This window comes from Meles meles, chromosome 1, assembly GCF_922984935.1.
Source record: "Meles meles chromosome 1, mMelMel3.1 paternal haplotype, whole genome shotgun sequence".
NCBI lineage: Eukaryota > Metazoa > Chordata > Mammalia > Carnivora > Mustelidae > Meles > Meles meles.
The window spans coordinates 49584219-49728397 of NC_060066.1; the positions used below are offsets into that span (position 1 = coordinate 49584219).

General features: G+C 36.9%; 1 protein-coding gene and 2 pseudogenes across 4 annotated transcripts; 2 read left to right on the top strand and 1 right to left on the bottom strand.

Moving 5' to 3' along the window:
- Window positions 1–1082: 1082 nt before the first annotated feature.
- WWP1 (WW domain containing E3 ubiquitin protein ligase 1) lies at window positions 1083–114381 on the bottom strand. 4 transcript variants are annotated; one of them, XM_046005078.1, is made up of 25 exons: window positions 114055–114381; window positions 92796–92891; window positions 82448–82538; window positions 75244–75382; window positions 74491–74615; window positions 60373–60510; window positions 60213–60276; window positions 56658–56842; window positions 47516–47852; window positions 35612–35707; window positions 33776–33950; window positions 31581–31635; window positions 31412–31496; window positions 31154–31282; window positions 28812–28887; window positions 28634–28705; window positions 26744–26832; window positions 22670–22829; window positions 19573–19706; window positions 19344–19484; window positions 16810–16930; window positions 11880–11984; window positions 8432–8528; window positions 7927–7999; window positions 1083–2670 (listed from the first exon to the last, which is right to left on the bottom strand). In XM_046005078.1, the coding sequence occupies exons 3-25, from the start codon at window positions 82515–82517 to the stop codon at window positions 2571–2573; spliced, it is 2766 nt and encodes a 921-aa protein (XP_045861034.1). In that variant the 5' UTR covers window positions 82518–82538; window positions 92796–92891; window positions 114055–114381; the 3' UTR covers window positions 1083–2570. The 4 variants fall into 4 exon arrangements, with proteins under 4 accessions (XP_045861034.1, XP_045861029.1, XP_045861041.1 ...); XM_046005073.1 differs by having other exon boundaries at window positions 60213–60279; window positions 114055–114380; XM_046005085.1 differs by lacking the exon at window positions 60373–60510 and having other exon boundaries at window positions 60213–60279; window positions 114055–114380.
- LOC123943648 lies at window positions 86583–114602 on the top strand (annotated as a pseudogene).
- A 14912-nt stretch (window positions 114603–129514) lies between these two features.
- LOC123943726 lies at window positions 129515–135101 on the top strand (annotated as a pseudogene).
- Window positions 135102–144179: the final 9078 nt, after the last annotated feature.

Sequence of the window (144179 nt, forward strand, 5' to 3'; positions counted from 1 at the left end):
CATTTCCGAAGATGAGCTTATAGCAGCAGTCTGTGTAACAGCATTCACACAGCGCCAAGAACAGGTCACAGCTCAGGGACGTCAGAAGGGACATGCAGTTATGGATTTCCTCTGGCAAATCAAAAGGTATGGTTTATTATCAAGTATCTGGAGATTTCCCAGTCCAGATGAACTTACCAGTCAGGGTCATTTTTAACAGAAATAGTACTGCCTAATAGTATTTTGACACATAACCACGCCTTCTAGTTTTAAAAAAAAATAGGAGGCAGGTGATTAACCGAAGGCTGTGAGGTTAAAAGGTTTATTAACTCTTTGAGTCTTAACTGCCACTTACAGCTACTTTCCTAGGAAGACAGACAACTAATCTGATTGATGGAATCAGAAATTATGTTGTGTAAGTTATCCATTCACTGGGCTCAGTTTGGTGGTGGTGGTGGTGAATGTGTGTCACTGAAATGAAGTAATATGAATCTCTCTCTGAGCCTCACTCTGCCTGTTTCTTCATTTCAGGCATAGTGAGGCTGTCTAGCCCAGCACAGGACAAGGAGGGGAAAAGAGGAGAGAAGGTGAGAGGCAACTCACATCCTTGGTTTTCTCTCACCGCTCCTTGAGTGTATGAATTAAGATATAGTAAAATCCTGCCAGTAGGCTTGGTTTTCTATTGAGTTTGAAAGGTGGAACTCTCCGAGTTCTCCAAAAAAGCCTTCTTCAGAAAGCTGGTTTGGTTTCTGTGGGTTCTGTGTAGCCTCAAACGGTACACAGTTGAGTTTCTTACCTGTGAGAGGGTAAGTGAGGGGGTGAGGGGGACCAGCACCCTGAAAGCCTCCGGTCTTCAATTAAATCTGCTAAATGGTATTCTCCCATTCTCACCTCCACTGAATGATGTTCATCAATAACTTCTGTCATGTCATGCAAAATTCATTGAGCAGTGGTGCTTTCTACAGTAAAATTTAAGTAGCCGCTTTGAAGACTGGTCATCCTCTATCACATAATGTCATATACATTAGTATTTGTTTTTAATGCTTTATGCTTCAAGATAGCTCAGTGTCAGATTAGGATTTGGGAAAGGAGTCTATTCAGCATAGTGGATCACTGCCTTTATTTCGTCTTTACTGTGAACTTTGAATAGAAGTGCAGAACACAATCTAGTATGTAGAAAAATAAAATTTTGGCAAAACAAAAACTGTTTAGGGAAATTAAATTGTATACTAGTATTTTTCATATGTATACTTAGCAGTTAAATATGTTACAGATAACATTGTAAGATGTTTGTGGTTATAAAAAAATTTTAACTTCCTGAAATTTACACTGCATATTGAAATGATACAAATGGAAATTGCAATTTTTGTTAATAAGGAAGCCCAGTTTGCTAAAATAGCATTAATATCATTCACATCAGATTTTAATTTGTTATACATCTTTGTAGTTCAGCAAATGCCCTTGATAATGAAAAATTAAAAAGTTATTAGGACAAAAATAATGATCTATGTAAAAAGGGGGGTGGGGACCAAAAGAGTCTTTAATATGCCTATATAATTCAGATCATAAAATTTTCATGAATTTAAGAGGAATGAGGATATATGAACACTAATAGAAAATAGTTTTCATTTGCGTGTTCAAATGCTTATACAACTCTTCAGTCCATCTGGTTTTATAAAACCAAAACTCTGAACACAAAAGCAAAAATGTTCACATTACCTTATTGTATGTTCCTAAGTATCAAACTGCATCAATTTATTATGAGTTAAATTTAAAGAACATCACAGATTTAAAAACAAAAGTACTTAAGTACCTGATTCTTTTTAACTCCACAAATACCTAGCATCCCAAAGTAACATGTAAACAAACCTCTTTGCTGCTTAATGAATTCTTTCCAATCTCTAGAATAAACTAAATGGCATCAGATATAGTGTATGACTTAAATGTACATTATGGTTTCATTCATTACTTTGACTGTATTAGTGATGTAGCAAAGAGGGGAAATTTTTCAACTATTGTATTTATTTAAAATGAACTGACAGGTTCAAATGCCTGTCTTCAGAAAAGCCAGCAGCATTTTTTAACATACTCAAAGTAAGATTTGGCCTAAGCCCTTAATACCTTCCTGAACAGCCATGCAACTAAACACCCTCAAAAGCTGTTATATAAGGGAGAAGATCATGAAGCAATTTGTACTTTTTCCTCTGGATACTAGAAACGGGTAAAGCAAATCCAGATTATTTTTTGAGTGAACGGCTGTCATGTTTAATATACTCAGAGCTCTATAAAACTAGAGCCACTATCATATATGCTTATATAGATATATACTTATTTTTAATAAAGTCTCTTGCTTGCTTCAAAATTTTAAGGATGATCTTTTTCCTGGTCAGTCACTTCAAGGGAACAATAAATAAAGTAGAAAAGGATGAACTGTTTTGCATATTTCTGTGGAAGAACGGAAAACATTTATACTTTGAGAGGTTCAGAAAATTCACTGTACAGAATGAACAGCTTATATATACACTATCTGTGCAATTTTTCTTGGCTGGGGTATTTAAATGCAAGAGCTCCTCCAAGATAAGAAGCCACATTCATTCTTGTCCAAATCCCTCTGTCTCTTCTATTGCAAAAAGAAGTTTTTCCTTTAGTTGTTCGTAACTCTTATATGGTGGTAGATCCAAGCGATTAAAACTGAACAAAAACAAAAACAGATGTGTTTTCAATAAAACAAACTCGAAAGATTTCTAATACAATATTTCTTAAAGCACATTTGAAAAACTAAATGGATAGAGGAAGATACAAAAATTTTGCTGGATGTATTCTAAAAATTTACTACTGTATTATTTAATATTAACATATACAGATTTCTTATGGCAAGCTACTAAAATGAAGATGTACTCATAAAAATATTTTAACAATTCCCCGAGAACAGTGGAATTACAAATTCACAAGTCCCCCTAACTTCTCTTGGGTTTTCAAGAGAGTCCATTTCTTTCATTCACTTACCAGTTATTAAGAATCTATTAGTTATTTTTCTGGGAGCTAGTGTAGTGACAGAGTGCCAATAAATATAAACTTTTGTCTTTTCAATCCTGCCAGACTCAAAGAATTCCCTGTGCTGAGTTCAACTGGATTGGGGTTGGTGGAGTGGGGGTAGGGGGTCCAATTCCCACTCTTAAGTGTCCAGTGAAATAGCTCTAATGTAGTTACAATCGTTCTCTATTTTCATTTTCTCATATATAAAGTTTCAGGTTATCCAGGTTCCCTCCTACCACCCCATTGGCTCCAACTCCTCTATAAGAGTCAGAATACCTGATGAGAGCCTTTTGAAACAAGGCAGCCAAATAAAATGGTGTTCTTCTCAGACCATTTTATTCTCTTTGTATGAGAAAAATATAATAAATGGTAGCAATTAAGCAGACCATATACTTTCTCCCCTCCCCGCACTTCATGCTTCAAGGTACAATGATAACGGAGGTCAACAAAATATCTTTCAGTAGAGTCCTAGACTAAGACAATCTGTCACTTTCTAATTCTTACATCTTTCACATAAAGCCTTGTCAAATTCTGTCATTCTTTCATCACATAAAGCTTGTCAAACTCCTTCTTTCTACTGATCTCTAGCCTTCTACCACAGCCAGAAATACTTTCCTCAAAAGACATGGCAGTTTAAGAAAACCTTTGCTATGCTCTCTTTGGCAGCACATACACTGAAACTGAAACAACAGAGGTTAGCATGGTCCCTGCACCAGAATGACACGCAAGTTCGTGCAGCGTCCCGTTAAAAACAACAACAACAACAAAAAAAACTTTGCTGCTTCTAATTCCTATGGATTGAAGGTATAGGGGAAGGAAGCCTGCCATGCTGTTTGGTACAGCCCCCTACCAACTTACTTAATGTTCTCCAAGCATAATGCATACTTTTCTGTCTTACGACATGTTCTACAGCTCTTTCATAATGTGCGATACCTTTTCTCACTAAGAATCAGTCCAGATACTACAACTTCCTTCCAAGAATTATCCTTTCCATAAATTCTTTTTTTTTTTTTAAAGATTATATTTATTTATTTGACAGAGAGAGATCACAAGTAGGCAGAGAAACAGGCAGAGAGAGAGAGAGGGAAGCAGGCTCGCCGCCGAGCAGAGAGCCCGATGCGGGACTCGATCCCAGGACCCTGAGATCATGACCCGAGCCGAAAGCAGCGGCTCAACCCACTGAGCCACCCAGGCGCCCCCATAAATTCTTTTTATTTCTATTTGGCACTTACTTTACTCTGTATGATGACTGACTGGTTTCTTACATTAGGTTCTAAAACCCATGAGTGGTAGTCTCCCCTACTCTCCCAACATTGATCCATTTAGTAAATGTTGAATTGAACTACATAAGAAAGTAGATTACTTGAAAACATCCAAAACAGGGTTCTGTTTTAAGACATCAGTGACAGGATGGAGACACACTAAAATCTATTCATCTTTTATTGAGTACTTACTAGGTGGCTATCAGAATACTGTTTTTAAGTTTCAGTTTAGCTTTTAGTTGCAGCTTTGAGTCAAATTTGCTGTTTCTACTTTGTCTATAAAAAGGGAAGACACTAATACCTTTCCAGTGGATTAATGGATTGAAATAGTACCCTGTTGGTTTGCTCTATCACTGTATATAGTCTAAGGGAATTCCACTGCTCTGGAAGCCACCACCTCAATAAGCAGCAAAGCACTGGAGGTGACAGCAGAACTCCAGCTGAGAATTATCAAGACTACTTCTCACCATGGACTGTAGCACTGCTTCCCTTAGTCCCTACTAAAAACTCGAGTGTCTCTGGATCATCAACAGTATTCCACCAATCTGAATGAAATCCCTACCTCTTCCCTGTCCTTCACTCAGATACTCCATCCTTCTAAACTTCTGTTTTATGTTTTGCAGTTTTCTACAGTCTGAGTAACTCCTCTCTTGCCTTAACTAAAAATCCAGCTAGTCTGAAACACAACATTTCTGCGGCCAGTCAACAAAACTTTTCTCCTCTGAGGCACACACAATCTACCTATGCAACCTTCTTTCTGAACTTTTTGCTCTCCTCTGTTGACTTCTTGGTCATACTCCTTTCATTCACTGAAAGCTTTGGCACCTGGTTCATGTCTCCTCTCATTCTCTTGGATGATATGTAACAGCCACGCATGGCCTTCCAGTTCTCATCTTCAGTGACCTGTTCCTCTATTCGTTACTAACTTCAAGATAACACCTTGAACCTTGTAAAGGAAATTTCTAATTAAAGGAAATGTCTAATTAGAAACCCTATTTTGTCTTTACAGTTGCCTTCAATTAAAATGGCAACCTATTAGCCCATTACTTTCTCACCATCCTAGCTTGTCTTCAGACTCTTCCTATCCTTACTTTGTACTTCATCCACAGCCCCACCTTATAACCAGTACCTTACAAATACTTTTAAATCTGTCTGTCCCTCTTTTGAACTTACTAATCAAAACTCCAACACCGTATGAATTCAGCCTTCTGGCTTTTCATTCCTGGGACCTTAACAGCTGAAAGTTACTGGAGGGGGGAATCCTACAACTAGACAGATTGGTGTCACTTTATAAAGTTCCAAGTAGGCAGTCCAATGTTGTGCAGCATTTTTAGCTGTATTTTGCTAATAAATCTGACAGCTCTTTCTCTTCACAAGTTTTTCTTTCTTCATTCTTAGCCAGTGACCTCATCTTACACTTTGAGAAAACAGTGGTAACTATAGTTTACATCAAACTTTTCTTCCTCCCCATTAAAACAACATAAGTGTTCCTGTTTGATATTTACCAAAGTCCAATTCCTTAGCTTATACTAAGCATCCCAATTCTTTTCATCTTTCTTGAACAACTATCTCCTTTGGTTATGGACCTCTCCCCTGCCTCAACAGTTTCTCTTATTGGATTTACCAGGTTAATCTAGGCTGTTGTTCTCAATTTTTTGTTGTTGTTGTTATGATCCCTTTTCACACTTTATGTGTGCATTTATTTTGTTGCATTGTATATAAAATTTCGTCCCACATAAGATATGCAGTTAGAAAATAAAGATGTACTCCAGTAATTTTTTTTTCAGGTAATTGTGGCTATTATTCTTAGATACTGTATTAATTTGACAAGGTAACACATAATAGAGTTCTGAAATCCTATCAAAGAACTTTTTCTCCCTACTTCCATAAAACCCAATGGTTTATCTTGTACTCTGAATACATCTTTTACCCATGCGTTATTTTTTAACATCATGCACTGGTCATTTGGAAATAACACTTCACCAAGTTATAAAGAAGTTATAAAGTATTTCCAAATGTTGAAACAGTTAATTATGTAATAGGAAAAAAAAAAAACCTACATTGGTTAAATACCACCAATCTCATCAGAAAAGTTTTGAGAAGCTTTCAAGTTCATGGTGGTTGATATCTTTAAGTTTTCCCAAATTTTAATTTTTACCCCAAACTTAAGCTTTCACTATTGCCAACAAATGCTGTCTGTTGTTTTCTTTGAAGTGATAAGCTTATTACTTCATTACTTTTCAAGAAAATGTCTGCCAAGTAAACAGTTTTGGCAAAAACAGCGTTCCATTAAAAAAGCAAGCTGGGGGCCCCTGGGTGGCTCAGTCGGTTAAGTACCTGCCTTCGGCTCAGGTCATGATACCAAGGCCCTGCGATCAAGACCCGAGTAGGGTTCCCTGTTCAGCGGAGAGCCTACTTGCGCTATCTCTCTGTCAAATAAATAAATAAATAAATAAATAAATAAAATCTTTAAAAAACAACCAAAACAGCAAGCTGGTTCAGCTTTCAGCTCAGCTGCTAAGATCTTTCCTCTCCAGACAACCACAATTCTCATGTGTAGAAGTGCTTTATGCAGGCCTCCCATTCTGTCTTACAGTATATTAAAAAGATACATACTCAAGCATCAAGATTTAATTTTTTTTTTTTTTACTGCTTCAGAAGAATAATCATGAGAGAAACTGGCTCCCCCTAACCCTTGCTTTAAACTGCAGCTGTGCAGTGTTGAAGAACAGAGACAGCATTTTGGTGCCACTGTCTTGATTTTTGCTGAGGCACCAGCATTTTTACCCACCGTTGCTTTTGTACCTGTTAAGTTCAAGTGTCAAACAATAAAAAGGCAAGTAACTGCTTAGTATGAAAATAGTTCTGACCTCCTGAAAGAACCATGTATCTCCCAAAGCTACCATCATCTTTTGCCTGGATGACTAACAGTTCTGTCAACTTATCTCCCTGCCTTCAGTCTTGAATCTAATTCCTCCCTTCTCTGTTGCCAGAGTGATTTTTCCTGAATCTCATTAGTTGCTATTAAAGCCTCTTCAAAGGCTTCTAATTGCCCCTGGAGTGAAATCTAAGTTCCTTATAATAGCCTATAAGGCTCTACATAATTTAACCGCTGCCTATGCTTCTGAATTCTTTTTATCCCTATCTCCTCTCACTGGCTGCCATTCACACCAGTCATCTTTCATTTCCTTGAAAAATGATTTCTTACTCCAAGGTCTTTGGAATGCACTTTTCCTGTTTCTTCCTGCAGCATGCTATTTATCAGACTCAAGCATTATCCTTTCTGAGAACTCTCCCTGACCACCCAATCTAGGAGGTTCCCTCTAGTTTTTATTTCCTTTGAAGGACCTTCTCTTGTTTGTCATCTGTGTTCCCTTCCCCCAGTGGAGTACGGACTTCATAAAAGACACTTTATCAGTCTTATTTTATACATAATAGTTATTCTAAATAATTGTTTCATCAATGGATACATTTCTTACTATAGTAACCAAGTAGAAATCATTCCAAAGTTAAAGAATTCCATATTAGTCTATTCTAAAAACTGAAATTCTAGCTACTTTAATGAGTAGTAACTTATACTGGGTCTTACATATTAAAAAAAAAAAGTTTCTGTGGCCTTTGCCTTCCTATTTAGGATTCATGAACTTACCATGTGTGGCTTCTTGGTAACCAGGTGTCTTTGCCAACTTTTTCAATGCAAAATTTTTGAGGCCCATTACTTCCTAAACCAGGAAAATAAGACAAAATTTATCTGCTTCTTTAAAGTTTTTGGTTTTGACGAGTATATTACAGAACATGTCACATAATCCTATGACTAATACAGAATACAATGTAAATCACTTCTGTCTAGAGAAGCTTCTTAATGCTGCAGAAATCCAGCAATAAGAAATCAGGGGAAAGAGAAGTAGCTCTAAAGAATTTTGCTCCCTTCACAATCACCCTAAGGAGCAAAGTAATGGCCAAGCAGACTAGGTAAGCAGCTTCCATTTTTGTCTTATAAATGTAGTTGATATTAACCATTAATTAGTCTTTCTTCTGGTAGATACCCTATAGAAAGCAGAGAAGAATATCCTTAAATTCAAGTCTATTGTGTGTCTAAAGCCATTATTATCACAAAATTATCTACAGAGAAACTGCAGTAAAAGTGCATTTACCCATGAGCTCAGCAAATCCTCCTAGAGGTAAACGGCAGGTTCCAGTGACAAACTGTAATAGTCGCATCCTTACTTCATTGTCTGTCTCCTTCACAAACTGTGTAACAAAATCAAACTGACTTTAATATAAATACTAAATTATCTCTAGTATTTAAAATAGTAGACACTTAAATTAGTCCTAAATTTCTTCGAGAATTTATTAAGGTTAGGCATATGTTAGTACACCATGAATCTTCAGTTAATCCTCACCAAGTATAGCACTGGCTGGCCACTACTATTATTATTACATCCATCTTATGGAGAGGAAAATGGGAGGTTCAAAAGGTCATACCACTAAAAGGTAACAGATGTTGATCAGCTATCATATAGCTTACTACCTATTTGGGGCTCCTGCCCAGCTCTGTACCTATGCTTTTTGTGTGTTTAGCACTTGCAGTAGTATTTGGAGATAGATCACTAGCATCCCTATTGTATAAATAAGCAAACAGAGGCCTCAAGAGATAAAACTTTGTCTTTCTCAAGTGGCTAGTGCTAGTCAGTGTCAGAACATCTGAACTCCAGTCCCCTTGAGCTCTAACCCAGTAATCCTGACCTGAGTCAACTACCCTTCTCTCCGATACGTTACCAAAAACGAACACTTCCCCAACTGCCAGTCTCAATAGTCTGTAGCATTTTCTCCCACCAAATGCTATTTCCTCAATTCTCTAGATTCTTTGTACTTGGAAACTTAAACTATGCATTTTGTTAAAATACTTGGTACATTTACTATCTTTTTCAAAGAGTGACATAAATGTGTAAGGTAGTGGAATATAGATTTGAATTGGTCTGAGTATCTTGTAATAGAAGGCAAGTGAATTTACAGGCCAGTCTGAGAGTAGAAATGTAACTTAAAAAATAAAAATTATAAAAAGTAAAAATATAATTTAAGGATAAGACAACAAGTGCTAATGATGATCAAAAACATTTCTGTATAGAACTGTGCCGAGGTACACATTGCATCCAGACGTAAGAAACAAAGCATATTACCACATCCGGCATAAACCAACCCTTTTCCTAAAACAAACCCAATCTGGAAAACACAACTATTCACTTGGATTTACATGACCCTAAGCTTGAGCTCCTCAGGTTCACAGATACAGATGTCCAAAGTGAAAGTCAGGGGACATGAAGGAGCGAAGAAGCTAGTAAAGAGCCTAGAAAGGAAAATTGTAGACACCTGCATGTATTCTGTATGTGATGCATTTCAGATATGTTAGGCCTGAAAATAGATCTATTCCTACTTTTTCATTTTTTATTCATTATTATTTTTTTTTGCAAGCTTGATGCCCAGCATGGGGCTTAAACTCATGATCCTGAGATCAAGAGTCACATGCTCTACCCACTGAGCCAGCCGGTCGCTCCTTGTTTATTTTTTATAACAGGTAATAGATACACATAGCACACAGTACAGAATTCAAAGGTAGTAAAAGGTAAACAGCATCAAGAGCAGCTTTCACACCTCGTGGCCAGTTTTTTCTCTACCTTTTCAGAGATAATGTATTCATATAAACTTGACCTTGAACAATGCAGGGATTAGAGGAGCTGACCTTGGGTGCAGCTGCAATCTTCAGAAAACCCACATATAACTTTTGACTCCCCAAAATTTAATTAATGGCCTACTGACCGGAAGCCTTGCTGATAACATAAACAACACATATTTTATATATTTATACATATATACATATATATATAATATACTATATTCTTAAAATAAAATAAACTAGAGGGAAAGTTACTAAGAAAATCCTAAGGGGGCGCCTGGGTGGCTCAGTGGGTTAAGCCGCTGCCTTCAGCTCAGGTCATGATCTCAGGGTCCTGGGATCGAGTCCCACATCAGGCTCTCTGCTCGGCAGGGAGCCTGCTTCCTCCTCTCTCTCTGCCTGCCTCTCTGCCTGCTTGTGATCTCTCTCTGTCAAATAAATAAATAAAATCTTTAAAAAAAAAAAAGAAAAGAAAAGAAAAATCCTAAGGAAAACACACTTACAATACTGCGCTGTAAAAAAAATCAACATATAAGTAGACTGGCATAGTTCAAATCCTCAAGGGTCAACTATTCTAGCATACACTTTGAATATATAATAGCACATTATTTACACACCTTTCTTTTCCCTTTAAATTGTATAGAAACATCTCGTTCTCCAATATTTTTGTTAATTAGCATTAAGAAAAGTAAAAGAATGATTACAAGGTACAGAATTATAGAACAGGTATATTATAATTTATTTACTCAGTCCCCTCCCAGTGGACATTTAGGTATTTGAAGTCTCTGTTAGTATACCAGGATTGGTACAAAAAGTACTCTATCTACGGGCGCCTGGGTGGCTCAGTGGGTTAAAGCATCTGCCTTCAGCTCAGGTCATGATCCCAGGGTCCTGGGATCGAGCCCCGCATCGGGCTCTCCGCTTGGCGGGGAGCCTGCTTCCTCCTCTCTCTCTCTGCCTGCCTCTCTCCCTACTTGTGATCTCTATCTGTCAAATAAATAAATAAATAAATAAATAAAAAGTACTCTATCTAGTATGTGACATTTTGCATATGCTGAAGTATATCTATAAGATAAATTTGCAGAAGTGTCTTACGAAAAGATTCCACTTCTGGAAAAGTCTTTCTCTAGTAATAAAATCCCAGGCTCAGTTTTCACTTGAAAGTGAAAGTTTAGCATATATAGACCTGAAGTTCAGTCACTGAATTGCTCTAATGAGTCTTAATTAGAGGATATTTGTGAAGAATATCCCTGGCCTAGAGATTTTAAAATTCTTTAACACACAAAATGCAAAATCTAATAGTGTGCTTCAAGATTAGTATGCAAAACTTGGATGAGACCACCCTATTATAGTTTAAGCTAAAATACCAACAAAAGAGAAAGGGAGTAAGGGAGAGAAAGAAAAAAAGTAGTAATTTTTGGGCATTATCCTCTAGATTATTCTAATTCCCTAGTGTATTATTGCCTTCAAGTAACTGCATTGACTTTCTCATTAACAAAACACACTATTGGGAGGCCTGGGTGACTCAGAAGGTTAAGCATCTGACTCGATCTCAGCTCAAGTCCTGATCTCAGGGCCAATGGTAATTTTAAGCCCCACAATGGAGTCCACGTACTTCCTCATGTACTTCCAGAATTAACTAGAATTTATAGAATACTTTGATATTATTAGAAAAAATATGCTATACCTACAAGTATTACCATTGAACTACTACTTAAAGAAGATTTTGTCATTCATTCTCCCATTTGGAAAAACAAAATAAACAATGGAAATTCCTTTAACAAATGTTCGCATATTCAACTTCTGATTTATAATTCAGAGACTAGAAATCCCGTCCAAAGGCAGTTTCAATTTTGTCTTTTAAACCATTCTTTCATGAGAAAACATTTTCTTTGAACCCTTTGTTTCAAAAAGATAAAAGCAAATACCTGCCAAAACCAAATGATTTGCTTGCTGTTTCTCGTATAATGTCGATACACAGTATTTCTCTGCCAATCTGCCAAGTCAACCTCCTGCATGCCACACAACATAACCTGGGAAATGAGCACAGTAGCAGATCAAGAACACAGTTAGTGATGAGAATAACTGTATGACTCTGACTTTCTAATGAATGCCTAGGCACATGCCTAATTATGTGCAGCTAGGTGCACGACAACTAATGATCACAGTAAGCAGGTCCAACAAAATCTGTAGCAATTTAGAGTAAGGACTCTTTGGTATACTTTATCTTTTCCATGTTTACTGAACTCAGACTGAAAGCATTTAAAGTTATTGTTCTTCAAAAAAAAGTTAGCTATGCTAAAAAATACCTCATAAAAAAAAACCCAATTAGGTGTCCAAATTGTTAAGTTACAAACATAAATTTCTGGTTCTTTTTTTCTTTTAATCTATGCTATCTTCTCTATTTAAAGTTAAAAATTAATTTTTCCAGGCTTTGGGAATAAAATAGTCTTGTAAAATTTTCAAATAAGCCCAGTGTATTACATATGGAATGAAAGCTATTTTCAGCATAATGAGACAGTCTGATACTTATTTCCTTTCTCACTAACTTTGAGCTACAATTTATATGCAATAACATGCAGGTGTTTTAAGTAGAGAGTTAGATGCATTTTGACAGATACATACACCTATTTAACCACTACCACAATCAAGATGTAAGATGTAGAATATACTGATTAGGTCCCTTTTTGCAGTCAAAAACTTCATCTTTGGCTCTAATATATGTATGTATGTATGTATGTACATATGAATAAATGTTTTATTTCACTTGAGTAAATACCTAATAGTAGAACTGCTAGGGCATAAGAGGCTGATATATATGTTTAGCATTATATTAAACGTCCAACATCCCCAAGTGGTATTTCACTTAGTTTTAAATCGCATTTCACCAATAACAAATGAGTATGTTTCATATGTTTACATGCAATCATCGCTTCCTTTGTGAAATGAGTCTTTGACAAGTCCAAAAAATTTTTATATTTTTACTGAGTTGTAAGTTTTTAAATATATTATATATATGAAATATATATTGTAATATAATGAATATATATTATATGCAAAATATGAATGTTTATATAAAATAAAATGTATAAACCTAAAATATGATACATATTATATATGAAATATATAAAAATAAGTTATATGAAATAAATAATTTGTAATGAAATCTAATACTTAATTCCTCTCAATATTTAATGTAATAATATATGTAATATAATGTGTGGCTGTTTTGTATTCTTCCCAAGAAACTTCTGCCCATACTAAGATTTTTCTCCTTTTTTTTTCAGCTTTCATATTTACATTTATGTTTTAAATTGATCTTTCTGGGGCGACTGGGTGGCTCAGTCATTAGGCGTCTGCCTCTGGCTCAGGTCATGATCCTGGGATCCTAGGATGGAGCCCTGAATTGGGCTGCCTGCTCAGCGGGAAGCCTGCTTCTCCCTTTGCCACTTCCCCTGCTAGTGTTCCGTCTCTCACTGTGTGTGTGTGTGTGTGTCTCTCTCTCTCTCTGTCAAATAAATAAATAAATAAATACATACATACATACATACATACATACATCTTTAGAAAGAATTAAGTCTTTCTTCCATGGGCTAAAACAGGGGGTCAAGGTGAATTTTCCAATATATGGACAGCTAGTTGATCCAGAAGCATTTGTTTAAAAGATTTTCTCTTTCCCCATTAAAAAAATATTAGCATTTGTGTTGAAAATCTTACACCCACATATGATAAATATATATGTGTGTCCATTTCTGGACTCTCTCAGTGTTTCACTGATGTATTTGTGTATCCTTTCAAAAATACATTATCTCAATTACTGTGGTTTAATAACAATTTTTGAAATCAGGTAGTAAAATCCCCCAAGTCTATCCTTTTTCAAAATTAACTGTGGAATGCCTGAGTGGCTCAGTTGGTTAAGCGTCTCCCTTCCACTCAAGTCATGATCCCAGGGTTCTGGGATTGAGTGCTGCACTGAGAATCTATGCTCAGCAGGGAGCCTGCTTCTCTCTCTCATCTGCTGCTCCCGCTATCTGTGTGCGCCCTCTCTCTGACAAATTAAAAAAAAAAAAAAAAAAAAAAGAGCTTATCTAATAAACCTTCATATTTCCTTGTAATTTTAGAATCAGCCTGTCAATTATTATAAAAAATTCTTCAAGGATGCTGATTGGGATTGCACTGAACAACATACAGATCAATTTGGAGAGAAATGGCATTTTATAATATTGAGTCTTGTAGTACATAACATGATGTATTTCTTCATTACTAAAGTCATCTTTTTCTGAGCAATGTTTTCTGTTTTTAGGTATAGAGCTCTTGCATGCTCTTGTTTAAACTTGTTTATTTTTTGGATACTTTATTACATAAAACTTTAAGATTTCAATTTCCAAGTGTTGCTGGTACACAGAGGATATACTTGATTTTTAAATTACTGGCCTTCTATTCTGTACTCTTGCTAAATTCACTGTTATTTCTAGTAGGTTGTTTATTTTATTTATTTATTTTTGGGGGGTTTTTTGGGGTAGGTTCTTTAGGATTTTCTAGGTTGACAATCATGTTATCATCCATGAATAAAGGCCATTTTTTACTCCTTTCCAGTCTCTATGCTTTTTATTTCTACTATTGTCTCATTGCACTGGCTGGGCCATCTGGTACAATGGGGAATATAAAGAATGAGGTTAGGTTGCCCTCTTCCCAACCTCAATATGAAATATTCATGGTCTCACCAATTAAGAGTGATGTCAGGGTGTATCTTTTGTTGATGCCCTTTAACAAACTGAAAAAGTTACCTTCTAGTCCTAGTGTGATGAGAGTTTTTACAAAGAATGATTGTTACATATTCTCAGTTTAAACAGATTTAAACTGGTAAAGAGCCAAAACTATAACCATTATTTGGAATAATGATATGCATGCCCATTAATGTGATATTTTTCATGGTTAAAGAGCAATAGACTAGGAATAACAATCAACATAAAGCAAAACAACAAAAACATCCACATTTTCTCACAGCTCTGTACTATGAGCTAACGCCAGATCAGTAACCTATAAGAGCTTTAGTTTCTTTATGTGTAAAAGGAAATTATACGGCCCAACTATTTTATAGGGTTATGTGTGAGACAACTGTAAACTCTACCAAAGGCTATATAAAAGTATGCGCCTATTTATATGCTTTTACGTCTACAGTCTTAGTTTCATCTGTGCTCTAATGTTGGACTCTGGCCATGACGTTCCTCTTTAACTAGGTGGGCCTCTAAAATAGGAGCTTTTAATGTGTGTATGGAATATTTTAGGTATATGCATTTTGAAGACAAAAATTATTTTCTTCAGATTCTTAATTCTGTGATTAAAAAAAGATGAATAGTACTCTAAAAAATATCTTCCATTCTATTCTTCTGATGTGTTTCTGCTAATCTTACAGTCAAGCTATTAATAGAAAGAGACGTTAATTAACCAGATTTATAGAGTCTACATTATCATCCAGTCTCAGAGTCCTGATTTTCATGTACTTGGCCAGTTTCCAGAAGGCTAGTTTCTATATAGGAATATTACTGTATATAGTATGTAATGCTAACTTTTCATATGCACATTTGAGTATATGAACAAACCAAGTTTCCTAACAGAGAACTGAAGATGGCTAAAGTTACGATACTGCATCCAAAGGAGGCAGAGAATACCAAGGAATACCCTAATGGCCCTGCCTATGTTCTAATCCATATGGTAAAAGAAGACTTAAAGAATTCACCATAACTAATCATTAGAGAAATACGAATCAAAACCACAATGGGGTATCACCTCACACCCATGTGGGCTGGCTACTGTAACAAAGCAGAGCAGAAAATGACAAGTGTGGACAAAGATGTGCAAAAATTGGAATCCTTGCACACTTTTGGTAGGAATGCAATATATGGTATAGCCACTGCGGCTAACAGTGGTAGTTCCTACAATAAATACAGAATTACTTTATGATCGAGCAATACTACTACTGGGTATATACCCCAAACAACTGAGAACAGTGTCTCTAAGAGATACATAAAATATCCATGTTCATAGCAGTATTATTCACAATAACCAAAAGGTAGATGCAAACCAAATATCCAGTGCCTGATGAGTGGATAAACAAAATGTGGCATATACATATAATGGAATGTTACTCAGCCCTAAAAAGGAAAGAAATTCTTACACATGCTACAGTATGGATAAACTATGATGACATTAAGTGAAATGAGCCAGTCACAGTTAAGATGAATACTGCACAAGGTCACTTACAGATTATCAACAGTAGTCAAACTCATAGTAAGTAGAATGATGGGGGCCAGGGAAGGAGAAAAGGGGAGTTGCTTAATGGATAGAGAGTGTCAGTTTTGCAAAATGAAAATCCTTGTGAGTAATCTTAATATTACAGAATTGTACACTTAGAAATGTTCAAAATGGTAAATCCTGTTTATGTGTATTTTACTCTCTCCCATCCCCCCCAAAAGAATTTCTGATATACTTCTAAAAAGTCTAAACACAATTAAGACCACTAAGAACTTACGACCTAAAGAAACAATCTTTGGGGCAACTCATCAGAAAACCAGAATTTCAGTAGGTTCCTCAAGTTACTAATAAGGTAACACTCTTCAGGCTCCCTAACAACAGGCACTGATTAGTGTTTTTATACCCATGACATCATCATGATTCAGAAAACTTAAGACCATGACCCCATGCTAGGATTTCAATACCACCTGAATACTGGCATGAATAAGAGGATTCAGGACTATGCCACATCATTTAAAAATGTGTGGACATCCTCCTATAGAAGCACAAAAACAGTTCATCCTCCCAGTAACATTCCTAAATAGCATAATAAAAAAGCCTCACCTCTAATTCTTTCTCATCAAAGTACTGCAGCCATTGAAGAGGGACAACCTCATTGAAACCATCAAGGAAAGCTTTGGTCTGTTCCTGCACTCCTCGAGAAAAACGCCACTCTGTCATTAAACTGAAAATAAAAATGGCATTTAAAAATAATTTGTCATGTGAGGTGAAAGCTTAGAAACACCAAGTACTTCTGAAATTCCTTCTCTTTTTCCAAATATATATATATATATGTATATATATATATATATATATAAAACAATACATACATATGTTGATGTTGTATATGTAAGTAGTTTTAAGAGTTAACACATGCTTCCCCATGAGGAAATCAGTTCCAGCACATCAGTAGCTAAAAAAGATGCTTTTCAAAATAAGAAGTTTATTTGTCAGTGAAATAGCCACATTTGAGCACTTATTTCCTGTACATGTGTAAAGAAATAATCCCAAATAGTGTGTGCTGACACAGTAAGGGACAGGCTACAGTCACTCAACGGGTTCTCATTCCATCACCAAGGAAGACTTGAGAAGGTTTGAAGCTGGAGAACTGGTTCTCCACATGCTCATTTTATTAGAGAAAACATGAAGATTTCCTAACAGAATATAACAAAGAAGATGAAGATAAAACATTCTGAGGAGACATAAAAAGCAGAGGTCGAGGAGGGAAATGTAATGAAGAAGTAAGGAAGAGAATCCATATGGCAACACAGAACCTCCACAAGGGGCCTCTCACTGAGAGTAAACGGGTCTGGAGGTCCCTGAGAGGAACAGCACAGGCTACTGATGAGGAGAAGCCAGCGATACCAGCAGATAAAAGAAAGGCAATTTATCCACATTCCTCTGCTTCTTGGGTCATCTTCTCTGCTAAGGCAAACCTTTCATCCCTGCCGCCTCCACAACTGTTGTTCATCAAGTACTCGTCCTCTTTTGCCCATGCCCTCAACTCTACCTTCCTACCCTCTTCCCATTTACCCAGACGGGTGCTCAGACTATTATTTTCCAAAACCCTTCCTTCAACCCAGTATTTCTTTTTAATTATTCTCTCTGCTCTCTTTACCACCACTCCTATTAAAAGAGTACTCTATATGTCACTGCCTCCACTTACAACCTCCTGTTCACCCAAATTTTAAACCACTGTAACGGTCTGGGACTTTCAACATCTTTCCCAGGAGGAAAAACAAAACAACTTTCTTCATAAATGTCACCAAAGAGCTCTAAATTGTCGAGATGCCCTCTTCAAAATTACTCCCACCGCATGAACTTCCTGAACACTGGACATCAGCATTCCCAAGCCTTATGTAGTTCTTCCCTGGTCAGTATCACCATTCCTGATCTGATCTAACTTTGGCTACTCCTTTGTTTTCTTTACTGGTTTCACTATTCCAGAAATGTTTATCACTGAGATATCGGCCTTCTTTTCTCACTATTTACTACTTGAAGATGCTATCATCAATTACCTAAGTTTTAACTATCATAGAAAAGCCAATAATTCTCAAATTCCCAAATCCTGCTTTCCTTCTAAGATATTAAGTCCTCTCTCCTTGGATATCCTGCTAAAACATGCAACTATTAACCAATCCAGAAACCTCAAATACTTCATTTGCTGGTATTTTCCCCACTACATGTAATTGGTCATGGAATCTGAACTATTCTATTCCTGTAATATCCTCAAAACTCCATTCCCTCATTTTCATCTCTACAGTGTCTTGTTTCAGGCCTACGATACTCAATTTCTAGGAGAATGAAAGAGCTTCTGTGTTCTGATCTCTGACTACTTCCTTCTATTCATTCATTTATCCCTCCCAGTTTGTCCTCCACAAAGATACCAGAATAAGCCTTCCAGAAACGATTCTGATCATCCCATCTTGATTGTGGTTAGTTTTTGATCACTCTTATACTACAGCACATTTAGGAAATGGAGATTTAGATAACCATCATTACATAGTAAGTGAAGAAAATCCATATGGTGCAGGATCATGGAATTCAAGGGAACAAAGAGTTTCAAGACAGAGGCTGTGGCAGGTACTGTGAAAAGACTAAGTTAAAGAGGAAAAATGAGCTGCAAGAGGAACTGAGCATCAGCCTGCTGGGCACAGGCTGGCTGCCGAATGTGCTTCGCTACTACCTGACAAGAGCACCCTAGGTGCTTCATCTAGAAATAAAGAAACTGCACAGTCTTTGCAAAGCCCTTTTTAGCCCCACAGTTCCATAAATTTTGATCTGGACAAAGGTTAGAATGCTTAGAGCAAGCAGAAGTGAGAAAGTGCAGGTCACCATATTGTCTTATTTCAAGAACACTGATACTGTCGAGAAGAACTTAAGTAAGGCAAGAGAAGTTATTTTAGTACATTTGAATTTTTGAGTCCTGTCAGAGTAGAGAGCAAGTGACAAAAAAGGATAAATGGAAGGAAGAATGAATGCACAACAGCTTCCCAGAGGAGTGAACATGGGGTCAAATAAAGGCACAGATAGAGGAGTTAGTTCTGACATACTCCAGAAGCTCTAGAGATTAAGGTCAATCAGGTGCATCACCTTACCCGATATATTCATCTTTGTTCTCCTCAGTCACCAGGATATTGGAACCTCCTAACTTCAGGTCATGCGAAGTAACCTTTCCCAAAATTTCCATGTCAACAGAAAAGTACATTTCTAAGCCACATTCTTCAATGTTGTTATCTCTGGGTGATACAAATGTATATCAACTAATTAACATGGTATCTAAATTGGCTTCAAGAAAATGTATTATTGAAAGATAAATCTTCAAACCTTATCCAGATAAGGGAGTTGTAAAATTCAGTATCAATAGATTCCAAATCCTTAATAGTAAGTTTTTTACTTAGCATACGCTTGTAGAATGGTAAAGAGAAACCAGTATCAATAAACTTCCCATGAAAAAGTGCCTGCCAAGAGAAATAAAAAATTTTGCTTAAAAATTTATAAAACAGTATTTTTCTTATTCAGAGCACAGTAACAGAAATCATGAGGCTACACAGGCCAAAATAAGCACTTAATAAAAGTAACCAGGATAAATCATGAAAACCAAAATATTATGTAAAATGCTAAGTATAAAACACAAATTACAGGGGTGCCTGGGTGGCTCAGTGGGTTAAGGCCTCTGCCTTCGGCTCAGGTCATGATCCCAGGGTCCTGGGATGGAGCCCCACATCAGGCTCTCTGCTCAGCAGGGAGCCTGCTCCCCCATCTCTCTCTGCCTTCCTCTCTGCCTACTTGTGATCTCTGTCTGTCAGATAAATAAATAAAATCTTAAAAACACACACACACACAAATTACAGAGTTACATGACTTCAAACACTTAACTCTATCATGTCCTATCAATAACTGTCAACGAGGATGGTAAAAGAACAGTACCAAAACCCCACTCTTTCTAGTATGTTTTATAAATTAAATTAGCCTAAATGGATGCAGAAATACAGAGGGAGCCTCAGGGCTCCTGTGCATTCACCTGGCAAGACCGACCCCATTTGCCTTCCTTCCGCTCACAACAGCCAACAAGGGAAGCACCAGACCCCGACTCTCACCACCATCTGCCCATCCATCTCAATACCCAATTCCATTTCTCACACCTCCCTAACTCCCAAAACCATCTCTATGCTTGCCTTCTGAAGCTTGTGATCCATCATTAACAGAATCCCCCACACACTCGTTCCCTGAAGATACTTAAGCATCTTGATTTAACAAACATCTGGCATTTTTCTGAAGACTTTGCTTTCACCCCAAGTCCTCCCACAGGGGTGCTGTTTCTCTCCCATCCCCCTCATGTCAACAGGCCTGGAAGTAGGGCAGGTGTTGCTCATTACTGATTACTTCTCCCCAAATCTGCCCATCTTAAAGCTCATGGCTTCATACTTCCTTGAGTGGCTCATGGCCACATCCCTGCACCCACTTTGCTGCCATCAACCCTACATCTCTGAGTTTCTCCTTATTACTCCCTCACTACACCACCATCATAATTTTAGACATTTCAATATCTACAATGATGATTTGCTTAATACCCTTTTTAGTCCTTTCAGTAATCTTAGTCTTTCACTTAGCTAAACATTTTTTACATCAGATACTGTTACTAGCAATAACAGCAGCATTCCTTCACAAACTCAATTTCAACCATCACCTAATTTCCGACCTTACTGCCTTTTGCAGTAATATTTGCAATTTCTGATCCCCCTTGGATCTAAACAATACATGCAACCTTATCACTATTTCTCAGCTTCTCAACAAAGTTATTCTCTCCTTATTCAGTTTTGATTCCATCATCACATCACTAAAATTACTCCAGTGTAAACCTTCAAACCCAGCCTCTCCTCAAAGAAATTTTGGCAAAATCCAAAGCCCAGGTAAACACAACCCTTACTTAACCTACTGCATGCCTATGCCTGGGTATTGGAACACGCTAGAAATGCATATGCAACCATGCTGACTAGTTCATGACCAAAAACCTCCAGCAGGAACATAGTGCTGCCTGATAACTCTACTTCCCCACTGTACTCCCTCTCCCAGGTGACTATTATTCCTCAAATACTTCTCCCTACTCCTCACTCTGAGCTAATGATCTTGCTTTCTATATCACTGAGGAAACAGAAGCCACCAGAAGAGAATTTCTGTGTTCCACCACATCTGCTCACCACTAGCATCTGAATCTATATGCTCTATTATCTCATACTTCTATGTGTGCCACACAGATCTCTTCATCTCTCCTACTCATTGTCACTACTCCCATATTCCCTATCCCTTTGACTTCATCAAATTCTTTCTCCTTACTTGATTATCATTATCTGCATGTAAATGTTTTATTCTCATGACATTCTCTACTCAAAACCCTTAATTTCCTAGAAGTACCACACAGTACCTTTCAACCCCATCTCCCACCAAATTCTCTCTCATATACCCTGCTCTACACATGCCATTTTTCAATCAAAAATACAATTCTCAGTCATTAAGCGGCTGTCTTCAGCTCAGGTCATGATCCCAGGGTCCTGGGATCAAGTTCCACATCAGGCTCCCTGCTCAGGGGAGACCCACCTCCTCCCTCTCCCTCTGTCTGCCACTCTGCCTACTTGTGCTGTCAAATAAATAAAGTCTTTTAAAAAAACAAAAAGAAAAATATAATTCCACATTGGAACCTTTTTTTCCCTGTTCCTTTATGTCTAGAATGTTATTCTCCAAAATATATGCATCATTCAATCCCTTGCTTTCACGTTTCTGTTCATGTGTTACCCCCACCCCCCTGCCCAAGAGTCCACCTCTAATCGTGCCATATAAAAAAGCAACATTCCTTTTCCCTCAGCACATACTTAATGTGTTATTCTGTCTCCCTCTGATAGAACTTAGATCCCTGAGAGCAGGGACTGTGTCTTTTTATCATGGTCTCATCTCTGTCATGCAATGATACCATAGTCAATGCTTAATAAATATTTGCTAAGTGAATAGACAGAAAGTACAAATAAATACAACATTTCTGAAAAGACAAGAGTCCCACAAGAGTTTCTGCAAAGCTCTAAAAACTCCCAAAACATCAGTCAATTGTTAATATTGTCAAATGTTAATACAACTCAGATTTTCCTTTTATTCAGAAGTAGTCACACCATAATTAAACTTTAATTTATAAAATGAAAGGACTTTTAAAGACTAAGTGGCTGCATCAATAGTCCTTATATTCATAATCTTGATTTCATACAGGTACTCCAAAAATACGGTACTCTCCTTTCTAGGCAAACTTCCTTGGTAACAAAATGTGTGAATACACATAAACAAGGATAACATAGATCATTAAGTCCTCTCCAAAATACTTCTGAAGTAAGTTTAAATAAATAAATGAATAAATAAATAGAAGAAAATAAGGACTTACCATAGCAATAAAGCGACCAATAAAACAGAAGTAGGAAAGATGGTCTGGGTTAATGGTTGATGCCGGATTTATTTGAAGACAATAGTTGTTCTTGCCAGCATACTCAAATAAGCAATACATGGGGTTCAAAACTTCATGTGAAAGCAAGAAAAACCATTCTCTAAAAGAAAGTAGTAGTATTTTTTAGCATTCAAACATACATGAATTTAGAAACAAATCTTAAATACACCCATACACACATCATCTCTCTGCTCAACAGCCTTTCGTAACTCTGCTGACCAATTCCTTAGCCCTCCAGTTAAATCCTCCTAAGATCTGGCCCTCTACTCAGTTACCTGCAGTTCCTATGATGCCCAGCTACAAACTGGATGCTACTCACAGATAACAGGCTTATTTCTCTGCCACACTTTTGTTTGGGTATGTCTCCTCAGTGTCAACTCAGCCTCGGTAGGTCCCACTTTTGCTTTCAGTCTAACTGAGACTCATCCCACTTCAATTTTTTGAAGCAACTTTCAGCATATTTGTTTGTATCAATCACTGAACGCTTTGTGGTACTGTGATAACAATCACAATATTATTCATTTTCCTGAACATGACCTGCCCATCAACTATACTAAAAGCTCCTCAAAAGCAAAAGCCATGTCTTCATACACATTTTTGTATCCTTAACTCATAAGCATTCTAGGATCTACCTGCAGTCGGTTTTAGTTAAGTATCTGCTGCTGATACTGACATATACAGCACTGTTGCTATGCAACAGTTTTAGTTTTATTGCCAACAAATTACAAATGGAAATAAAACTAAAAACATGGCATCTTTAAATGCGATAAGCATTCTGTAACGTATCACCACCTACTTCCCCTTATTTAGCAAAGTCTAATAATGAAATCCAACTAGATAAAAGATTAATAATTCATATCACAAAATAAACCCAATCTGCAAGACTTTTTTCAATAGTAATTTCTTCTAAGCAGGGTTCCAAGCTCAAATGCTTATAGTTATCAGTACACATGGCTTCTTTCTCTGTATGGGCTTCACATTCTCTACTTAGCCACAATCCCCCCCATTAAGGAAGAATTCTTTTAGGCAGATAATCACCATCCTTAGATGACAGTGCCATGGTGTGCAGAGTTGAAAAAGTATATCTATTCCACAGGGCTGAATCAGCTATGCGGATTCAGCCAATTGATGCCATGTGAGAAGGTGGGAACGTGGGTCTAGGGTTTTTAAAGAGAAGCCAGAAATCTTGATTCTTAAGCACAATCTAGTGATTTTCTTTAATGCTATCAAATAATGGAAAAAAATTTAAAATCACAATGAGAGTCATGATTAGGCAGGCTAAATCTGGCCGGAAGCCCATTTATAAAAGCTTTTCTAAAGCTGTAAAACTACCATCTCAGAAACTGCCTGACTGGTAGAGTCTTTTCCTAAACAAAATCAACTAAGAAACTATAAACACCAATTCACAAAACTAAATCCAGTCCCAAAGTAGTAGTTGAACCAGGTGACTTCCCACTGTGACAAGGCTCAGGTAAAACAGGCCCCCAGGGGAAAGGACTGACAGATCTGTGATAATGGGTTCAGACGCAAAAACAAAAACCTAGAAATAAACTTTCTAGTTGCTGCAGATCACTTTTAGCAAACAGCAGCCCAGACAAAACTGAATATATTCAGAAAAATGCCTATACTTGGTATCTGACCTATATACCCTGACATTTAAAGAAAAGAAAGAAAAATTGTAACTAATAAGAAGTGGAAGAGCTCACTTTTAGCATATCCTTTACCGTACTCTCAAATAAACTAAAGAGATAGTAGAGGTTAAAAAAATTATGAGACAACAGATGAGGTAACAGAGCCTAGAGAAGAAAATGAAGAAAACAGTAAAGCCATTAATGAAGAAAAATCACATTAGAAGCAACAAAATGTAGGGCAGTACTGAATACAGTGACATGAGGACAGGTTTGAGAAAATCAAAACAAAACTGAAAAGAAAGGTAAAAATAATCAGAGAAAAGATGACAGACATGTAAGACTGACAAAGAAGATTCCACATACCCATGATTGATGTTCCTGAAGAAAAATGGAACAAATGGAACAGAAAAAATATTCAAAGACGTAATAGAAGAAAATTTCCCTTAAGTTAAGAAAGATCTTAATATGTTCCTAAGAAAAGATATAAAACAATCAACAATGAAATTAATGAACTTCAAGGAAAAGGACTGTGTGGGCATCCAAAGGAAAAAAAAAAAAAGAAAAACTTTCCTACAAGGGGCTGGCCTTGTACTTCACTTGCTGTAACATTCAGTGCTAGAAGACAGGGAAGTAATGTCTACAGAGCGGTGGAGAAACTACTGTTTCATAAGAAATTTGTATCTAGTGAAGTTGTTTATATACAAAAGCAACAGAAAACACATTTTCAAACATGCAAAACCAAAGGAGTGTATCACCCTTGTGAACTCCTGAATAAATCAAAACATGAAAATATGAATCAAAATTAAGAATTCGGGAATAAGAAAATCATGTTACAGAGTAACTGAATATATGCATTAAAACCCTCAAAACATAAAACTAAACCCAAACAGCTGAGGTAACTTTAAGTACAGACAAACATACGAATGTTACAAAGTCAGACACTGTAAAAAATAAAACTGTATTTCATTTCTAAGGTAGATCTTTTTAATATCTGAACATTCCTGAAATTGAGATAAATAACAATAGATGTGATATGATAGGTAGTGTTTCTTTTCTGAAAAACCTTAATAATGGACTAGAGAAGAAAATATGCTAATTAACCAACTCTGATAATTCCACAAATATGCTCCCATCTATCTCTTTTTGCCTGCTGTACAGAAATTGTGATTTTGTAATTCTGTACACCTCTGAAATATTAGTTTAAAAAGATGTGTTCCTAGATGGGACTGGGAGGGAGACAAACTATAAGTGACTCTTTTTTTTTTTTTAAGATTTTTAAATTTTATTTGACAGAGAGAGATCACAAGTAGGCAGAGAGGCAGGCAGAGAGAGAGAGAAGCAGGCTCCCCGCAGAGCAGAGAGCCCGACACGGGACCCGATCGATCCCAGGAGCCTGAGATCATGACCGGAGCCAAAGGCAGGCCCAACCCACTGAGCCACCCAGGCGCCCTATAAGTGACTCTTAATCTCACAAAACAAACTGAGGGTTGCTGGAGGGAGGGGCATTGGGAGAAGGGGGTGGGGTTATGGACATTGGGGAGGGTATGTGTTATGGTGAGTGCTGTGAAGTGTATAAACCTGGAGATTCACAAACCTGTACCCCTGGGGATAAAAATACATTATATGTTTATAAAAAAAAAAAAATTTTAATTAAATTAAAAAAAAAGATCTGTTCCTATGAAAAGCAGGTTTAATTCTTTTAAAAGGTTTAATGAGGGTGTTCTAAAAAACAAATTGTTGTCAAATTATATTTGGGCAAAGCAAAAATTTTTATAAAGTTATTCATTAAAAAAATTAAAAATTTAAAGGATTTCCCACTCATATTGCTTCACATTTTCTACTGTTAACAATGTATTTAATGAACGTGAAAAACTATTCTCAAAAGGATTCAGACTGGATTAAAACACAAACATAAAACACTGTTACATACCAAAAATTAAGAAACAACCTTATGTATGCTGATCCATTAATTACAGTATCTACATAAAATGTAGTATTACATAGCCATTATAAAAGAGAGTATTAGCACCATTAAAAAAAAGGAGTATTATTAGCTCCATATAGGATATGAAAAGATGTCCATGAAATACAAAACAATAAAATGAAGTTGTTATATTGTGCATATTAGTATGATCAATTCTGTTTAAAAAAACCAGCAAATATGTATTATATTACACATACAAATTTTTATATATGCACAGAAAATGTATAGGATAACCTCGATAGTTATAGTAATGCTTACCTCTAGAATTGTGCTAATATTTTTTGTTTTTTAAAAATAACTTTGGATTGCTACTGAAAAAATGTATGTTTTCAAGAATACATCCATTGCATACAATGGAGACATACTTATTTCAAAGCAGATGTGTGTTTTTTATTTTACCTTGCTAGACCACCATAATCAAGTCCTTCTTCTCCTCTAAATATTACATATAATCGCCTTCTCAAGTCATAGGGTTTTAATGCCATAATCTAATTAAAAACAAAAACATGGATACTTAAAACACTCATATACAGCATAAGCTTCTTCCAAAACAATTCAATTTAAATTTCATCTGCATTTCCAAAATTACACATTTCCTTATCTCATACAACAATGCCTTTAACTCAAGATTAGCTGATTTCCATGACCTAGTAGATATATTATACCTTACTCTATTAAGCTTTCTGTGATTCACCTTCTAAAATCTCTTTCTCTTCTTCTATTATTAAATGGTAGTTCTACTTTGGGTTAGTGGCAACAGAGAAAGAGTGACACAGAAAGCTTTTAAGTTTATAAAATATTCCTTCCCCTGGTTGCTCCTCAAATTTTACCAAAATCTTGTAAAAAGTGATATGCAAATTTTTCAACATTTGATGAGAAGCAAAAGAGCTTGTCTTGGGCCCTGCTTATACCACTATTCCATTTCTCAGTACGAAAGGAACTCAGCTAAAGCAAAGAATTTATACAATATGTAAAAACAATTTTCATAGTCCTTAAAAGCTTATATTAGGATTCCAGCAAATAGGCTTTACTTCTGGATAACAATTACTTCCACCACACATGTCAAAACCCAAAGCCAAGACTGCCATGTCCGGGTGACAGCAGAGCTCACCAGCAGGACTTCGCCTCATAGGCAGTCACGCATGTCAAACAGACCATGCTTCTCCCCACACCAGAGAACAAAGCAAAATAAAATCTTTCCATGAATCTGGATGATGTACACTTACTACAAGAAAGCTCAAACAGCTTATAACAAGATAGGAATTTATTAAAACTCAAACCAAAAAAGTTTTGAGAACAGCTGTATTACATATCTTGCCCAAATTCTAACAGCTAGTAAAATTAAGTTAGGATTCGAACATCTCTAATTTTTGAGTGCCGCTATTTCATTTTGGCTTGTTTACGTAAAATCCCTGTGTACCTGTATACACAGGGACTTTCAGTTCATCACTGTAATACTTGGGGGGGAGGGGGTGGAAAGGAGAAGACTTAGGAAAATTCTCCACAACATTAGAAAAAAAGAACTGATAATATTTTGATTTTATCTTTAAATATTCTGCAGATGATTCAGGAAAGGTAGACACATTACATTTAATTCATTCATCAAATGTTTACTGAATACCTGCTATGTGCAAGGCACTATTCTAGATACTGAACATAACAGCAGTAAATGAAGTGGCTGGTGTTCCCATGGGAGCTCTAGTAGGGGAGACAAAATGGGTCATGAGGTGCTAAGTGTTACTGAAAAGAATACATAAAGGGCTAGAATGGGACTATGAGGGAGGTGAGCAGGGACTCCCATCTTAACTAGTGTGGCTCAAACGAGTTCTCTCTGGGATCATAATCTTTAAAGTGAAAATCTTTAAACTGAAACCTATAGGAGGTAACAATGAACATTAGGGTTACTGAAGGGATACTTAAATAGAATAGACTATACTGATTTAATTTTAATTTGTTAGTATCATCAAGACTTAATTTGAGTTAATGAAGTCTTAGAAAAGTAACTGTCAGAATGTGTCAACTTGTTTCAGAAGCTGTTTAAGCTTCATTTAAAATGGACTTAATGGTAAGAGTTATCTTAAAGGAATATTGTGAGGATGAATTAAATGAAATGATACTTGTAAGATGCCAGTGCCAAACATATGGCAATCACTTGCTACATGATGGGGTTTATTATGACTATTATTGTAAGGGACACTCAGTAAGTGGCAGTCATGGTTTAAAATTTCTAAACCCTAACTCCCTTTATATATAGAATGTAACTGTTTACTCTGATAAAATCTTCCTTACCTGTTGGAACGAATCTTCAAATAGTGTCTGCCGGGATACATTGATCTTTACATGACTGGGTAGTGCATTAGACTAAAAACAAAAATAATACCATGATATCATGTAAGGTGTAGTAAAGGTAAGTATAAAGATAAGACTAAATGATTATGAACATAAGATTTATTTACCACTGTAGTACCTGGCACAAGTAACGGAAGTGAGCAAGTTTCCACCTAAAGCTGCGTTCATACGCAATCTGTGGACCACCTTTAGTTCTAAAGGAAAAAAAAAAACAAAACAAACCATATATTAATCTAAAATAAAATTGGATATATAATACTCAGTATGAAATTGGAGTATACCAGAGTCCTACAAATGACCAAAGGCAAGTTATTTTCTGGGAGAGCAGATACATTTGGTGGGCCAAGAGGCTTGCGCAGCTCGGACACACACAAAGAGCAAGATTGCAGGCATGTATGGGTCTTTTGTAAAGAAGTTAGTTAAACGAAATATTCAAGTTTATTACTATTAAAAAAAAAAAAAAACCTTTGATAATACTTAAAACTAAGGAGGACAGAAGCTCTAAGTAGAAGAGACAAAAAAGGAAATTCTACCACAACTTAAACCTAACCTCAAACTGAAAGAAACACTGCTGAGATGGTATGCAAAGCAAAAGCAATTTCTAAGAACAAGTGACATCCAGGTCACACAGCTCAACTGATCACTGAGGGAAGAGGCAGAGTGGGTGGTATGGAGGGATAGGTTCAATTCACATTGAGAAGTCCTGGGTATTCTGCCTTTTGAGGGAGAACCTAAGATACAAGCACAAAGACCTTTCATGATCTTAGGGAACATTTTGGAATGGATGGAAAGACAGACAGAAAGGCAGTGTAAAAAAGATATGGAGTGGTACAGTGAGAAATTTCTGAAATGGGTGAACAGTGCTGAGTTCATGGGCAAATTAGTATTTGAGCAAAAACATGGAGGGCATTAAGTCATGTACATATTTGGGGAAAGAGCAGAATAAAAGCTAAGACCCAGAGTTAAAAGCCCAGGTGCTTGAAGTATAGCTAGGGGGCTCGTGAAGCTGAAGCAGAGTGAATGAGGGGAGAAAATAGAGATGAAATGAAGAGATAACAGGTCACATTCTGTAAGGCTGTGGAGGCCACTGTGAGGACTCTCCTTTTCACTCTGAGATGGGAAATCACTGAGAAGTTTCTGTGTGAAGGAATGACTTTATACTCAATAGAGGGGAAAGAAAAGTCAATCCTGTTGCTGTATGGAGAATAACATTATAAGAGGTATGGTAGAAAGCAGAGAGAGAGGCACCACTCCAGCTGACCATGTGGTGGCAGTGGATATGGTAAGACCTACGTGGATTCTGGACATAATCTGAAGCTGAGGTAGCTAGAAATGTATTGTCAAATGCTCCTAAATTAAATGAGACAGGAACGCAACCAACCCCTGAATTAACAATTAACAGTGGAGATGGAGATCACTGGTGTCCTTAACAAATTCAGGGTCAGTGAAATTTCCTTATAGCCTGTTTGAAAGAGAAATTAGAAACAGCAATGTAGAGACAATGGTTTCAGGTACTTTTTCTTTAAAGGGCAGCAGTAAAATGAATTTTCAAAGAATTAATTTAAAAGGTAAAGTGTTGTGTTTTTGTCTTTTAATCTAGGAGAAATACCAGTTGATGAGATTTAATTCAGTAGAAGAAAAACTGATGATGGAGGATAGCAAGATGGTAACTACTGGAGCAAGTGAATGGGAAAGAGGGGGGAAATATCTAGAGTGCCAGCAAAGGGACTGGTCTTTGATAGGAACAACGACAGGTCAGCTACAGGATCAAGAAGGAAAACAGATGCTGGGAGGTGGGCAGATGTGACAGTGGGAATTAGCAAAACAAACAAAAAACAAACAAAAAAACCTTTTTATGGTTGCTTCTATTTTCTTAATGATGCAAAGATATCACACCTAAGAGTAAGAATGAAGGTGAGCTCTATTTTAACATATTTTTATCTGGAAAATTCAAATGTATTAACATCTCATTCCTTTATGAATTATAGTACCATAATATGCAGTTAAGAGCACAGACTCTGTGAACAGACTGCCTTGGTCTGAAACCAGCTCCATTCCCTTTTGTCTGGTTTTGCACAGGTTAGTTATGCTCCATAAGCCTCACTTTCTGCACTGAAAAAGGGAAAATAACAGTATCTCTCTCACGGGGTCGTTGGGAGATAAAATTTGCTAGTTTATACAACACTCTTAGAGCACACTCTGCACATAGCAATCATGAGATAAATATTTGCTAGCGTTATTATTAACACATTATGTGCTACAAATTCATTATCTAGTAATGTAAAGCAAAAATGGGTATACCAGGCTATTACTTACATAGGTTTTCTTGATCCACAAAGTACAATCTGTTGCTAAACTTGAGGCTAAATTGTTAGTATATGTGCTGCAGAAGTGAGCACTTAAGGCTAAATTTTTATGTCCTCATTAAATAGCATTTAAGAACTTAAGGTTTTCACTTACACAGATGATTTCCCATTGCGAGGATCTTTAAATGTTGTTGTTCTTGTATTATGATCAACAAAGTACCTAACACCTTCCCGAGTATACCTAATTTCCCAGCCTTCTGGCAGGGGTTCTTCATTCTGTAAGCTAAAAGATAACGTTACAGTCAGAAGGTGAACATCTTCTAGGTACTAAAAACATTAGAATCAAGGTTTACTTGATTTTATCCATAGATCTACGTAAGATGACTTAGTTAAGGCCTTAGTATGCACATACCCTTGAGTTCTGGGATCTTCCCACTGGGTTGTTTTTGTGTTATGATTCACAAAGTAAACCCTGTCAGTTGAATCCACTCTTTTTTCTAAAAAATAGAGTAAGCACAGCATTTAATCACTTTTTACTATATATACCTTCAGATATTTTTACCAACAACATATCAGCTTACCCCAGCCTGGTGGCAAAGGCCCATATGGGTCATTTTCTGCAGCTAACATTGAAGCCTGATTGGAGAAATGGTTGGAGGGAAAAATAAAAACATTAATATAAAGCAGAGATAACCTAAATATTTGGTAGAACCATATTTTATAGTAATTTTCTAAAAAATTCAATAAAGGAATATAAATATAGTGATTTCAAGATACAAAGTACATTTAAAAATGTCATGAGTCAAGAGCGGCCCATCAGTTGATAAAATCATTAGTTTTTCTGAGATGATTTAGAAATAATATACTGAGATTAATATTTTAATTTTTTAAACATTTTAATTTAATTAAATTTCAATTTAATAATTAATTTTTAATATTTGTGGCCCTTCTATAATAACTTGTTAGGAGTGAAATGAGAAGAGCATTAGAAAATTGTGGTGTTTAAATGAAAAATATTACTTGTTTAAAAGTACAACAATAATCACAGTTCCCTTTAAGACAAACCTATTAATAAAATCAACATTAAAATCCAGTATCATCTTTGTACAAGTAAACTTTTATCTTAGTATTAGTATCTTTTATATATTCATAAACATTCATGCCTACATATATTATTACCCAGAAATATATTCAGAAGAAAATATAAACATTGCACTATCAATTTAAAAGAACGATAAATATAAAAATCATCACCTGAAAAATTACATCTTAATGACAGTTATGCATAATATTTTATAACCCTATAATAGATGCTGTTAATTTTACCTAATATCCACTTCCCACACCTCCTTCCATGACAGTCAAATCACTTGTTTTGTTCGAGATAGCAATGTGTCCATCTAATATTCCACTCCCAGCCTTCCTCACAGCTGAGTTGGAAGGACCAATTCTAGCCAGTGAGTGCTAGTTGAAGTCCCTGGTAAGGATACCCCTTTTCAAGTAAAAAGGCAGGGCTTGCAAGATAAAAGCCATCTGCCCTTCTCACCGCCCTTTCCCCATCTTCTTTTCTACGCTAGGGAATGAAGCCCAAAGGGCAGCAGCTCTGTATGACTGAGGTAAGCATGAAGCATGGTAACGATGCACAAAGAATCTGGGTAACAGGTGGCATTACTGAGCTAATGTATGCATTAGCCTGGACTTTCATCCCAGACTTGTGCTATACTTAGGTAATTACACCTCAACCCACTTAAGAATGTTCTCTGCAGAACACACTTCTACTACATCCCTATGACCCGATTCTGCCCTGTTTCCCCGAGGCTTTCACTATACAGCTAAGATGACCCAGAACAAAAGCACACAGTACGTAATTTCTTGTTTACTACATACAGCTAAACAATGAAACCTTACTACAGATTTCTGTACAAGTTACCAAAGAACCAGCTGGTGGCAGCAGGAGACGCTATGTAAGCTGGGTTGGCCCCCTCCCTCTCTGCTGGCTACAGATCACCAGGAGAATGGGTCAATCTGCAAATGAGAACTTATTATTTAACCAGTGAAGAAAATGGAGCTGAAAGAGCCAGCCTGAGGCAAGATAATAGAAAGAGTTATTTAAGTTTTCTTTTTGTGTCTTTCCTATTTCCTCCCTATCTGCTAGCCTCTATGTTTTAGGTTTTCAAGTTGCCTCAAAACACTCTCTAGAGCTGTCCGGTACTTAAAATTTATATTTTCCACTTCCTGTGATCAAACCTATTTAACAAAGATTTCCCTTTACCCCCAGTCTTCTTGTGGATGTTTGCTTTGGCAATAAATGAACCAAAATTGATTGAAAATAAAATTTTCAAATAGCTCAGATATTTTGGATAACCTTATCTCCAATTCCAGGAATATCTCTGGTAGGTCAACACATGAAGCTGTTCTGACAATCTGGAATGGGAATCAGAACAGCTGGAAAATGGCAAGACTGGTCTTAAATAAAATCAGGAGCAAACAAAATGATTATAATTAAAGGCAGAGAACTAGAAATTAGTAAAGCCATATTGTTTCATTAAGAAATTTCACTTACGAACTACCACTTAAAAAAGACAAAAACTGTAATATTGCTAGTAAACCAGAATTTAAAAAAAACTTAGTATGTATGTGTATCAGAATTATTTATTAAAGAGTAAATAAAAAAATACCTTGCAGTGCAGTCTATAACATTTAAAAATCACCAAAGTAGAAAAGAGCAAATGCCTAGAGGAAAGAACTGCACTGTCATCTTACAATCTGCTATTACCGAATAGAGGTATCTCTGGTTGAACTGTTGCATAGCTCCTTGCAATTGGTTCCGCTGAGACTGCCACTGCTCAAAGTTTCGAACAGATTCCATGGTAGGCCGCTGCCAGGTTGTTGTTCTGGTGTTATGATCCACGTAATAAACTCTGCCACGGTCATCAACTCTTCTTTCCCAACTACCACAAACAAAACAAGCATTAATAAAAATTAAACAGAAACTGTTAAGTATTTAGTTAATACTTTACTCACATAATTTAAAAATCAGAGACACAACATAACTTTAAAATTTTGAATATGTAACTGCTTTTTGGGAGGCTAAATTGCCTTCCCATTCTACCACTACATGACTTCTGAGAACGGTCTAAAAAAGGGGCCAAAGACAGAAGAGTCCCAGTTATCAATCTGGCTATCCTCTTTCTTTTTCTGGTTAAGAAGCTACTGAGTGCTCACTGTACACCTAGAAATCTGCCTGCTGTTATCTGGCTGCTGAACACAAATGCAGATTCAAATCATGTCATTCCACCTATCACAGCTCTCCCACATGACATTAAAATGAAACCCTTCACCATTTTAGCCTCCTCTCCCCTAAGATCTTTCAAGGGACCTACATGAGAGTCAAATAACTACTTGCTGGTCCCAAGTGTATCATATGTTTCCCTTTATCATCTTTTTTAATATTCCTCAAACAAAATTCTCTTTCCTATTTCACCACCAACTGAAGTTCTCCCCATCCTCCTGGTTTCAGATAACTGTAAGTCAATTTGTGCCATTGATCCTGTTACGTAGCTTATTCGAGGGATAAGGCAAGCCTATAGAGTTCTCCTACTTGCCCCATCTCAGGTCCCTTGCAAACACTTCTTCTCTGTGCCATTAACTCATACAATGATTTAAAAATCCTTTCAGCAATAAGTCTCACAAAAATAACATTTATGCTTTGAATTTTCTGGACTTGGAATGTGTACTATATTCGTGAACTTTAAGTTACATCTGGAAGGACAGATATTCTGAGTGAACAGCAAAGACAATAAGGAAGATACTGTAGGAACAGGCAGAGTGGGGTTTTTTTTTGGTATGTACGTATATATGCATGTATTTAAAAGATTTTATTTATTTGAGAGACAGTACAAGCGGAGGACGAGGGGCAGAGGGAAAAAGCAGGCTCCATTCCAGGACCCCAGGATCATGACCTGAGCCAAAGGCAGATGCTCAACAGAATGAGCCACCAGGTGCCCCTCAGACAGTGTCTGAGAAGAAAATAAATAATATAATTCAACTAGCTATCAACACAATATGTATAAGGAGTTATGAAAGATAAGAACACAAATGAAAAGGAAGATCTGTTTGTGAATGACCATGAATAACAGCCTAACAGCATGAATTTATTTAGCATGTAACAGAAATGTTTTTATTCATTTAATTTAAGCTGTAATGTGATACAATTTTACTTATAGTAATCTTTTAGATAACTTTGAAGCTCTTTCGCATCTATCATTAAATGTCATGTAACATACCTTAGATCACTATCTCTGGAGAACCATACATATAAATTTTCCTAAATACACCTTTCATTCCTTAAAAACTAATAACAAGCAATAAAACTGGATCAAAATTACAAGTGCTCTCAGTAACTCTTGCCAGTGTTTGACAATCTCTTGAGGAAGCCCCTTCAGACTAACTGTAGAAGAGATACAATATAACAAATCTCATAAGCTGAAATTATTCACAGAAGTAAATGAAGGAAACAGAACATGTACAATGAAAGAATCACTAATAAGTAAGTTTAAGAAATCACATGTATGATAAAACCAACTGGAGATGCATAAAGCTGTCACATTACCCTGGAGGTAAAGGTTGTGGCCTCTCCCATGTAGTCGTTCGAGTGTTGTGATCCACGTAGTAAGTTCTACCATGAGGATCTTTTCTCTGTTCCCACCTTTAACAAAAATGCAAAACAAAAATATAAGATAACTAAGACAATCTGAAAAACCATTCCTTATATATAATCAGGAAAATTACCAGTAAGTCTTATTTAAAAGAATACATATACACACACACCTTAAAAGGTGTGTATATATATATACACACACATATAAAGTTTCTTTTCCCAATTATTAGTGCCCTTTAAGTTCTTATTCCTTTTCTATTAACAGTATTGGAAACTCTATAAATATAGTTAGAAAAGGAAGATAAAGTATTACCCAAAAGTTTTAAAAAGTTACTAATTTACAGAATTTATCATAGAAAATTTATCATCAAAAAAGACAAATGTAGGGGCGCCCGAGTAGCTCAGTAGCTTAAATGGCTGCCTTCCACTCAGGTCACGATCTCAGGGTCCTGGGATTGAGCCTTGCATTGGGCTCCCTGCTCAGCAGGGAGTCTGCTTCTCCCTCCCTCTCTGCCATTCCTCCTGTTCATGCTCTGCCTCTCAAATAAATAAATAAAAGACAAGTTTAATCAAAAGTAGAGGAATTTCCAGCCCAATAACACACTCAAGGCACAAAATGTTAATGAGGTAATATCCACTTTTGCTGGCAATTTAAAAAATGTACATCTAAAAGATTTTAGGAGAAACTGCATTAAAGAAGTATGTGGTGAAATTGCTCCACAATAACTCTTCTATATGAATACAATGTCTTTTTGTATACAACTATCTCCCTCTTGTTTTTGGTAAAACTCCTCAGTTTTTGGACATCCCAATTTCATCTTTTTCTGTTCCATCTCCCAAGACTCAATCTCTTATTTTCCCCACTCTTATTTTCTCCTCTGTGATTCCTGTTTCCTCCTCTCCGTTCTTTCTATAATATGGTATAGAAGAAAAATGTTGAATATAAAATATAAAAACCTGCTTATTTCTGATTTTAACATTCTTGTTTTCAATTCAAAGTAGAAGAAATGGAAGTATTTTTCTTTCTCTTAAACTCAGGGACCCAATTTAATTTGATTCCTTTTAGATTAGAGAGGTCTTTAATAATTAACCACCCCTTTTTTAATTTAAAGAGTTGTTTGTTTATTTTAGAGAGAGAAACAGCAGAACAGGTAGAGGGACAGAGAGGGAGAGAGAATCTAAAGCAGACTCCCCACTGAGCATGGAGCCTCACACCGGGCTGGGTCTCATGACCTTAGCCAAACTCAAGTCAGACACTCAACTAATTGAGCCACCCAAGTACCCCTAAATTATTTTCTTACAAAACGATTATACATATTAAAGGTATTCCCTAAGGAAGGTGCACACATATACACATACTTTAACGTAAAAAAAAGCATGTAAAAAAATTAACAGTTTGCTTAAGTTGCATCCAGTAAACATTAAGTCACAAAATGCTTCAAAACTGACTCAGGATCATGTAAGTTGTTAAATTTATCTATTAAAAAATTACTATTGCTCTCTTCCCTTTTGTGGCCATCGCTGAAGCACCAGCAGCCAAATGAAGTTCAATCCCTTTGTAACTTCTGACCAGAGCAAGACCCAAAAAAGGCATTTCAATGCACCTTCTTTCAGAGGAAGATCGCGTCTTCCCCTCTTCCTAAAGAGCTGAGACAGAAGTACAGTGATCAATCCATGCCCATCCAAAAGGATGATGAAGCAGAGGTTGTGTAAGGAACACTACACTACACTACAAAGGTCAGCAAGTTAACAAAGTCGTCCAGGTTTACAGGAAGAAATACATCATCTACACTGAACAAGAACGGTGAGTAAAGGTGAACAGCTTGTCCATGTGGGTATTCACCCTAGCAAAGTGATTATTACTAGACAAAAACTGAACAAAGACCTCAAAAAGATCTGTGAACGTAAAGCCAAATCTCACCAAGTTAGGAAAGACAAAGGGCAAATACAAGGAAGCAGCAATTGGGAAGATACATACGAAATGGAGTACTCTTACATATGACTTTAAATAAAAAACCGTTGAAGTGGAAAAAAAAAAACCCAAAAACAAACACTGTTGTATAAAATCCTATACTGGAACAGTCATGCTATCCTGTACTACAAAAATTTAGGTATTTCTTACAAAAAAGGATTTCACTAAGAAACTCCTGAAATTTCAGATTTTATTTGCTTTAAATAATAATATAAGTTCATGGGAGGGCAGGATTCAAATAATGAATTTCATTTTAAAGACATTTCTGGAGTATTTGTAACATATAACAATGGGCTACTGATTTGTATGAAAGGTGAAGAGCCCAAAACAAACACCTTCAAAATGTATGAAGTTTCAAGAACTTCCTGATAATGGTACTTTTGCTATTTTTAGGTATTAATTCTAGTAATAAGTCCTTGGGCTTTTGTTGCAATTTCAAAATTTCTTTGTTGCAATTTCAAAATTTCTAGGTTCCCATCCTTTCTTTACAAATACTTGTTACCATGTTTAATTCAGCTTTTTTATCAAAATTATATATACTTTTACATAGCTGTATACCTTCATAGCTGCATACATCTTCATACATAGTCTACAGGGCTCACAACAAGAAACAGTGCCTACTGTCCTCTTAACTTCATTTCCCACTCCACAAATGCAACATTTTCAATTGTTTTTAGCCAATTCTTTCAGTATTTATCTCTTTTCCCATTAGTAAGCTTACTCTACAATTTTATATTTAATTTCAAACAAAATATATTGATTTCTCACTGTGAAAAATGAAGCTGGAAGTCTCTTTTCTGCACACATATACATACACACACACACACTCTGTAACACTTAACCCTCCTCTGACTTTTCCAAACACATACACATATTGTGTCCTTCCCCTTACAGTTATGTGATATAAAACCCTCCTGGCAGCTGAGTCATGGAACACAGCAATTTTGTCTCCTTTCCTCCCATTTCCATATTTCCTATATTTATTAATTTAACTCCAAATGCTTTTCCAGCTGCATAATGTACTCTCAAAATATTCAGGCTCATCAGGCATTTATCAATCACAGTTGCCACTTGATGAGCTGCTGGTCTCGCCCAGCCAACTGTGAAGGCCTGCGCTCTTGGGTTTCCTTTCACCATCATGCTGGTGATCCCTTTCCCTCCCTTTCTATCAAGACACCTGAGATTTGGAGCCCACGTCTTTCACATTCAGTAGCGAATTTTAGAGAAACAAGAGTCCTGTCAGCTTCCTAAGAGAGAATGCATGGGAAATAAACTTTGGAAACCAAGGATGTCTGAAAATGTATTTATTCTATGCGCACACTCAACAGTGTGGTTGGTTACAAAAATTTAGAATGCATTTAATTTCCCTCAACTTAAGTTGCCTAATAGCTTCCTGTGTTGATTCTGAGAACTCTAATGCCATGCTGGTAAGTATGAGATCTGCTTCTAGTCCCTTTTTAAAATCTCTGGAAATTTCAGCATTTTTTTTCTTTGGCCCCAACATACTAAAATTTTCACAACAAGGCATCTAAATACAGATTTAGTTTCACTCGTTATCCTGAATTTTGGTGGGCCCTTTTAATAAGAAAATGTATGTCCTTCATATTTGTTAGGGTTTTAAGGACTTCCTCCCATTTTTCTCTCTTTCTGGAATTTTTCTTACCAGACCCTTTGAACTGGTACTCTAAATTTTCAATTTCATTTCTTTTATTTTAAAAATCTATCTTTTTGTTGTATTTTGGAGGAAATTTCTTTACCTTTATTACCCAAGTTTTCCACTGAATTAGATTTCTAAGAGCTTTTGGTTCTTGGGGTATTCTGCTTTTACACCACCTCATTCTTTAATGTATGTTCTATCCACTCTTATGTCTCTTGAGAATATTAAAACTGTGTGTGGCGGGGCACAGACTGTGGGATTGACTAAAGCAGTATAGAACAAAGCTATTTCATTGGAGGACAAACAGGTATTTTTAGTCTTTTTAGGATGGGGGTTTCAATAGAAGATCATTTCAATCTGGGTGAGAAGGTAAAATCCTGTTGTCAATATTCTGGGATTTGAGTAGGTAAGAATGCTGGGGTTTGCAAACTCACTTATAACTTTATTCACTTACTAATCTCCTAAAGGTTCACTTATGTCCCAGTTTAGCATAGTCCCTGCCCTCAAGTGTGCCTGGTGTTCCCAAGGGTAGAGAACTTCCAGAGAAAACACCTGTAGGCAAGATACTAGTCCTAGCTGCAGGGAGGGGAATTAAGGATTTATTTCTCAAAGTGGCTTTCAATCTTGCTCTTTGTAGTGCCACCTTTACTACCACTTCCTACCATATCCCATGGTGCCAATGCAGAAACCAGGTCTGTCCCCCTCATAGGCCAGAATTCAGCTCTCCTGGGTTTGCTAGGTCAGCTCCACTTAATCATTTTCCAGGTGACCACAGCCTCATGAGAACCTGCATAGAAGCATCCAGCTAAGCCACTTCCAGATTCCTAATCCTCAGAAACTATTTAAGATGGTATGTTTTGTTGTTTTAAACTGCTAAATTTGGGGATAATTTGTTAAACAATAATACACAAGGAAATACTATAAAACCATTCAACTCTTGATCTCATCTCCAGTCTTGATCTCAGAGTCTTGAGTTCAGGCCCCATGTTGGGCTCTACACTGGGTGTGCAATCTACTTAAAAACAAATCAGTAAAATAAGAACATTGAAAAGAATTAAGGTAAACCTACATATTTAGAGGGACAAGCTTCATGAAGGTTTAAGTCTATATTGCTCATCAGTGTAAAAACAGCACAGTGCCTGCAGAAGTGCTTAAGAAATACTTACTAAATATGTGCTGAATGTGAGTTGTACTGACATGGACATACAACCAAATTTTAAAAAGCACTACCAGGTATTTACCTACAGGCTACAAAAGCACCTGGGTGGTTCATTCAGTAAGCATCTGACTCTTGATCTTGGTTCAGGTCATGACCTCAGGGTGCCAAGATCAAGACCCACACTTGCTCCATGTTGGGCATGGAGACTGCTTAGGATTCTATCTACCTCTGCCCCACCCAACACTCATACTTCCTCTAAAACAAAAACAGACTTGAGGGGATATATACATCCTGATGTTTATAGCAGCATTATCAACAATAGCCAAATTATGGAACAAGCCCAAATGTCCACTGACTGATGAATGGATAAAGAGGAGGTAGTAAATATACACAATGGAATATTACTCAGCCATCAAAGAGTGAAATCTTGACATCTGTAACAACGTGAATAGAGTTAAGATGGTATTAGGTTAGGTTAAATAAGTCAGTCAGAAAAAGACAAAATAACACATGATGTCATTCATATGTGGAATTTAAGAAACAATTGTCCCCAGACGAACAGTGGGGAAAGAAAGAGAGGCAAACCAGAAATACTCTTAATTACAGAGAACAAACTGAGGGTTACTGGAGGTGAGGTGGGGGAGAACGGGTTAAGTGGCTGATGGGTATTAAGGTGGGGACTGTTGTGATGAGTGCTGAGTGTTACATGTATGTGATGAATCACTAAATTCTATACCTGAAATTAATACTACACTGTATGTTAACTAACTGGAATTTAAATAAAAACTTGAAGAAAAAAAAAGGCAACCAAAAAACACTGTGTAGAGTATGATCTCATTTTCTTAAAATAATTATACAAGTATATACAAAACAGTAATTTACATAGCTACTCACTAACTTCTTCACCTTTTTCTATCTCTCCTCGTAGAACCTGTCACTATATGACATTACATAATAGGTTGTGTATGCAAGGCCCCAGGCTGGTCAGCCTGCTGTTACACATACTTCACACCGTCAGTCTTGGCCTCTCTTCGCCCTCTGAACACCTAGGGCCTAAAGTCTGACACAGAAAAGCTCTTAAATACTTACTACTAGAATAATATGTAGACACCGTTCTCTGAGTGTTTTTTTTTTTGTTTTTTTTTTTAAGATTTTATTTATTTATTTGACAGAGAGAGATCACAAGTAGGCAGAGAGGCAGGCAGAGAGAGTGAGAAGGAAGCAGGCTCCCTTCAGAGCAGAGAGCCGGACGTGGGACTCAATCCCAGGACCCCGAGATCATGACCCGAGCCGAAGGCAGCGGCTTAAACAACTGAGCCACCCAGGTGCCCCTCTGAGTGTTTTTTTAGTGACTTAAATATTTTACTTGGTCCATGTCTTAGCTTATGAGCAGAAATACATTATACTATTAGGGGGAAAAAATAAACATAACCAAGTGTTCCATTTATATAATGAGCTAGGAAGCTCTATTCTAGTTTTATCTCAGGCAAACTGCAAATATTTCCAATTTAACATTCAATAAATATTCAGTAAGCTCTCATGTTGGAGCCCAAAGCTGGGCTCAATCTCACGACCCTGAGATCATGACCTGAGCTGAAATCAAAAGCTGGACACTTGACTGAGCCACCCAGGCATCCCTAGCCAACTGTTTTTAATTTTTCCAAAATAGGGTCTCATTTCCAAATTTCAGTGTTTTTGCTCCTAACAGAGTTTATCTTTCTCAAACTTTTTCTGTAAAGTGCCAGATAGGAAGTATTTTAGGCTACGCAGGTGAAAAGGCAAAATCAATATTATGTAGGTACTTACTTAATAAGAACAAAAACTCCTGTCACGCCCCACCTCATTTTTCTAACAGCTGGTCCAAGAAGAGATTAACTTGCTGAGCTGTCACTCCCAAAGTGAGATTCTACCTCTTGGGGCACAACAGTTGTCACAACTGAATCCCCAACGTGTGGGTGGTAACCAAGGCCTTGGGCAGCAACGATGGAAGAAGGTACTGATAGGGGAAGGGGTGGTGCAGAGCAAAGGATGATACTCTGGATTGGTCTGGGTGACTCACAGTGACAGCCTGCTAGAGCGATACCCATGGGTCCCAGAAAAGAGGTGAGCTGGAATTGACAAAAGATCAAAATATCCCAATAGTGGAAATTCATGAATACTTCCCAGTAGGTACAAGCTACTTGGCTGAATGATGAGACTTCGCAATAAAATTCTTTAATTTTATGGATCTACATGCTAATTTATAACTGTCACACTATCTCTTCAACCGTAATATTCACCTTTCTAGTATTTAGGTATAGTCTCTCTGTCTCACTAGAACATTATATATAAATAGGAAGGAAGACCTGCCTTTTCGTAAAGTACAAAGGACAGTTACCTCATTCTCTCCTCTACTGCTAACCACTGTGTCCACAGACTCCTCACATCAGAACCTGATCACCCTTTAAAGTCTCTCCAATTTAAATAAACAAACTTTAAAATCTCTCCCATTTTATAAAACAAAAACTAACCCTCAGTTCTCTATCTCCTCTCGCACGTTTCCACCAACCAATCATTCCTTACTCTGTGTGTTCACTGGTAAGAAAGCTTTACATACTAGCTCTCTTTAAATCTTTTCTACACACGAACCCTCCCATTCACCCCATCACAGAGCAGGCTGAATACAGCTCTATTTCCCAGAAACTACTTTGTCAAAGGTCAACAATAAATCATCTCTTTGTTGTTAAATTCAATCGGTGCCTTTCAGTTCTTATCTTACTTGAATTTTTTAGTAGTTTTTCACCTTGTTAATCGTTTCCTCAGAAGCATTTACAAGCCAGGGCCTTTGCCCAGTTGCTCACTCACTCAAAATCATTTGATCGGGCACAAATTCACTTATTTAACAAAATTTATTGAGTACCTGCTATGTGGCAGGCATGGTTTTAGGAACGAGAAGTACAGAAATGGACAAAATAAAGCTCTTTCCAGTCCAGTGGAGAGAAAATGGATAAGACACAACTATATGTCACATGGTGATTTAAGTGTTATAAAGAAAAATAATGAAAGTTATGCTGATTAAAAGAAGTCTACTCCAAAGTGTTCCTGCTGATTCCATCTATATTAAGTTCTGTAACAGGGAAAACTGATCTTCCATCTATAGTGGAAAAAAAAAATCAGAACAGTGATTGTTGAAAAGGTACTCAGAGAACTTTCTGGGATGATGGTAATATTCAATATTTTGCTAAGGGTTTGGGTTAACCAATGTATGTGTTCATCAGAACTCATGAAAATGATATAGTTAAGACTTGTGCATTTCCTTCTATGTAAACTCTACCTAAAAAACTTTAAAAATACTGACTCTAGGGATGCCTGGGTGGCTCAGCTGGTTAAGCGGCTGCCTTTGGCTCGGCTCATGATACCACCATCCTGGGATCAAGTCCCACATCGGGCTCCTTGCTCAGCGGTGAGCCTGCTTCTCCCTCTGCCACTCTGTCTGCCTCTGTGCTTGATCTCTCTCTCTCTGACAAATAAATAAATAAAATCTCTGAAAATACTGAACTCTAGTTAATGATATACAAGCTGAAGAACTGAGGGGCAAAATGTACTGCTGTCTGCAACTCACTAAACTGCATCCAGGGGTACAGGCCTGTGATTCATCAGTCTTACACAACTCACAGCACTCATCATAGCACATACCCTCCCCCCCAATGTCCATCACTCAGCCACCCCATCCCCTTCACCTCCTTATTCCCTCCACTCCCCTCCCCTCCAGCAACCCTCTTCTGTCTCCTGAGATTAACAGTCTCTTATGGTTTGTTTCCCTCTCTGGTTTCTTCTTGTTTCACTTTTCCCTCCCTTCCCCTATGATCCTCTGTTTTGTTTCTCAAATTCCTCGTATCAGTGAGGTCATATGATAACTGTCTTTCTCTGACTGACATATTTCGCTTAGCATAATAGCCTCCAGTTCCATCCACACTGTTGCAAGATTTCATGGATTTTTTGATGGCTGCATAATATTCCACTGTAAAAAAATACATCTTCTTTATCTGTTCATCTGCTGATGGACATCTAGGCTCTTAAAAGTTAGATGGACAGAGACGAAGACACAGGAAATCAAGCAAACAGTAAAAGGTCAATTACACAATCTACTGGTAGACATCGGGGTGTTCACTGTCAAATTCTTTAAATTTTTCTACAGGTTTATAAATTTTCCTAACGAAAAGCTGGGGAAAAATAAGGCAGGGTAAGGGGATGGGTGCAGAGGGGCCTGATTTAACCAGGGGGAACCAGAAAAGGCCCCTGGAGTAAGGCAACATTTGAGCGGAGACCTGATTAAGTCATGCAGATATCAGAGGAATAACATTCCACACAAAGTCTGAGCAAATGCAAAGGTCTTTGGGTGAGATAATGCTTGGCCTAACACTTAAGCATCATCTCCAGACTGAAATACTCTTCTTTCAAAACACTCGTGATTCCACTGGTAATTAGCTATATAGCTGAGCAAGTTACAAAGAAAGGAAACATAGGAACTAGGAAAGATTTCTAAGGAAAGAAAGAAGATGATGTAAATTTGAAAACTGCTAACTTGGACAATTACACAAAGACCTGCCTAAGCCAGAAGAATCAACCTTGCTTCCACTCCTCTAGTCTACTACCTCCTCACAACTAATCACCTTATGAAACTAGCGTCCACCTTAGTGCTAGCTATTTTAAGTTTTCACCTGGATCAGATGCTTCTAAACTTTTCTTTTTTTAAATCACCTTTTTTTTTTTTGAAGATTTTATTTATTTGAGAGAGAAAGAGCACACGATCAAGGGTGAGGAGCAGAGACAGAGGGAGAGGGACAAGCAGACTCTACGCTTAGCACGGAGCCCGATGCAAACCCAGGACTCTGAGATCATGACCCGAGCTGAAACCAAGAGTCGGATGCTTAACCAACTGAGCCACCCAGGCACCCTGGCTTCTTTTTTGATGATAGTTCACAGAATAAGAAGTATGTTTTACATAAATATCTCTGTGTATACTAGACTATTATTTATTTGCAGAATTTATACACACAAACCCACACCAGAAAAATAAACTTTCTGGAAACAATGTTTACTCTTACTACAACTAACACTTCAGTATTTCCTATTCTGGTCTACACCGATTTACTTCAATTATGTGTTCAAATGCTGGCCATAATCTGCTAATGGGGTACAGCCTACAACTTGAAAATCACTTAACTAGGTTAACCACAAAAGTCTCCTAACACAAACATCACATATGGTGGCTACAGGCATGCTGAAGCATTTATTTGGACTCTAGAGAATTAAGTTTCTGAGCTTATCATTTTAAATCATAATGCCTGCTTCTCTCATTTATAAACCAGCCCGGCTGCTATCCTAACTTGTCTCCTTGACTCCTAAAATCTGTCTGTACCACTGCTAGAATAAAATGACCTAACTAAAATGCAAAAAGGACAATGCCACCACCCTGCTTAAAATTCATTATAATGTTCATTCACGGTTTTCAGGAAAATACTCCCACTCTTAGAAAAGTACGAAATTCTTCATAGGACTGCTTACTCTTTAGTACTGCATATGTCAACTTCCTTGAATGCTGAACTCAAGCTGTAACAAAATACTATTTCCTGAATTCTACTTACACATTTTTATGGATGCCAGAGATGTGAACATGAGTTGGCTCTACTGAGAATGAAGCCTTTTACCACCAGCACTTACAGTATTGCTCTGCTAACTCCTAACCCTCTTTTAGACATCCAGTTAACCGTCATCTCTTTCAGAAAGTATTCTTTGATCTCAATAGTGTAGGCTACTCCCCTCAAAGATCTGTGTATGTTCCCACCCACAGCCTGCTAAACTTAGGTCTAACCCAGCTTCAACTACAGTATAGCTGCTGTTTACTTATCTCTACCCTCCCATCAGACCATGAGGTTCTTAACAGCTTCTTAATTGTACTTGTCACAGTGGCAGAAACATGAAACTAGGATAAATGATTAAGCTGCCAAAGACTGAAAACAAAAAACAAGAAGAGATTTTTGAGAGAGGTCTGAAATGCTGGCAGGAAAAAGGGGGATTTCCAGAAGCAGTTGACAATGAACTCTGAAAAAGGTCTGGCTCAGACATACAGATTTGATAGTTACATTGATGGGAAAGCATGACTGCCAACAGAGGAAGACAAACATGCAGACAGAAGAACAAAGGCTAAAAAACCACTATTAGGCAGTGGGCAAAATAAGATGAGGCAGCAAAGAACACTGAGAAAAACAGTTCAGAAAATAAGACAGGGCCATGCACACAATGACTATGATGAGAAACGGAGGACAGTAAGGTTAAGACCTCTAACAGTGCAGTTTCCATAGCTCCACTGCTGAGAGCTGTGCAGGAAAGCACTGTATCCATACGTCTATCAAAGCACTGTCCAACTGTACTGCATCTATGGTTACAAGTCTGAGCCATGAGAAAGAAACTTTTTGAAGTCAGAGAAAAGGAATGATTAACTCATATTAGTATCATCAAAGCCAAGTAAAGAGTCAAAAAAACCTGTTCAGTAAATCTAGGAGAGATGACCAAATGGAATACATAGAATAATTCTTTAAAGGAAATTTGGGGAAGCTAGATATTTTCAATGGGAAAATTTAAAGGGAACTAGGAATTATTAAGCAGCAACGAAAACCTGAGTTTGTAACAGAGGTAATCAGCACTCAGTACTAACTGAAAAAAAGGCTGGCTTCGTTGGAGCCTGGGGAGCAGACCATAAGGGAAGCTAGAGAACTGAGGTAATTATGTAGTATTATGGTCATTCTTCCCTAGAAGTAAAAATAAACCAAGAATCAAATCAAGTGTGTCTTGCAAATTAACATTAGGTTTTTTCTTTTCCTTCATACTGCACATACTTCATTAGTAATTGTTCTCAGTTTTAAAAAGTACTTAGTTTGTGGCAAGTAAATTATATCAATCAGATTCCAACTTTGATTTCAAATTACTAAGCAATGGAAAAATTTTATATACATGTTCAACAGTCATATTATTAAAAAGTTGCTATTCAAATGTAAGTCAAACTTCTAAAACATGTATTTAACATACCCTGATGGCAAAGTTTCTGTGTTGGTACTTCCAGACTGTTGCCGTACAGATTCCACAAACCCATCTGGCTGTCTTAATTTGGCTGCCTCAAAAGCAGAATTATTTCCAGAATTAGAGGCAGCAAGGTCTAAAGTACTTCTAGTTTCAGATCCAAATGCTGCACTGTTAGAAAGAATACATTCATTGTTTTCTGAGGAAGTCAGTATTTCTTGAACTGGAGGATCTTCAACAGTAGTATTAGTGCAATTTGAAGACAAGGCAGTTTCTTCAGATACTATTGCAGTACCCGTGGTGGAAGCATTATCGGTTGGTGCAGATGAGGATGATTCTCCATTAACTGAAAAGAGAAAAATCAGTAAGACAAACTATCAAAGAATGACAAAGCAAACAACTCACCACTTGTACTTATTTAGTACCTAATTTACTCTGAGTAATGTATCAGGTACTGATGAAAATAAAATTATATTTTTTCTTGCTCACATTTTAGAGATGAACATATAAATAATAAAAATTTAAGAATAGGGGTGCCTGCGTGGCTCGGGGGGTTAAAGCCTCTGCCTTCGGCTCAGGTCATGATCCCAGGGTCCTGGGATCGAGCCCCACGTTGGGCTCTCTGCTCCGCAGGGAGCCTGCTTTCTCCTCTCTCTCTGCCTGCCTCTCTGCCTAGTTGTGATTTCTCTCTGTCAAATAAATATTAAAAAAAAAAAAAAAAATTTAAGAATAAAGTTGACCCTGGAACAACACAGGTTTGAACTATGTGGTTTCACGTATATGCAGATTTTTTCCAATTAATACAGTACAACTCTTCATGATTTTAACATTTTCTCTACCTTACTGTACTGTAAGAATACAGTATATAAGATATATACAAAATAAGTGTCAATTGACTCTTTATGTTACTGGTGAGGCTTGATAGTCAACAACAGACTCTTAGTAGTTAAATCTGTTTGCGGGGGGGGGGGGGGGGGGACTCCAAAGTTATACAGACTTTCAACTGGCAGGGGTTAGGGGGTGGGGTGATGTTGGTCCTCCAAATCCCTTGTTGCTCATGGGTCAACTGTGTGTATACATACACTAATAGCTTTAACTTAAGGAAAAGAGAAACCAACATGAGTAAAACATGTTGTTGCTCCAAATGATCAATTTTCGAAGTCTGCATGGTTTATATAAAAACTTTAAATGATCTCTTTCAATCTCCCTTTTCACATGCAAATGGAGCAAATATCAAACAGGTAGCTGATATCAAAAATGCCAATGGGGGAAACACACAGTGGCATTAATTTAGTACTACAGGGGACTGCCAGAAAGATCCAGGAATTCATTCTACACTTTCTGAAGAAATGACTCAGCACTGGGATCTACTAATACAATTTTCTTAATATTCTTTTTAAATGTGATTGATGAATTTCAATTATGTATCACTACTAAAGTGAGCCAAATTAAAACTATAAAGAGATGGGGCGCCTCGGTGGCTCAGTGTTTGGTTAAAGCCTCTGCCTTCCGCTCAGGTCATGATCCCAGGGTCCTGGGATCGAGCCCTGCATCAGGCTCTCTGCTCCACAAGGAGCCTGCTTCCTCCTCTCTCTCTCTGCCTGCCTCTCTGCCTAGTTGTGATTTCTCTCTGTCAAATAAATAAAATATTAAAAAAAATAAAACTATAAAGAGAATAGATTATTGGCCAAAATGAAAAGAAAATTCCACATAAAATTCTAACTGAAATGGGGGAAGAAGACCTAATTAAGAGTAATGGAATCATCAGGTAGATTTTTTTTTTTATAAGAATTTCTTTTTTTTTTTTTAAATAATTTATTTATTTTGACAGAGAGAAATCACAGCTAGGCAGAGAGAGAGGAGGAAGCAGGCTCCCCGCAGAGCAGAGAGCCCGATGTGGGACTCGATCCCAGGACCCTGGGATCATGACCTGAGCCGAAGGCAGAGGCTTTAACCCACTGAGCCACCCAGGTGCCCCATCAGGTAGATTTTTAAAGAAAGAAAAAGATTTAAACACTGGAAAGGAAATGAATATTAAAGTAATCAAACTAAAATTACAAAAAAAAACACAAGAGAATGAATTAAGTTCTGTCCAAATATAGGGGAGAGAATGGCTTTGGAAGAAAAAAAAAAAATACAAGAAATAAAATATTTATAGTTACCCTGTATCAAACACTGTTAGATAACACAGAGAAATAAAAAGAGAATGTGCACAGAGAGCCTAAGTTCTGGTATCCTGAATATGATGCTCACTTAAGAGAATTATTTCATTTAGTATTTACTCTTCAACAGTACAGAAATTAATTTCCAAAACTGGAAAAGCTTAGCAGTAGTCTCTTCAAAGCAAAATAACACTAAATGAGAAAAGAGGAGTAACTGAGAAAAGATAATCCAGCCCAAGAAGAAAGTCATAAACCTTTTGCATACTAAAACACATCACATAAAACACAAACTGTTAGCAACAAAGGAAGAAAATGAAATATTAAATAGCACCATTCAGTTGTTCATGGCAGAAACTTCTCTCCTACAATAATAACTCAACAGTAAGTGCTCTCAGCTCTTCTCTCTATTTGGACCACTACCTCCTGGTCCATCATTTTCTGCTTTCAATACCGGCAACAGCCTCCTAATTTTAGTCTGCCTGCTTTTTCTCTTGCCCAACAACAACTCATTCTCCAAATGACAGCCCAAAGAAATCATTCCCAAAACATGTAACTGATCTTTTCACTCCCCTACTTAAACACACCAGTGAATTCCTACTACTACCAGAATTCCGAACTCTTTAACCACAGCCTATACAGACTACATTAATCTGCTCACAGCTACCCTTGATTTCTCACAATGGCCTTCCTTCTGTTCCTTGAATAAAGCCCCATAAAGTTCCCATTTTGAAGATGTGCACTTGCAGTTCCCATGGTCTCTGGAGTATCTCGTGACTGGCTTCTCCTCATCATTTAGAGTTAATGCTCAACTACATCTTTAGAAAGCACTTGAGACAGTGCTTCAGTACCTTATTTAATGCTATTCCTAACCTGTTTAGTTTCTCTTGTTCTGAAATCATTTTATGTATTTGTTTTTATTTCTTTTCATTAAACTCAGAGGGTGAAAACTTTATCAGACTTGTTTACTCCTGTATCCCCCAACTGTTACAAAAGGCCTGGCATATGAAAACAATAAATATTTGCTGAATCAATAAATTAAAGACAAATCATAGAGGAAGAAATGAACTGAACATATCTCCCTCAAAACTATGCAGATTGAAGAGTGTTAGTAGAAATGTTAAGTACATGAAGATTTAATAACACAATTTATCTGACTTAAATTATAGTTAAAAAGTTTCTTATATACATATTCTATCCAAACACTAAAAATTTTTAGAAAAACTGACATGCCAAAGACCAAAAGAAAATCCCTAATTATACAATAAGGAGGCCACATTCTAACTACCATAAAACTAGAAACAAGTAGGATGCCTGGGTGGCTCAGTGGGTTAGGCGTCTGCTCAGCAGGAAGTCTGTTTCTCCCTCTGCCTGACATTCTCCCTGCTTACACGCTCGCTCTTTCTGATAAATTAAAACAAACTAGAAATAAACAATACAAATACAACATATTAAAATGTTTACCTGAAGTCTGACATAACTTGCTAAACACTTTTTAAGAGTTATCTTATTTGGTCTTCAAAGAACAATGCTGAGACAGATACCAGCTTTATTCCCATTTTACTAGTGAGAAAACTGATACTTTTATGTCCATAAAAATGACAGTTCTCCCCCAATCCAGAATCAATTTGCTTAAAAAATAAACTACTTAGTTAAAGAGGAAATAATAATGAAATTATAAACTTTAGGGGAAATTAATGGCAACGAAAACACTTTTATCAAATGCTAGTGGACAAAGCCAAAGAAGTATCCAAAGATACAAGAAAGAATGGCAATAAATGAGCTTAACAGTCAATTCCAAAGCCAGGCAGGAAAAGTGGTACAAGGAATTAAAAGAACAGTAGAACAGATCAGAATTTCCAAATTTACCTGCTAAGAATCAGTTGAGACCTTGCTAAACATAGATCTCAGTTCCCATTCTAGACTTAATGGATTTCTGGGGGAAGTCTCTAAGGAAGGGTCTGAGAATCTGTATCTTTTTTTTTTTGAAGATTTTATTTATGTATTTGACAAAGAGAGATCACAAGTAGGCAGAGAGGCAGGCAGAGAGAGAGGGGGAAACAGGCTCTCCGCTGAGCAGAGTGGTGCTCCGGCTGATGCCGGGCTCGATCCCAGGACCCTGAGCTCTCGACCCGAGCTGAAGGCAGAGGCTTTACCCACTGAGCCACCCAGGTGACCATGAGAATCTCTATTTTTAACAAATGCTTCAGATGATTCTTACCAGCAAATGTGGAGAAACTATTAAGTACACCTTTCTGAGTTTTATAAAGAAAACCATGGTATGAATAACATTAGGAATGCCACGAATCACTTTTTATCAGTAAGTCTCAAATACATAAACTACAGGGCACCAGCCTGGCTCAGTTGGTAGAGCATGCGCCTCTTGACTCCTGAGCCCCACTTTGAGTGCAAACATTGCTTTAAAAATTTAAAAAAAAAATCTTAAAAAAAAAAAATAAAAGCTAAGCTTTGAAATACATTAACTAAATCAAAAGTAAGATAAATTGAAAAGAATCCTCATAGGGCACCTGGCTGGCTGGCTCAGTTGGTGGGCATGTGATTACTTAAAAATAAAATCTTTAAAAATAAAAGAAAAAAGAAAAAGACTCATTACAATAGAAATGAAAAAGGTGATATAAGCTCTAATATCATTCCACCAAAGCACAAGACTCACTTGAGTTTTCTAAGAAAATTCTATGAACCCTTCAATGAACAGATCACTCCCATGTTACTTAAAATAGTACATTAGGGGGCACCTGGGTGGCTCAGTGAGTTAAAGCCTCTGCCTTTGGCTCAGGTCATGATATCAGAGTCCTTGGATCAAGCCCCGCATGGGGTTCTCTGCTCAGCAGGGACCCTGCTTATCAAGACTTACCCTGATATCAAGACTTGAGGCGATATCAAGACTTGAGGCGAGATCAAGAGTTGAGCACTTAACCCACAGAGCTACCCAAGGGTCCCAACAACATGCATTTCTTAAATGTCACAGAACCCATATAACACAAAGTATGAGCCTTGATGTAAACTATGGACTATAGTTAATAATAATGTATTTATACTGGTTCATTAATTATAACATATATACCACAGTAATGCAAAATGTTAATAGGGAAAATTCTGAGTGGGCATATCTTTGATTGGAGAAATTATTTTTGATATATATCTGTGGTTCTCAACTGCAGACAAATTTGTCCACCACTCCAAAGACATTTTAGCAATGTCACAGCTAGAGGAAAGAGAGGATATTACTAGCGTCTAGTGGGTACACATCAGGAATGTGCAATACATTAGGCAGCCACCCACAACAAAGAATTATCTGACCCAAGATGTCTTAAGCCCAGTAAGGCTTAAGTTGAGCAACTGTGATGTGTATGTAAACAGCCAGCAAGCAATGCCCTGCAAAATAAACATCTATCTACACTAGCTGCGAAATAACTGTCAACAAATGATGTAAGGATGAGTAAAAGGACAAACTACCAAAAAGGCAAAAAGGAAAGGGAAGGCAGAGAGAGAAACAGAGGGAGGGAAGTCAGGATCATAGGCTCTTTGCTCATGAAAGAAATGTGGAAAATTTTATGTAAGCTAGTATTTTAAAAATGTGTGATGGGTAGGATAGAAGTTCGTGCAAAGCATTTCCTTCTCTACAGATATAGACCACACCAACTGACTTGGGTGTTTTTTTTTTTTAAGTTTTTGTACATTTTTTTAAAAGATTTTATTTATTTATTTATTTATTTAGTGAGAGAGAGATAGAGAGTACGGGGGGGGGGGGCGGGCAGGAGGAGAGGGAAACCCAAGCAGACCACAGGCTAAGTGCAGACAAGGGCTCGATTCTAAGACCCTGAGACCACCACCAGAGCAGAAATTAAGAGTCGAATGTTCAACCAACTGACTGAGTCACCCAGGTGCCACCCACTAACTTGGTTTCTTAATGAATGCATCGCAATCCCTACTTTCAGCTGTTATGACGTTTTATTTACAAGACATATCTCCCTACTTTCCCGTTTAATCCTTAAGAAGTTTCCCTTGTCCTTTATGATAGGCCCCTCTCAAGCACCATGCATCTGTCCTTACTATAACTGTTCAAGTGAAGTAGAAAAAGGCAGAAACGTTGGAACACTTGAGTATCATTTTTAGTCCCTTTTAAAAGCGTGACAAAGAACTGCTTCTATATATGAACCTTACATTTCTTTAAAGTCAATTCACACAAATGTTCGAGGGGGCCTTTAGTGATGGTGTGGTTCTGTATCTTGACTGCAGTGGCAGCTCCATGAAGCCAGACATGATAAACTGCACAAAACTAAAGGCACACATAATGCAAATATAACTGGTGAAATGCAGATTTTGTCAATGCCAATTTCCTGATTTTAATACTGTATTATAGTTATACACTGTATGTTAACATTGGGGGAGGCTGATGAAGGGAACATGGGACCTCCCTGTACATTTCTTGGCAACTTCCTATAATTATCCCAAAATAAAAAGCTATAGCCTGAAACTTACCATACTGAGCACTGATCTATTTTATTAATAAGAGAATAATCATGTATTAGAATAAGTCATTTTGCACTAGAAGTTTTGGGACAGTGGGAAGTCGAGAAGAAAACTATTTTTCTTAAGTACCTATTACCATTCAAATACTATGGTAGATGTTTTAGAGTATCTCATTTACCATTTGAAAAAAATTCTACCAGGTAGTTAATTATTACCTCCTTTCTATAAATGGAAGAGCTAAATTTTGATATGAAATTTGTCCAAGATCACACAGTTAACACATTAAATGACAGACCTGGGATTTGAACTCAGTCCTGTTAGAAGCAGAATCTAATCTTTTCAATCACAACTGCTTCTTATCCTGGCTTAAAATAACTAATATTTACAGCAACTAAACTTACAAATGGACCCTGTTAATCAAAACCCAAATGAACAGGAGGGAGGAAAAAAATCCCCCCCCCCCCAAAGTCCTTTTGTATAATACCATCTCCAGTAAAATAAAATTATTTGTCTTAAAACTCCTTAGCACAGGCCCACAATCCCTTATCTGAAAACCTTGGGGCCGAGTGTATTCCAGAATCTGTAAGTTTTCAGAACTTAGAAAATTAATATGGCACATTTGTTCTATATTACATTACTATGTGAGCAGATTCTGGGGGCTACACATTGTCATCACACAGTAATATTTCTGTGGCAAAATCAAGAGATACACCACGCATGATAAACTATGAATACCTTCAAAACAGTTCTAGTCACTTTGCCATCAAAGGAGTTTACCAAAACATCCTTTTGGTTTTAAAGATTTTAGGACTCTGAACTGTAACTAAGGGATTAAAACATATAACATGTTATACACAGAATATGCACACTCCTACTCCGTACCCACACTCCAACATGAAAACTGATTTTAAAGTTCTTGATTAAAAAAGGAATACAATTTTTGCACTAATGTCTTACAGACTACTACCCCATTCCTTGAGAAGTACCTGAATTCATCCTCCTAAGAGATGACTGATCACACAAAACACACTGGCAGAATGGTTGCTACCAACAGAGGAGGTTCCGGAAGTCTTTGTAAACTGGCCAATAGAATGATGACAGATGGCATTGTTTTGTCAGATGCCACCAACAATTATCAGAGGAGGTGAAAACACAATCACTAAGTTGGATAAGGGAATATTATTTGAAGCCTATCATAGTATGAAAGATGAAAAGTACAACTTTGAAACACTATAAAAATCACACACATCAAAGTGAAGCAGAGGGCAGAGAGCTGAGAGAGCTCTTCTACTCTCTAGCTGTTATCTCTCTGTGCCTCAGTTCCTCCTGGGAGAAAGGGAAAGACTTTAGTATCTATTTCAATTATTATGGTGAGCATTAAATCAGTAAATAGACATACAGTGTTTAGAACATATATAGCACAAGTATTAGAGATCATGATTGTCCTATGTTTCCTAGCATTTAATGTGAATGTTGTGGCAATTACTTACAATGGAGCCTTCAATTCTAGTTCCTTATGTGTTCTAACTTCACCTTGAAATTTCAGGCAAGGATAAGTAAGAGAAGAATGGGCCTAGAAAGTACCTGACAGGCTGTGGAATATATATATATATATATATATATATATATATATATATATAAAATGCTTATTTATATCTCTGGGGGGATATAAATATCCCCAGCTTCTAATATTATAGCAATGGAGGAGGAGGGGAGCCTTAGTAAATGTTCCTTCCTTTTGCATCAGCATCTGAATATACCCAAACACTAAACTATGCAAGTAACCAGAGGCCAATAGATATTTTCACCAATCTACTCAAACAGCTAAATATTTTAGGAAGAAAAGCTAACTTACCAAATTCCACAGAGTTTAAAGGGAGGATGATGACAAGAACGAAACACAGTGGTGATACAAGCCTTTCTGAAATGAGCAGTCATCATTCTTACGTATTTCATCAATCAGGAGTGAACTCAGAAGTAACTGGCCCTTTATCTAATTACTTCCAGAAATATCTGTGGCATAAGCCTAAGAATCTAATTATAATATAAGTGCATGCTTAGTGAAATGTACTATTACTTCTAAACTGAATATGTATTTGGAATACCCTCCTAAATAATCTAGAAAAATTGAAATTATTAGAAAATATTTCAGGTATTGTGCTCTTTAAATTCCTAGCATAGAACTAAAGATTAAGAAAGACTGTACAGTAGGAAGTGTAGGCACAGGTTCATAAAGTTTAATTTAGTTTTCATTTAAACAACACATCATAGGAGCGCCTGGGTGGCTCAGCCGTTGGGTGTCTGCCTTTGGCTTGGGTCATGGTCCCAGGGTCCTGGGATTGAGCCCCACATCAGGCTCCCTGATCAGTGGGAAGCCTGCTTCTCTCTCTCCCACTCCCCCTGCTTGTGTTCTCTCTCTCACTGTCTCTCTCTGTCAAATAAATAAAATCTTAAAAAACAAAAAACAAAAACAGTGAGTCATAAATCACCATGCTTACCAGTGTCAATGGCAGGCTCAGATGTGAGTGGTTTTGGAGCTGGTGTGGTTTTGGGTCTGGCAGCAACCTGAGACGGAGATGAAGGTGTGCTGTCTCCATTAACTACATATGAACAGCATGAGTTTTGAACTAGAGTGCTTGTGGGTGCATGATTATCTGTTCCATTAGTACCTTCAACAGCCAACCTTAAAAAAAAAAAAAAAAAAAGATGTTTTCTTTAATAAGTAAAATTAAGTAACTTTCCATCAGAATTGTCATTAAGAAAGATTTACCAAATTCTTAATATTCAAACAAAGTGAAAGATAAAAAGAGTAATGAACAAATGATATAGCATGCCTGTATTACATTAAAGTTACATTACTTTCAGTTCCAAGTGTATCCACACTGGCAGGTAACTGTACACTCAGATACACAAATACACTAAATTAAAATGAATTCAGTCCCTCACAGTAATGATCAAGTCATATATTTTAAATATTTAAGTCTAAGATTCATTTTTTTTTAAATGCTCTAAAAGTATTTTTAAAAAGCTTATGGAACTTTAAAAAAATCAATTCCAACCTATTGTAATTTTATAGAATCCTGGAAAATAAACTGAAAGGTCTTCAAATATTGATTAAAAATTACAATGTACTGGCACTAAAATAATGAGTACATGAGAATCAGAAAAGCTAAATATTATATTGCAGAGTTAGAAGAATCTATAGTATATGAACTGCAAATAAATAAACAAATCTCCAATTACAAAATCGAACATTTTAAGATTTTATTTACTTATTTCACAGAGAGAGATCACAGGTAGATAGAGAGGCAGGCAGAGAGAGAGAGAGATGGATGCAGACTCCCTGCTGAGCAGAGAGCCCGACACGGGACTTGATCCCAGGACCTGAGATCATGACCTGGGCTGAAGGCAGCGGCTTAACCCACTGAGCCACCCAGGCGCCCCCAAAATCGAACATTTTAAATCTTATTGGCAATGAACAGGGAGTTGGGCGATATCACATAAGTTAAGTCTCTCCAAATACACAGGCTACCCTATATGCGCCCCATCCACAAAGCAGCCTTCATGTTTTTTAAAAGACATAAATCAGGAACACCTGGGTGGCTCAGTCAGTTGAATGTCTGCCTTCAGCCCAGGTCATGCTGGGGTCCTGGGATCAAGCCGCTCCCCCCGCTCCCGCACTGGGCTACCTGCTCTGCAGGGAGCCTGCTTTTACCTTTCTCTCTGCCTGCACTTGTGCTCTATCAAATAAATAAAATCTTTAAATAAATAAATAAATCAGATCATGTCCCTAAGCCCTGCCCATCTATCTCAAATCTATTTCTCTCCAAGGTTCCCCCTTGCTCACCTTGCAGCAGATATACTATGTATCAATTTTACTGAATATGAAAACATGCTGTAAAGTCTTCAAATGTTTATGAAAAATTATTATACATAGGCAGTAATATTATAATGATTACAGGATTATCAAAAAAAGGTTAAATATTATATTCTAGAGCTGGAAGAATTTGTAGAGCATAAATTAGCTAAAAATAAACTCACGGTCTTTGCACTTGCTATGCCCTTTACCTAGAATAATGCTCTCCTGTCAGAACTCTGCATGGATAGTACATTTTTGGCTTTTTAATTGTAGCTCAAATGACACTTCTTTAGAGATGATTCCCCCGACATCTCTCTTTAAAATAGGCTCCCTTCCATTCCTGTCACCTTGTCCTATTTCAAGGACTTCACAGTTGTTATCACTATCTCCAATTAGTTAATTTATTTCTTCACTTGTTTACTATCTACTTTATCCCACCAAAATGCAACTTCACAGGAACAGGGCCAGTACAAACATGTGAAAAGTATCTGATGAAAAATTAACAAATAAATAAATGCCACTTTCCCTTCCTTTGTCACTTATATATCTGGAAGGGGAGGTCTTCAGGAAGTTTGGACAGGTGAGGTCTGATCTGAAGGAAGCTCCAAAGTGATTCCTATGATTTGCACAGCCCTCCCCGCCACTCAGCAAGAATCAGTGAGCCAGGAGTCTAAGTAAAAGAACTCATTTGAAGTTCTCCTGGTGCTGTAGATCCAATCTTCCCTTCAAAATGTCTTACTATATGCAGTAAACAACATTAGGTTTCAGACTGGGGATGATTCAAGCTCCTTTACCCATCTAAAACTGTATTTCAAAAATTATAAAAACAGATGTGATTATAGATACATACACACACACACACACAAATTTCAATCTACCTAATTTTTGAACCATTTTAGTTCTTAATTTTCTCGTATGCTAAGTAAATATATTTATTTAAGCCAAGTATATTTTCAGAAGATATATTCATCTGTTCAAGTGCTCTATAAGAAATTTAGGAAAATGATGTTAGTAATTCTGTGTATTAATAGAAGCAACACTTTGTCATACACCAGTATTTTTTTTAAAGTATTCCTTTTTTTTTTTTTTTGAAGATTTTATTTACTTGAGAGAGAGCAAGCATGGGCCAGGGGAGAGGGAGAAGCAGGCTCCCCACTGAGCAGGGAGCCCAATGTGGGGTTTGATCCCAGGATCCTGGGATCATCACCTGAGCCACAGGCAGATGCTTAAATGATTAAGCCACCCAGGTGCCCTATTTATTTATTTTTTTAAAAGATTTTATTTATTTGTCTCAGAGAGAGAGAGAGCACAAGCAGAGTGAACAGCAGGCTGAGGGAAAAGCAGGCTCCCTGCTGAGCAAGGAGCCTGATGAGGGACTTGATCCCAGGACCCTGGGCTCATGACCTGAGTTAAAGGGAGATGCTTAACTGACTGAGCCACCCAGGCATCTCCAGAAAGTTTTTTATTAATTGTCATCAAATGTGAATGCAAGGGAGTTTCTGAGATGGCAGGGTGAGTTCTGAGGAAAGACTATAATCTGTGGAGCATGTATCTTATAGTGATCTACAGGAAGTTGCCAATTCAGATAGCAAAAAGGTATCTATTTTTACATTATCTATTTACTGATTAAAAATATGCCTAAATACAGATTTTAAGAAGCCATTATCAATAAAAAAGAATGAAGGACTGATACATACAACAACATGGATGAACTTTATGCTAATTAAGAACAGCCAGTACGAGAAGGCGACATATTGTATGAATCTATTCTTAAGAAATGGCCAGAATAGTCAAAGCCACTTGGGACAGAAAATAGATTACTGGTGCCAGGAGACGGGAGGAGAGAGGAACGAGGAGAGACAGCTCATGAGTACAGTCTCTTTTTAAAGGTGATGAGAATTTCTGAAATTAGACAGTGGTGATGTACCAAAATCTACTGAAGTATATATTTTAAAAGGGTAAACCTTTGGGTGTATGTACTATATGTCAATGAAGTTCTTATTTCTTTAAAAACTACTTTAAAAACTTTTGTTATTTCTTTAAAAAATTTTACAAGAATTCAAACAAATGACAAGTTAATAGATAGAAATTTTAAATTCTATGGCAAACTCTAAACTAAGGTTAAAATGTAAAACTTTATAATATGGAAAATGTTACATTACCTTGCCACAAATACTAAAATAAAATATTCTACCTGGAGGTTGGTCTTGTTGAAGGGTCTCCATTTTCATGTAAGGCATCACCATTTTGCTGTATTTCTACTGAACAACAAGAAAGCAAGCAAGCAGGTTTTTATATACGTCTTCCTGGGTTTCTTTCTCTTCAAATTTTAAGAACACATAAAATTATCTTACTGGCTGGAGATGAGCTGCAGTTTGTTAGATTTTCTTGCTCAATCACCAGCCCATCGAGCACAACTGTTAATTCACCAGTTTGCACTATGCCATTCTTATTTTCCAAAGAAAGTTTTAATTGTTCTTTCACTCTTTCCACTAGGGAAAAAAAAATCTTAAGTTAAAAGCTTTTGCCACATACAAAATGATGTGTTAGAAATCAAAACTACACATCAAGAATTACTCTAGTTCAGTACTTGATGGCTACATGTGGGGAAGAATTATTCCACTTTTATCTTTAGACCCTTCTATATGACATCGGGCTCACCCCTTTCACATCATGTTGAAAAACTCCTTGCCCCTCACCCATGCTCTCGATGTCATCTTTATTTAATTGCTCCTCTGCACTGTATAAAGCACAGAGAGCACATAAATATATGCAGATAATGCACACAACAATTACCTAAACTTACTCTTCAGCCCATAAGACTTGTGGTTAAGGCAAAATTTCTGCATGGAAGTCGGGCAGTCTGGTTACTGATTTCAGCCCTGGAACTTTGAGTAAGTAGTCAAACTATAAGAAAGCCTCAGTTCCAGTCATTATAAAATGGAGATAATAAAGACATCAAACTAAAAAGGACTGTCAAAAGGCCTAAATGCAAAACCAAAGTTCTTCGCACCACACTTGACACATGTTAAGCACCCAAAAAATTATAAATACTATGACAATAGTTTATTATTTCTTTTTCATAGAAGACCAAATACTTCCTTCCTGTTTTAGGATTCCTAGTTCTTACTTAAACTCAAGGTCATTTTCCTTTGACTTCTATTCCACAGAAATACAAGTTTTTACTGATCCCTTTACTATCCAAAATGAAGCCAATTACCTCAGTCTGATATATATTTTTTTCTTTTTTTCAGTCTGATATTTACTGGCTCTCTCTGCAGCTTCTGGAACCATGGAACATAGTTTTTCTTAGATTATGTCCTTAACTTTGTTCTTTCCTATATTTAACAAATTTGAGTCTCCCCACATTGATCAAAATGTCCAGCATAAGCATACTAATTATCCAAATACAGAAAAGACAAAAAAAAAAAAAAATCTGGAACCACTATAATCACTGGACAGAAATTCTTTGCAAAAAATTTAAGAACCATATAATAAAAGAAGACCTTTCAGATTACCTGCCCCAAACTTTATACCATCATAAACCTCATTTCCACTGCACATCACAAAAATATTAATAAAGGCGATTAGAGACTACACAAAATACAAAAGTGTGAAAAAAAAAACAAAAGCATGAATTTCATCTTTACCTAGATTCTAATAATCTATATCTGGAGAACACTACACTGACCACCATTCTATTTCATTTTTGTCATCACTTTATTTAAAGTATCTGGAATGTGGAGATTTAGTTCTTGTTCCTAAAGTATTTCGTTTGAGTAGATCCTTCAAGAATACCCTTTCCAAAATCCCTTTAGCATAGGTCTCTTGGTGGTAAATTCTCTCATTTCTTAATCTGATTCTCATCTTTAAAAGATTTGTTGAGCACACTATTTTATATTGATGATAATCTCTCACTTTTTGAGGGTATTTTTACCACTATCATCTTCTTTTACTGCTAATTCTGTAATTCTAATTTATAAATCCATCCAAATCATCTCTTTCTCTAAAGCTGTTTTTTTGTCTTTGGGGTCACACATTTCACTTGCTGAAATCATGACTTTCTTTTATCATTTAGCTTTGGATATAATGGACTGAAGAATTTATTTTTCACTGGCATTCAAACATAGCCATTAACTCTTAAAATATCTCCTCTACTCCATCCTCTATCACAGGGCTTAGCAAACTGGCTGCAGGCCAAATCTGACCACCTACCTGTTTTTGTGAATAGTTTTATTTGAACACAGTCATGTTCATTCATTTTCCTACCTTCTATGCCTGCTTTCTCACTACAGTGGAAGAGCGGAGTATGTACGAGACTGTATCACCTGCAAAGCTTAAATATTTACTATCTTAGCCATTTAAAGAAAGTATTTGCCAACCCCTGCTTATAATGTCTTCTTAAAACTTATAATCTTTGGTGGTGGGTTCATTCTCTGATATTAAACTAAGAGTAATATTTGGGCTTTAGTACTGTCAGGGTCTGCTTCTAATTCTGTCAGTGGGTTGAGGGCGCCCCAAGAGTCTAGACTACAGGACTCCAAGCTCAGCTCCCCTATCTGGTTAGCCAAAAGCTCAGTATCCTGAAAACTGCTATCAGCATCATCCACTACTCTAATTCCAGTTTGTAAAATTTTCCTTGCCTTTATTTATTATTATTATTATTATTATTATTATTATTATTATTATTATTTTGGAAGAAGAGGGCCTTGAAGAACACTTTGTCTCTTTGTAAAAATCGTTAATGCCACAAAAATTTGTTCTATCCGGGACATATTTGCTCTGCAGCAGGAGGTTCTTTACAGCATCTAGTCTTTCACAATTCTGAACTACTGGATATATTCACAATTCTGGAATACTGGGATATAACATTTCTGAGTCATAAAATTGGGAGGACTATCACATAAATAATTCCCATCTACACGTGCATGTATGTATGTTGGCAGGGGGAATGAGAGTATTATTCTAACATATAAACAAACCAATTCAGACATACTCATCTATTCAATATATAAATGCCCAATGTGTACCAGATACTATAATGAAAAAGCAGGATAAACACTGACCAGCCTAAAGTAAACCTCCATACCATTACTCTACTTAATTCTTTTAACAGATATATCACCAGAATTTGGGGGGAGGTGGAGACGACCTGACCTCCCCAACTAAACTGAAGTCTCTGAAAGAGCAGAAATTGTGTCCATCTAATTTAGTGATATATCCTCAGTAACTGACAGAGGTAGGTGCTTAATAAATATATTTTTTTAAGATTTTATTTATTTATTTGACAGATGGAGAGATCACAAGTAGGCAGACAAGCAGGCAGAGAAAGAGGAGGAAGCAGGCTCCCTGCTGAGCAGAGAGTCCGAGGCGGGGCTCAATCCAAGAACTCTGCGATCATGACCTGAGCTGCAGAGGCTTTAACCCACTGAGCCACCCAGGCACCCAATGTTTTAAAAAATTAAGAAAGGACTGTCCTCAGGAAACTTACAATTTTACAACTTTTAATCTATAATCTGATTTTTCGTTTTAGACATTCTTTCTTAGTTTTAATAGGGCAAAGAACAATCTAAGCCTCTGAGAAGCTAGATATACAACTAGATGATTTTATTCTTCTATCACCAACTTGTAAAAAAAAAAAAAAAAGAAAAAACTTACACTCATTCTTTCCCCAAGGAAAATAAAGTATCTTCAAAAGTTTGTTTTTTAAGGTGTTTCACATATTTAGATTTTTTTTTGTTTATTTTCAGCGAAACAGTATTGTTTTTTGCACCACACCCAGTGCTCCATGCAGTACGTGCCCTCCCTATTACCCACCACCCGGTTCCTCAACCTCCCACCCCCCACCCCCCACCCCCCGCCCCTTTAAAACCCTCTGGTTGTTTTTCAGAGTCCATAGTCTCTCTTGGTTCATCTCCCCTTCCAGTTTCCCTCAACTCCCTTCTCATATTTAGATTTAACTCAGTCATATTCTGAAGCCATTATAAAAAACTGCTATTATCTATTACTAAATAACAAATTATCCTTAAGCTTAGTCACTAAAAATAACAATAATCATTTATTATGGCTCAGTGTCTGAAAGCCAGAATTTTGAGAGGGGCTAGAAAATCTGCTTAAATGATGGCTCATACATATAGCTAACAAGCTGGTGCTGAGAGCTGAGAAGAGGACTCAGTTCCTCTCCATTTACGTGTTTCTATAGGGCTTCTTGAATCTTCACAATGGTAATTTCTAGGTACATAATCCAAGAGACTAAGGTAAATACTGAAATGTCTTTTATGACCAAGCACAGGAGGTCCTATACCATTACTTCTATCATATTCTGTCACAGACCATCTGATTCAGTGTGGGAGGGGCCACACAAGGTGCAAACACCAGAAGGCAGGAATGCTTGGGGCAGTTTTTGAGGCTGGCCAACATACACATGTGTAAGAAAAAAGTAGATAAATGAAATACAGGAATTGAAAAACATTCTCTGAGCATAAAAAATGGAAGTTGGATAAACTTTACGGACATAAACTCTGTCAACCAAATCTAATAAAAAAGTGGCAAATGATTAACTGGAAGAAAAAAGAGCTTTTATAAGTCAGTGAGAAACAAGGAACAATGAATAAAAAAATGTAAAAGGAATACAAGACAATCACAAATGATGAAATACGAATGTCAATAAATGTGACTTTTTTAATTATTAAAGAAATGCTCTGATAAAGACAATCTCCATTTTTAAAACCCATTAGCATGGCAAATATTTACAAATGGGCACTTTTATATGCTTCATTGTATGTACAAATTAGAGTAATGGTTTCAGGAAGGCAATGAGACAGCTATGCACAACTGGAAGCTTCAAACTGCTCACTCCCTCTGACCTAGTCATTTCAATCCTAAAAATCTTTCTAAAGAATAGAAATGCATTTATATCACTGGGTATGAGATTATTATTTGTTCAAAAGCTTGGTTTTAACATATTTTAGTCTGTGCTGATACGAAGTGAATTTAAAAAAAGAACTTAAGACTTAGCAAACTAATTAGTTTGCTAACTAAGACTAAGGCAAGTTTTTAAATAAAATTAAATTTGACTTGTGCTCTGTCTTCTGTCATAAATGACACATTTCTCTGCTGTGTCTCCCTACCATTCAATGTAAAGGGATAATTTTCAAATTATCTGATTACTGTAAATCACCTGGGACATAATTCAATTAAAAGTGAACTTAATGGATTTCAAAATGCTTTCCTCAACAAAAGCTAAGTTCTTGGTTCTACTAACACCATAAACAAACAAATAAAAACCAACACAGTGTAGTTCCCAGGATTTGAGTGGCAGCTATCTGACTCCTCCCTCAGGTGTTTAAAGTGGATCCATCAGTCTCAAAATTGAAATACAAGACCAAGTTCTATACACACTGTGACGTGGGTATTAGCTATGCTGCTCTTACATTTTTCACCCATGAATGGTGACAAAGATTCTCTCTTAAGAAAACTCCAGTCAGACTCCTCTGAGTCATCTTCTTGAGTGGGCCTCAACCTTGGCCTATAAAAACTGCAAATGCTCAGCACAAATGATCTCATCCATCACTTCTCCCCACATTAAAAAACTTGAACACACACTAACAGAGCTGTAACAATGCAAGGATGATCGCAGCCCCACTTATACTGCCTACCTGAGAAAATTCAGGACTGCTAAAAAAAATTTCATGTTTGTTCCAGTCTACACCTGTGAGAGGACTCTGACGCCCTGACCTTAGAGCATTTACTAAAAAGGGCTTACAATGGTGAATTCTTCCTCTCTCCCTTTGTGATGTACAGCTGACCCTGGAACAATGCAGGGTTCAGGGGCATTGACTCCTGGTGCAGTTGAAAATCCCCCTATAACTTCTGACTCCCCCCAAATTTAATTATTAATAGCCTACAGATAACCAGATGCCTTACTGATAACAGAAAGTCAGTAAACATATATTTAAAATGCTACATATGTATTAAATACTGTATTCTTATAATAAATTAAATCAGAGAAAAGAAAAATATAACTAAGAAAACCATAAAGAAGAGAAAATGTATTTCTGGTACTGTAATGTAAAAAATCCAAAAATATAAGGGAACCCGAACCATCCAAACCTGTGTTGTTCAAGGGCAACTGTAATATTATCCTCTATAACTTGGGAGTGTCTTTGTCCAGGATGTGAAAGCCACTCCTCAGAAATGTAATCATCAGGAAGGATAGGGCTTAGGACTCACTGTCTACGTGGGAGAACAGAATTCCAACCAGCAGAAAAAAACCTGGCCTAATCACATTTATACCAAAAACGCTTCATCATTTTTTACTTCTCTGACTCTACTTAGCTTCCACTCATACCCACCCACTCCCCTCTTCCTCAGTGTCCCTTTGAAATGCCCAGTTACCGCTATACAAATACAAGTTTAGTTCAGATCAAGCTGGACCGTCTTCCTTACTGCAACAGCGTATTACTGATTAAAATCTGTCCTTATCATTCTAACTAGTATCAGGCTTTATCTTTAATAATGGAGGGATTTTTTCCTTCGCAGTTTAAGAAATAGTGGGATTGAGAGAAAGAAATTTATCCCAGATATCAGTATCCACGGCTGATGACATACCACATACCTCTGCAGAGCCAATTAGATAACTTCTATAATTTAGAATGGCATCTGCATGATCTGAAAACATAACTAAAGGTTGGAGTGCAAATGAGGGCTACATAAACCTACATAACTTCTCAGACAATGTATCAGAGGACTGCATGAGCAAAAACTCTGGTCATTATCCAACCAGGTTATGACAAGAAAAAAAAAATGAAGGTTCAGGACTGGAAGGCTTGCTGGGATTTAAATGTGAAGAAATGAAAGCACTTCCCTAGTAAGCTCCTACTGGGTATTTTTGGGGAAAATATAAGATGATTTTAGGTTGGTTTAGTTGTGGGTTTTAAGGCTATAACAACTTAAAACAACCATAAAGGCCAAAGAAGTAAATATCTTCAATCGCTTCTCGGCCTTTTGGCTGAGATCAAGTGTAGAAGTAAATATCTTTAAAACTGGGAGATATACCTATTCAAATCAATTAAGCCTCTACTTTCACCTCAAATTTATCAGGAGAAGGGATAGAAAAATATGAATTTATGAGAAGAAAATGTCAGGGCCTTAAGTACAGAAGAAATTAGGCCATAAATTTGAAGAGGGACAATGCCCAAGTGCCAAACCAAGAGGCTAAATCAAAGGCAGCCAAGAATTTTATCAATTATGAGTGCATTTTTAAATTCTACAAGGCTAACTAGAGCTACACTTTCTTTTATTCTAATTAAAATTAAAAGCTAAGGTTCAGAAAACCAGTGTTAGAGTCAAAACTTCTGTTCTTGAGCAAGCCACTTACATTAAAAGTTACTTAATAAATAAAATGAGTCACTCGGATTAATGCCCAAAGGGTTCTTTTACCTTTAAAGCACTATAATTCACAAACTTTAAATTTACTTACCTTCTGTTATAGGCTGAGTTATGTTCTCCTCCCCCCACCCCCAAATTTATATGTTTAAGTCCTAACCCCTGGTACCTCAGGAGGTGACTCAATTTGGAAACAGCATCTTTGAAAAGGTAATTAAATTAAACTGAGGTGCCTCTCATCCAATAATGACTGGTGTCCTTTTACGAGGAAGAAATTCTGATACAGACACATGCACAGAGGGAAAAAATGTGAAGATATAAGAAGATGGCCATCTATAAACCAAAAGAGAGAAGTCCTCTGAAGAAACCAACACTGCTGACATCTTGATTTCAGCCTTCTAGCGGCCAGAATCGTGAGAAGGTACACTTGTTATATAAGACACACAGTCTTTGGTGTTTGGGTATGACAGCCCTGGCAAACTAATATACCTTCCAATAATTAAAAAAAAAAAAAAAAAGATGGACTTCCAGGAGTGTATAGGATGCTACTACTACCATTTCTGAAACCATCAACTTCAGACATGTATGAATGTTTACAAAATTTAATTTTTCCTCTGAGCATATTCTGCTCAATTAAATTCTAAGAAATAACTTCAAGTTAATACAATTTATAAAAGTTCTTTTCAAAGAATACTGACATTCTGACCTTTCTACAAAATTACTTTGGCAGATAAATATCATAATCTTTGTAGGGAATATAATTATAATATTTATATAAAAGTTTAATACAGTCTTATATAACAAAATTGGAAACAATCTAGATAGCAATGATAGAAGCATAGTTAAATAAATTGTAGTTTTTGATAAAATGTGAAATTACTAAATTAGCTTGTGAAGAATACAACTGAATGATACAGGAAATGCACGTAATTATTGAGAGCTAAGCACAATATGAAACTGAATAAAGTCCCAATTGTTATACTCATATACACACAAACAAAATTCATCGAACTGTTAGCAATTATCATCTCTGGGTTGTGAGTTATAAGAAATAATTATGTGTACTAAAAAAGAGGTGCCATGCATAGCTAAACACAAGACCACTCCCAAGTTAAGGAGAGACAGCTATATTGACTTACTCATAGAAATTAATGAACAGAGAAGGTCAAGCAAAACATTCTAAACACAGAAGGTCGAGCAAAATGAGGAGACAGGAATATGCTCTAAAAAAGAGAGAGACAAAGCCTCATAAAAAATCTAAATGAAATGGAAACAACGAATCTACCTGATAAAGAGTTCAAAATACTGATCATAAAGACGTTCACTGGACTTGAGAGGAAAGTGGATGAACTTACTGAAAACTTCAACAAGACTTAAGAAATATAAAGAAGGACCAATCTGGGATGAAGAATACAAAAAAAAAAAACAAAAAAAACCCAAAGCACACAAAATACACACTAGAGAGAATAAACAGATTAGATAATGCAGAAGAATGAATCAGTGATATGGAAGGAAGGGTAACAGCACCCATGCTAAAGCAAAAAGAAAAAAAAAAATGAATTTTTTACAAATGAGGATAAGTTATGGGATCTCGTGGACAAGATCAGGTAAACATTTACATTAGAGAAGTCCCAAGAGAAGAGGAAGAAAGGGACAGAAAACTTCATTTGAGAAATAATGGCTGAGAACTTCCCTAACCTGGGAAATAGACATCAAGGTTCAGGGAGCACAGAGTTCCAAAGAAGATGACCCAAGACGGTCCATACCACAACATAATTAACATATCAAAGATCAAAGATAAAGAAAAGAATTTAAAGGCAGAAAGAGAGAAGCAAACTAGTCATGTATACAAGAAAAGCCACAAGGCTATCAGTTGATTTTTTTCAGAAGAAACTTTGCAGACCATTAATTAATTAATTAATAATATTTTACTCATTTTTATTCAAAGTGCTGAAAGGGAAAAAACCTACAAGTTAAGAATATTATACCGGCAAGGTTACTAATCAGAATAGAAGAGTTTCCCAGACAAACAAAAGTTAAAGAATTTATCACCACTAAACTGGCCTAATAAGAAATGTGGCAAGGACTTCTTTAAATCAAAAAAAGACTATAATTACAAGTAAGAAAATTATGAACAAAAGGTGTAAAATATGACAATATATACATAAAACACAGAGGGGAGGATTAAAAGAAAGTTCTTTTAGAATGTGTTTCAACATAAGTGACACCAATTTAATATACAGGCTGCTATGTACTTAGGATTTATATGTGAACCTCACAGTAACCACAAACCCAAATACTAATAGCTACACAAAAAACTGAGAGGAAGAAAGCCAAGCATAACCTAAAGAAATACATGAAAATAGAGACTAAAAACAAAACAAAACAAAACCAACCAAACAACAACATCAACAAAAAGAAAAGATCAATAAAACTAAATGCTGGTTCTTGGGGCGCCTGGGTGGCTCAGTGGGTTAAGCCTCTGCCTTTGGCTCAGGTCTTGATCACAAGATCCTGAGATTGAGCCTCACACTGGGCTCTCTGCTCAGTGGGGAGCCTGCTTCCCTCCCTCTCTCTGCCTGCTTGTGATCTCTCCTCTCTCTCTGTCAAATAAATAAATAAAATCTTAAAAAAAAAACAAAACACAACTAAATACTGGTTCTTTGGAAAGATAAAACTGCCAGACTCATGAGGGGAAAAAAGAGTAAAATCACAAATGAAAGAGAAGTAACAACCAACTTCAGAAAAATACAAAGGATTAAAAGAAGACTACTAAAAAAATTATATGCCAACAAATTAAACAACCTAGAAGAAATGGATAAACTCCTAGAAAGAACATCTTCCAAAACTATGAGGAAGAAACAGAAAATCAGAACAGAACTATTTCTAGTAATAAAATTGAATTGGTAATCAAAAAACTCCCAATAAACAAAGTCAAGAACCATACGGATTCACAGGTGAATTCTATCAAACATTTAAAGAAGAGTTAATACCTATTCTCCTCAAACTACTCCAAATAAACAGAAGAGGAGGGAAAACTTCCAAATGCATTCCATAAGGCTAGAATTACCCTAATACCAAAACCAAAGACACTATGAAAAAAAGCCAATATCCCTGATGAACACAGACGCAAAAATCATAACAAAATACTAGGAAACGGCATTCAATGAAACATTAAAAGGATCATTCACCACTATCAAGTGGGATTTACTCCAGGGAGGTAGGGACGGTTCAGTATTTACAAATCTGTCAATATGATATACCACATTAACAAAATGAAATATAAAAACCGTATGATTACCTCAATAGCTGTAGAAAATGCATATGACAAAATTCAATATACATTAATAAAAACTAAACAAAGCGGGTTTAGAGGGAACGTACCTCACTATAATAAAGGCCATATATGAAAAACCCAACTAACATTATACCCAATGGTGAAAAACCAAGAGCTTTTCCTCTAAGATCAGGAACAAGACAAGGATGTCCACTCTTGCCACAACATAATATTTAAAATCCTTGCTACAGCAACCGGACGAGGAAAAAAAAAAGGTAAGGTAAGAAAGTAAAAAGGTAATGGTAAGAAAGAAGCTCAATTGTCACCATTTGCAGATGATATGATACCACACACAGAAAACCCTAAAGGCTCCACCAAAAAACTATCACAACTAGTAAATGAATGCAGTAAAGCTTCAGGACACAAAACTATTATACAGAAATCTGCTGCATTTCTATACACTAAAAATGAAGTAGCAGAAAGAGATATCAGGAAAATAATTCCATTTACAATTGTAACAAAATAATAAAGTATCTAGGAATAAACATAACCAAGGAGGTAAAAAGACTGATATTGTGAAAACTATAAAACACTGATGAAAGAACTGAAGATATACCATGCTCATGGACTGGAAGAATATTGTTAAGATATCCATACTACCCAATGCAATCTATAGATTTAATGCAGTCCTTACCAAAATATCAACAGTATTTTCACAGAACTAAAACAAACATTTCTAAAATTTGTATGGAACTATAAAAGACCCCAAACACCCAAAGCAATCTTGAAAAAGAAGAACAAAGCAGAAGTACCATAATCACAGGCTTCAAGATATATTACAAAGCTATAATCAAAACAGTATGGTTCTGGCACAAAAACAGACACATCGATCAATGAAACAGAATAGAGAGCCCAGAAATAAACCCATTCTTATATGGTCAATTAATTAGTCTATGACCAAGGAGAGAAGATATACTAGAGAAAAGACAGTCTTTTCAATAAATGGTGCTGGAAAAACTGGACAACTACGTCCATAAGAATGAAACTGAACCACTTTCTAATACAACACAAAAATAAATTCAAAATGAATTAAAGACCTAAATGTGAGACCTGAGAACTCCCAGAAAGAACTCTCAGAAGAAAACATAGGCAGTTACTGCTTTGACACTGGCCTTAGCAACACTTTTCTAGGCAAGGGAAACAAAACAAAAGTAAACTACTGGGACAACCACCAAAATAAAAAGTTTTGGCACGGCAAACAATCAACAAAACAGTCTACCAAATGGGAGAAGATATTTGGAAATGATATATCCAATGAGGGACTGATATCCAATATACATAAATTTATACAACTCAACACCTAAAAAAAAACAAGTAATCTGATTACAATGGTCAGAGGACCTAAATAGACATTTTTCCAAAGAAAATGTACAGACAGCTAATAGACACATGTAAAGATGCTCAATATCACTAATCATCAGGGAAATACAAAGCAAAACCACAATGAAATATCATCTCAGCCTTGTCAAATGGCTTTAAAAACAACAAGAAGTAACAAGTGTTATAAGGATGTGGAGAAAAAGGAACCTTTATGCACTGTTGTGGGAATGTAAACTGATACAGCTGCTGTGGAAAACAGTACAGAGACTCACCAAAAAATTAAAAATAGAACTACCATATGATCCAATAACTCTACTACAGGGCAATTACACAAAGAAAACAAAAACACTAATTCAAAAAGGTACATATACCCTTATGCTTACTGAAGTATTATTTGAAACAGCCACGATACAGAAACCACCTGTGTCCATCAACAGACAAATGGATAAAGAAAATGTGGCAAAAACAACAGAATATTACTCAGCCATAAAAAAGAATGAGATCTCGCCATCTGTAACATGGATAGGCCTACAGGTTAGTATGCTAAATGAAACAAGACAAAGAAAGACAAACACCGTATGATTTCACTTATAGTGGAATCTAAAAAAAACAAACAAAAGAGGAAAAACAGACCCATAAATATGGAAAACAAACTGACAGTTGCCAGAGGGGAAGGGATGGGGGATAGGCAAAACTGAGTGAAGTATAGAGGGAGGCACAGGCTCCGAGCTATGAAATGAATTAAGGCACAGAAAAAAAGGTACAGCACAGGGAATACAGTCAGTGGTACTGTAACCATATTGCATGGTTGACAGATGGTAGCTACACTAGTGGTGAGTATAGCATAATGTACAGACTTGCTAACACTACTATATATACACCTAAAACTAACATAATACTGTGTGCCAACTATACTTGTTTAAAAAAAAAAGGGATTTCATGTAAATGCTTAATCCAGGACAGAAATAGCATGTAAACTGGCTAAACCAAACATTTAATTCTGAAATAACAGAAGTTAACTGAGGTATTATGTATTTACACCAGAAATGCTATATAGCCAAGAAAAAAATAGATAGACAGCAACCATCAGACCAGGAAAGGTATTACATGCCTTTAAGACATTTCCATAACCAAGATGAATTGCATGAACAGAAGCGATGGCACAGCAGAGAATTAAACTTTCACTGCTTCAGAAGAATATATATTTTTTAAAAATCTGTGTATATAAAAATTAGTATGGCTTTTACACTTTTTTTTTAAAGATTATTTATTTATTTATTTGATAGAGAGAGATCACAAGTAGATAGAGAGGCAGGCAGAGAGAGAGAGAGAGAGAGAGAGGGAAGCAGGCTCCCTGCTGAGCAGAGAGCCCGATGCAGGACTCGATCCCAGGACCCCAAGATCATGACCTGTGCCGAAGGCAGCGGCTTAACCCACTGAGCCACCCAGGCGCCCCGGCTTTTACACTTTTTGACTCATAACTCTTTATGTCCAAAAACTACATCAAAAACAAAAGTTTTTTTTAAAATCCCCTTATTATTTAAAACATTAGCATTTTTACCTGTAACTCAGCATACCTTTAGGAATGAGAAAATTTCTAAGAAAATAAGATGAACAGAGGCATTGGTTTGAGTGAAACTGCCTAAATGTCAAAAAATATGAGATTACTTGAATCATAAACTGGAACTCTGGCTTGTAATCTTTGGATCACACAATACTTTTTAAAAATCGCTAAGAACAATAAACTCTCACCCGAGAATTATAAAAGTATGTATACCCCCCGATTTTTGCATACAATGATAGATTTACAAATAAGTGAAGCTTAAACCATCTTACCCAGGCTAGAAAAATGTCATTATCTGGAAACATATTCATATTAAATTATTAGATGAAAAAAAGCAGGGGATAAATGAGTAGATACAGAGAAAAAAATGTTTTATCTATGAACAGGAAAGAGACAAGAGACTAAGTTATTAGGAATGCTTAACCTTGGACAGTAGAATAACAAACAATTTATTTCCTCTGTAATTTTATATATTCTCTGTATTTTTCTATAATGAGCTAGTTATTAGTAAGAAAATTTAAGAGACTTTATTTTGTACAAATTATCAACCAAGTTAGAGTAGGCTCAGATTATGATCATTTTTTCAAGTTTTAAAGTACATAATTAATAAATAATAAATCATTCATGATCACTGGTAACAGGGTACTCGTGGATGACTAAGACCATTTTGTAAATCTGTTAGACAGAGAAAAGCCAGAGTATGTATTTCCTATTTCAAACAGAGTCACAAACTTAAAAGCAATCACAGGCAATAACTAAAGTTCTCTTTTATAAATACAAAACTATTTTTGCTTTTGGACCTCAGAATACTTTGAAAAGTATCTAAAATAAATTTTTAAAGAAACAAAGATTAAAACAACTTACATTTTCTATTGTGTATTAACAGAGCTTGTTTCAGATCTATTGTTGCTCTTCCTAATAAAGCATCGGCTTTTAAAGTATAATGACTCCAAACTCGAAATTCCAATGTAGACTGTGGGGTCACATTTCTGTAAGAGTAAAATTATAGCAAAAATACAGGAATACACATTTATTTCAGTAATTTTTAAAAAGCCATGAATTCAGTTTTGAAAAAAAATATTGTATGAAACAGCAAACATCTGAATTATAAATAAAACCAATTATTCCCTTCAAGTGCATTAGGACTTCAATAACTAGATAAGAATTCCTATAATCACAAAACCAAAACACCACGAATAGATAAGAGTCTTGTTGAGCTTTCACAACACTAGTTCTATCTGAACAAACTCCTAAATATTTAAGAGAACTGGTGATGTTATTTGTAATAATTTTACTATATACAATTTATAACATTATGCTTTAGAAAGGACAAAATTAATGGTGATTTTGTCTTTTTTTTACAAGACAGTAACAGAAAATATGGCTGTATGGAATAATTCAGTTAATAAACCAAAAAGCAAGAATTACTATGCTTCCTCTACAAAGAAAACAAAACTAACCAAAAATCTTTTCATACTTAGCATTGTCTATTCACACTGGAAAATTACACTACTTACTTCGAGATTATCCTACAACTACAACAAAAGAACAACCAAAAGCATTCTAAGGAGCATATGCTGCTCCCCCCCTTTGGAAATCCTGCATTCAGGTACTTACATGGTTAGCTGTTCATCCCATTTTGGATTAGAAGAACTACTGGATTTTGCTGTTTTCTTAATTTCTCCATCTACAATTACTTCTGTATATACTGCTGTTCCAAACCAGTTCTTTTTTCTTTTTAGTTTGGCACTAGAAACTAACGGAAACATGATAACCACTAGTGAATATAGGTACACAAAAAGCAGTACTTTGTAGGAATCAATCAATAAAAATGAACTGTGGGGGAGTCTGGGTGGCTCAGTCAACTGAGTAGTCTGCCTTTGGCTCAGGTCACCATCCTGGAGCCCTGGGATCGAGGCCCATCTCGGGCTCCCTGCTCAAGGGGGAGTTTGCCTCTCCCTTTCTTGCTCTCTCTCAAATATATAAAATCTTTATTAAAAAAGAAAAAAAAAAAAGGAACTGTGCTTCTTAGGCAACTTAAACTCTTTCCATTGGAGAATGAAGAAACAATACAAAAGGCCTATTGATAATGCCTGAGAACCACTTGAATTTTTAAGTTTTACTGAAATGTAATTCATATACCATGTAATTCACCCACTTTATTTGTACAATTCAATGGTTTTAATATACTCACAGTTGTGCAACCATCACCACATGCAACTTTAAAAACATATTCATCACCCCAAAAAGAAACCCCACACAGTTACCACATTTCTTCCTAGTCCCCCCGCCAAGCCCTAGGCAACCAACAGTTTCTCTCTCTCTACAGATTTGCCTAAATAGGGATGTTTCACAGAAATGGATTCACACAACACATGGTCTTCTGTTACTGGCTTTGTCACTCAGTATGCTTTCAAGGTTCATCCATGTTGTAGCATGTATCAGTACTTTAATCCTTTTACTAACAAATAATATTCCCACTGTATGGGTATACTTTTTAGTTATTGATTCTTCAGTTGATAGAGATCTTGGTTGTTTCTACTTTTTGTCTATTGTGTGTAATACTGCTCAACATTTGTGCACAAGTTTTCATGTGGACATATATTTTCATTTCTTTTGCCATACACCTAGGAGTGGAACTGCTGGGTATAATAACTCTGTGGAATAATGCCAGATTGTTTTCCAAAATGGCGGTACCATTTTACATTCCCACCAGCAGGGTATAAGGGTGCCAATTTCTCCATATCCTTGTCAACAATTTGAATTTAATACTGAACTGCATCAAACCTCAAAAGAAAGGAAGTATTTTCAGATTCAACATACCTATGAACCTCTCTGCCAGGTAGTGTTTCATACTTGCCTACTGAAAATTAGATAAAGTTCGGCAATTTCAAAAAAATGCTTTACCAGGAAAGTTCATTTCCCAAAAAGGGGAAGTATTTGCTTTTTCAAATAAAAACATTAATTTCTCAAATGACATTCTGAAATTAATCACGACCACTCATGAAGTGAATTTTATATCAGACTTGCCTGATTTGGAGGAAGACCTGTTTTATTTTGGCTAAACAATTACTTTTAAATATTATTTTTGCAACTACTAATTCAAATGAGGAGTACAAATTTTCAGGGCAAAGTACTAGCTACCAAGCAGCAGTTAAAACTTACCAAGATCACCTCTACAGTCTATTACTTATGAATACTGTGAGTCTGAGAAAGGGGAATACCCTCCCCCTTCCATGCCACGCCTATACCACATGTTAAAGATAGGAACATAAGCTAATGTAGGCTTCTATTCTATGATGAAAGAACAGTAACACAGTCACATGAAGAAATCACTGAAATATGAAGTGATAAATGCTGCAGCAGAAGTAGAGTATTTGAAATACAGTAGAGTCTTCAATTAATTTTTCTTCTTTTTAGAAAGAGAAAAAGAGGGTGGGAGAGCAGGACACACAGGGAGAAAGAAAATATCTTAAGCAGGCTCCAGGCCCAGCATGGAGCATGACACAGGGCTTAATCCATTTCACAACCCTGAGATCATGACCTGAGCCAAAATCAAGAATTGGATGATTAACTGACTGAGCTACCCAAGTGCCCTAGAGTCTTCAATTAATACCTGAAGAATAGAAAGAGAGACTCAAAGGAAAATACTGTATTTAAGAACTAGCAACTATTACTCTATTATTATTAATTATTACATAGTATTAACTCCTCTGAGTTAATTGCAGATACATTCAAAATATATCCACTGTATACCTTTTATTGGCAAAGTCTTCAATAACACTAGGCGTCGGCAAGGTAAGGAAAATGATTTTTAAAAGATTAAAATTTTTAATTTCACAAGAAATGTATAATATGATGGCAAAAAATGTACATATAAGTAACTAAAATGCTACAATTTTAAGTAAAGATAAACCTTATTAATTCAAATAAGAATCCTAGTTAGTCAAGTAAATAGGATAAACTCCATTTTCTCATTTATTAAGTTGCCTTTGTGTTATACACAAAATGTCATTATATAAATACCAAAAATCTATCAGAGAGTCCTGTATACGTGTATGTAAAGAGAGAGAATTTAAGAATCCCACTCACAGTAACACCTCCCCTCAAAAAAAAAACCTAGTAATAATCTTAATAAATGTATAGGATCTATATGAAGATAACTATAAAACTTCACTGATGGACATAAGACTTAAAGGGAATGACATGATATATTCCTGGATTCGAAGTTTTACACTGAAATATTTCAATTATCTCTAATTTAACAAATTATTTTTAAATGACCTAAATGAAAACATTAACATGGTTTTGAGGGAGTTTTTTGGGAGGCACACCAACAGAGGAAAAGGGAAGGAAACTCTAAAATTCGAATGAAAGATAAAGAAAATTCAAGAATAGTGAAGATATATTTTAAATTACCAAGTAATGAGAGACTTTTCCCAATATACTTTTAAAGTACTATAAAACAGAAAAAATAAAGTACTATAAAATGAAGTTACTAAAACAGTCTGACTATGATGTAAGGACAGAAATGAAGAGAAGAGAATAAGATATTTGTGTATGACAATGGTGGCATTTCACATCAGTGGGAAAACACAGATTATTCCATAAATGTTGAAGCATTTGAAAAGAGTAGTTAAATTCGTAATTCACTACATTCATACAAAAATATGATGATACATATGAGCACAATTAAATTTAAAAAATGATAGTAAGTTATAAGAAGACACAAAACCTAAACAAGTTGCAAATATGAATATAAGAGCCCATTAATTTTTCAATCTCGAGTCTGTTTTAACATGCTTTGCATTTTGTTTCTCAACATTTCCTGCAGAAAGCCTGAAATCTCAACTACTAAGGTTGATACTTGTCTAGGTGCTATAATGTTTATGTGTATGCTTCATTCCAGTATTAATACCATATTATGGTAGGTAGCTTTCTCTTCCATTTTCTTCTGTTACACTTTTCCTGTTCTGCATGATCAATGTTCATATTCTTATTTATTATTGGCAAATCAGTTATGGGTTAAAAACAGAAATAGGAATAAAAATAAATCAGCTAATAGAGTAACTCAGTTTATAGACCATAACCTACCAGACTGCAATAGCAGAAGGGCCTTAGTCATGGTACTGATCTAAAAGTAAAAGAAGTATCAATACAAAGAAAGGAAGGAAGGAAGGAAGGAAGGAAGATCAACACAGAGGTCAATATTCTCTAATAAAAGGAGCGACAACTTGGGAGTCCAAAAATCTTGGTTGCTTTCCTATTACTAATAGAAGGAACTTACTCTGATTCTTGGTCTTAACTGGTAAAACAGTAAATATTTATTCCAAAAGGTATTGTTAAATCAGTAAGACTACATTTTAAGGTGCTTTGTTTTTAAAAAAAAATCAGGTCAGACTATGGAAAGAACCTAGATGTCCATCAACAGATGAATGGATAAAGAAGATGTGGTATATATACACAATGGAATACTATGCAGCCATCAAAAGAAATGAAATCATGCCATTTGCGACGAAGTGGATGGAACTAGAGCGTATCATGCTTAGTGAAATAAGTCAATCGGAGAAAGACAACTATCATATGATCTCCCTGATATGAGGACATGGAGAAGCAACATGGGGGGGTAGGGGGATAGGAGAAGAGTAAATGAAACAAGATGGGATTGGGAGGGAGACAAACCATAAATGACTCTTAATCTCACAAAACAAACTGGGGGTTGCTGGGGGGAGGTGGGATTGGGAGAGGGGGAGTGGGCTATGGACATTGGGGAGGGGAGGCGAACCATAAGAGACTATGTACTCTGAAAAACAACCTGAGGGTTTTGAAGGGTCAGGGGTGGGACGTTGGGGCAACCTGAGGGTTTTGAAGGGTCAGGGGTGGGAGGTTGGGGGAAAAGGTGGTGGGTAATGGGGAGGGCACGTTTTGCATGGAGCACTGGGTGTTGTGCAAAAAGAATGAATACTGTTACACTGAAAAAAATAAATAAAATGAAAATAAAAAAATGAAAAAAAAAAATCAGGTCAACAAAATGAAAGAAAGGTAAAGACAAGAAGAGAAGGGAGAAAAGCCTAAAATCTGGTACCATCTAGCATATGTCCCAGTTCAGTTTCCCAAGAGCATCACTGTATTTCAAAGGAGAACAGTAACTGATACTCAAAAAGATAAATACCATATACTGGCACTACTTGCACTTCTCTGGTCCACAACTCTTTAACAACTGGTTCTCCAGACTTCTGGTGATTCCGTGAGCTACCTGGTAGCTGTTCAGTAAGTTTCTTTTTGGCTCAATTCAGTCAGATCAGGTTTTTTTATTTCAACTAAGAACTCACAGAAAGGTTAAGACCAGGAAGAAAGTTACACATCAGATAAAGTGGCCACAGGTAGGTCCTGCACAAATAACACTGAACACCAAAAATGTGGCTCAACCAAAATTTCTATTGAACAAAAGAAGAAATATCAGGAATTATGCAAGCGGTTAAGTAGAGTACACATCAGTATCATCCAGGGAATTCCTTCAAAAATATACGTCCCCACAGCTGACTGAAAACGAAATACAATATCCCTTAAACCTGGCTCAACCTCACTCATAATGAGAGAAAATATATTTACAATGACACTATGTTAAATACCACTTTTTACCTAACTGTCAACAAACCAAAGCTTGGTAACATATTTTGATGAGGCTATGGGGAAATAGGCACTCTCTTAGATAGCTACAGAAAACGGTACAGATCTTATAGAGAGGAATATGGCAATAACTGGCAATATTACATGTGCTTACTCCTTGACTCAGCAATCTCATTCTTGGATTCTATCCTAATGAAACATGAGCAAAAACAAGAAACGGCATTTGCATAAAGCTATTTATTGTAGTACTATTTGTAACAGCAAAAGAGTAGAACCATGATGTCCATCAACAGAAGACTGGTTGCATTAGCTTTGGTACATCTATTCAACAGAGTATTTATTGTGCAGCAACAAAAAGGTATATACCCTACTATGGAGCAAACCTCAGGAGATTACTACTGTTACATGAAGAAAAGTAAGGTGCAGAAAAGTACCTTAAGTGCCAGGTTGGGAGGAGATATATGAATATATATATTGTACACATCTGCTTATATTTTCAAAAAGCAATGGGAAAATGAACCGAAACTAATAAAAATGTTTATGTACATTTTTAGGTAATGGAGAGAGGTGGAAGGGATGGCATGGAGTAACCAGGCCTCTTCAAATGTACCTCGATTTAACAGTTTTAACTCCAGAGCTATATAAATGCTTTCTTTACATGAAATAAACAAAACTAAATAAAAATAAATGAAAGCAATAAACCTAACCGATCATCCAGTTGGTGTAAAACCGAATGGAAAATTACATTAAGTTACTTTCAAATGTGCGATTCTGACTATACATCCTGGGCGGGGTGGGGGTGGGGCTCACAAAGAATTCTTAAACTGCAATGAGTGGGCCTGCTGTTTTCAGTAATTTTAACATTGCCTGTGTGTGTGTGTGTGTGTGTGTGTGTGTGTGTGTGTGTTTCAGGATAACACAGATACAATTATGTTATTGTTATTTGGAATTAAGATTTCTGGGCTAAGAGAAAAGCAACAAATACAAAGTCAAATAAGGTAAAAATATCTCTTTTCTTTTAATGGAACACGGTAGTTAGAGACTACAGCTATTCTGACTTTGAACTATCAGCATGAACTCAGGATTTGTTTTTTCTTTCTAAGACAATAAACATTTCCTAGCTCTGGTCACTGAAAATTCCTAGAGCCCTCACAGCAGTAAGTACCATAGGGATTACAGTCTTCCTACTCTGGCTTCAATCCCACCCCTCCCGAGACAAATATAATTTCTAGTATTTTTAAGCACAGAGCTGCATACACAACCCTTTTTTTTTTTTTTTTACATCCACCTGGTTGTATACTATGCACACTGCTCTCCACCTTTGACTTAACAATACTATCTTAGAACTTGGCTCCTTTGGGCACATACACTTATTTCATTGTCTAACTAGGATTCCATTGCCAGTCTCTCGCTATTACAAACTTTCTCCCTCTCCCCCTCAATATATACTCTACCTCAGGTATTTTTTTTTATCTTACAGGTATTTATATTGTTTATATATAATGAGTGAATTATCTTAAGTCTCCTAACCAAGACTCTCCCATCTTCTGCAAATGTTCCCTCTCCCTCTAATAATGCTTTCTGCATTGAGATGAATTCTGACTCCTCCAGGAGTTAAAACTGTTATGCCCTGTGAGTTCTTCTCTTACCCTGTTTTCCTGTGTCTGCAGGCCATCCAGATCCCAAGCAGACTAAAGACACCTTCCTCTCAGTTCTCACTGCATCAAGTTAATAGTCACTCTGCATTGCAATTCTCCATATAAAACAAACCTGTCTCCACACTAAACACTAAATTCCTGGAGAACTAGAGCCTTGTGATTTCATACATGTAATCCCACTTAAATATTTCCCAATGACTGGATGCGTGAATAGATGCAAAAAGGCCTTCAGCATCCTTCTCCATCCTAATAACCATTTAAGGACCAGTTCAAAGATGCTTATTCTAACACCCGAATTCTCCCACCACCAAAGAGGATGTATCTTCTCTTCATCCAGCACAGGTACAATAAATATTTACTGAATAAATAAAAAACTTTTAGGAAGTTTCTATCTTTAAGGCCTGTGGCAACAAATACATCACAGTGTGAATCTAAAAGAAAAGATAACTGCGGAGTAAGTTTACTCAATTAGGTCTCAAAAAAGTTTTATCAGGGAATCACTATTTTAAGTTATTATGAAAATCATAACTTACCAGTTACCTGTAACTGTAACCTTCCACTGTGGTTATTACTAGTATCAGACTGTGGTGAAGCAGTGGCCATGTCCCAATATTCAGCTTATACCTATTAAAAAGTCAATTTATTCACGTGTTAGATAAGAGTATAACTTTCAATATGATTAAAACTGTTTGAGTCAATTAAGAAACCAAACCTAATATAAAATTTTCAACTCATCAAATGACATATTCACAGCTGTCCTCCATTTAAAATTATAACTTAGTACTAAAGCATTACAGAAGAATATGGCCAATGAAAAATATCTGGGTCAATTTGAACAAAATACATAACAATGCTAGAAATCCTGCATTACGTGTTCATTTATTTATTTTTTTATTTATTTTTATTATGTTCAGTTAGCAACTGCATAGTACATCATTAGTTTTTGATGTAGCGTTAAACAGTTCATTGGTTGCATATTAACACCCAGTGCTCATCACAACACATGCCCTCCTTAATACTCAGCACCCAGCTACCCTACCCTCCAACCCCTCTCTACTTGTTGACTTACAAATATACAATTTTTATTTATTTACTGTATTTATTATTTATTTACTGTATTTATTTAGTTGCTAGATTACTTATCTGAACCACCTAAGTAAATTGCCCCTTCATCTTTTAATACTTCAGTGTATACTTCCTAATAAAAATATGCTCTTTATTTCTAAAAAAAAAAAAAAAAAAAAAAAAAAAAAAAAAATGCTCTTTAACAACAGAACAATGATCAAATTCAGGAATTTAACTAGTAAGTTACTATTCTCTCTTATACAGCCCACATTCCGTAATTTCATCAATTGTTCCAAACAAGGCATTTTATCATACTTTTTCACCACAGTACTTAGTTCAGATTTATATACTGCATTAGTTGTCATATCCCCAGTAAATTTTACATGATTCTTTTTATCGATAATTTTTTTCATGTTCTGCTCCCTTCCTCCACTTCAATTTTTACTTTTTAAATAAAATACAAAGTAGCTGAGCTACTTTGGCTTTCTTCCGCATGACAAATATTTTAAGACTAAAACTTCTATCCCCCCTTAACCCACTAAAGGATGAAGTGGAACATTCTGGTCAAGACTGAGAAATACTAATGAATGTAACATTTATCTTGTTTTTCCCTGTTTGTAGTATCTTCTATGCTCCATTTAGATCCTTCCCCCAAATTCAGGAATCTAATGGTCTAAAATCATTGTACGCTCTTATTTGTAGTTGCATGTATTATGTGCCTGTACATATGCATTTGTGTGTATAAAAAGATGAACAGTTGTATACTATTTGATCAACTAATTCTAGTTTATACAAATTCACAGATTGTGAGATGTTATTCAGACCAATGCTGTCATTCTGCAGATGAGAAAACCAGCTCAAGGATTTTATCACCTGCAGATACCTCAGCTGTCATGTGCATATGAGAAAAGCAATGGGAATAGAAGCTTTAGGTGATGAATGTACAATGAAGAAAATCAATGGAAACTGAAGGTTTTCAATTTCAAGCAGCTGGTATACTAAATATTCTGAAAGGTCCTCCTGCTTCAGTGTAAAAGATCCTGAATAAATTAAAACCAGTGTAGTTTCTGAACACTGCTATGTTCTCAAGAAGTATAAGAAAGTATCAAGCTTATACCCACCCCATGTAATAGCAGCAAAAATGCTTTTTTTAACTAAGTTGAAAAAGAAGAGGACAGTGAGTAGTAGTAAGGGAAAAAAAAAATTTTTTTTAACTAGAGTATTGCCCTGGATGTGCAAGCTGATAGTAGTACTGGGATCGAGAGAGAAAACATTGGGTCTGCTCCAAGGTAAGGGAGCTGAGACTCCCACAAGAAGCAAAAGCCCAAATCAGCTGTGACCTGTAGCACAGAAGCAGCATATACATTATGCTTGCAGGAAAGCACCCCAATTTAAGCCACTGGGATTACCCAAAACAAAGAGCAACCAATTATAAGCCTACAGTTAAAAAAAAAAATCCAACTTACAAGAAAACAAGCCACCATGACTGAGCAGAAACAAAAAATAATAGTTTCTGACCCTACATGGATTTTTATGTATTATAATTATTAAGTATAAACTTTTAAAACTTTAGTTTTAGCAACAGAAGATAAAACATGGTCAAGCAAAAAGAAAAATGGCATTGCATATTTGAAAAAGAGTCAGAATTTAACTCTTGTTTTTTAAAGATTTTATCTATCTATTTGAGAGACAGAGCATGTTCGGGGGGCGAGGTGGAGGGAGAAGCTGACTCCTTCCATACCCCACGTCCCCCCGATCAGGGAGCCTGCTGTGGGATTTGATCCCAAGACCCTGAAGGCAGACACTTATTACAGACTGAACCACCCAGACACCCCTGTTTTAACTCTTCATTTTTGAAATAATTTCAGATTTACAGGAAAGCTGTGACAGGAACAGAATTCTCATATACCCCAGCTTCCCCCACTATTAACATCTCACATTAGTATGCCACATTTGTCATAATTAATGAGCCAATGTCAATATGATTACTAATTAAATTCCAGTTTTTTCAGATTAGATAGAACTTGAGAGGATCAGCAGATTTGAATATGAATCTGAAAAAGTCACTTATTAAGTAATACTGAAGAAAAGAGATGGAAAAAGCAAAAGAAGGCTAAAAGACATGAAGCTAATTGGACATCTATTTCTATTCATATCCCTGGAAATGAAAAAAGAAGAGGTCACACTAGGAGACAAAATGACTTAATTTCCTAGAAACAATGAAAGATATTTATCCACAGTTCTAAGAAATATAGCATATATATGTATGTGTATATATACATTCATATATGCATCCACATATACATATGCACACATAATATATATGTGTATATATATATGTATAAATAAATAAATAAAAGGTGGGATAAACAAAGACATTCTCAGGTGGCCACAGAGCAGTGAAAATGCAGGACACCAAAAAAGGACCAGGATAAAAAGCAGTCAGAGAAAAGAGACTGCACACCAAACAAGCGACTAGTGTGATAGCAGAATTCTCAACAGCAACAATGAACGCAAAGAAGGTAGAGAACAAGTTTATCTACAAAGAACTGAGTAAAAAATTATTCAACCACCAAAATTCTCTTTGGTGAATATGAAAGGCATTAAGACATTGCCAGAAAAACCAATATAGAGTTTATCAACAGTAGACCTTTAAGAAAACCTAAAGAACATGTTTCATAAAAGAACAAAATTACCACAGAAGGATGCTCTAAGAGGCAAGAAGGGAAAGATGAGTGAAGAAACTGGTAAGCATACAAGTATATCTAAATAAATTTTGTCTGAATAAAATAGCAACTTCTTATTACGGTATTTAAAGAAAACCAGTATAAACCATTAATATATGGAACAATGAACAGAAGCATATAGGAGAGGGGGCAGGGCAGGGGAGAAAAGGATAGGAGTTAACAGTGTAAATCCTTGCATTGTTCAGCAGAAGAATTATAATCTACTTTAATTTTATTTTTATTTATTTATTTATTTATTAAGATTTTTATTTATTTATTTGACAGCGAGAGAGAGAGATCACAGGTAGGCAGAGAGGCAGGCAGAGAGAGAGGGAAGCAGGCTCCCTGCCGAGCAGAGAGCCCGATGTGGGACTCGATCCCAGGACCCTGAGATCATGACCTGAGCCAAAGGCAGCGGCTTAACCCACTGAGCCACCCAGGCGCCCCTAATCTACTTTAATTTTAGACCATACTGCATTCCCAGCAGAATTTCAAGAGTAATCATAAAATTATAGAAATAGACTATAATTTCCAAGCTAGTAGAGTAGAAAAGAATTTAAAAAAACTAACAACTCAATCCATCCAAAAAGTAAAAAGCATAAATAACCAAAACTATCAGAAAGCACAAAGTAAGAGAGTCCAAACATCAAAATAATCACAACAAATACACAGATGCATTCAAGATAAGAGATACCTACCAAGTAAAGATACTGATTAGATAAAAGCAAAATATGGAAAAGAACATACTAGACAAATATAGCAGAAAGCTGGGATCAGTGATAATAGCAGACAAACAGCATTATTAAGGAGAACAAAGAAAATAATACAACATGCAAATAAATAGACCTAAAACTGTAAATTTGCATGCTTTTAAAAAATGCTTCCCCACATATTGGCCTCAGCAAGAAAGATGGGGAAGGCTATCTCCCTAACAGACTTCCTGGCTGAGGATGGCAGCACTGGTGGGGGAAGCATACCTGTCCCCAAACCAGTAAGCCGGACTGATCTGGAAGATGTTTCAACCACGTGGCACAGTAATGATGACAATATGTGTAAGGCACCACCAACTGACCACTGCTCCACAAGTTGCCTGGCAAGCTAGTATCAAGCAGAGCTATCTTCCCAAATTGCTGCTTCTCTAGGGAACACAACTTGTGATGACATGACAGAAGTCCACATTAAGGAATTCTTAAGAGAATTAAATATCAGTAGAGTGCACTTACCATTTGAATCCGGCAAACCAGAGAGGTTGAAAGGTTGTGACTGCATAGAGTTTGAGAACCTGTCTTCCTCGCTTGGTACCCTGAGCCTCAATAAAGAGTCTCTGGTTAACAAAATTCCAATGGACACTCTTGACCAAGCTCAAGATAAAAAGACAAGGATGCTCATTCTTTTGACGGAGCAAGGAATCAGGATTCTCACAAAATACCCAAACAGACAGCCTGGATGACTATCTACCTAGAAGAGGTGATGACAGTTTTGAAAGCAAACATCATGATTATTATGGAGGCCAGGATTGCTATGATCACTAACACTGATTACTAACAGAGACTATGATTGAGGGTATGACTCCAGGATGAAACAGCAGCAGAAGTATATATGGTAGTGGGTACAACACGGATGATGACTACAGAGGAAGTGGCACCACCAGGAAGACCAATATGATAGACATGATGTTCAGCTGGGCAGCTCCAAAGATGATTATTCTGGGGATGATCACAGATGCGATGACAGAGGTCATCCCAAAGAACCAAACTGAATCTAAAGCTTCAGAGTACCCTAAGGAAGATGACTCCTTGGCTACTACCTCCCAGTCTAGTCAAGCAGCTCTTATGGTTGGAGCAGCAAGGCCTACTAACCGAGCTATAAGAGAACAACTAGTTGAAAAGCAGCTCCAGGAAGAACAGGGGAAATCAGAGCATCAGCTAGATGAACCAGAACTAGAATGACAGCCTTAGGAGAGACACTCAAACTGGCAAAGTGAAAAAACTCAGTAACAAGAATGGTCAAGGACATGAAGTTTCTCATCTCAAACTGGGACCTCAGCAGCATCAGCAGCCAGCGCAGGATTAACAAGGAGAGAAAGTGAGAAATCCGGAAAATGAAATACTCATACAGCAGAAGACTGCCACTCTCCAACTTCTCATCTTCCCAAACCCGACCGACTGCTAAAGGTAATGCTGTCCCTTCCATCAAAAGTGGATGCTTGGGTGAAGTGAAATGTTAATTCTTAAGCTTGATTTCAGAGCTCAAACAGAACAGCAATCTCCTACAAAGGATCAGAGGAAAGTAGCTCCAGCTCAACCATCTCAGGAAGATCAACCTGGAAAGGTAAAAATAAACTAGATGGGGTGAGTGTCCAAAAGGGTAGAAGCGGGAAGTCCAGCAGGGCCCAAGATATGAAAGGAACAAAGACAAATGGAAGGAGTCTGAAAGGAAACATGGAAAAAGGATCAAAATTCCAAATCTGGAGGCACCCGGGTAGCTCAATCAGTTAAGTGTCTTGATCTCATCGTCCTTAAGTTTGAGCCCTGTGTTGGGCTCCACACAGGCTTCCAGCCCACGCCAAAAAAAAAAAAAAAAAAAAAAAGGTCCAAATCTGCACCTGAGCGAAAGACAACTGAGGAACCCAGCCTGTAAGTTCAGTACTCTAAGTATGTCACTCTCCGAGCTGATGGATTAGGTTAAAATGAGGGGGAAGTTTATAAGATTTTTTTTTTTTTTTTAATTTGACAGAGAGAGACCACAAGTAGACAGAGAGGCAGGCAGAGAGAGAGAGAGAGGGAAGCAGGCTCCCTGCCGAGCAGAGAGCCCGATGTGGGACTCGATCCCAGGACCCTGAGATCATAACCTGAGCTGAAGGCAGCGGCCTAACCCACTGAGCCACCCAGGCGCCCGAGGGGGAAGTTTATAAAGAATAGACCTCCACATCCTGCACTTTTTTCCTACTCTCTAGCTAACCTGAATCCTGAGCAAATCAAGTATCTATCCAAACAAGACAAAATATACAGACAAATTCAACATTTCTTGGTGAGGGGAAAAAAGCCTCAAAGGATTTTTGTAGCTACAGAAAGAAATTTACAAACTGGCATTGTTGTGGGTGATTTCAAAACACTCCAATTTTTCATAGGTTAAATAGACCAAAAAATAAAAATAAAAAAATGATGAACAAGCAGGACTTAAACATATATAGAACCTTATACCCAGTTATTAGAAAATAAACATTCTTTTCAAGCATAAATGAACATACAAAAAATGAATACATACTGGGACATAATGAAAATCTCACTGAATTCAAAGAATATGTATAATGTTGTTCTGAGGCATGTGACCAAACACAAAACAAAACAAAAAACACAATAATAGGGGGCACCTGGGTGGCTCAGTTGGTTAAAAGCTTGCCTTTGGCTCAGGTCATAATCCCAGGGTCCTGGGATCAAACCCTGCATTGGGCTCCCTGCTCAGCAGGGAATCTGCTTCTCTGCCTCCCTCTGCCCCCAGCTTGCGTGCACATGCGCGCACACTCACACACTCTCTCTCTCTCAAATAAAATCTTTAAAAAAAGCAATAATGGAAGATAATTTTAAAAACACAAATAGAAAATAAAACTTCTAAATATTTCATGGGTCAGAAGAAACCATGCTGAGAAAAGATTTTTTAACTATTAAGAACTGAAGGTATCACATAAAAATTGGTAGGATACAACAAAAGTTAACTTAGAGGCAAATCCATGGCCTTAAAGATTTACACTAGGAAAAGAAAGGCTGAAAATTAGTAAGTTAATAGGCCAGTTTAAGCTAGAAAGAAATCAACAGAGTAAACCCCAGAAAAGTACAGAATAATAAAGAAATGAAACTAATGAAGTAGAAGAAAGGTAACAAAGGATTAACAAAAGGGGACCCGGGTGGCTTAGTCAGTTGCTCATAGGACTCCTGATTACAGCTCAGTTGGTGATCTTGGGTAGTGGTATTGAGCCCTGCTTCGGGCTCTGTGCTCAGGCACAGAGTCTGCTTAAGGTTTCTCTCTCTCTCCCTTACCCCCCCCCACCCCCGCTCACATACATGCTCCCTGGTCTCTGAAATAAATGAAATCTAAAAAAAGAAAAAGAAAAAAAAAGGATTAACAAAGTTTGAATTCTTAGGAAACACTAAAACAAATAAATGTCTGGAAAGACTGATGAAGGGTAAATAAAAGAAAACAAAATAGGGACCCCAAAAGAGACCCAAGGTACATAAGGATATCCTCACGTAACAGACATAACAATGCAGATCTGAGGAATAAAAGGGACAACTAAATAGTACTAAAATTATCTACATGGAAAAAATAAATTGGATCCTCACATCATACACAAAATCAATTCAAGATGGATTAGTGATGTGCATATGAAAGACAAACTTCAAAATTTTTAGAAGAAATTTGAGCAGAAAACTCAAAAAAATTTTTTGTGTGTTCCCTGCCAGGAAAGGATTTCTTTAACAAGTATACCAACCAAAAAAGAAAAGTGTGAGTATTTTGACTATATGGAAACCAAGAACTTCTGTTTATCATAAAACATAATAAAGCAAATTAAAAAGATAGCTACAAACGGGAAGATATTTATAAAACACAAAGCTGATTAAAGGCTTGTATTTAAACTACATGAGAACGTCTACAAAAGCAGGATATAAGGCCTCTTCCTTCAGCTCAAGTCATCATCTCAGGGTTCTGGGATCGAGCTCCGCATCGGGCTCTCTGCTCAGCGGCGAGTCTGCTTCCTCCTCCCTCTCTGCCTACCTCTTTGCCTACTTGTGATTTCTGTCTGTCAAATAAATAAATAAAATCTTTAAAAAAGGGGGGGCAGGATAAAAACAACACAAGTAGGCAAATGGGCAAAAAACTTGAACAGAAATTTTATAGATCAAGGAAACTTGTAAGGCCAATTAGTATATGAAAAGATGGAGAATAGCATTATTCATCAGTGAAATACAAGTTAAAACCACATGAGATGTTATTTTTAAACTCACTAGAAAAAATAAATAAACTCACTAGGATGATAAAAACTGGAAATGTTGACAGTACCAAAAAAATGGCCAAAAAAAGGGCAAAGAAGGTGTTCTTACAGGCTGCTATTAGGTATTTAAATTGGTAAAATCCTCCTAGCAGGTGTGAAAATTGGTACAGTTGCTGGAAAACAACTAGAAAATCTGTATGTCCTTCAATGAGCAATTCTAGGTACATAGTACAGAAATTTTGTAATTGTGTGCCAAATATAAGGATACTTAAAAATAACAAAAAAAAAGAAAGAAAGAAAAATACTCAAATGTCCACTGGTAGAAAAATGGTTAAATGAATTCGGCTGACTTACACAATGGAACACCATACAGCAGTGAGAATGAACTATAGCTGTAGGCAACATGAATGGGTCTTAGAAACCTGATAGTGAATGAAAAAAATACAAATACAAATACAAATGGAGTTCTGAATATTAACATCTTCCCCTCACTCAGTCCCACCTCTAAGATTTAACATTCTACACTGAGGTCATCAAGAAATATTTCCAACTCTTAAACACAAAGAAGAAAGAAATGAATTATTTTGGCAGTCATCATGACCTCATCTTTTCCTATGCATTTCCTTTGAAAATACCACAATTCCATGATGGAGAAAGAAATTCAGATACATGGACACATTGTGGATCCTGAGTCTCAAATGCTTATACAATCAACAAACAACTGAATGAAACCCACTAAAGAAATACTGAGGTCCTAAGGGCAATCAAATGACATACTGTCACTCTTCCAAGGAGTACACTGTGAATCTCATCGAAACATTTCTGCACAAACTAAGAAAACTAGTGTATGGAAATACTTCTGCTGTATTTCTGCATTGTGGATAAAGCACTTTATTTTGTATGTGGCACAGCAATAAGCACACAGTCCGAAAATAAGTCACCACCACTATTTTGTTATAAATTAGGATGAGCACACTGAAAATTTTTCTATGTATTCTTTTATGATACCACCTGAGTGTTTCCTTTGGAACGTATAAAGATTTGTAAAATAGGTCCTCCTCTATAATAAAATACCATTTGTGTGAAGTTTACAAAAGCTACAAAGTTATTAAACTTGGAACAAAAAAATACCTTTGTGGTATTATAATTTTAAAAAGAGGATATAAAAAATCCAGAATAGCAGTTACTTCAGGGGTTGGGGAAAAAATATGAACATGTGGTTACAGAGGTGCTCACAGGTAGCTCTTCAACCATATTGGTACACCTAGTTAGTTCTTAAGTGGTTACTTCCCAAATGTTTGTTTTTATTATTAACTTCCATATGTTACACATAAACTGACATGTTCAAATTACAGAATTTTTTAAAAATTTCAAGAATACATGGAAGGCAAGGATGTAGATAAAGTGCAGATCATTAATTCATCAAGTGTGATGGTAAGGGAGTAGTCTATAGCCTATGTAGGAAAAGAAGGAAAGGACATAGCTTTCACACAGATGATGTGATTAGTCATCCAAGAAAAAGACAATTCTTCCTCTGAACAAAGGATGAGGGATCTAAGGAAAGGCAAAGATATTAATTCATTTGGAGGTAGATCAAAACAAAATTGAGGAACTTTATTACTGAATTAGAAAGGTTAACTGCTTGAGAATAAAGAAGATAAATAAGCACAGGGTTTGTTATTTTGAGTACATGCTTCTGATCATCAGTAACTGCAACTTTAAACTGCAAAATACAACAGAGATTGTTCAAAATTGGTAACTTTTTGTCCTAAAAGGGAAGGAACAAAGCAAATAAAATAATCAAATTCAACATACAATTAGTTCCCATACTCCATTTAATAAGATGAAGTTGTGTGACACTTAAAATACAAAGTACTGCTATATATATTCATTAATCTGGCATTACAATAATGCAGTGTGAGTAGGGAGGCACTGTTCCCTCATTTTACAGATGAGGAAATGGTGCCTCCAAAGTTTTTTAAGTCTATAGTTGTATTTTTATGACAATGTAGGTCTAGAGAGGTATAATTAACTATCAATATATGGAGTCTAAGTGCTAAATAACAGCCTTAGTTAAAAAAGAAGTTGTTCATCACTTACTATGTACCAGGAACTGTGCTAGACACTGGGGATATAAAGATGAGTAAGACACGATTCCTTCTTTCAAGGAGCTCATAGTCTAGTGAGGAGACAAACCTGTAAACAAATAAATAGCTTTCAGTGTTAACAGTTACTAAAACAAACGTGAAATGTAAAGTAGTACATCTGGGGCACATAAGAAAAAGTGGATAATCCAAATTACAGGAATCAGGAAAGGGTTCACAGAAGATAACCAATCTTTGAATGAACTGTGTCTTCAGGTATAATTCTTTAAGAGAAAACTACAGAAGGCATGGAAAATTCAGGGAGCTATTGGAATGCCTAAAAAATGTAAAAAAGATATTATCAAGGGATAAGGCTAACAGAGCAATCTAAATTGTAGAGGATCCTATGGGAATAGTTTATATGGCATTCAAAATATACCAAGCATAGTAGTTTGAAGTTTATCATAGAAGTATCTGATAGGTAACAATGGGTTTCAACATCGAGAATCACATTTCAGAAAAGGAACTTTGGCAGCAGTGGGGTTATATTTAAAATATTAAGTTTCTTGAGTTTCTCTGACCAGAGCAGGTAGCATGAGGGAAAAAACCTCACAAAATATGGAAGATCTTTGACTAGATGGTTTGGGGACAGCTGAGAGTTAGAAAGGATTCTGAACAACTAAAATTTACCACTTCACTATCTGGGTTAAGGTGCCATAACCAGGACAGGGAGAAGAGCAAATTGTGTGAGACAATACAGTGTGAAGTTTAAGAGCCAACTCCTCAGTCTTACTATTTTGATTTCATCTTCTATTCTACCCCTTAACAGCTGTGTGACCAACTATGGCAAAAGAAAAAGCCAAAGTCTGAGTTTTAACAAACTTTTGAGCAAACTGGTTATTCATCCAAATGAATTTAGGTCATAAACTATGCCCAGAGGATATGGCCAGTTATATGTAAGCTGATTTTGTCCAGCTCAAGCCTTTAAAAATGCCATAGAATTGTCTAAGAGTTATTATTCAACCGCAAAGAACAGGGAGTCCTGAATACAGATACTTAACTACGTTTCAGTCCTCCAAGGTTATAGGCCTATTGAATCCCCACTCAGAAGATGTACCTTAATTGCCTGCTTACTTCAAGTCAGGCTTTTTTTTTTTTAAGATTTCATTTATTTATTTGTCAGAGAGAGAGACCACGCACATACAAGCAGGGGGAATAGCAGGCAGAGACAGAGGGAAAGTAGGCTCCCAGCCGAGCAAGGAGCCAGATGCAGGACTCAGTCCCAGGACCCAGGAACATGACCTGAGCTAAAGGCAGGCACTTAACCAACTGAGCCACCCACGTGCCCCAAAAATGGCTTTTTTTTTTTTAAATTTTATTTACTTATTTGACAGAGATCACAAGTAGACAGAGAGGCAGGCAGAGAGAGGTGGTGGGGAAGCAGGCTCCCTGCTGAGCAGAGAGCCCGATGCAGGGCTCAATCCCAGGACCCTGAGATCATGACCTGAGTCAAAGGCAGAGGCCTAACCCACTGAGCCTCCCAGGTGTCCCAACCCACTGAGCCACCCAGGCGCCCCTGGCTTTCTTAAGTAAAGAACACTTTTACTTTCAGAAGCAGTATTAAGAAAAAAGAACACAAATCTGATCCATCTTCCATGCTACGCATGGGATCAAGGGTTGGAAAAGCCAGAAAACTACCGTCACATATCTACCTGCCTGAATCAATTTCACACTTAATGGACTGCCTAGTTTGTAAAGTGGGCATGGTAAGGACACAAAAATGGTGGAAGACAAAAATTCCAACTTCAATACTTAGTCTAGTTTTGAAGACTTTTAGTAAAATTTTAGTAATAAGACAGGATGGTACAGAATCAGGTGCTAGAGATGTTCCATCTAACGAATGTGGAACTTGGAGGATTAGAAAGCCTGCAGTTAAGCAAAGCTATTCTTATCAATGGCACAAAATTTAAAACTCAATGAAAGTGGCCAATATACAAATGAAAAAAGCAGCTTTCCTGCCCTAAAATACCCAAGATTTACCAACTCCAAAGCAGAAAATAAGTATTTCCTGAAAGTACAGACTACAAAGTAGGGGATTTAATTTTAATTAATATAGGAATGTTGCTTCTATATAGAGATCATTATAAAAAGATATTGTTGATCATTTCAATTCATTTATAAAAGGGGACAGTAAATGAGAGGGTGACTGACATACAGATTTGCCAGGACCATCCACGTTTTAGTTCTGTTCCCACACAAACCTCTCACTTCAGGGCACACCATGGTATTTGGTAATCTTAGTAAACAGTATAATGGCTCTAACTGTGTGGGCAGCTTTTTTGATGTATCTCAAAGAGATATTTCTGTGGAATCTGTTATAATAATAAAGCATAATCCTGTTAAATTTTGTATTTTTGGATGACCTAAATACTCAGAAAGGAAAAATCAATTTTACAGGGACAACAACTCATGAGCAGGCTTCAATATCACACCACTGGGACTATATGTTAGGGGAAGGGAAAAGGAAGGAGCAAGAAGTTTTCTCAATACTGCCTTTTAGCCCTCCAAATAATCACCACTGTGGTCTCCTAAGGATCCAAAAGCATTTCCAACTTCCTGAATGGCTTCTTAATACTCAGGACCATATTCCAACAACTCCAGGGCCTTGTATTCCACTGCCAATCTCATTCCACTGGCCAGCAGCTGGCCCAAAAGCTCTACACCGCACACTTCCTTTACAATCTGTCCACTTAACTCAGGGTCTCCAGGACCTCCAGCTCTTCTTGGTTTTACCAGCACCTAGTGGCAGTATCATCACTACCCTATGTTTTCAAAGCTCTTTGCACTTTCAAAAAACAAGCCAGCTGATTTCTTAAAACGTTTACTCGTCCACACTGACCTGTTTAACATCATCCTCCTGGTAATTTACAAGTGCCATTTTGTTTAAAAAAAAAAAAAAAACACGTTTAAAATTTGTCATTCCAGTGACTTACAAAGTACCTGCAGTATCTACCAGACAAAGGACAAATAAAGATGGGCATCCACAGGTACTGTGTAACTTCTGACTACGGTTTGGGTATCTATCTTACTCTAAAAATGCCTACCTAATCACAGGCTCCAATAAACTCACCTTTCCTCCATCCTTCTGCACTTTCAGTCAATTTTAAAGTTCCTTTAAGTGAACTATATTATGACACTTCACTGAAGGAACACACTAAGTTTTTTTTTTTAATAATGAAAAAAATGTATTTATCATTAAAATGCCAAATTTCCTAAATCACTGCCTCCAGCTCTTATTTTTATCTCCACTCAATTTCAGATTTTCAACCAGACGAGGTAAATTCATTAACTTTCCCCCAACTTTTTGGTTCTGTTTTCACTCATTCTCCAATTTTTACCTCTACTTTTCAGCAACACAAATCTAGACTTCTTGGGACACCTGGGTGGCTCAGTACATTAAGCAGCTGCCTTTGGCTCACATCATGATCCCAGGGTCCTGGGATTGAGTCCCCTATCAGGCTACTTGCTCTGTGAGGAGCCTACTTCTCCCTCTCCCTCTGCCTGCCATTCCCCCTGCTTATGCTCACACTCTCTCTCTCTGACAAATAAAATCTTTAAAAACAACAACAGAAAACCAAAAACAAGTCTAGACCTCTTTTCCTGACTTTTTTCTTCCAAATATCTCACATCTTCCCTTTCATAAATTTACTCTCCCTATTTTTAAATCTCAATTTCTTGTGTACAGTGAGTTATATTCAACTGTATCTTTTAAGTGTTACTCCTTGCAATTACACAGAAAACTTGCTTACCATAAACTTATCTAAAAGTTTTCCTCTCCTCTCATCAATGTTATCTGACACTTCAAGCAAACAAGCAAAAATAAATACAAATCTTACACTGAAATACCATACACCACAATTTTAATTTCCTGATAAGCACTAAATCTTGATCCATCTGTAGATTCTCTGTCTATTGCCAATTTTAACCATTTCCAAACTATGTGAACTCTCTGCTCTCAAAATTACTCTATGACCAACATAAACATTGGGTTATACAGTTAATACAAACTTCTTTCCCCTCCTCAAATCAACATTCACACTGTTACTGTATACCTTACTGGGACAGTCAAAAGCCTTGCTGAATCCAACCTATGCCTCCTCAAATTACCATGGCACACACCCTAATGAACTGCTGCCCATTAAATTCCTGCAATTTACTTCCTCATTGTTCTTCACACAAAAATTACTCTATTAAAATCATGTCCAATATCTAGTCAAGCTGCTTAACTTAATTCTTTTTCTTACTCTAGTTAGTTCTAATCAAGTTACTTCTTGATTCTGGTTACTTCAAATTCCATCTACTTCCCTGCCTTCAAAACACCCTTGCATTGCACCCAGCAAGACTCCAGTCATAGCACAAACATGATCACAGTAACTCAACCTGCTTTTCTTATCAAGATGCTTGCCTTCAACTGATGAGAAATAGTTATAAATAGCTACCTATCCACAGCAAAATTAACTACCCATCCTTCCAAGCAAAATGAGTTTCACATAAACTTCCAGCCAGCAAAACTTCTAGGGTCTGTTGGCCTATACAGAATGCAATTTCCCTCCAAAAAAGGTAATAAGTATTTAATAACAGAATCTGGACAGTAGACTAGAGGTTCAACTAACAATAATGATGACACACTGAAATAAAGGCCAGTCCAGAGGATCAAATAGCAAAGATACTTATATTCTGAACTGAGAGAAGTGCCAGTTTCGCTCTTTTCCAAGTCTGAGGTTAACAGTTAAAAAAAAAAAAAAAATTACACTTATTGCAAGGGTGCCTGGGTGGCTTAGTCCCTGAGCATCTGCTTTTGGCTTGGGTCATGATCCCAGAGTCCTGGGATTGAGCCCTACATCGGGCTCCCTGCTCAGCAGGGGAGTCTGCTTCTCCCTCTCCCTCTTTCATGTTCTCCCTCTCTCTCCCTATCTCCCCCTCTCTACTTTCTCAAATAAATAAGTAAATAAAATCTTCAAAAAAAAAAAAAGTACACTTACTGCAAACTTAATTGACTCTGAACATCTAGCAACATTTGAAGTTATAAGAAACAAAATCAAGCCCTGTGAATAACTGAACTGTCACTTAATAGAAGCCTTTCAGTCTGTATGGTAGTCCAATTATTTCTAATGAAATGGGGAAAGTTAACAAACTATTGAAAATAAGAAGCTATCATTTACTAAAGTCTAGTTTGAATTTGGATTTTAATTTTTATTCCCACGTTTACTAAGTGCCAGATAGTGATTAAGAGTGTAAATTCTGCAGCCAGACTGCCTAGACACAAATTCTGGCTTCTCTTGACTACTACATTCAACTTTTGGCAAGCTTCTTTACCTCACAGTGCCTCGGTTTTTAAATCTATAAAATAAATTCTTACCTACCTTCTGAGTTAATAAGTTAATACTGACAAAGTGCTAAGAAAAGTATTTAGCACACAATAAACAAACTACATACTGGGCATTTCTTTTAACAATTTTTCTGAATTAAGTCATTCAGCGTATATATACCAGACATGTTTTCAGGTAATGTGTTAAACAGCAGGAATACAAAAATCATCTGAGATATGCTCTTTGCCCTCAGTGAGTTTGTAATTTAGCAGTGGAAACAGACAAGGAAATCAGCAGCTTTAAGCCCACTGACAGGGTTGTACAGAGGAATACAGAAATACAAAAGAGGAGCATCTAAATCAGATTTGGTGGGAAGAGGTGAAGAAATGTCAGGAAAGGCTTCTGAGAGATGGTAACAGTAAGACAGGAAAAAAGAGAGGCGCCTGGGTGGCTCAGTGGGTTAAGCCCCTGCCTTCAGCTCGGGTCATGATCCCAGGGTCCTGGGATGGAGCCCCACATCAGGTTCTCTGCTCAGCAGGGAGCCTGCTTCCCCCTCTCTCTCTGCCCGCCTCTCTGCCTACTTGTGATCGCTCTCTGTCAAATAAATGAATAAAAATCTTAAAAAAAAAAAAAAAGACAGGAAAAAAGAGAAAACTGTCCACTGTACAATATGGATTTTAGCAGGCATTTTTAGGGCAATTTTAACAGAGTGGTAGGACCAAAAGCCAACAGCTTAAGAAACCTCTGTTTAGATGTTTAACTGTAAAAGAAAAAAAAGATGCAGAGTTAAAGTGAGGTATTCATAGGTTTGTTTCTGATGGAAGATGGAAGAGATTTAAACATATTTTCAGACAGGAAGAAGCTGAAGTCACAGAACAAATGATGATTACTAAGACAAGAGCTCTGAGAAGGCAGGATCTGTTGAGATTTAACAGAGGTATACACATAAATAGCCTGCACTGAGGCTAGACGGAGAAAAGAAATGGGTGAGAATGCAGATTATCTCCGTAAGTGTCTGAGAAGAAAGTTAAAGAGGTTTTTACCTACCAGCTTCCTCACTGAGGGAGGCAATCTTTGAGACACTAGGAATACAATACATTACCTGTTTTAACAGCTATGGCTAGATAAGGAATTCGAGACAAAAACAGCAGAGACTTGGGTTCAGGGGAGTAGCAGTAACAGACATGAGAATTTTTTTTCCATTTCATTTTTAATAGTTCATATTTAGAACTAGTCCTGCGTGAGGATCCTTGCTCAGCGGGGAGCTTCCTACTCCCTCTGCCTGACACTCTCCCTGCTTGTGCTTGTGCTTGTGCATGGTCTCTCTGACAAACAAATAAATAAAATCGAAGCAATGACACTAATTATTGGAGCCATTTAGAGCACAGGTTCCGGAAGAGAAAAGGGCATACTCTAGCTACTATTGAACTACTCCTGGTTATTTAAATGCATCATGTATACATATGCTTTCTGCCACCTTCATTCATTAAAATTCAGCTACATAAAATAAGGTAATTGGTATTCTCCAGAAAATCTCTTTACCCCAAATTCATTAATGACACATATTTCTAATCTACTACCAGTTTTCCCCAACCTGGCTGCATGACAGAATCATCTGGGGAACTCTGCTGGTGGTTTGAGGTGATTCTCACAGAAACATTTGGGTACTCTCAACCCTGATCTACATAATTTCTAATCATGATTCAGCTCAAGTGTCATCTCTCCAATTTTTGACTAGTTAGCTGCTACATGTTTCACAGTACTGTAACCATGTTTATTTCTTTATCTCCTTTATTACACAATAAATTTCTTTATTACAACTCATCTTTATAATTCCAGCCCCTAGCTCGGTGCTCAGCCCTTACTAAACACTCAATAAATGTATGTTCAATGAAGATTCACAATTAATAAAACATTAACCCTGTAGAATTGGTTAGGGTGGTTAGATTAAAAAAACAAAAATACCCACACAGCACAAAACTAAAACGTTACAATTCTATAAAGAAAAATCCTGTAAGAGCTTATAAACCACCTATACCCTATCCCATCTTTGCCCTGCTCATTCTGGGCTTGTCCAAGTCCATGTCCACCTTACCAATGTGATTTCATTGCCACAGCCCACAATAGCAACACAATACAAAAATATCCAATACAAAAATAAAGCATAAATGTCACCTAAAATACCCATTTGATTTATTAAATACTTAAACATCCAAATGTATAAAAACAAGAGAAAGCTCAAGTTTCAGGTTTAAACTTGAAAACTTCTAGCCCTAACTAAACATGCAAAATAATTCAGAAGTCATATGCTAATACCCAAATTATATATCAATTAGACCCTAAAAGTCTAGGGAGATGGCTGCTGCTTAGAACACAGTACAAATTTTCCCACAGAAATTTTATAAATGGTGGTAAAATAACAAGACCAAGCCACAAAAGCCTACCAGACCCATAATAGCTGAACCACTTGTACTGTACAAGGAAACCTATTGTTCCACAGAGATGTTTCTGAGGTTCCACAAACACTTATTTGTGTGTATATGCACCATCACTGCAAAAATCAAAGCAAATTCCAAAATAAATTTCTGACACTGAAAAAAAGTACCGAGAGCATTCTGCGTGGTGCCTGGCACACAGTAAACACTCAAAAAATTATAGCTATTTTTATCCAGAATCCTTGTTTTCTACCTTTTGTGTTCCTCAAAACAGTTTTATTTATCTCACTGCATCTGCATTCTAGATTGTAAATTCCAAAAGTGCAGGACAAATCTTCACCATTGTAAACCCTGCCTACCAAAAAGCCTGCAACACAGAAGTGTTTAATACTTGCTTGTTAATGAAGATTAATTAGTATCAACTGAACCTCAAAACAACTGAATAACCTCAGGGTTAAAACGAAATAGCCATATTTAGTTTTTAGGTACACTTTTAAGTGAACTACTGAACTTCTCAAAATTACTTTTCCCCTTTAATATTATCATCAAAATGGAAAAAAAAAGTGTAAAAATTCATGTTGAAAATATTCCTCTAAGGGCACCTGGGTTGCTCAGTGGGTTAAAGCTTTTTCAAGTAATGATCCCAGGGTCCTGGGATGGAGCCCCGCATCAGGCTCTCTGCTCAACAGTGAGCCTGCTTCCCTTCCTCTCTCTCTCTGCCTGCCTCTCTGCCTACTTGTGATCTTGTCAAATAAATAAATAAAATCTTTAAAAGAAAGAAAGAAAGAAAGAAAATATTCCTCTAAGAGTAAGCAGCTTAGAAAACACTGCTCAAGCCACAGTCTCACTAAATGGCACAGTGAGACAGGCCACCTAAATTTCTCTGGGGTTTGGTAATCCTATTAAATGATAGAGCACAAAACATATTGAGATTTTCCAGCTTACAAACGCTTGTCTAAAAACACTGCATATTTCATGAAAACATAAGAGTAACAGTCATCCATAATTTTTACACCAAGCCAAGCCACAACTGTTTTCATTTCTAAAATAGTATTATGTTCCTCCAACAACCTTTTTTTTTTTTTAACAAAGTTACAATCCAAGTATCCAAATCATTTGTTTTCTACTCCCCACCCCATTTATAGTAAGAACTGCCTATTACAAACTTGATTGAACCCTTGGCCAATATCAGAGAAAGCTTATGATCATAAAAAGTGTTAAAAGTGTTGCTATTTTTCTAGAAGGCCACAAGATGGGGATATTGCTCCATAAAATGCACCTTTAAAAACTATATAATTAAATGCATTATACCAACTTCCCCAAAAATGAAATTAACAGTTTTCCTCTACTGCAAGTAAGAAATATAAAAAAACTTTGTACTTTGTTTACTACAAAACAACAGTGAGGACAAAAACATTCATGAAGTTTAGCAGGAATTATTCTAATTAAGCTAAAGAGTTATGGTCCTTAAAAATAAAACAAAAACACAGGACTCTGGCACTATTTCTGTATCTTTTATCACATCAATCCTTCCTTCTCTCCTAGAAAAAAGTGAAACACATTTTGCTTATGCACTGACTAAATTTATTTTTCATAATTATTCTTAAGTTTCAGGAGATGATTCTTATTTCTCTGTTTTAAAAAACTGACATTAATATTTATTTACATCAACAAAGGAAAATTACACCAAAATGTTATCAGTAATGAGACAGTTTTTCTAAAATGTGTTATAATTTCTGTTTCTCATAATATGCAATATTATGTTTACAACAGCAAAATACCAGAACTTTTCCAACACAACATTTTTGTATTTGATATTTTTCCCCCATGTCTTAGTGGATATCAGCAGAAAACATGTCTCCCACTCCTGTGCTGCTTTATTCAATTAACAAAATAAAATTAAAATAACATCAAGCATCTTAAAACTAAAGTTCCACGCTCACAGAATTAACGTTCAGTAATAAAAAAGAGCTGTGTAAACACTTACTAAGCAGAAGTCTAAGATGACAGAGTATAACTACCTGGGGCGATCTGCACTACATGAGTGTCTCAGTGAGGCAGAAATACAGCCAGTCTTAAACCTGGAATCTGAATCAGGTCTTTGATTCCAAAACTAGTAAGAATACCATAACCATCTATCTGACTCCTATTATTTATCAGTAACATTACCAAAACACCCATCTCTAATATTTTCAATTACCCTTCAGAGTCAATTATCCCTACTGACAAATGAAGAAAATCAGGTTTTAAGAATTTAAGTAAATTGCTGATGGCCATAAAACCAGTGAAAGAATTTTGAACCCAGATCTCCTGGGCCCAAAGCCAATGATCTTTTTACTATTTTTTTACTACAAAAACAGAATATAAAAAACAAAATGCTAAGCTAAACCTATGCCTTGAACTGAGAATTTTACTATATCAATCTGACAGTACTATTCTCTTATGTTAATCACTTAAAGATTAAGCAACTTCATAATAGGGTGGTTTGTGGGGTTTTTAAGTTAGTCATTAAAAATGACTGTCCTAAAAATTGAGAAAGAACAAGTCATCTAAAAAAGCTAATGTATAAAACATAAACACGCTAACAATTAAAGAGGTAAGCTGTTGGAATCATGATTCATAAATTCTGGGAAAAAGATCCAAGGCACATAACATTCTTACTTTTGCAAGGATCAAGCTTAATGTAATTATATTATGTACAATCTCGTATTTCAAAATGACACAAACATTTCCACAAATAATTGGTTGTTTATTTCAAAGCATGGTATTTTAATAGCATTAATACTTGCTTTCCAGACTTTTTTCCTTTGAATCCAGTAATTTTTTAACATTTGATATTCTTCAAATACACAGTATTTGCTACATCTCATGAAAGTTTGGAGTCGAAGCTGACAGCCAATTAAGAGACTTACTCAGGGACCCAACGCTTCTCAATGTCGGGCCAAACCCAGGCCAGCTGATGAGGCTAGTGTTCTTCTGCATTGCATTGCTCACTAGGATATTATGACGCCAAGTTAAGTTCATGCCAAAATATTTCCTGATTGTTTCTTAATACATGAAAGATTCTAATTTACTAGCACTTAACTAGTCATGGAAATTTGCAAACTCTTCAATTCCAAATTCCTACTGTGAGAAGAGCATCTTGGAGTAACCTAATATAGAGAACATCTTTTAGGGTCAGACAGACCTAGGTCCAAACTTCAACTCTACAATTTGTTTATAATTATCCTGAGTCTCAGTTTTCTTTTCTGTAAAATGAGGATACAGAAATGAACTTTGAGGAGGGGAAAGGAAGTGTTAATATTAATTCTAGGAAACTAGAATTGTTTCTAAAATCTGGAATATAGAAGGTGTGCAATGGGTATTCATTTCCTAACACCATCCTATCATCATCAACATTCTAGCCACACTCTCAATACTCTGAGGCAGAAGAACTCCAGTATTTTTCTACCATCCTTCCACAATTGTAGAGGAGAGCAGATTAAGAAAGACAGTAGTTAAGAAAGGCATTTCAGTCACATGGCCATGCTGCAAAATGCTACGTAGCAACCCCCCTCATACCTGCAATAAGGATCAGATCAAAATAACACTTAAGCACTTGAGAATATAGTACTGCTAAATGTTTTGTTATAAATACACACAATTTCCGGTTTTTAAAGCTACAAGTAACTGATACACAATGTTAGTTTACTATTCACAAATATTCTTCCTAAGAAGCAGACTGCTAAATACAAACTTTCACAACATATCCCTACTCTTAAGAGAAAAATATCAGAATCCAAAATACCCAGAACTGTCCAAAATAAGAAAATCAACTGAACAGCTAACACTTTACTCCTAGAATAGTGTAATTCTTCTCAAGTTTAATATATGGTAAAAATACAGGACCAGTCATCTATCCACAAATCCAAAACCCAGAAAGCTATAAAAACATAAAGTTACTTCATAACTCATTTGGTGGCAAAAACTAAACTGACCTGGACCATTTAACAGCAAAATCTGACTGATGGGTAGCTTTTTATTGCCTTATTTATCCACACTTTAACATCTGCCAAAGACAATACAGAGTGCTGCCACAGATTTCACTGGGGTTTTACCCAACATAATATATGGAGTGCTTTACCTTTCTAAATTAAAAAAATAAAATAAAATAAATTCTGAAACCCATCTGACATTAACAAAGTACTGTGAACACATCCCAGTGAATATTCATTTAATTCTAAGTGCCAGGTTTAGGTCAAACAATAAATCTATCAATTAGGTATTAGTACTACTACTTTACATATGAATACCTAGTTTACATATTATTAAACTAGGGCTTAATCCAAGGTTAATTTGACCAAGATCACTTAGCCAATAAAGAATGTTAAGAACTCAGGACGTTTGAGTGGCTCAGTGGGTTACGCCTCTGCCTTCGGCTCAGATCATGATCTCAGGGTTCTGGGATCCAGTCCTGCATTGGGCTCTCTGCTCAGCGGGGAGCCTGCTTCCCCTCTCTCTCTGCCTGGTCTCTCTACTTGTGATCTCTCTCTCTCTCTCTCTCTGTCAAATAAATAAATAAAATCTTTAAAATAAAAAAAAGAATGTGAGAACTCAAATCTAAGTACGTCTCACTTTAAGGCCTAAAGCAATTAAAAAGCCAACATTTTAGAGGAAAATTAAATCACAAAGAAAGTTTAAGTTACAATTACCAAAACTTTTAACTTAGAACAATGAAATTCCTGAGTATAATGTGCACTTTCCATCCTGGGTATTCAAATCTAAACACTGACACCATATTTCACAGCTCATAGGACAAAGAGAGATTAGTTTATTGTTGCTTTTCTCCCCAAAGCACTAGCCACAAAGTCAGTGAAAACAAACACAAAAGCAATATGCTCCTCAAATGCCAACTAATCCTTTCCAGTCAAATTTAGAAAGAATCATGGATCTGGCATGCTTAGTTTTTTGGTTCTTTTTTTTTTTTTTAACCATTTTTACCACAATATACTAAACACAATACAAATATGATTGACATAAACATAGGTCAAGTTTTTCCAGGAATAGCTCAAACATAAAGATCTGCTGTTTCACTCTCAGATATGGTCATGGGACAGAGAAAGGCTTAAGTGACACAGAGCCAGGCTGTCACCATCACTGCTCTAAGCAAAAGTTAGAGAAAATAAGCATCAACTTTTTTTCCTGCTTGATCAATTCAAAATTTAGAATTTAAATCTTTTCTCACAATGTTTTTCATAAGTCAATGCCCTTAAACTAAGCAATGGCTTCTCCCCCACAAGAGACAGATTATGGCCCTCAGCCAACCTACCTTCTACACAAAAGACCAAAATCTAAAGTAGATGCGCTTTAATCAGAATCTCTTTTTTGAATAGATCATTTAGCTAAGTGAAAAGCAATCAGATTATCTGATAATCACAGTATCTAATTTAACTGTTTCAGCAGACTTTTTTATTTTTTAGAAGTGTATCTTTACTCAAAAGAGTATTTTCTTTTGTAGAAGCATGGGGAAATTTTCTTGAACAAGGAAGCCTGATGGAAGCCTCTTGCAGGATTACTTCTGCCTACTCCTTAAATAAGCACTCTGATCAGGTTTCTATAGTTTGTCTGGATCAAGTCCTTGGCAATTATCTTAAGCCTCTTTAAACATTTGAAAGGTTCAGATGTTAAGCTCCTTTTGTTTACACTATACATGTGTGTTTACAGAACACTGTAGCTCAGAAAATGGACTGGGAGAACACTAGAACCCCAAATTACTGATTCGGTTTCCAACAGCAATTCTCAAACTAATATGTATAAAATCATCTGAGGTATTTGTTAAAAATGAAGACTCCTGAGCTACACTATCAAGGACTATACCAGTTATCAAATATTCAGGCATCTTTTTAACAAATATCCCAGATGACTGTGATGCAGAGACTGCACACTGACAAACTGTTCTATACTGTAATTCATCTAATGATGGTGTTAACTAATTCTAGTTCCCAAACTGCACAGCCAAGCCATTACTAGCTGACAAACTACCAGCCATGTTGAGTCAGTATCCTTCTCAGATTGATTCCTAACGTTTTAGCACTATTTTTTAGGTTAAGAGGTGAAGTTAGACATGCAGCTCTGACAATGCCAAAGCTAAGCTACAATTATCTCTGATTGAAATGAGTGGCTCACAGAAAAAGTGGATTACTTGTTTGAATTTTAACTTATTAATAATAATGAAACGCTGTAAGAATGATTTAAGAGCTGCTTACATCCCAGGGACCAGACTTCCTGCTTTACAAACATTATTTCAATTAATCCTTACAAAAAATCAGAAAGAAAAATATTCTCTACATTTTACAGGAGAAACTGAAGTAACACTGTGTTAAGCAGCATGGACAAGCTCTGCCTGACTTTAAAGCTACAGCGCTTAACACATGCCAGGATGCCTTTCGTTCTAGAACTTTTAGAGTACAGCGATCTAGTTTATTGCTTCTATGGTAAAGTATGTCCTGATTTATACAGAACACATTCATTTAACTAGTTCTCTTCTCAACACTAACTAAGCACAACTTGGCAAGCAGGGGCTAATATAGGGCCAGAGGATCCTACTTCAAGTCAGGAATCAACAGTTTGTTTCCACCCATTCTATTTAATCATAATTATGGGCTTACTAAACAGCTATCAAAAGAACTTAGTTAAATAACAAAAAAAATCACATCCACAATTCTGTTAATGCTAGTACATTTTTTAACTACCCTGTAACTACCAGGTAACTTGGGGCAGGGAAGAGTCATAAAGAAACACCTTAAGGTAATTTTATCTGTCCCCTTCCTTGTGCCCCAGCCTTTCCTATTTATATAAATCGTGTTCCTCAGTACATTCAATAACCAAACTCCTCCCCACACCAGCCAACATATTATTTCCAGAAATTTGCAAACACATTTTTACTAGAATGCAGGGGTTCACTGCTCAGTTATATATGAAGTGCTTCAAATCTACCTAAATTCTTTAAATGAAATACATTGATCTATTATTCCACTCAGAAGCTATAATGTAATAATAACGTAACATTCATTTTCTTCATTCCAGTTAGCCATAACATTACACAGTAGATAACTGGGGGGGGGGGGGGGGACACCCACTACTGAGACTAAGATAAACTGATCAAGTGATGAGGATAAAGTGAGAGAAATCCAGCTAAGCAATCAATCAATCTACCTGTTCTTGGTAAGGTTGAGCATTACCTTATGCCTTACATTTCCCTAAGGGCAGAGAAGTTACATCCCATTCTCCACAAGGAAAGAGTATTCTTTCCACTATGACTCCTCTCCAAGGACGAGTGGCTCATTCTCATCTTTTTCTAAGACACTGCAAACAGAAAATAGTATTTGTGAGGCACTAGGTTGTTCAAGGGTTGTCAAGGCCAGAGTGACTGGGCAAGGAACTCTGCTACCCTAAGTGTCACATAGTCATGAGGGCAAGGGGGATGGGCCTTTGCCCACCCACAGCCCACTCTGCACAGAGTGCTGATTGCAGTATTTGTCTCATTCAATCTGTGAGACTTGGATAAATCACTGCTACGGAGCAGCCTGAGGTCTGGGTCCTGTACTTTTTTAGACCCCAATGCCCTCAAGCAGAGCAAGTCAATGCTGCTCCATTATGGTAGCATATAAGGTTAAACCCAGAGGTCCAAAATTTTCTTTTCTACCCAATGCATCAGTGCCAGCTACTTCCAACTATGTAATAAGCCAAATATGCTATTATTTGAATTTCAGACTCCACTTTCCCTCTGACAAGCCTAGGCTCAAAGTACCAAATGAACTAGGCAGCTTAAAATCTCAGCTTCATAAAGTTTTCTAGGTGCCCCATTTTTGGTGTAATACAGCTGTTTGGGTTAATCTTCAGATTCTCATACTTATCTAGTTCTTTTCTCTTGAATCTGGGATGGACCTGTGAACTGCTTTCACCAACAGAATGTGGCAAAAATGATGCTGTGCCCAAAGAAGGCCTGGTTGCTTTTTTTTTTTTTTTTGCCCTGTTGAGTCCTAAGCCACTATGCAAGGCCAGCTATACTGCTGCTTGAAAGGCCACTTAGGAGGCAGGGCCCTGAAACTGTTAAGAAATATGGAGTAAGAGAAAAAGAGAGAAGACCAGCTCCCGGCTGAACTATAGCTGAAAGCAGCCTTTAGACTGACACCAGCAAAACCCAAACTGCTCAAATCAGTCCAGCCTAGGAGAGCTAAACTATAAGCAAATAAGATAGTTGTTTTAAGTCACTTACTTTTAGGTTGTTACACAGCAATATATGACCAAAACAATGTTTACCTGGTTCCTTGTGTTTCTGCATAATTTGTTCAAAACTCATAGAAAAGGAGGGATTTACGTAATTTTAACTCCAAACGTTCATACAAACTCAGAAGATAAAGTCTTATGCCTTTTTAAGTGTTAGCGACCATACCAAACTCTGAGTTTCAAAAGGACAGGCTTCATGTTTGTCCTCTCAGCACTGTACCCCAGCACCCAGCATAATACCTGGCATGTAATAGGCACAGCAGGCAGGGTTATGAACAAACAATAGGTTTAAGGAATGTCAAGACAAATGTTAGTCCTCCTTATAACTTAGGAGTTATCTGCATATGGTTTTACATAATATGTTCCCAAAGTTGTTTAATCACGTGTATCTGAAGTGTATACTAAGAGCTTTCTAATGGCAAATCATTTTTTTAATGGTAAAACTCTTTATGTAATAGTAAAAATCATGAAATACCATGATACAAACTTTTGGAAATCACATCCTGATTTATATGTTCCAAAAATACCAATTTCCATTGAGTAGGCTTTTATAAGCAGATTTTCAGAAGGAAATTAAAACCTACATTTCACCCACGTACTTTTTCAGATAAGAAATCAACTTCTGCTCTTTTCTTGATGGGAGGATAACTAATTTGTGATAAATACTTAAAATTTCAAAATTATCCACTAACAGCCACTGTAATGAGGTTACCATTTTAACACACTCCTCATATATCACCTTCAGTTAAATTCCCATTGCAGATGAAGTGTTAGCAAAAAAAAAAAAAAAAATTACCGACCTAGGAACAAAAATATGGGTTTTAGTTCTAGTTCTAATTTTAGCCACTTACTAGTCATATACTTGGAAATTTTTTTCAACTTCTTTGAGCATCAGTGCATTCATCTAAAAAGCAATGATTGGGGCACCTGGGTGGTTCAGTGGGTTAAAGCCTCTGCCTTCAGCTCAGGTCAAGATCCCAGGCTTCTGGGATCGCATAGGGCTCTCTGCTCAGCAGGGAGCCTGCTTCCTCCTCTCTCTCTGCCTGCCTCTCTGCCTACTTGTGATCTCTCTCTGTCAAATAAATAAATAAAATCTTTAAAAAATAAAAATAAAAATAAAAAGCAATGATTATCTCCTGACATACCTACTACTCAGCTATCATCAGAATCAGATGATAAAGTCTATACAGCCATTATGGAAAAATGTCAAATGCCATACAAATATAAGATATAATATTCTTCTTAATTCTTCAGCAGAGTAGAAAAATCATCTGTGTATGTGCTTTTGCTAGACATTTTTCTACCATTAAGTTTTACCAACTAGTTCCTTCAACACTACTATACGTGCCAATTTATTGGTTTTCCACTACTTGTTAGTGGTTCACATTTTTATAGAAAGAGTAAAAAAGACCCCAGTCTTTCTAATAATTATGGAATCAAAGTTTCTAGAGCTATAAAAGATACTAAGTAATAACTTGCTCAAGTTCCCTACTAGGAAAATGATCTTATAGGTGGAGAAAAGTCGATTATTTACTAATCAAATTATGCTTTAACTATACTGGGGAGAGTAAGCTCCTTAATCCAATGAAGAAATGCAGTGACTAGGACTCTGCACTTCATTTCTTTTATGAAGTTTCCATTTTTATTTGATAAGGCTTCATGAATGAAGTGAAAGGATTATTCTTAAGTAAGGCATACTCGAATACAGAAAATACAATAAAGATAAAAATGTTTAAGGTTTCTTATTTCACTTTCCCCTTCCCTCAAACCCAAACTAAGATACAAAGGAAATAAATATAAATAAATACAAAGGAAATAAATATAGTTATTGATATATGCTCTCCATACACCCAATTCATGTCTCCTCTCACCAGCTCTCCTGCATATGGAAAACAAGAAGGGTATAGAAAGTCCAATGAAAATCAAAGACCCAGGAATCACAAAATGTGAAAAACTGAAAGGAACCTCCAGGATCATTCAGTCTTACTGATGAGGTCACTTAAAGTCAGTAACTATATGTAACAGATGGTAGATCATATACCTTCTTATAAAAAAGAAAACAATCATTGTCAATTAGCTCTTAATTCCACTTTACCCACTTGCTAACTGAAATACTTAGTGCAAATCATTTAACTTCTTGGGCTAGTTTGTTATATAATAGCAAATAATGTACCATAGTCAAAATTCTTTGTAAACTGTACACCACAGCACAAATGTAAAGAGATACTGTATCTAAGTGTATATAAGGTATGTCTCTACAGTAGGGGTCATCAGCAAATGGAAGAATTTATTTATTTTTTTTTTTAAAGATTTTATTTATTTATTTGACAGAGAGAAATCACAATTAGGCAGAGAGGCAGGCAGAGAGAGAGGAGGAAGCAGGTTCCCCGCTGAGCAGAGAGCCCGATGCGGGACTCGATCCCAGGACTCTGAGATCATGACCTGAGCCGAAGGCAGCGGCTTAACCCACTGAGCCACCCAGGCGCCCCCAAATGGAAGAATTTAAAGATTCTATTTTTTTTAAAAAGCCTCCAGTAATTCTGAGACCCGCTCTTAGCCCAACCCACTGACTCACAGGTTCATGAGCAAGCTTCAGGAGGGTTCATGGACTTTCCTAAAATTATATCCAGAAAGCACAGGTGCATATGGAAATTTTCCAGGCCAGATTTTTTTTAGTTTCACCAAAGATTAGTAAACACCAAAAGGCTAAGAACTACTACTGTAAAGTAACACGGATGTGCCAAAGATAAAAGCTTCCACTGATATTGCTCAAAATGGTACCATTCTTTTCCCAATCTGGTTCAGAATCTCAGTTATTTTTACTTTCTTCATTTTCTCTCTCATCATCAGATTCTCTCCATTCAATTTCCTTCCTCCTTTCCATTCCTAGTATTATAGCCATAGTTGCAACCCTCATTACTTTCGACCACTGCAATCAAGAAGTCTTTCTGGGGGCGCCTGGGTGGCTCAGGTTAAAGCCTCTGCCTTCAGCTTAGGTCATGATCCCAGGGTCCTGGAATCGAGCCCCACATCCGGCTCTCTGCTCAGTGGGGAGCCTGCTTCCTCCTCTCTCTCTGCCTGCCTCTCTGCCTACTTGTGATCTCTGTGTGTCAAATAAATAAAAAAAATCTTTAAAAAAAATCTTTCTGCCTCCAGATTTCTACTTCAATTCACACCATACATTGCTGCCAAATTAATCCTCTGAAAACAAAAGTTTAATAAGTTGCAACTCAAAAATCATCTGTAAAACCCCCAACACCTACTAAATCCAAGATCATTAGCCTGGCATTAAAAGCAACCATAAACTGGTTCGAACTTCTACTTCAAGTTTTATCATCCTTTATGTTAGTACAAATACTTTTTGTTTCATCTGAATATAATACTTGCCTCTCCCCAAATGTATGCACTGTATGCTCTAATCTCTTGGTCCCTTATCTCTGCTTGCATTACCTTTCTCAGCTTATCGAAAGTCACAGTCATCCTTCAAAACAAAGGTTTCATAAGCCAGAAGCTCTAGGAATCCCTTCTTACCTCACCTTGCCAAGTAAGATGGGAGCTCTACCCCTTCTGAATTTGAACTCTATATGAAACTTAACTATGTATTAAAAGATAAATAAGCCATTTGTGTATAGTCCTACCTGCCTAACTATTCTGAGAAGGCAGAAACTGCTATAATCCTTAATATTCCCCCAAATACTTCACACAGTCATGGAGTAGATGCTTAATAATTTTGAAAGGAAGTAAAAGAAATTTCAGCCTTCGTGGGGTAAACAGCAAAGATTACGATCTCTCTGAAGGCAGAGAATTTCTTTGCGACAACCTCTACAATCCCAGGCTTCCAAAAAAACATAACCCTTATTTTCTGCTTTTTAAGTCCTGGTATTGGATGTTTTATAAACAGTTTTGCATTTTAAGGGAAGAACTATATGAAAACCTTAATAAGCCACATACCAAATAACTAGTCTACATACTTTACACTTCTCAATTTGAGTAGCTCCCAACACTTGCCTACTAAGTTTTCAGCTTAAAAAAAAAATACTATTTATGAAAAGTGATTAATTTGCAGTCACAGCTAATTACCTGCTTTATGGTCAAAAACAAATCACACGAATAAAAGAATACCTTTATTTTTTCAAAAGGCACATTTTGCTAGTATAGTACACAGAGCCTTACTTGGTGAGACAGGTAAAGTGGATTTATACATATGGATGAATTCTTGCACAAACCTGCATACAATGTACACCAGTCACTTCAGGTAAAAACACCAAAGGGGGCAAAAAGCTAACTTTGGACATTATTCTTTCCCACTATTAACAGTAGCTTTTTAAAGCAGAAACTCCAATCTTTTTGCACATTAGCCTACACAAAAAGATAAAAACTTACCAAGCAGAAAAAGAAAGCCACATCAAGCCCCTGGAAAATATTTTAACCTGGAAGAGTAAGGATGTCAAAATAATAGTACTCGTCTTTGGTACGGAAGGTTTCATGTAATTACAGGAGCAAAGGACGCTCAACTCCAAACGAGGGAGTAAAGAAAGGACTGATCATTTAAAGGCTGTAAAAACAGTGGGCAAACTACAAAATCAAAACATTTTTTTTAAAGATGAAAGAAGGTCCAAATCACAGATGAGATAAAGACTAGTAAAAACTGCAAGGTCACTGGGACCTACCAGGTCACAAAGGTGGAGGTGGGGGGTTGTGGCGGGGGGGGGGGGGGCGGTGACTGCAGAGTCAGTGAAGAAGCAGGAGTGACAAAAACACGTCAGAAAAATACGTTCTAAGGCTGGGAGTCTTTGGTTTGGGACGGCGAAATTGCGGTGAAAGTCAGGGCATGGGCAGTAAGTCCATACAGTGCTGTTTTTTGAAGAGGTGTTAGGGAAAGGAAGAGAAAGCAGACGGAACGCTAAGACAAGGCTAAGGAGGCTTGAGAACCGCGGCTGCAGAGTCACGGAAACACTTCGCTCCAGTATCATTAGCTCGGGCCTGTGTCAGGGCCAACTCGGGGCAAGACCCGTGACCCCACCCCAGAAAACTCCCGGCCCCTGGGCTGGAGAACGCAACCAGGGCGGCGCAGACCGTCCCCGACCCTCAGAGGGTCCCACCCCGGGGCGGACCTTGCCGGGCTACCGGCACCACCGCGAAGGCTCTGGGCCGGCGCCCCCACCCCACCCGCGCCCCCCGCCCCCCGCCGCCGCGTCCTTACCGGGCGCAAAGCGGTCGGCTCCCGGCAGTCCGGCGGCCACAGCAGCGGCGCCTCCTCCAGCGGCGGGCGCCCTCACCCTTCCGCGCCCAAGATCGCCATCTCGCAGCAGGCGCGGCGGCGGCGGCAGCAGCAGCCACCCAGGCGTCGGCCCCGGCAGCCCAGGCCGCCTGCAGCCACTTGGAACCCGCTTGCCGCGCTCGGCAACACCCGACCCTCCCCCCACCCCCACCCCGGCCACGCGCCACCCCCAGCAGACCCCACACCTCCCTCCTCAGCAGCGCGCCGCGTGCTCCCGTCGACGGCGCCGCGCCGCGAGCGCGCGCCTCCCCGCCGGCCCCGCACCGCGCGCTGTGCCGCGGCCGCCTAAAACCAACTCCGGACCCGGAATCCGGCTTCCCGCGAGCATGCGCAGCGAGGGCGCCCCAGTCATGCTTTTGGAAAACTCCGCTCCTCCGGGTCTTCGGAGCGGTCGAGGAGAGGTGGAGGGCCAGCCAATGGGAGAGGAGGGGCGGGGACAAAACCTGTGGAAGGGGCGGGGCCGCGGCTGAGATTTGGGAAGAGGCATTTCCAGGCGGGAGGTGGGTGCGCTGCTGACTTAACTTTCTGGTTCGGAGTAGAACCGGTGAATGACCTGACCTCGAGTAAAGTCCTCGGGGCACCGGCGTTCTTTTCTGAATGCTTTACAGCAAAATTAGTTTGTGAATAAATAGTCCTTAACCTGAGTATCTGACTTAGTAATCCACTGCAAGAGTAAATACTGCATTTAACAGATGGCCTTACCGGAAGACTTCCATTTTATTTCTATTAGTAATCAAAACGTTCACTCCCTCTACTCCTATATGAGTACAATGATAAAACATACTAAACAAGTACATGTGTCAGTGCAACCAAGTCACACGGCAATACCATTAAAAAGGTTCTATTATCTTGGTTTATACAAACGAGTTAACTAGTCTCTAGAAGTATTTTTGGTTCTGTGTGTTGCTTTTAGAAGAAAGGCCACACTGCAGGTAGAAATCAGTGGTGACCACATTACTCACCAGATGAACTGGTCTTCTACTCAGAAATGATAAACGCCATCAAGCACAGCTTTCTAGAATTTTAGCCCAACTGCCTCACCCAAGCCCCACAAATTACCTACATCCACACCCAAGCTTACTAGTTTTCCTTCTCTCTCAAAGACTGGGTGTCCCTGCTCCTCTCCAAAGCGAACCTCTTTACTGTCCACTCCCTCCTGTGCCCTCCTCAGCACGATCATGTTTTAATTCTTTTCTGTCTTAAATTTTTCCTTGACTTTAAAACCTTTCTAATTCTTTTTCCGCCCTAATTAAGCTCTTGAAACAATTGCATACCAAGAACAGCATCAACACCCCGTGAATAATTGTAAGATTAAATAAATAACTTTTTAAAAAAGATTTTATTTATTTATTTGAGAGCAAGAGGACCATGAGGGAGAGAAAAAGCTGAGCAGCAGCTGGGGGTGGGGGTGCTGGGGGCGTGGAGGGGGTGGAGATGGGGGGATGGAGGGTGGAGAGGGTGGAAGTCGGAATGGGAGTGGGAGGACTCATAGGCAGAAGCACACTGCCCACCCTGCAGGGAACTGGATGCTGGGCTCCATCCCTGGACTCCAGAATCATGACCTGAGCCAAAGGCAGATGGTTAACCTGAGCCACCCAGGTGCCCCTAAATAAATAACTTTTGAGTGAATATAAGTTCTCTTACTCTCTGTTCCATCCGTTTCTACACTCAATTCAGACCAGGGTTCGATGCATACCATGTCCACTATAATTATTCTAAAATGCACATCTGAGTATGTCGCTTCACTGCTTAAAATCTTTCACTGGTTCTTCAGAACTTTCAAGAGAAGGATTAACATGATCTTCAAGGCCACTTTACTTTTGCATGCTCAGTCCCTCCATCTTTCAGAACTGTTTTCAGAGTTACTGATTGTGTTCACTGATCTCTGTTTTAATGAATACTGTTTCCTCTAACCCTCTCCGCACTGTTTTGTTTGCCCCCTCCCTTTAAAAATGAATTCGAGAACATGCCCACTCTCAAATAGAGCACACACATACCCAGCAGAGATCTGCACACCATCTCCAGAATGCCTACAGGCCTCCTTCCACTTCTGGCTCACTTTCAGTTCCCCTGAGTCCTCAGTTTCCCCTCAGTTCACATCCATTCAGAAGCTCCTAATAGTCACCTACGCCCCTAAACTGATGGTCATTGTTGAGCCAGCTTTTCATTCTTAAATATTTCTTTGGTTTCAAATGAATACTATTATAAAGAAGTATCTTTTTATTAAATCATTGTGTCCTTCCATGTTATTTTGAGTTTAAATCCTTAAAAGTAATTAGAGGTGTGAACAATTTTAGCCCTTTCGAAACATATTGGCAAGCTGCCTTCCAGAAAGAACATAGACTTCGGTATCACATTGCCTGGTATCAAACTGCAGCTCTGCCACTCAGGAAGGCCACATTCAGACTTTCATGGGTCGCAGATTCCTTTACCTTTGTGGGCCTCTTCCTCCATAAAATAATATTAAAAATTATATTTATAACTGCACTGATATAAAAACAAATATATTAATATTATACATGAAAACATTTTCTTCAGCCATTCCCTTCTGATTTTAAAAGAAATATGAGCCCTAAAAGTATGGTAAGCCTGAGGTACTGCACCTATTAACAATTAGATAAGTCAGTTCTGTTGCCACCTACAAACTATGAGATTTGGCCAAATTCCTTAATCTGACAGTGCCTCAACTAGAAAATTGGTATAATGCTACCGCATGATGTTGAAGCAAAAAGCAAAAGAATTGCTACAAATAAAATATCTAGAATTATGTGGCACATAATAAATTACTGTTGTTATATTGTTATTATCAATTTTCCTACTGATTGTCCTTTACTGTGCCCAGGTAGGTCATCATGGTATATTTTGATACATATAAATATGGTATCCTACTGTTAGTCCATTGTTCATTTCCTTATTAGGTAGTCAAAAAAGGCAACTTATATATAATATATTGATCCCAGATGACATGATTGGCCTTTTCCATTTTTGTTGTCTTCTGTTATTTTATGCTTCACAAGTTCTTTCTCATCCTGAGATCATATCATTATCTGTCTTTTTTTTCTATTTATTTGGTGATTTCACCTTTTTCATTAAAAATCCTTTCAGATTCATTTGGAATGATGATCTATTTTTTATTTTCTCTAAGTAGTCTGTGATCTTCCCCAGCTTGTTTGTTAAAGAATCCTTCTCCACATACTGTAAAATATGTCCACATATTTACTCATATTCCCTCCTTTAAAAAGTAGAGACTAATTCCCTCCCAAGTGAATGTAAGTTGTACTTAGTGACTTGCTTCAAATGTGTAAAATATAGCAGAAGTGACAGACCGTCACTTCCAAGAGAAGATCTTAAAAAGATTTTGTGGCTCCTCCCTACTCTCTCTCTGATCACTCGTTCTGGGGAAGGCAGTTACCATGTGATGAGGACATGTCAGGTAACTTTATCAGATACCCACGTGGCAAGGAACAGAATATCCTGCCAAATAACAGCAAGGATCTGAGCCTCCTGCCAATCTCCATGTGATTGAGCCATCTTGGAAGCAGTTTCTCCAGCCCCAGTCAGGCATTTAGATGATGCAGACATTTTCATTTCAACCCCATTAGAAAAGTTGAACCAGATCCCCCAACTAAGTCACTTGCAAATATCTGCCCCATAGTAACTGTCAGATAATAAATGTTTATTGTTTTGATCCACCAAATTTGGGGGATAATTTGTTACACAGCAATAGATAACAAATACACTAACCCAGTGGTTTTCAACTGGGGGCAATTTTGCATCCCAGGGGACATTTGGTAATATTATAAGATATTTTTGATTGTCACAACTGATGGGGAGATAGGGGCAGAGATTTCCATTGCCATCTTGTGGGTAGAAACCAGAGAGTGCTAAGTTTCTTTCAGTGCATAAGATAGTACACACACACACACGCACATGCACACACACACCCCACACACACCCCTGCAGCAATGAAGAATTATCAAACTCAAATGGCAATATAGTGCCAAAGGTGAGAAACCTCACACTAACTTGTTTTCCCTGTACCTTAAAATTTCCCTCTCTCATATTTACTTATGAAAGAGGTGGGTTTGCTTCATATCCTTTGTTCATTTGGGTGCTGCTTTACCTTGTTTTATCCCCAGTCCTAGGCTTTCTGCTTTCTGCCACTGGATAATAATTTTACTTTTTCAAGAATTAGGTATAAATGAAATAATTTGCTATGTACTTTTTTGTGTCTTGCTTCTTTAGTTAGGCATATTTTAGAGATTTGTTCATATTGTCGTGTGGAGTAATGTTCCTTCTTTACTGTTCACTACTATTCTATTGTATGGATTTGCCAAATTTTTAAAATGTTTGTTTTATTCATGAACATTTTGTTTGTTTCCTATTTTTGGTTATTATGACTAAAGATTCCATGACCATGTGGTTAAAAGTCTTTGTGTTGACATGGTTTTTCTTTTTCTTGGGTAGATAATGCCTAGAAGTAGAATTGCTAGGTCATGGGAAGCACATATTTAGCCTTATAAGAAATGGCCGACCTCCTTTCCAAAGTGGTTGTACCATTTTACATTCTTACCAGCAATGTATGTTCTAGTTGTTCCATTTCTTCTCTAACACTTGGTAATGTCAGTCCTTTCTGATCTTAGCCATCAGTGGATGTGTATTTGGTCATTGTGTCATTGTGTTTTCTCTTGTATTTCCCTGATAACTAATGATGTTGAGCATCTTTTCATTTACTTACGGATCATTTGTATATTTTCTCTTATGAAGTGTCTGTTCAAATCATTTCTCCATTTCAAATTGTTTTTGTCTATTCTATGTATAATTCTATATACCAATCCTTCTTGAGGTATGTATGTGTAAAATCTTTTCTCCCAGATTGTAGCTTACGATGGTGGTCTAACTACATATACAAACACATATAAACTATATGCCTATCCAAGATGAACCTCATTGATCCTGGCCTCCTGGTATCAATACTCTTGTAGAGCCCCCTCCCCTCCTTGGGATGATGATATGTAACTTCTGAGGCTAGGTCATAAAAGAGATTGCAGCATCAGTCTTGCCCTCCTGGAGTGCTTGATCTAGAGAAAGTCAGTATTTTGAAAGACCCACGCAGAGAGGAACTAAGACCTGTTGATAAACAGCTAAGAGCAACTTGCCTTCTCATGTCACAACTTCAGTCTCATGTGACACTCTAAGCCAGAAATGGCCAGCCACACAAGTCACAGACTCTTGATCCACAAACACTGTGAGAGATAATAGTTTATTTCTGTTTTCAGCCACTATTTTTTAAAGAATTTTTTACACAGAAACAGGTAAACTTGCATTTTAATTTGTTAGCAATGTCTTTTAAAGAATAGAAGTTTTTAATTTATCAGTTGTTTGTTTTGTGGTTTATGTTTTCTATGACATATTTAAGAAATTTTACCCACTCCAGGATAATGAAGATTTTTTAATCATTCCTCTTGAATTTTATACTTTGAGCTTTTATCTTTGAGTCTATAATACATTTAAGATCAATTTTTGCATATGGTGTGAGGGAAGAGTCAATATTAATTCTTTTCCAAATAGATATACAGTTTCAACACCATTTATTGAAAAGATAATTCTTTCCTCATTGAACAACTTTGCCAATTTTAGTAAAAATTCAATGTCTATTTCAGGACTCTATTCCATTTCATTTAACTGTATGTCTGTCTTTACACAAGTATCACACTATACTGATTAACTGTAATTTTTAGAATGTCTTGAAAATCAGGAAGTATAAAGAGTCCAAGTTTGTTCTTTTTTCTCACAATAATTTTGACTCTTCCAGGTTCTTTGCATTTCTGTATGATTGTTAGGTTAACTCATTATTTTTTTTTTAAATACCTTGAGGGGGCGCCTGGGTGGCTCAGTGGGTTAAAGCCTCTGCCTTTCGCTCAGGTCATGATCCCAGGGTCCTGGGATCGAGCCCCGCATCAGGCTCTCTGCTTGGCAGGGAGCCTGCTTCCTCCTCTCTCTCTCTGCCTGCCTCTCTCCCTACTTGTGATCTCTATCTGTCAAATAAATAAATAAAATCTTTAAAAATACCTTGAGGAGTTTGCTTGGGATTGTGAATATGTAGATCAATTTAGGAAGAATTGACCCCTTAACAATATTTAGTCTTCCAATCCCCAGACATAGATCTCAGTTTAGATGGCCTCTAAATTCTCTTAGCAATATTTAGTATTTTTTATAGTATTGGTATTGCCTACAGTTATCCTTAAGTATTTCACGCTTTTGATGCTATTATAACTGTTATTTTTTTTTTAAAGATTTTATTTATTTATTTGTCAGAGAGAGTGAGCACAGAGTGGCAGGCAGAGGGGAGAAGCAGGCTCCCCGCGGAGCAAGGAGCCGGATGTGCGACTGGGTCCCAGAGCGCTGGGATCATGACCTGAGCTGAAGCCCAAGGCTTTAGCCCACTGAGCCACCCAGACGCCCCCATTCTGTATGCTTTTATTTCCTTTTCTTGTTTTTATTGCACTGACTAGCACATCCAGCAGGGTGCTGAACAGAAATGGTGAGAAAAGATATCCTTGCCTTTGCCCTGACTTTAAGAAAACCATTCAGTGTTTTACCAGTATTATGTTATCCATAGATTTTTATTTATTTATTTATTTATTTTTTGTATATGCCCTTACCAGGTTGAGAAAGTTCCCTTCTGGGATGCCTGGGTGGCTCAGTTGGTTAAGCCACTGCCTTCGGCTCAGGTCATGATCCTGGGGTCCTGGGATCGAGTCCCACATCAGGCTCCTTGCTCAGCAGGGAGCCTGCTTCCTCCTCTCTCACTGCCTGCCTCTCTGCCTGCTTGTGTGTACTCTCTCTCTCTCTGACAAATAAATAAAATCTTAAAAAAAAAAAAAAAAAAAAAAAAAGAAAGTTCCCTTCTTTGCCTGTTTGCTGAGAGTTCTTATGATGAATGAGTGTTAAGTTTTATCATATGCTTTAGGAGGGGGCATCTGTTGAGATGAACTACTGATGGATTCATCTTGGTATGAATCCATCTTGATATGATGGGTTAAGTTGACTGATTTTTCAAATGTTAAAACAACCTTACATTCTTGAAATAAACTACCTTGACCATGGTGTATTAGACATTTTATTTGTTGCTAGGTTTTATTTGCTAAACTTTAAAAGATTTTAAGCAATCTAAGTTCATTAAACATATAGGTGTAGTTTTTTTTGTTATGTCTTTGTCTAGGTTTGTTATCAGAGTAAGGCTGGCCTAATAAAATAAGCTTGGAAATGTAGACTCCTTATCTAGGTTTGAAATAAAGTGTGTAAGATTTTTATTATTTATTTCTTAAATGTTCGAGAGATTTTACCAGTGAAGCTATCTGGGGCAGGAGTTTTCTTTTAGCGAGAGTTTTAATTATGAATTTAATTTGTTTGTAGATAAAATACAATTCAAATTTTCATATCTTCTTGTACTGGTCTTGGTATCTTGTGTCTTTCAAGATCTTTTTCTATTTCATTTAAGTTGTCAGACTTGTTGACCTAAAATTTTTCATAATATTCATGTATTATTCTTTAATGTTTGTAGGAATATAGCAGTGTCTTATCTTTTATTCCTAATATTAGTATTTTGTGTCTTCTTTTTTACCTTATCAGTTTAGATAAAGGTCTTACAGTTTGATCTCTTCAAAACAAAGCTTTGGTTTCATTAATTTGTCCATTTCTGTTTCATTTATTTTAGCTTTCATCTTTATTATTGCCATATTTAGGCTTATTTGGGGTTTATTTGCTCTTTCTTTTAAAGTGTACATTTGACCTTGGGAACTTACCTTTTTTTTTTTTTTTTTTAGATTTTATTTATTTATTTGACAGACAGAGATCACAAGTAGGCAGAGAGAGAGGAGGAAGCAGAGTCCCTGTTAGGCAGAGAGCCCAATGCGGGCCCGATTCCAGCACCCTGGGATCCTGACCTGAGCCGAAGGCAGAGGCTTTAACCCACTGAGCCATGCAGGTGCCTGTCTTTTTTTTTTAAGTTTTTATTTATTTTTTTAGTAATCTCTACCCTCAACATGAGGTTCAAACTCATGACCCTGAGATCAAGTGTTGCATGCTCTTCTGACAAAGCCAACCAGGCACCATGGGACCTTAATTCTTTTCTAGCATAAGCATGTAGAGCATAAATTTCCTTCTGTACACTGTTTTAGCTTAATCCCCCAAATTTTAATATATTTTATTTTTGTTTGTCCTAAATATTTTCTTATATTTTATGTGATTCCTTCTTTGACCCATGAAGTATTAGGAGGTATGTTGCATAATTTTCAAATATTTGGGAACTTACCAGATATCTTTTTGTCATTGTTTTCTAATTTAATTCTATTATGGTCAGAGAACGTGCTCTATTATTTCTATCTTTTTATTTAAACTATTGATACTTGTTTTATCCCTCAGCTTCTCAGTGAATTTTTCATTTGCACATGAATAGTATATTTTCTGCTATTGTGGGGGAGAATGAAAATTGTTCTATACGTGGTTATTAGGTCAAGTTGAATGATAATATTTTTCAAGCTTTCTATAGCTTTCGTGAATTTCATCTACTTGCTACTATCAATTACTAAGAGGAATATTGAAATCTCTCGCTGCAATTGTGGAAACACCATTTTTGCCTTTGTGTTCTATTAGTTATTCATGTATTTTAAAGGTCTGTTATTAGATGTATATATATTTAGGATTATTTTTTCCTCTTTATCATTACAAAATTTCCTTCATAATCTGTTAGTCTTATTTGTTTTGAATTAATAATAATATTGATTTATCCACTTCAGGTTTCTTATGATTAGTGTTTGAGTAATATCTTTTTCCATATTTTACTTTTAACGTATCTGTATCTTTATATTTCAAAGTAGTTTTGTTGTAGACAGCATTGGTTGAAACTTGATTTTTTTTTATCCAATCAGGACAATCTCTGCCTTTTAATTGAAGTGTTTAGACCATTTAAATGTAATGATTATTGATACAATTAGCTTTACATTTATTTGTCTTTTAAAACTTCTTTTATTTTTATACCATCTCTTCTGGTTTCTTTTTCTTTTTTTTCCCCTGCATTTCAATGGATTAGATGAATTTTTAAAAAAGATTTGTTTATTCATTTTAAAAAGAGAGACAAGAGTAGAATGGGCAGATGGGGAGGGAGAGAGAATCCCAAGCAGACTCTCTAACAAGCACAGAGCCCCACGTGGAGCTTGATTCCATGCCCATGAGATCACAATCCAAAAAGTCAGACGCTTAACCGACTGCCCCGTTCAGGTGCCCCTAGATGAGTGTTTTCTAATATTCCATTTTATCTCCACTACTGACTTATTACCTATAGCTCTTAGTAGTTTTTTATTGTTTGTTTTAGGGCTTAGAGAATGCATCTTTAACATACACAGTCTAACTCCAAATACTATTATGCCACTTCATATTTAATGTAAGAACTTTATGGCAGTGTACTTCAACTTTACCCTTCTTTTTCTTAGTGCTGTTGTTGTTATAAGTTTAAGTACTACACGTTGTATCCTCTATAGTACATTACTAGCATTTTTACTTTAAAAGAATCACTTTTTTAAATAAAAAGTTTTATATTTATGCACATATATATTTTTCCAATGATATTCATTTCTAAAAGTTTTTTTTTCAAGTAAGGTTTTTTTTTTAAGATTTTATTTATTTATTAGAGAGATGGAGAGAGCACAAGCAGGCAGAGCAGCAAGCAGAGGAAGAGAGAGAAGCAGGCTCCCCACTGAGCGGGGACCCCGAAGTGGGGTTCAATCCCAGGACCCCGGGATCAGGACCTGAGCCAAAGGCAGCTGCTTAACTGACAGAGCCACCCAGGCACCCCTGAACAATATTCATTTCTTTGTGTGGGTCTGGATTACAAATTGATTTAATTTCCTTAGCCTGAAGGTCTTCCTTTTATATTTGTGGTAGTAAAGTTCTACTGATAATAATAATCTCAGATTTTATTTGTCCAAAAAAGTTTTATTACACTTTCATTTTTTTTTTAAGATTTTATTTATTTATTTGACAGAGAGAGAGATCACAAGTAGGCAGAGATGCAGGCAGAGAGAGAGGAGAAAGCAGGTTCCCTGCAGAGCAGAGAGCCCCATGCGGGGCTCGATCCCAGGACGCTTGGATCATGACCTGAGCGGAAGGCAGAGGCCTCAACCCACTGAGCCACCCTCAGTTCTTTAAAGATGTTGTACTTTGTCCTCTGGCCTACAGTTTCTGATGAAAGTTCTGAAATAATTTAACATTTTTGTTTCCCTGTAGTAGTACACCTTTTTGTTGTTGTTGGAGGTTTTCTGCTCCTTTTTTGTTGTTATTGTTTCCTTAAAAAAATTTTTTTTATCAGTGGTTTTGAGCAATCCGATTAGCACATACCTTTATGTGATTTATCCTCCATGAGATTCACTGGGCTTCTTGGATTTGTGGGTTTTTATGTTTTATCGCATTTAGAAAAGTTTTGGCTGTTATTTTTTCAAATGCTGTTTTCCTACTTCGTGTCAATCTCCCTTCTGGGACTCCAATTGCATATAATGTAATTAACTATGTATGACATCATTACCGTTAGTTTTTTCCCCCTCGATAGGTCACTGAGGCTCTGCTTTTATTGTTGATATTTTAATTTGTTCGTTTTTAGAGACTTTTTTTTTCTTTTTGCACTTCAGTTTGGGTGGTTTTTATTGCTCTGTCTTGAGTTTAACTTTTCTTTTATAGTACCTAATCTACTGTTAAGACCATCTATATTGAAATATATGAAATATTCCTATTTCAGATATTATATTTTTCAACCCTAGAAAGTACATTTGGTATTTTAAAAAATATCTTCCCTGTCTTCATTATATTTATTTTTCCTTTAAATTCTTGTACATGTTTATAATAACTCTTATCATTCTTGTCTGCTAATTCCATCATTTACATTATTTCATAGGTTTTTTTTTCTATGACAGATTATTCTTCTGGTGTGAGAAACATATTTGTGCTTCTTTGCATGTCTAGTAATTTTTTGCTGCCTGCTAGACCTTGTCAATGTGTGCTTTGTTGAGTGCTGCTTTGGTTGTTCTTTAAGAATGCTAAATTTCAAAATTTGTCATAGTAGATAAGTTACTTCATAATCAACTAAGTTCTTTTGAGTCTTGTTTTTAAGCTTTTTTTGGTGAGCTGGTATAGAGTAGACTGTACTCTGGGTATTCAAAAAGGCTCATAGAATCTGGCTGGCCAGACTCAAACACCTCTAAGCTGTTTGTGAACTTCGAGAATTATTCACTTTACAGGTCCCTGGTCCATTTTTTTGTCCAGCCTTGAAGAGTTTCACCTTATGCATGTGTTAATTATATTCAATAACAGTCTCAAGTCACCATGCAGGATTTAATATCTTTTCTTCATGTTGTCTTCTCCTCTCTAGCTCTCTACCCCCACAAAGTCTAATAATCTTCCCAAACTATATTTTCTTTCTCTTCAACTCAAGGGGTTAATTTTACCTTAATATCCAGTCTTTCCCTACTACTACTCCTAAAGAAGTGCAATTCCCAAGCATAAGTCTTCCAGTCTAGAGCAGTGTTCTGGGGGCCCAGAAGTTTCCTTCATGTTAGTTTTTGGTCCTCCAAGTCTAGTAGAATTGTCTCAGAAGGTGAGGTGAGCTTGGTACTCAGTCTACTATGGCCATGAAAACTCCAGTACCTTCAGTTGTGGTGGCTATTTCACCAGTGTCATTTACACAATCTTAACTCATTTTATAATCCAGGACATGGATACGGATATGGATATGATCAATCTCACACAAACATACATTTCCATACATGCATGCATATACAGCCAGACACAAGTATGCACACATGAGGACAAAATGTATTATCAGAGGCTATAAATACATATCTAAAACATTAATTTAGTAATAGTGACTAACAGTTTTTGAGAATTTATTATGAGCCAGGAACTGTTAAAAAACAACAACAACAACAACAAACCAGTTTACATGCATTATTTCATTTTCCTCTTATGAACTACAAACATTAGAGAATTTGGGTAATTTGTACAAAGTTTTTCATCCAGTAACAGATGAAGTCAAACTTGAGTACAGGCATCCTAACTCTAGAGGAGGGGTTGAAAAACTATGGCCGGCAAACTGATACCCATTTTTGCAAGTAAAGTTCTATACCAAGACAGGCATATGCTCATTCTCTTTTGTATTGTCTGTGACTACTTTTGAACTACAATAGCAGAGTTGAGTAGTTGCAACATAGACTGTATGGTATACAAAGCCTAAAATATTTATTAACTAGCCCGTGGCAGGATAAGTTTGCTGACCGTTGTTCTAAAACACAAATTAGGGATGCCTGGGTGGCTCAGTTGGTTAAGTATCTGCCCTTGGCTCCCGTCATGATCCCAGGGTCATGCAATCAACTCCTGCATCAGGCTCCTTGCAAGGAACCTTCTTCTCCCTCTGCCTACCACTCCCCCTGACTGTGCTCTCTCTTTTTGACAAATAAATATATAAAACCTTTTAAAAATACACAAATTAATTATTCCATCATTTCAAGGCCATCTCCCCTGCTACTTTGAGGTAGTTTTTCATGTCATTTTGCTGACCACGTAAATTCTCTTCATTCATTTTTCTCTGAGTTCATTTTTTAGCATACCAAAAATAGTGCATTATGAAGATATATGCCCCTCACTTAAAAAAATGGTTATCTCCATCCTCTAGAATGAAAAGTTTCTAAGAGCTGATGTTTTGTCTACTATGTTCACTACAGCATCCTCAGTGCCTAAAACAGAGTCTAGCATAGAGTAGATCCTAGGCAGAATACTCTTAATGATGATCCCTTGACTATACAAGTTATTATCTGATTAAACTCTAAGGTAGGACTTTATCCCTCCCTAGGTAAATCTATAATAAAAGGTGGCTCTTTATACTTTCTTTTCCCACTGATTCGTAATGCCAACTTTAAAAATTATTATTATCACAGGCTGAATTGCTACATGTACTAGTTAACCCAGTTGTCAGTTAAGGTTGGCCTACCCTTTGATATTTAAATAAAATTGGCTCCACCCCCTCAGTCAAGATCCTATGAGAAATCCAATCTCCCTCTTACAAATTCTCTGAATCTCCAAAAGAATTATTTATATGGTCTCTTCTGGCTTTGTGAATCAGCTTCTAATTAACTTCTGCTTTTACATACATCTCATCCCACATGGCTGGCCTCCTCTCTGCTTCACACTAGACATGAATCTCAAGATTTTTTGGGGGGATTCCTTCTCACTACTCCCACCCCCTTAAAAAAGAAAACCTCAGGGGTGCCTGGGTGGCTCAGTGGGTTAAAGCCTCTGCCTTCAGCTCAGGTCATGATCTCAGGGTCCTGGGATCGAGCCCCGCATCGGGCTCTCTGCTCTGCAGGGAGTCTGCTTCCTCCTCTCTCTCTGCCTGCCTCTCTGCCTAGTTGTGATTTCTCTCTGTCAAATAAATAAAATATTAAAAAAAAAGAAAAGAAAACCTCACTCGTGAGAGTTATCCTTTGTGTGCAGCATTCTTCATTGACAGTTAGAGGGAGACAAAGGGGACTTACATGCAGCAATACAAACAATTTAAAATTTATCTTAAGAATCACAAAATTCGACTACTGACTCTAATATTACATTATACGTTAACTAACTGGAATTTAAATAAAAACTTGAAAAAGAAAAGTTAAATAAATAACATTGATCTTAAAAACTCCCTGTTGTCAAAAAGCCTTCAGCCAATCTACAGCCAGGAATTTCTCACTGGCCACCTCTCTCCACAAGCATGTGAGTTTTCCTCTATTTACTCTCTTTTCATACAAGTTTTTCATTCTTAATTTTTGGGGCAGAGTAGTGTCTTTCTTTTTGTTCCATTATCTTCTTCTAGCCTATGCCCCGAGGCTCTCACCTTTTACCCTTGTGGATTATATTAACATATCTTTCTCAACACAAGGCTTTCTTTCCCAAGAGAAATTCTAGTGCAAAATTTTAAAATTAGTTTTTTTCCATTTCATTAAACAATAATCTATTTCTGGGCCATCTATTCTCTTCCTTTTATCTGTCTTTCTATTTTTGTAATCATTAATATCACACTTTTAATTACTGTAGCTATAGTATATAGCTTACTACCTATAAGCAAGGTTAATATACCAAATGCTTAACAACAGATAAAGCACAATCATGAACCACATGAACTAAGCAATCACAGCATAGCACTGACACAGGTCACAAAGCATAACCATAAGGGTATGTACAGGCTACCTTTAAGGGAAATGTTCTTCATTACACTTCATTTTCAAAATTTCTAGTTTTTTTCTCACATAATGGTTATTATCAGTTATATGTGTCATTTTGTCTAATTAAAAAAAAAAAACAACTCCTCAGGTTTGCAGTTGGGATTGCACTAAACAACAAAAACATTCTCCTGATCTCTGAGAAGGCCAGAGAGGCTGAAGGTTGAATCAACGACCAATGACTGATGATTTAGTCAATCCTGATTGACTATACAGTGTCTATACAGTGAAGTTTCCATAAAAACCCAAAGAACAAGGATTGGAGAGCTTCGGGGTTGGTGAACACATGAAGAGTTGAGGAGAGTGGTACATTGGAAGAGGGCATGGAAGCTCCTCACCCCTTTCCATACACCTTGCCCTATGCATCTCCTCCATCTGGCAATTCCTGAGTTATATTCTTTTATAATAAACTGGTAAAGTGTTTTTCAAAGTTCTGTGAGCCATTGCAGCATATGAATCAAACCCAAAGAGGGAATTCTGGGAACCTCCTATCTCTAGCCAGCAGGTTAGAAAAACAGGTGACAACCTGGACTTGGGACCGGCAGCTGTAGAGGAGCAGGGGGCAGTCTTATAGGGCTCGCCTCATAAACTATGGGATCTGATGCTATCTCTGGGTAGATAATCTCAGAATTGAGCTAAATTGTCAGATACTCTGTCAGTGTCCCCTGAGAATTGGAGAATTGCTTGGTGTTGAAAATAAAACACACATCAGGATCGTAATAATAGGTTACCTTATTGTGATATATCTTTGCATTCCTGGATTCTTCTTTTCTTGTTTGTTGTGGTTTTATATTAAACAATCTGTTGAAAGCCCTTGACACATAGGCTACCCTCTTCTGAGAGGCCGCAGAGCGCATGGAATAATTACGGCCTCAACTGAGGGCCTTTTTTTTCCCCTCAATAACACAAACATTGGACAATAGTTGAGCAGAACAATGATGGGTTCTGGAGCCAAAGATACTCATTTAAAAATTAGCCTGTAGCTTAGGACATGGCCTGGAATAAAGACTTTGCCAACACCCTCCTGAAAAGTGATGGCAGAATTAGACACTCTTGAGAGAGATACAGGTAGCCGGATGACGTGGAAACAGAGAGTCTTCATAGAAAGACACAGTAATCAGAAGTCAAGAGGTGAAAGTAAAAACAGGTAGAGGGAAGTGACAGTGAGACAGAAACAGTCATCGCAGAAGCAGAGGTAAGTTTAGCTCTACGGGAGAGAACCTAGAATAGAAAGCACTTTCTTTCTTGCTGCTGAGGGACAACAGGGTAAACAGGACCCCCGCTGGATCACTGTAGTTACAGACACACTGAGCACCAGTAGATCTTGAATGGCATTTCAGTTTTTTAGGAAGCCTGACCATATGACTGTTGAGAGATTGTTTTGCATAGGTCTTCCATATCCACAGAAGTTACCTATATAAGGCTTTTTTGCTGCCAGAAAAACCTAACAAATGCATTGTTTTCTTAAAGTATTGCCAAGTCTAATTTTCTAGTTTAAGCAATTTTTTTCCCAGTATTCATTTGGAAGCTTTGGCTCTAATATTTCATGTGTGTACGTGCATGTGCTTACGTGCACGTACACACTCTCTTTGTAGGTTAAATAAATATTTTTCTGTTACATCCGATTTCCTTCTTTAGTGGACCCCTTGTATTACCTGTCTTAACAGGTTTACTTTGCTGGATTTCACAACATCAGTTGTAGTTTATAATTGCTATTATTGCATAGTTTTCCTTTACCCTTATATTTGATAAAAGTATATCAGATGGAGAATTTATTTAAAAAAAAAAACCTATAGCTTTGTGAAACTGAATGCCAAATTCCAAATAAAATTCAAAACTTTAAAACACTATAGTTGGGGTTTCTGGGTGGCTCAGTCAGCCAAGTGGCTGCCTTCGGCTTGCGTCATGGTCCTGGGGACCTGGGATTGAGCCCCATGTCAGGCTCCCTGCTCATGGGGAGCCTGCTTCTCCCTCTGCACCCCTGGCCTCCTGTGCATGCTCTCGCTTTCTCTCTCTCAAATGAATAAAGAAAGAAAATCTTTAAAAAAAACAAAACACTGTAGTATATTTCTTAGAAAACTCTACTTCCTGAAGTATCCAGAATTCTTTATATGGAAATGTCATGCAATTTTTCAATGTAATATCATGGTAGGTTTAGGAATCCAGGTGCCCATAGATTGATTGTATTAATGACCCCACTTAATGACTTTTTTGAATCCACAATGTTTTTCCTGTAACTTTAAAGTTCCACCTCACCCTGATTCTATGCTTGGGCATGTGACTTGTTTTGGCCAATAGGATCTTAGCCAACATGACACAAACAGAGGCTTTGTAGAAAGGTGCATGTGCTTTTCTGTTGCCTTTTTGCATGATTGGCCCTAATCACTCTTCCCCTCTGCCGTGCTATGAGAACATGTCCAGCTGCTCTGCAGGAAGGATATGGCAGACATGAGGAATAGGACTAAGTTGTTTCAGACATCTGAGCTTGGGCCATTCTGGTTCATCCAATTGCCAGCCAGCCTCAGATACATCAGGAAATCCAGATGAGATCAGAAGAAACTTCCAGCTAAACCTATTCAATATCAACAACCTGTATTTTTTATTTAGTGAACTAAATAAATGTTTATTATTTTAAGATACTGGGTTTTGGTGGTTTGTTATGAAACATTATTGCGACAACAGATAATACAGAGATACCAACGTAATAATTAATCAGTGAAGGGACCTCACTATGTATACCTCACTATGTATCTGATATACTAAGTTGGAGATAATATTCACAGATGGTATTTTCATACACTCATAATTCTTTTTGTATTGTGTTTCTGGAAAAATACATTTATTACCCCAGGAGTAGTAATGGTACAGAGAATGTTCCCCTGTAGCACTTTAGCAGCATTTTAGACGTGAGATTTGCCAAAAAAGAAGTGTGACTTTGCTTATTATTTAGTCTTTTAGTACTTGAAGTGTTAAGAAGATAAATAGATTTTATGCGATCAGGATGGTAAAGATACATTACATTCTCTGCCTCAAATTCTCATGTGGATTTAAGTTGTTGGTGAAAAGAAATGAGAATGTAATCAGGTTTGTGAATGCTTGTAGCTATGATTTTTCCTGATGACGAGTAGATGGTAGAATGCCTTTGAAAGAAAGCTTGGAAATACATACTGTCAGGTGAAGTCCTACTCTTATATTAGACAGATACCTCTTTCAAAATAGAGAGTAGGAGTTTCAGCTTCAGTTAACAAACATTTATTGATCATCTATTCTGTACCAGGCATTATAAATACAAAATCAGTGAAAATTAGCCTCTACCCTAAAGGCACTTAGAGTTCAGAAAAGAGACAAATAAATCACGATAGACAAATAAATGCTATTATAAGTACAATGATGGTCACACACACAAAGGTGGTTGAGGGGGTATCAAAGGGTGAGTGGGGGCTGTGTTTGTCCAAAAATGTTAAAAGATAAGTAGATTTGGAGAAGTAAAAGAAGGCCTTAAGTGGGAAAGTCTTCCAGCAGGGAGCAAAGCATGAACAATGATCCAGAGTACAGAAAAGCCTCGGTTATAACAGGAAACCACAGAACATAATGTGGGAACTGAAGTTACACATATGTAACCAAAATACATATATATGCCAAAATATAATCAGAGACTTGTTAGGTATTTGCTTGTGTTATCAAATATGCAATTATTTTTGGTAATAGAGATTTTTATTTTATTTTACATATTGGAAAAATAACCTTTATGCCTTTTAGTACTTTCTACATATCTGTAAATTCCATGTGGACAGAGAACAAGTTTATCTTATTCCTCTGCATCCCAGCACCCAGTACAGTGCCTGAAATTTCATATGAATTGAGTACATATTTGTTGAGCAAATTACTGAATTCTTGAACTTGCGGCCATTGTCAAAATCCAATAGAAATTTATCTTTTAAATTTACTCTTTTTAATTTACTCATAGAGTACTTTTCTTGAACAATTTGTCTGCCTCAAGTTGTCTTCCATAAAAGTTTAATCTTCTGTTTTATAATTCTCCCCATTTTAAAATTTAAAATATATGTTGTCAGTATTGGTTTTCTCCCCATACATTCAACTATGTATTCATCCAAGATAGACTTACTGACTACTTGGTTATGTGTCAGCATTGTGCTACACTCCTGGGTAGAGTAGTAACAAGTCAGACCTGGTCTGAGCCTCAGTGGGACTTACTTTCCAGTGAGGAAAACAGACCAATATTGAATAAATAATTTATAACCACATTGGATGTTACATATAAAATTGAAGAGTTTTATGAGAGTGTGTAACAGCTTCTTTTTGCCTCTATTGAATATGGATTATTATATAATGATTATATAGCATGTTTATCATATTTAATTTGTGTTCTCCACTTTCTGTATTGCTATGCCACAGTTGTAATTAATGTGTGGTACATAGTGCACTGTAAACATTATTTGATGGAATGAGTAAGTGAAAGAATAAATGAATTTTATTAGAGTCATGATCCATAGTTTACTGGTTTAATTTCTGTGTAAAATGAGGTCATTAGTAAAATCTATTTTGTTATCTGGTTTTAGTCAACAAATGTTCATTGGAGGTTCATGTAAGTTAGGTGGGAGATGTGGGGAATTCAAAGAAGAATAAGTCTCCTGCCCTTACAGAAATTGTAATTCAGGCAAACAAGATAATAGCAGATGAGAAGTTAAACATTTAGCACAAGAAAACATACATATCATATATCTTCTAGACAAAGGCCTGTGCTGGGTAATGTGAAGAATGAAAGAAAAGAGTATACCATGACTTCCGGTTACTTATAATTTAGGTGAGGAGACAATGAAAATAATACCAAACAGTAAATGATACATTTTGGTGCTCAAGATAATAACACTCTAAGGGCTTCGGCAGATGGAAATCATCCAAAGCATTAGCATGTTTTCTCACTCAACCAAACATTAGAACAGTTACTCCAAAGTGAGGTATATGTATTTCAGGGGAGCACTAGGCTGTCCATTGTACTTTGGGAAGAAAATATTAAAAGTTCTAGTTATTTAAAAATAATTTAAAAGAAACGAGTCCTTCCTAACATTTAATTAAAAAGACTGAAAATGGGCCATCACAGTCTGTAGCCCGTGAATGTCTGGTGTTAGGATTTAACCTCATATCACATGGAAGCATAGTTGGAACTGCATTTCCCAGAACAATGAGGCACCTCCTCCCATTTCTTTATCATGAGGTTATCTGGGTTGTTTTAAGTTCTACCTAAACAAATATTCATGAAATAGACAAATGACTTAAAAAAAATCCTTCAAAGGAATAGCAGATAAAATTAATAATACAAGCACAATTGGACTAAAAAGAAAATCTTAGCTGTGACACTTTTCTTTGTGAACATGCTTTTTGGCAATTACAGTATTAAACAAGATTTATTCAGATATAACAAAAAGTCACCTCCTCTCAGGTTCAAAGTTATGATGGAACTATTTGAAGTGTGGATTTTTTTTGTTGTTATTGTTAATGAAGATTCTCCTGTCACATATACTGTGCCTTGAGATAGCTCATGATTAGCAGACATTAAAAAACTAAGCATCCAAAACATAAGGACAAACTTTTGCAATTTTTTTCAGAAGTTTTCGAAGTCAAGAATTACTCAATCTGGCATTTAGTGAAACTTTACTAAACTCAATAACAAATAAGTTTACTTATTAAAAAAGACCACTTGGGCTTTCCACACCACACAGGGAGAGGTCCCTATGGCATTGTCTTAAATTAAAGGGAATCTTTCACATTATCTGGAGCCCCTGATGTCCTGTAAATTAAGGAGGAGAATGTCCTCAAATTCCTTACATCAGGAACCCACTCAGCTGGCACCAACCTTGATTTCCAAATGGAACAGTGCATCTACAAAAGGAAATGTGATGGCATCTCTATCATAAATCTGAAGAGAAACTGGGAGAAGCTTCTGCTGGCAGCTTGTATCACTGTTGCCCTTGAATACCTGGCTCTTGTCAATTTCATATCATCCAGGGATATTGGCCAGTGAGCTGAAATGCCTTGCTGCTTCCAGAGCCACTGCTCCTGCTGGCCGCTTCATTCCTGTAGACTTCACCACCCAGATCCCGGCAGCCTCTGGGAGCTGAGACTTCCGGTGGTTACTGATCCCAGGGCTGCCCACCAGTCTCTCACAGGGGCATCTTACGTTAACCTGCCTACTGTCGCTCTGTGTAACACAGACTCTCCTCCGCACTGTGTGGACATAGCCATCCCTTGCAACAACAAAGGGGCACACTCAGTGGGTCTGATGTGGTGGCTACCAGGCTGGGAAGTTCTATGTATGTGTGGCACCATTTTCCGTGAACACTCTTGGGAAATTACGCCTGATCTCTAGCTCTACAGAGATCTTGAAGAGATGGAAAAGGAAGAGCAGGCTACTGCTGGCAAGATTGTGACCGAGGAGGAATTTCAAGGTGAATGGACTGCTCCAGCTCACGAGTTCACCGGTACTCCACCTGAAGTCCGAGACTGGGTGTGAAGGCGTGCAGTCACCTTCTGTGCTGATTCAGAGGTTCCCTACTGAAAACTGGCGTGCTCAGCCAGCTTCTGAAGGCTTCTCCCACTGCTCAGGCCACTGAAAGGGTAGGAACAACCACTAAGTGGTCGTAAGCTGCTCTTCCACAAAGGCAAACAAGGTGGAAATAAGGCTGATGACAAATAAATAATTTCTTAAAGAAAAAAAAAAGACCGCTTGGAAAACTGTTTTCCCTTTCAGAGTGAGTAAGAGTGAAACAATTCACGAAGCAGTAAGCCACACTAACATCCATTTTCCTTTGTCACCAGTGTTGGAAGATACATAGAAAACACTGCCAAAGCTGAAGACTTTGAGAACAGGTAAGACAAATTTTGTAGCATTAGAATTTATGTCATGATAGAGCTGGGTGAATATATTGGCATTTCTACTCTGTCTCAGATTCTATTGGCTAGATTGTATTTCAAAAAAAAAATCATGATTGATCACAATTTTGTGCCTCTAAAAGAAGAATTTACTGTACATTTAAGCTCATATTGTATGCTAACTAACTGGAATTGAAAGAAAAAACTTTAAAGAAAAAGAAGAATTTACTGGAAAAGGTAAATTCTCAGCAGTAAGAAAATCCTTACTGAATTTCTTTTAAAAATGTTTTATGGAAAACACATATTGTGATGGAGCTGATGCTTTGCCTGCAGTTGAAAATTCAAAAATATTTTAGGTAATGTTTTTATATGTGAATTCACTTAACTGCATCATTGATACACAAACTTTTCTTTCATCAGAGAAACTGAAGCCAGAAGCGCATCAACATTAGTTCTTAATTTCATAAAAACATGAACCTTTAAAATATTGTCAAATATTTACATGACTTAATGAAATAGGAAATAACAATAATATTTGCGACCATGGAGAATTTACTGGTTATTTTATTGAAAAATACTTAAAACTGCTGTTGAATTTAAAGACAAATTTACAAAAAGGTGTTTAAAATTTGCTGACATTTTCCCTGATAACAAAAGATTTATCAATAAGTGCTACTTAACAAACATTTAAAAACAAGCATGCCTATTCTTTAAGTATTATTAAAGTATAGCATACTTTTTTTCCAGTAAATGAGAAAGTAAACAATTTGGGGGGAAATGGTATTATGGAAAAGGTATTTGAAAAACAAGTGTTTGAAAATATTTTTATTAATAAGTGATATTGTGGCTGAAAAATGATGCAAGTATGTCACTTCTAAGGATGCTTGTAGTTGCAAACTTTACAACCTTTTTTATTATGAGGTATAACTGACATATAATATAATATTAATTTCAGGTGTATAACGATGATTAGACATTTGTATACATTACAAAATGATCACCACAGGAAGTCCAGTTACCATGCATCATACAAATACAATATTATTAACTATATTCCCCATGCTGTACATTATATTCCTGTAACTAATTTATTTTACAACTGGAAGTTTGTATTTCTTAATCATCTTCACCAATTCTCCCCTTGAACACCCCTTCTCCTGGTAACTACCAGTCTGTTTTCTGTAACTATGAGTTTGGGTTTTGTTTTGTTTTGTTTCATGTTTTAGATTCCACGTGTAAGTGAAAGCATGTGGTGTTTGTCTGACTTAATTTGCTTAGCAGAGTACCCTCTAGGTCCATCCATGTTGTCACAAATATAATCTTTGAAATAGAGTTTTCTACCCTATCTAAATATCTTCCAAATGAAGTTTTGAATCCTTTTACCTTTTTTTTTAAACACAATGCCTACATCAAGATGACCTCAAGGAGAACTGAATTTCCTGTTTGAATTTCAACAAAAAGTTTTATATAATTAGTGCCTGGGCATAAAAAATGAGCATCGTACTTTAATAACCAAAGATTAAGTTATACTTTGTCCATTTGAAGTATTTTTTTTCATCTATGGTAGTCATTAAAATTAAGCATTACATCAATTGAATCTAGAATCTAAACCCTCAAAATATTCTATCATTAATTATAACAAGGTTAAAATAAGATGATCTTACAAAGTAAGAGCAAAAAACTTCATGTTATTGATAAACATAATAAAATATCACTTTAGTTTAAAAATATTTGCTTTATTATCATCTAATCTTTCTCTTTTTTTCCTTATGGTTGTGAGCGTACATAAAATATCAGTTTAAAATACATGCATTCAAATTTGTAAATAAATGTGTATAAATGTAAACACAAATTTACTCTCTGTCATTTAGTAGAGGTGTGGGTTCAAATATTTTCTACTGATCAAGATACGTGATAAAAAAAAATTGGAAATCATTGGATCGGTAAAAGGGATATAAAGGGCCCTTCTAGAGATAGTTACTCTGATGGAGTAACATGATATAATTGGGGAAAAAAAACAGAAGCAATATAAAAAATGCTAATATTATAAAATAGAAAAAAGTGGGAATAATTTAGTGTAGAAATTAGTAGTTTTACACTTCTCAAAACCTTCTTGTAACACGACTACGTTCATTTCAGTTCAACATTTGTTGGGCACCTAATGTGCTCTGCTTGGCCCTGGCAATGAAAAGATGAATTAGATGGGGTGTCCTGTCCAGAGCTGCCCACTGTCTAATGGGGAAAATAGAGGTATGTGACCATATGAAGTAGCGGAATCATGTGAATTAACAGGTAATTTCCATAAAGTATTGTAAGCAGTATACAAGGGGGTTCTATGAATAGTATAAGGTGATATCTAGTGAAGTCTGATGGGATAGGGCTAGAGAAGGCTTCCTGGTAGAGGTGGTGCCTAAACTAAACTTTCTTGAGACTACATTAGAGAACAGTATAATTGATTCAAAACGAGGAATTTGAATAATTAGAAAGTATTCATGATGTTGTTTCATTTTGTTTAATGAGGCAGAAAAATCCACAAGGCAATTTATTAAGATTTCTGTCTTTATAAACCATTTTAAGTTTTGATTGCTGGAGGTATAATGGATTATCTGGAACATTTTTCAGACTACATTTGTGCCAAATCAATAATAAACTTTCTTTTACTCTTCCTCATTCAGTCAACAATTCTTGAATACCGACTCTGTTTCAGGCACCAAGCGAGGTGTTCAGGAATATGCAGTCAAATAAGACAGTGTTTCTGTCTTTAAGGTACTTAAAGTAGCATTGCAGACATCGTGTTGTAAAGCAATACACGTAAGTTAGCATGAGAAATGCTGAAATAAAACTGAAATGATGATGGAGCGCCTGAGTGGCTCAGTGTGTTAAGCCTCTGCCTTCAGCTCAGGTCATGATCTCAGGGTCTTGGGATCTAGCCCTGCATCACGCTCTCTGCTCAGGAGGGAGCCTGCTTCTCCCTCCCCATGCCTGCCTCTCTGCCTACTTGTGATCTCTCTCTTTCTGTCAAATAAATAAATAAAATCTTCAAAAAAAAGAAACAGTTAAAATGATGTGCATGTTGCACTTGATCAAAGGAGAGACTGATGATCTTTGCCTGAAAGAGAGAAAAGTGGGAAAGAGGAAAGTGGGCCATGTCAGAAAAGGCTTTCCAGATGAAATGATGGTTAATCTAGGTCTTGAAGAATGAGTGAGACTTTGCCAAGATGGTGGAAGGAAAGACATTCCAGGGAGAACTATCTTATGTAAGTGCAAGCAAGCCTGCCACCATTTTCTAGCCCCTTATAAATATTTTCTATTCACATTCTTATTCACCATTACTTAACAACTTCTTGCTTAGTTAAACTCTTCTGTTAGATCAAGATTTACAAAATGCCTATTTTCAGTGTGTCTACAATTCAGTTTGCCTTTGGGAAGTGGAAATATTTAGAATTACATTCTCACTAACAACGGACATTTAAAGCATTCATGTAAGTTGGAAACATGAGATTCTTTATGGATGGTCATTGGCCTGGAAAGTATGGCCTCCTTGGTAGTTGTGGGCGATGACTGTACTTTATAGCAGCACTGAACAAGTTCATCACTGAACTTGTTGCCTACCTCACCCTGCCTTCCATCTAAGAAAAACTCTCCCCTGACCACACCCATGGTTGCCCTGTTTGCAGCTGGGTCTTAGCACATTTATCTCTAGGGTGTTACCCCAGCGGACTGGACAGATAACTCTGAGAAAAACACTCCAAAGCACATTTGGGCCAAAGATGTTATGCTTTGAACACTTAGTGGTTGAGTCTTGAATGCAATATCCAAACTCTGGGCCTGCTAGTTGGCAGAGAGAAACTACCCATGAGTACCAAAAAATGTCAACCATCTGAGAGGTATACCTACGGGCACAGGTAGAAGTAGCGCAGGTAGCATGGGAATAATTCCCGATGATTTATTAGGCCAGGGCAGTGATCATTATACCAAAGAATTGGAGATACCCTGAAATGCCTATGTAGCTTCTGACTCCAAGGATACTTGCTGAGGGTGCTGAGAGAAACTTCCCAATAGACCAGGTGAAAGGGAGTTTATTTGAATGCTGTGTGGGAATCTCACATAATCCAACTGTAGATAGTACAACTAGGCCTCATAACTGCTGGAAAAAACTTCAGAGAAACCACCTTTTTAAAATTTTTTCTCTCATGCAGCACCATTTCTCTTCTCTGTGTCTTTCTATTCGTACCAACATTTCTTTCTTCTTTAGGCAGCCAGGTTTATTTCAAAAGGCTCTTAGTTTCTGTTCCTGAGTAACTTCAGTTTAACATGAGCCTCTGCCCTACCCTGGAGCCATTTTGGCACAGACCTGATAGCCCTGCTCCAGTTACCACTACTGCTTTCTAAGTCAGACTTTTCTGTCACTTAGTTTGAATTCTTGTGCCCTGAGGTATGCCTCTGAGATGGTGGACATTTTTGGTATTGATGGGTAGAGTTTTTCTCTGCCAATCAGCAATCTTGGTTTGGATATGTTACTCAGGACCCTCCACTACCAGGGTATTCAAAGCATAACATCTTAACCTCAGTTGGCAAAATATCCTAGATAGTATAGATTTCAAAAGCCTTGCTGGAGCATTTGTGAGAATAGGCAGGTTGGCAAAACTCCTGGGTGCGGGCACAGGGAAAGCAAAGATCAGCTTCTGCCAGGATGTCATCATTGTGCAGCATGTCAGTAGCAAGTTTCATCCAAGTTAGAACTAGACAGAGTCAGGCCCCGGATAGGATTAGGCAAGCTTGCCATGTTGCTGAAAGAAAGCAGGATAGTCTAGGTAGGGCAGTAGAGAAAGGAGGTGAGGCTCAAGGTTAAGTGGAATTTGATATCAACAACATGAAGGCAATCAAGAAAACTAAGCTGGCGGTAAATCAGGGCATGGTTGGAGGGAGCAGTTATTTTAGTCAGGAGCATCCGCTGAAAGAGGCCTATAATTTCAGAGCAGCTCAGAGCTATTGGACAGCAGTTGCTTCTGGATCATGAAGAGCCTTTTGTAGCCAGTGTAGGTCTAGGAGCCTTCAGGGCTGTTGTCCCATAGGGATGAATACACTGTCTTCTGCACAGACTTCAGTTTTGAGTGGTCCGTGATCCCCATAGGGCCTCTGATGGGTCATACCCCAATGAAGCCAGTCTGGCACCTTGAAGAGGATTTTATTCTACTGATTGTCAAGGTCACTCCCTGTTAGATCACCTTAGTTTAGTTTCTTGACAGCGCTTATCACCCATCAGAAAATCCTATTTCTGTGCTTGTTGTCCTGTCTCCCCCGCTAGGAAAATGTAAATTCCTTTAGAGCAGAGACATTAATCCGTTTTTCCCCCCCCCATCGCTGTGTTCTTAGCACCTTCAATGATAATTTGGCTCTTGGTATGTTCTCAGTAAATATTTATTGAGTAAATAAACAAAAGTCCATGAACTTGGTGACCTGGTCATGAGCTAAGGGCCTGGACAACAATCCAAGCCTTGGTGATCCTGACAGTTCTTGATTAAACTGTCTACGTTTTAAACATACTTGGAAAACTTACCTGAGTGCCAACAACTGTCACCAACCTCCCACGGCATCCACACCCAAATTCTGTCCTCAACTCTTATTTTGCAAATGTTCTGAGAAGAAAAAAATGTGACTGTGCCATTCTGGTAAGAAATCACACCTACTTGTTTCTGTTGAACAAGCCCTTGGCCACAAACATTTTCTGTTTTTCAGCCTCCTTCTGAAATGACTCTCCAGTAACTTCTTCCCCCTTCCCCATTTTCTCTCTTTCTTCTCGATAAAACAAAGTCCTCAGTTCTAAAAGGCCATAAACAATCTCTGTATTGCGGAAGTGTGAGTGAGCATATTTTCAGGAAACAGCTGAAATTTCTCCATGTACTTTGCTTTTTTGAAAAACAGCCGCATGGCTCAATATGTGTACAGCCCATATTTACTAATTAGCAAACAGCCTCCCACTGAGTCAGCCTCCTTCCTCTCCCTATTTCCTTTTCCTTTCTTAGAAGATTGTTTGCATGCATACAACTTGGCCCAGCACTTTTTGACATGTAGTGTAACAATGCTCATTAGCATGAACACTGTCCTCTTGAAATGCATTTCTTTCGATGGTGTAATCAAAGTGAAAATAGCATTCTGTTAACAAAAGTTAGTTTTGCTGATACCAAGAGATCATCTACTTTATATCATGATCATGATGTGATCTCTTTCTTTGAAAGCAGGATGCTACAATAAATTTTATTACGTTGCATAATGAAATAATGAGCTTTAAAATTCAGAAATGAAATTTTCATTAGTGATTAAGTCAGTTGACAGTTATTTATTGAACATCTACTATATAAAATGGTCTGAGATGTGTACTCAGCATACAAAGAAAGATGACTGTGTCTGGGAGTTGGAAGATCCATGTGGTAAAATAAGATGCTGTGTTACCTCATTGGCATCTCAAACTTAATGTGTCCAGAACTGAGCCGCTCATATCTTTATTAGAACCCTTTTTAGTGTTCCTTATTTCAGTAAGTGGTTCATAATCTAGTAGAAGAAAGAGATAAAAATCAAAATTTATGAAACAGTATTAATGCTTTCATGGAGTTAAGCATAAGATATATATGTTTAAGAAGGCACTAAATGTGATGAAACGTTAAAGTCAGTGTTCTTCATCAGAGAAGGATATCCTGTGATAATTTAAAAATAGATTAAACCAGGGGCGCCTGGGTGGCTCAGTGGTTTAAGCCTCGCCTTCAGCTCAGGTCATGATCCCAGGATCCTGGGATTGAGCCCTGCATCGGGCTCTCTGCTCAGTGGGGAGCCTGCTTCCCTCGTCCCCCGCCCTGCCTCTCTGCCTACTTGTGATCTCTGTCAAATAAATAAATACAATCTTTAAAAAAAATAAAAATAGATTAAAGCGTGCATCCCTGATGATTCTTTATAAGATTTTTATTTATTCCTTTGACAGAGAGAGAGAGAAAGCACCCAAGCAGGGGGAGCTACAGAGAGGGGGAGAAGCAGGCTCCCAATGTGGGACTCAATTCCAGGACCTCGAGATCATGACCTGAGCCAAAGGCAGAAGCTCAACTGACTGAGCACCCAGGCACCCCAGTGATTCTTTTTAAATATATTTTTTCTTCTCTGCAATTCTGTGTCTGTCTCACAGGCTAACAGAATTATCCCCTCAATAACATGGGTCATTTTTTTGGTGTTTTTGCATGAGAATTTAGTGCCTTTCTGACTGATGTATTTTCCTTACAAAAACTGAATTGAACTGCCACCAAAAAGGGCTAGTTGCTTTTATTATTCACAAAGTTTCAAGTTCCCTCTTCTCCAAAAAATAGATAAATAATAAAATATTAAAAATTAAAATAAAAAATGCTGCAGTAAAAAAATAATAAAATAAATAAACAAAAAATGAAGTTCCCTTTTATTTAGCTATGACTGTATCAGTAATGACTATGGTGGTGACCATTTTGATTATCATATCCACTTATTTGCTTTGATAAATTATCTATACTTTGCAAATCTCCTTTGGACTGCATAATTAGTGATAGGACTGTTAAAACCAAAGACCCAGTTTTTTGTTGTAATAGACTTTATAATTTGTCTTCTGTTTGAAAAGACAACTTTAGTTCTATGACACTGGAAGAATATATTCAGAACCTCAATATAAAGAATTATTTGCAATTCAACTAATTGTAAAGCATATTGTGATAATGTAGTCTAGGTCTCATTTTCCAGTGCAGTGGTGTATAGCATATATAGGCCTTATTCAATATAAGGTCTCTGTAATTCAGTGCAAAATATTTTCTCATGAGAAGGGAGATGGTTCCTGGAGCAGTTAGGCAGAGATCATTATGAGTCTCTTGACAAGAAGATTAGTTTTTATTTTTGTGGATTTATTCATGCATACAGGTGAGATTGAGGAAAAAAAAACTAATGAATTGCTAATGAAATAGTATTCTCTAGTATGCAATAGTCAGTTTCAGATTAAACGGTAATTAGTAGAATAGATAACTGCCTGTGAAAATTAAGATCTTCTGTCTGGTAGACATAAACCCATCTCCTATCATTTTCAGTATTTTGTCTTCATTCTTTTGAGACTGGAAAACTTTTTGGTATTCAAAGTCCTGGTAGATAGGAATATTTGAAAGCAAAAGAAGAGCATCAATTGGGTTCCTAATTATAAAAAGATAAGTGTGCAAAAATCTCGAGGCCTGAAAAAGATATTTGAGAAAAGTTATTTTATTAGGTGATAACTTAGAAGTAATTTAATGGTTAATATTTGTTATAAGTATATTATATACCAGACATTCACAAGAATAACTTTACATGGACTATCATGTTTACTCTTTATATAAATCCAACCTTTAAAGATGATCCCCTTTCAAAGTGGAGAAAAATAATCTTAGAAATGTGGAGGTTTGAACCAACAAATCCTTTGGGCTTTGCCTTCAAAACATTTCCAGAATTGGGCCACTTTTACCACCTTCATCACTGTTGTCTAAACCATCTTCATTTAACACCTGACCATTGCAATAGCTTTCAAACTGGTCTCCCTGTTTTTATTTTTACTGTTTTATAGTCTATTCTTCACATTGCATTCAGAAAAAATATTTTTTAAATTGATATAAGATCAGGTCACATTTTGCTTAAAACTCCCCAAAGATTTTCCATCTAAAATAAAATCTAGGGGCACCTGGGTGGCTCAGTGGGTTCAGCCTCTGCCTTCCACTCGGGTCATGATCTCAGGGTCCTGGGATGGAGCCGCACATTGGGCTCTCCGCTCAGTGGGGAGCCTGCTTCCCCCCCTCTCTCTGCCTGCCTTTCTGCCTACTT

What these genes read in the sequence shown, in the direction of transcription:
- WWP1 (XM_046005073.1), bottom strand. Translation starts at nt 82,517, where the DNA reads ATGGCCACTGCTTCACCACAGTCTGATACTAGTAATAACCACAGTGGA. An exon ending in TGGGATGAACAGCTAACCAT is followed by an intron (nt 74,616 to 75,243) that starts GTAAGTACCTGA and finishes TTACTCTTACAG; the next exon opens with AAATGTGACCCCACAGTCTA. An exon ending in GCCTTTGCCACCAGGCTGGG is followed by an intron (nt 31,497 to 31,580) that starts GTAAGCTGATAT and finishes TCTATTTTTTAG; the next exon opens with AAAAAAGAGTGGATTCAACT.